The sequence below is a fragment of the Silene latifolia genome, chromosome 4, assembly GCF_048544455.1.
Source record: "Silene latifolia isolate original U9 population chromosome 4, ASM4854445v1, whole genome shotgun sequence".
Lineage (NCBI taxonomy): Eukaryota > Viridiplantae > Streptophyta > Magnoliopsida > Caryophyllales > Caryophyllaceae > Silene > Silene latifolia.
Genome location: NC_133529.1, coordinates 105614291 through 105758469, shown reverse-complemented (window position 1 = coordinate 105758469; position 144179 = coordinate 105614291). Strand labels below are relative to the sequence as shown.

The following is a 144179-nucleotide window of genomic DNA, read 5'->3' as shown; positions in this document are numbered from 1 at the left end:
TTCAATGATTTATGTCGAAAATACTTTCAAAACGGATAATTTGAGAAAGAATAAACAAACGAATTAACGAACAGGAATTAGGCGATAATACGATTAATAGTTAATTAAATACGTAAACTAATTAAACTAGGTCAAAGCGAACGGAAGTTCGAGACGGCAATCAACTGAACAGCGCAGCAGAGCTGCGCCCTCTGGAAGAGGCGCAGCAGTTGCTGCGTCTGTTCCAAGGCTGAGTTCTGGCTGTGAAGCCGGAACTGCAAATCGTTAATATTCTTTGGTGATTTTAATGATTGATTATGATATTCGACTCGGATGAAAGTGATTAACATGTTAATTACATGCGAATGAGTCATAAAAGCGATAAAACATGGATGAAACGAATGTGAACGAATTAATTACATGAATGAAAGATTGATTAGTGATATCGGTGAACTAAATAGGGTAAATATAACGAATTAATGACGGATACGACAATAGACAGATGGAAATATACCAAAGATCAAATTCCAGAGACTCAATATGGAAGAATCGAATCTCTACAACCCGGATTGATTTGAATGACGAAAACCCGCAAATATTAGTTATAAGGGATTTAAGTCGGGAATTAATGATGAATTATATGTATTAATGATGATAAATAATGTACATGTGAAATTATTATGCTATTATGTCAAGAAATTGAAGAACAAACGAAAACAAACAAAAAACAACGAATTGACAGAGGACAAAGGAAGAAGAAAGGAAGCAGGAACTGCTGCAGCCTCACGAAGAGGCGCAGCAGGTGCTGCGCTCATTCGAAGAGGCGCAACAGTTGCTGCGTCCTTTCTCAACGGTTGTCCTCTGATAATACGTAAAAAGGGATTTAAACAAAGGGTTTTAGAAATCGGTTTTAGAAGTATTTTCGACATAAATCTTACATTAATGATACAAAAAAGTAAATAACAATAATAAAATAGGGATTTACACCCTCAGACTTACATGTTTGACGAAACGAGATAAACTAAGTTAACGTTTTAGTGATGCTCGACTCGAATGTAACGAAAGTGCCCTCGTAAGAGGAAAACGATTAAGATTAGTTAAGTTGATTATGTGGAGTTGGTCAAATTGGTCGGTCATGCAAACGAGGCTGGTACTCAGAAGGATCCGAGCTTACGTGGTCGAATGTTCAAGCACGTAGACGCCAAAAAGTAAGAACGTGGTCTAGAATGCAAAGGGAGAAGAGAAGGGCGGACACTCGCGTGAGAAATATGAAGAGCGAAGGCTCCTATTTATACTAATCACGTGGAGGAATTAGGGTTTTCGGAGAAACTTTGGAAGTGAATCTCGAAAAGATATGAAAAGATACGAAAAATACGCAGAAAAGGACCTAGGAAGAGGCGCAGCAGACACTGCGTCCCTTGGAAGAGGAGCAGCACCTGCTGCGTCTGTTCCCAGGTGGTTTCCTCCTGCGGAAAAAAGATTTCTGTGTTTAATTTATGGAATAACTGATTAATCTTATTTTTCTTAATATTTTGTGTGAATATTACGGGAAATTCTTTACCAAAGATTAAAAGATTGTGAAATATGGAATAGAAATATCCGGAACATTCCAGAACATTCTGACTCGGGATTTAGCGGTTATCAGAAAATGGAGACGGTTTTAGGTCCGGACTCCAAATGTACTCTAATTACTGTCAAAACGACCGTATCGACGCGTAGATGACAATTAAGAGGTAGACATCAGTGTTTGAGCAATCATTTTATGATAAACTTACGAACTATCACAAATCGTTCCGCGTACCAAACATGCGGCCCAATCATCACCGGGTGGTTTGCGGGAGGTGCAGAAATGAGGTATCTACACTAAGGCCACAGATCGGTCGCGTGTATCAGTCTAAGGGGCAACGAATATCTCCTTCCGGTCTCAATTCACCCTAAAACACTATTAGCTTAGCTTCCGCCCACTAAAGCATCTTAATGTTCACTGCAGGTCTCACCCCTTCCAACCTTCCGGTCTAGGTCAAGGCTTACCAAGATTAATTAGCTAAGTGCATCGATTCAAGCAGCTAGTTACAGTTAATTGCAGTGATTAACAACAAAGACATGATAGCAATGAATGATCTGTAAACCTAATTAGCAACTAACAATAATTTATTGAATCCCCTAAATCCTAGCAGGAGATTTAGCTATGCATAATGGTAAATAAGACAAGAGTGAGAGATAAAGGAACAATAAACATAATAAATTAAAGAGAGAGTAAAGAAAGAATTACAGATTAGAATCCGGAAAATAGAGGACCAAAGAACAGTATCAGGTTTTGAAAAGAAGAAGCAGAAGAAGAGATTAAGAGAAAAGAAGAGAGAGCTAATCTTAATGACGTCTTTCCTATTAATAGGAAAGACCATTATTAAACCTAAAACACGAAATTAAAAGGAAAGGCAATAAACAACCCACGGAACTAACAAAACAAGCTAATTGATCCAATCTATGGTTGTAAAAATCATTTATTACATACGCAATGGAAACTTAAAAGCAAAACAACTAAAAATTTAAACTCCGGGTTGCCTCCCGGACAGCGCTAGTTTCAGATTGGTCCCAGCTCGACCATCATTTCTTCAACCAATTGCTCCAGTTAGTCACAATCAAAGCAACTCAAAGCTCTTAGCATGAGATCATAAACCTGCGCATGTGCTACACAAGAGCATATGTAGCACCAAAATAAAGAAGGAGCATATAAAAGCAATCTAAAGTATCGTCTCAGCCTAACAAATTTTCGATGACAAATATGGTGAAACTTTATAAGCTTATTTGTCCAACTGGGAGGGGGTGGAGTATTGAAATATAAAGCATAAGTCATATGAGATAGTCTACTATTAATACCAACAATAATGAAATTATCGTTAACTACCTCAGGTCGGTTGCTCCTAACGTCGGAATCATTGACAAAAGAATGTATTACCTCTACCGTGCTAGGAACATTTCCGGACTCAACTACCTTCTCATTCCCCTCCTCTGTGGGTTCTATCTCGTAAATCGCAGCCACCAAGGCATCCAGCTCGGCTTTGAAAATGGGGGATTCACCATAACCATTGTCTTCTTCAAAATCGTCATCCAAAACGGACCAAAGTGACATATCGTTGCTCTCCGTGGCCAATATGTTCGATCGAGAAAGGATGGAACTAGATCGAAAGCTTTCCTCTTGAATATCACTCGATCGAGCAGATCATCGAACACAGAGATCTGCTCGATCGAGATCTTCCTCATAATAGTTGTTCGATCGAACACTTCCTCAAATATTTCACTCGATCGAACAGTATAACCAGTTCGATCGAGTGTTTGTTGCTGTATAGTGCAGAAATCTTCAAGTAATGCGTCGTTTTCAGATAGATCTTCGTATTCCGAGTCATACAAATCATCAGTATCGATAGGCAACTCGGGTCCTTCATGGGAAAGACCACTCTCGGTGTAGGTAACGTATACCTTCTCTGCGTGCCTAAAGTTCATCTCAGCAGCTAACTGAGCTATTTGAGACTCCATCTCTTTGAATTGAGCTTCCATATATCTATCATCTTCTTGCAATTGGAGTGCAAGTGTCTTAATCAAAGATTTCAACTCAGCAATCTCTTCTTTTTGTTTATCAAGAGGAGGAGCTTGTTGTTGCGGTGGCCAAGCAAATGGAGGCTTTTGATAGCCTTGTTCTTGAGACGGATGTGGTGGCACATATGTAACGGAATGATTATCTTGTCTACGCTGCCTAAACGCATAGACTTCATCACGCCAAATTTTTACACGGTCGTATCCCACTAGACAGATGACAGCATTGTGCCCCGCAGCACCACATCTCTCACAGTAAACCACCTGCTGCACCATAGGATGGAACATAGGTGGAAGATCAAAGGTACTCAAGCCTTCCCTTTGATGATCTTTTACCTAGAACTGCCTAGGTAGGACCTGTAGGGCCTATCAAAACAACACTAGAGAAAAAGATGAGAACTGCCTCAAGGAATAAATCCCTGGAGGCTACAAACAGACAAAATTAAATAAGTAAATAAAATAGTTGCCTCCCCGGTAATGGCGCCAAAATTTGATACCGTCGTTTAGTACCAAAAATAATTACCTAAGTACCACTAACAGAAGTCAGCAGTAAGTAGGGTCGATCTCCACAGGGAGGCGGTCACTATCTACTTGTCAATTTAGTCTGTCTGAGGTCACTAAACTGGAGGTTTGAGTTGTTTAAAATAAACTAAATAAGATTAAAGCGAGAGAAAAGAATAAGAGGGATTAACAAAGAAAGAGAGAACTAGGATTGTTGGTTCATCAATTAATGTCAGATAATTGCAGCTAAGGTCACAGATCGGTCGCGTGTATCAGTCTAAGGGGCAATGAATATCTCCTTCCGGTCTCAATTCGCCCTAAAACACTATTAGCTTAGCTTCCGCCCTCACTAAAGCATCCTAATGTTCACTGCAGGTCTCACCCCTTCCAACCTTCCGGTCTAGGTCAAGGCTTACCAAGATTATTTAGCTAAGTGCATCGATTCAAGCAGCTAGTTACAGTTAATTGCAGTGATTAACAACAAAGACATGATATCAACGAAAGATCTGTAAACCTAATTAGCAACTAACAATAATTCATTGAATCCCCTAAATCCTAGCAGGAGATTTAGCTATGCATAATGGTAAATAAGACAAGAGTGAGAGATAAAGGAACAATAAAACATAATAAATTAAAGAGAGAGTAAAGAAAGAATTACAGATTAGAATCCGGAAAATAGAGGACTAAAGAACAGTATCAGGTTTTGAAAAGAAGAAGCAGAAGAAGAGATTAAGAGAAAAGAAGAGAGAGCTAATCTTAATGACGTCTTTCCTATTAATAGGAAAGACCATTATTAAACCTAAAAACACGAAATTAAAAGGAAAGGCCCGCGTCTAATATCCTTCTGCTCGATCGAAAGCTTTGAAATGCTTCGATCGAGTAGAATCCAGCAAAAATCATTCGATCGAGTAAACAAGCAACTCGATCGAGGAACTCCTAAAAAGCCCACTTCGATCAAACAATGATTTCATTCGATCGAGGTCTTCTCCTCTTCAAAATACTCGATCGAGCATTAAAGGCCTTCGATCGAGTGACGTTGACTCAGCCAAATCATTGCGTCGTTAGTTCCAGCCATGACTTGCCGATTTAGCTTCCGAAATGACTTTACGCGTCCCATAACAGCAGCATTTCCGCTCCAAACCCACTTATCCTCTAAATGCAAGCAAAAAGGACAGTTCCAGGCTCGATTCCACTACTTTCGGGTCCATTCCTTCAAATAAAGCAAAACAAACCAAAGTAGAATATTCGGGGCATTTCGTAGCATAAAACTACGAGAATCGCGTAGAAATACGTGCATAAGAGGCTTATAAAGACTATATAAAATGCACGTATCAAAGGTCCTAAGGAGTTCGAATCATAAAACCACCACTACGCGGAGGGCTTCCTCTTCTTGTCAATGCTTGACACCCATCTTGCCCACCCGGAATGACTCTTCCCCGTCTTGATTCCTCCTTGAGCTTTTTCCTCCTCCTTGTCCTCTTCCTCTTCTTCATTCTCCTCTTCATCCCCCGGTGCCCTACGAGCCGCCTCCTCCCATACTTCATTAAGGTCCATGGCCTCCGCCGCGGATGTTCCCACCTCACTTCCACTCCCTTGGTAGACATTGCCAGGATAGATCCCGGCATCACCCATGTATGGGTCACACAAGTGTCCCACGCCAAAAGGAAAGTTGATCTCTCAATCCAATGGTTGGATACCATAGGCCTTAAAGACTCCGGAGGTGTCTCCAGGTCCGGGCCAAAAGGTAGGGCAGTAGGCGGGTCGTACTCCTTGATTATAGGCCGCCTCGTGCATGTCTCTCAACACAAGGTCGGTGTTCACTCGGTGTATGAGGTACGACATGGGATAGTTGGAGTCAAAAGTGGGTGGGGCTTGGCCAAAGTTCCCGACATATGGTGGGGGCATCATAGTTGTAGGCATGGAGTGGGGAAAAGATGTGGGAGCTTGCTCGACGGGAGCACAAGGTGAGGGAGGTAACGGAGGTACCTCCCGCTTCTCGGTAGCATCATCTAGGTCAAAAGTGAGGCTAATAGGGATGGTATACATTTGGGCCTCGGGGCAGGGTGATGCCGCTCTCTCTAAAGGGGAAGTCGGGGGTAGATCCTCACCGGCGGGGAGCTTCATATACCACTCATCATCAACCCTTCAAGAATAGGTGTCGTCCTCCTCTCCATCTACCACCCAAGACTTAGCTCTCAACCAATCAAGATCGAAATAAACCACTTTCTTGGACATGGGTGCATCCACCGCCCCCGGTTCGTAAGCTAACAAGTTCTTGGCCAATAAAGTCACCAAGGCCCCACAATCTAAGGAGCATTGGTCTACCTCGGTCATCCTCCCAAGAGCAAGACACACCAAAGACACGGCATTGAAGTGGACGGCTTTCATGGCGAGGGTTAAGGTAGGAGCTCAAGATCAACACCTCTGTGGAGTTAAGTTTGCTCGGGTCCTTCCTCCCATAGAGGAGGTTGGTCAAGGAGCGCAAGAAAATCTTTAGGACGGGGTGCTCAATGTCACTACTCTTCATGTTACTCACACGAACCTTTTCCTTACTCGTATAAAGATGATAATACTTTGAAGCTTTCATGTCTTTCTCAACCTTATCATGATGACCCAAAACTCGCTTACCCACCCCTAAATGGTCGGCAAAAGCATCACTACCTAGGTTGAAAGGAGTATTCTTGAGCCTAAAACTCACATTATGGGTCTCCTTGTCATTGGTGAAGGAGCTCAAAAACTCAAGGGTGAGGTTGTGATAACTTATCTCTTCCAAATTGTACAAACCTTCCAATCCGAGAACCGTGAAGATGTTATGCACCTCCTTCTCTATCCCTAGGGTCTCCAAGGTACTTACCGACATGCACTTGGTCGGGGCCATCCTCCTAGTCTCTAGGACCTCAAACTTATCCCGGTGCTCCTCACTCCCAAAAGCTATAGACAGCCAAGACAGGTAGTCCGGGAGGGTGATAGCGGGCGGTGCCTCTTGTTAAGGTTGGCGAGCATTCCTTCCACGACCGGTTCTAGTGTTCCTTGTCATGCTACAAGAGAATCACACACAAGATATGGAATGGGAAAGGTAAGAATTGGAAGCAAATGTTGGATGTGAATGAGGATTTTCTCAACTTCTCAAATTGATGAATGTCTAATGCAAGGAATCTCCAAAGATAGTTTCATTTGAAATTTTAACCAATTTTTTTTTCAAAGATTTTCACATGTTACAAATTCTTTTCCGGAAATTAAAGACTCTTGTGATATAACATGGTTTTTAAACATTACTTTGATTACATGTATTATTCTTATTCATCATCCAACTTATCAAATTTCAACTCAACCATGACACATTACACTAGTTTCTTATCGTATTAGCCATTTACCAACACTTTAAAGTCTTACTGAAGAGGTTACATGTTGATGTCGTGAATTTAATTTGCTAAGCTCAATAAAATGAGAATTAGTAGGGCAAAATTTTAAAAGAGGTCCGGGCAAGTGAGATACTTCGTTGTCATTTTAAAATCTTTAAGTCGAACAAATTTTTGAGTGTAAGGCTACTTCAAGCACCATGGTTTGGAGTTTTGGAGAAATCATGAGAAAATGACGCAAGTAGTAAACAAGGAATTAAAATTTTGACATGGCTAGTGTCGGATTTTTCAAAAAATTGAGACACAACTTCCTATAATCCTTTTTATAGAATAGTAATGACCATGAAATTCTCAACCTCACAACATAGAAAAATTATCTTTAAAACATGAAAAGACATTGTTCATGGAAAAAAAAAAATTCACTCAAATTTTAAGACAAAATATCAACCAAGACAATGGTCTCATAAGGCAATGGTTTCATTTTGGGACCACATGCCACACTATCAACCAAGACAATGGTCTCATAAGGCAATTAAACCAAGTTTTACTCATGTAAAGTCTAAAATTGGGCATGAATTGTCTAAAATTCGAAAATTTAAGACGAAGTTTTAAGACAAAATTTATACATATTAAACAAGATCCACCCATGAGAACAAAGGTTAAGCCCTTATTGTCTAATTAGACACAACAACCATCAACAAAATCCCATTATTGGCTCAAGAACACTACTTTCGAATTCAACAATGGTGGACAAGATTTCATCACAAAAATTTGATTTTTATTAACAACAATGGTGTAAAAAGCTTGTTAGTATCATGAATTAAGCAAAATAAACAACTAATTAACAAAACTCAAAGGATTTAAGAGTAGATCTAAGAAAACTCAAATTAGGGAAAAAGATGGAAGAAGATGAATATGCTTACCTTGACTAATTAGTGGGATTAAATGAGAAAAGTGAAGTAATAGGATGAGTTCCAAGCAAAATAGAGCAACAATGGAGGTTTTTGGGGAATTTTGGTGAAGAAAGAGATGAAGATATGGAGATATGAAGATAAGAATGAAGAATTGGGGAAAATAAGAGCTCTTAGCCGAGCGGTCCAGTCCGTGTAAACCCACTCGGTCGAGTGACGGTTTTTGCCAGAATGTATTACCTCCTAGAACTGGGTCTACTCGGTCGAGTGCTTGCTTACTCGGCCGAGTTGGTACTCGCACTCGGTCAAGTGATTCCGTTGGGTCTAAATTTTCAATAGAATTTTATCGGTGGATTTCCTGCAAGACAATACAAAGTTCGGGAGTCCACCGTCTATTGGTGACCCGTCCCGAGTTAGTTCATACGTTGTTCTACTCACCATCTATGGTGCGCTATCGCAACACTAGTGGCTACTCCACTAGCATCCATTACTATTCAGACATGATCAAGGATACTAATAGACATTCAATTAACACACAGTGTGATACAAAGATTGAAACTATTAACCATACACCAACACATGTTAATCATTTACAGAACACGTTATTCACACTAATCTAAGGATTCAACTTCCATACACATGTGAGATTCATAGCATGCAAGAGTTTATCCACAGCCATATCCTTCATGCAATCACACAACATTGTCTATATCATTCAACCTTATTTGTAACCACCCACGTAGTGACCAACCGAGGCAATAGGCACTAGTTTTGACATGAGGGTGCCCACTCATCCAAAACCGATCTCCTATCGTGCTAAATTCGGGTTCATTTTATTAGACACACCTAGGTTCATTTTGGTTCATTGATTTAGGTTCCAAAATCGTCGCTCTGATACCACTTTGTAACACCCCCTTCTTACCCGGCCAAGGTAATGGGGAGATGTTACCTTCTCGGTTTCCCGAGGCGGTGAATCAGAGATACAATAAAGAAACATTTATTATAAATGATAAGTTTAGTGATTACAAACCGTTAACTAATAAATAAAATACGACTCATGTCTACTATACTCATCTAACTAACTATACTCGTCTCGTGACTCATCAAGCTCGTCCCGTCTCCCGCGTGCTATCCAAACAATCTGTACCTAACCTGCTCCCCATATGACCAAAGGATATCATATGGATCAACACAGGCCACCCCAAAAGATACAGGTGACAATTACACGACACAACAAATGTCAGTTTCAATAAACAAATAAGGATGACACGACTCAAATGTGAACATGCAACATGACTACTAATGTGAATGAGACGTTATCGAACAACCACCACCATGGTACCGGGACACGCCCAGACATACCGACAACCACATTGGTACCGGGATACGCCCAAACATACCAACAACCACAAATAGGTACCGGAACACGCCCAGACGTACCGGGTTCGGAAGCCAACCGGATCCCCTGCCAGACGTCGTGTCTCAACCACACGAGTCCCTCTGTAACTCAAGCCATTAATGTGCATATCCCTCTTGGAGTGGAAAGCTCCAAGAGGCGACTTAAGTGTAAGACGGTCTCCCAACCGTCTTACGTCTCCAAAACAACAACAACAACAACAACAACAACAACAACAACAACAACAACAACAACAACAACAACAACAACAACAACAACAACAACAACAACAACAACAACAACAACAACAACAACAACAACAACAACAACAACAACAACAACAACAACAACAACAACAACAACAACAACAACAACAACAACAACAACAACAACAACAACAACAACAACAACAACAACAACAACAACAACAACAACAACAACAACAACAACAACAACAACAACAACAACAACAACAACAACAACAACAACAACAACAACAACAACAACAACAACAACAACAACAACAACAACAACAACAACAACAACAACAACAACAACAACAACAACAACAACAACAACAACTAATCCTCCAACATATATGATAATGACCAATGCATGAACCACAACCAATATATCATGATCATCCTCTTAATGATGTTGTGATTACCACTAAACATGTTATAATATAAATATCCTAATTATGCAAGACTTACTACAACATCAACCTAAACAACATCACATTATTGAAACCGTGTAGGATTAACCTACCTTTTAGCATAATCCACAAGCTAATCGAAATCACCAAGTATCCATCTCATAAAACCGTCTTATCCTATATAAATCAAGTAATAACTATCACAATTCCCTCTATACTAAATTACAACATAAAATCCCTCATTATTAGTTATTAATTACTCATTTTACATAACTAAATACTAATTAACCTCTCTTAGTAAACCCTAACTCGAATTTACTCATAAGACAAAGAGGAAAAGGTGAGATTTCTACTTACAAAGGTAGATCGGGACATAGGAGAGGTGTTCCACCATTAATCCAAGCTTGAAGGACAAGGGAAGAGCATTGGGAGCATTTTAGAGAGAAGAGAGAGAGTTTTAGTGTAAGAAGGAAGAAGAAGAAGATGAAGAAGAAGAAGAAGAATGAATGGGATATAGTTAGGATATGATAAAATCCCGAATATCCTTTCTTAGGTACAGCTCAGCACCACTCGACCGAGTGATCGGTTCACTCGACCGAGTGCCGACTCACTTGGTCCACTTGGGGTTCTACTCGGTCCACTGGAAGTCTACTAAGTCTAGTTTAGGTCTTACTTGGTCTCGTAGGAGGATCATTCTTTACTTTCGAGTACGTGTGGGTTCCCTCACGTGTCCCTAGGTCTATGTACGGATCCCACAAATGCCGGGTATTACATCCGATCATATGGGGAGCAGTTAATTTATAGGTTTGGTTTGGTATCACGCGGGAGACGGGACGAGCTTTGGACCTTGGAGTCGAGTTGTATAGTTAGATGATAGTCGACATAGTTGATAGTTGGGTTGTATAATGTCTAGTTTACATTTAGTATTGTTTTATTCGTTATGTAATTCACTAAACATGTTAATTATATAAGTGTTTCTTAATTGTAGTTTCGATTTCACTGCCTCGAAAAACCGAGAAGGTAACATCTCCTGATTACCTTGGTCGGGTAAGAAGGGGGTGTTACAAAGTGGTATCAGAGCGACAATTTTAGAACATAAACCAATGAACCAAAATGAACCTAGGTGTGTCTAATAAATGAACCCGATATGAGTACAATAGGAGGTCGGCATTGTATGAGTAGGCGCCCTCATATCAAAATTAGTTCATATTGTCTTAACCGATAAACTACATGGATGGTTCTAAATATGGGTGAACGCTATGTGAAACGTGATGTGCTTACATGTTTGCTTTGGTAAGTTGATGAATTTCTTGCATTGTGTGGTTATTTATGACGTGGCATATGTTAACATGCGAAAGATGAATGACAAGGATTGATATGCTTAATGCGTTCGGGAGTAGTTATTGCATGTTGTTGTGTGAGAGATATTAGTCCCGTTGTTTGGCATTTTCATACCGTATAAGAGTATAGGAGTCGATAGTGTTATGGTTGGAAGTATGAGTAGTAATACCTACTAGTGTAGAAGTAGTAAATCGGAGTCAGTAAGAAAATGACGAGCTAGCTAACTTGGGATGGGTCACCGGCTATCGGTGGACTCCCGAACATTCTCTTTCCTTGCAGGAACGATACTCTTTCTATCTTAGTCGGGAATTGCAAGCCATAGTGACGCACTCAACCGAGTGCGAGTCAACACTAGGTCGAGTACTAGACACTAAACCGAGTGGGCTATGTCACTCGACCGAGTGGACCATTTTTCCAGAATCTGAAAATGGATCACTCCACCGAGTGCCAATTCTGGACTGCAAATTTCGGGTAATCTGTGTATATGTCTTATTCTTATCTCCCTCAATCTTCTTCTTTCTTCATAATTTCAAGCACCAAAAACTCTCTAAAAATCTTACAAAGACTCCATTGTTGCCCATTCTTGAAATCACTCAAGTTTACTACTCCATTTATCTTCCTTAATCTTTGTTAATTAACCAAAGTAAGTGATTTTCTTTTTCCTCCTATTTTTTTCCAATTTAATTTTGTTTAGATCTACTCTAATTTCTTTAAGTTCTGCCAATTATTTGCATGTTTTTGTTTAATTCATACTAGTAGCCAACTTTGTATACCCATGTTGTTAAACATGAAATTTTCATGTTGAATTTTGCCCCAAATTGATTAATTTCGTAATTAGGGTTCTTGAGGCAATAATTTGATTTTTTTTTTGTGTGTGTTGGTTACTTGGTCTAATTGATCAATAAAGGCTTAACCTTTGTTATTAGTGCTAGATCTTGTCTACATTTGAAATTTTGTCTTAAAATTTTGTCTCAAAAATTTCGAAAATTAGGGTATTCATGCCCAAATTTTGATTTTTCAAGTGTAAAACTTGTTTTAGTTCCTTGTAAGACTACCACCCGTATTAATGATGCTATATTTTAACTAAAATCGAATATTTTATCCCAAAGTGTTGTCAAAATTTCGACTTTCATGGCATGTATGCCTACATTTTGATTTTTACACTTAAAACATGGTTTAGTTACCTCATATAGAGTTCCAAATTTGGCTAGTAGTGCTATGTGTGATCTTAAAATTGAGAATGTGTCTTAATATTTTCCTCAAAGTTTCGACAAATGAGTAGTGTACCTATCCAGATTTCGGTTTTCATGCTTAAAAGTTTACTTAGACGGTCGCTTGAAAGTAAAATTCTTGCTAATAATGCGAAGTAACGAGTCAAATTAGGAATTTCATCTAAAAATTCGCCTAATTTTCGAAAGATAGAGCGTTACACCGAAAATTTGATTTTATTCTCCATTCTTACTTCCTTATGTCAAAGGTTTTGATGGTTACTAAAAGAAGTCGTATAATGTTTTGAATCAAGTTAAAATGATGTTGTTATTTCACAAGATTTCGTTTTTCCGGAAAATTTGCATCGTGAACAAGTTTTGGTTTGATTAAAATGCAAATAAAACCATGTTAAATTTTTTTCAAGGCTATTGTTACTGATTAATATGTTGAGGTTACATTGGTAAATATATTTAAGTGAATGATTACTTAAAGAGGAGTATTTATCTTGGTATCTATATAGAGAGGATTTGCATAAAAGTTGACAAATCACTATGTAATCAGTTTATTTAGAACTCTATATTTTAATTTGCTTGTAGATTTGTCATTTAGTTAACAAGCTCTCAACAATTTTCCTTCTCAATTATTCTAGATTTGTAATCTATATGCATTTAATATATAATACAAATAGACTTAATTGCAGTATATTAGATATATAATAGCCTTAATGATAAAATAAAAATGTCAAACTAAAGTGAAAATCTAATGAAATAAAAGGGTATTAGTAATTTTTAAAATCGCATGCACTTATATAAAAATTTGCAAAACGCAGGATTATTTAAGTTATACGAAAATGATAAAAGAAAGTGAAATCTTAGTGACTTAAAAAGAATATTAAGGCTTTTTGGAAAAATATGATAATAAAGGTATGTCTGTATTAGTGATTACACCATAAATATAGAGAGAATCTCCTCAATCTACCTTGATAGAGAAATAATAATTTCTAATACTGTTATTCTTGATAAATTGTCATTTAGTTATGGTGAAAGTTCAATTATCGTATTTATGCATTACCTCACTTCAGATTGATAATAATTTTTTATTACAACAACGTATAATTGCTTGAAATCGTATAAACAGGTGTCGAGAAACACTCTAAAAATATCTTAAATGTTCTCAAAACTTCAAGTTTAATTGTTAGAATTTCCTACAATAATATCGAATTTATATATTGGATCTCAGTTTTTCTAACGTGTTTCCTCAAGGTACGCGTTAAAAAAAAGGATTTGATATTACTCTATAAAGTATCTTTTTATCCTTAGTAAGAAACAATCATTGAAACACCGTGAGTAATACAGAACCATAACAAAATTAGTGACATGCAAACCAAAATCTCGCATAATATTTATATTTTCAATGTATCTTTTTCAATCAAGTGTTAGATTTACTGTTAACTCCAGATCGATCTACAATGTTAAATTCACAAAATAATGATAAAAATCGGAAAATAAGAATCACCTGACCTTGTTTAGATTTATTGAATCTTGCAAACAATGAGAATCTTCAAGTTCTTGATCTAAACCATCAAACTCATTCTCTGAATCTGGGACAAAGTGTAACATTAAATCTGTAAGAATTATCATATTAATTCTCTATTATGTGGATCTAATTACTGACGTCAGTCACTCTAATAGATAATAGCTAAATATGATGTTTCGGGTTTTTAGTCGGAGTAATAGATTAAGTGGATTACGGTTAATGTTTACAGGTCATTAACATATTAGGCCCACTTATCTAATTATGCCCCTCCTGCCACCTATATAATAAAAGCTACACCTGTTTGTGGTTTTAACCTAATTCATATTCATTAAGAGAAACACACAAGAAGAGAATTAGAGAATAAGGAAGGCAGGAGAAGGCAAAAGATTGGATTTTATCTTCTTGTTGATTTCAAAGAATCTCCTTATCAGATCTAATGACTACTCCACTTAAGTACTCATCTGTAATTATCACTGCAATCAAGATCCTCTAAATTTATGTTTACATGTGGTATCAGAGCAGGATTGTGATTGCAGTTATAGTTCTGATTAATGTTTCAATTATGTCTTTTGAATGAAATTAATGTTTAATTATGATTGTTTCCGCTGCCCTAATTGAATTACTTCAATTCTTATGCTGCCCTAATTGAATTATTTCAATTCTTATGATGGCCTAATTGAATTATTTCAATTCTTATGATGTCCTAATCGAATTATTTCAATTCGTATGATGTTTGTATTTTATTGTTTATGGTTCTTTATCGCACATCTACACTGTTCACCGACAACACTATTCACGAGCACTGTTCACGCAGAAAGTTACTGTTCATCAGTTTTGAGTGTCGGATTTTGATGTTATAATAATGTTTTTCGAGTGTAAACGGCGTTCTAAATCAGACTGCATAGCAGGGTTAGCGTTTTTAAGCCTAATTCTGACGTCTTAATTGAGTTTCAGGACGTTTTTGGTTAAAAATTATGATTTTTTGTTTTATTCATAATAGTTCTTGATCGAGCTAATGTTTCACTCGATCGAAACTCTTAAACATGAATAAGTTCCTTCTCGCATTATAGTTTACGATACCTTATGTTTGATTATGTATGCTCGTGTGATATTTATGTTATTAAGTACATAAGTTAATATAATTATCATATTATTGTTGTAAGCCTACATATTATTTGTGTAAATATATTATTTGATATCGAATGTAAGAGACTTTCGCATTATGACAACTTGAAATTCACCACAGTGATTTTATCTCGTACGCGATCAAATCTCATAATGGAATCATATTGAACATTCACATTAGGTTGAGGTTCGCCATAGTGGACTCAAATTATGTAGTGAATTTCTGACTAAGCATCTAATGGGGTAAAGTAACTTGTATTAAGGTTTTACCCACAGGTAACCTGACATTAAAGTAAAACACCCATTAAGGAGAGTAAAGTAACTTGTATTAGGGTTTTACCCACAGGTAACCTGACATTAAAGTGAAACACTCATTAAGGAGGGTATACTCTATTATGTAATTAAGCATGTGTAGGTTGTCCACAGATACTATACTTGCCTGATAAATGTTTATGAGTTACTCATTTAAGTTTCAAGTCTTAGTCATAATTGCTATTGTGTGTTAAACTCAAAGCCTAATGTTTTGAGCATTGTTCATAATGCAGTACCATTGCAAAGCTCTCTCAATAACTGTGTCCAAGCTGTTCCACAACTTGATGGTACTAATTACTCAGAATGGAAAGAGCATCTCGAGTTCTATTTAGGGATCCTTGAACTCGATCAAGTGCTTATCAATCGGCTCCACCAACCAACACGATGCGAGTAAAGAAGTACTTGAAGAGTATAACTGGTGGAAGAAATCTGATAGTCTTTGCCTAAAGTTTTTGCGTCTTACCACTGCACCAAACATTAAGTCCTCCATTTCGAGACAGTCAGAACACGCCCAACAAGTACATGGAAATCATTAAGAACGCTTTCGGACTCACCGATAAAGCGGTAGCAGGAAGGCTTATGTCTGAACTTACCACTACTAAGTATAATGAGAGTGTAACCACCATGCAAAGAAGATGTGTTAGACATGATCAATCTGGCAAATAAGTTGGGAAAACTGGGCATGAAAGTTGAGGATCCGTTCCTCGCCCAGTTTATCATCAACTCTTTGCCGATAAGTTTGATGCTTTCCATCTTCATTACAACACTGTTAAGGAAATTTGGAGTGTTAATGAATTGACCAATAAACTGGTTCAGAAGCAACAAGAATCAAACAAAAGATGAGGCTGATGCCTCAAGTAAGAGTCTTGGCTTATCCCGGCACATCATGTGCATCATGTAAGCGGGAAATCTAAGGGTAAGTTTGGAAACAGAAAGGGCATGAAGTCCGCCCTTCCGATAAGTCATTCTGGATCTCGGCATAAAGAAGGATATTAAGAAGCAGAAAGTTGTTTTTTCCGTAAGAAACCTGGCACTTTCGAATGACGCATAAAGCGTAAGAATTGGTTCGAAAAGAAGAGTAAGTCTTTGGCTTTAGTATGTTTCGAATCAAATTATGTTGAAGTTCCTTCTAATACATGGTGGCTAGATTCAGGCTCTAATGTACATGTTTCGAATTCCTTGCAGGGATTCCTTACGACAAGAACTATAAATCCAAATGAGGCCTCCTTATACATGGAGAATAAAGATAAAGTCTCCGTAGAAGCCGTTGGAAGGTTTAGCTTGGAATTAAGCACTGGATTTAAGTTGAAGTTGGAGGATACTCTTTATGTTCCCTCCTTCGGACGCAATTTAATTTCAGTTTCTAAGTTAGATAATGATGGTTTTAAATTAAGTTTTGGACAAGGTTGTTTCAGTATGTTTCGAGACAATATTTTTGTTGGTTCTGGAATTTTGGAAAACGGATTGTATCGAATTTATTTAGATAAATTGTTTTCAGAATCTCTTTGTGTTTCTCATAATGTTTCCCTGCATAATAATGTTAGTTCGAAACGTGGAAGGTCTAATGAAAGTTCCTCCTTCTTGTGGCATAAACGTTTGGCCCATATTTCAAGAGAAAGAATGAGCATATTGGTTAAAGACAATATACTACCTTCTCTTGATTTTACGGATTTTGGGACGTGTGTGGAATGCATTAAGGGTAAGCAAACCAAACACACCAAGAAATGGTCCACAAGAAGCACTGCTCTTTTAGAAATTATACATACAGACATATGTGGTCCATTTGATGTTCCCTCCATGAGCGGAGAGAAATATTTCATCACCTTTATTGATGATTATTCACGTTATTGTTATCTTTACCTTTTGCATGAAAAATCTCAATCAATAAAAACTTTAGAGGTTTACATTAAGGAGGTGGAAAGGCAATTGGGAAAGAAAGTGAAAATCGTAAGGTCAGATAGGGGTGGTGAATATTATGGCAAATATGATGAATCAGGACAACATCCTGGTCCTTTTGCAAAACTCCTTGAAAGTTTGGGTATTGTCCCTCAAGACACAACTCCTGGTTCTCCATGGATGAATGGTGTTGCTTGAGGCGTAATCGAACCCTATTAGAGGTCATGAGGACAATGATGAGTAATACCAATATACCCATGAAGTTGTGGATGCATGCCCTTATGATCGCCGTGTATGTTGGAAATTGGGTTCCCAGAGAAAGCGATTTCAAAGACACCATTTGAACTGTGGAAAGGATGGAAACCGAGTCTTCAACACTTACATGTATGGGGATGCCCAGCAGAGGCACGCATTTATAATCCACTTGAAAGGAAGCTTGATCCTAGAACCATTAGTGGTTTCTTTATCGGCTATCCAGAAAAGTCCAAAGGGTATAGGTTTTACTGTCCTACACACAAGACAAGAATTGTTGAAACCGGAAATGCCAAATTCCTTGAGAATGGCGAAGTTAGTGGGAGTGATCAGGTAAGGGATGTCGTCATCAATGAGGTTAGGGTGGCAATTCCAGTTCCTTTGCCCCCAATTTCTATTGATGAAGTTCCACATAATGATAATATTGACTCACCAATATTGTGGAACCTAATGTTGATGATCCTCCACTCCCGAATGATAACATCGCCACCGAGGTTGTTGATACAACACCCAAATAACATTAAGAAGGTCCACAAGACCTAGAAGGCCAGCTATTTTAGATGACTATGAAGTATATCAATGTGAATTTGACATTAGTGTGGATAATGATCCTAAGCACGTTTTCACAAGCTATGAATAGTGATGATTCCGATAAATGGATTAATGCCATGAAAGAAGAGATGGAGTCTATGGCTAAGAATGAGGTCCGGAGTTGGTCAATTTACCGAGGGTCATAAGGTCATCGGCTGCAAGTGGGTCTTTAAGACTAAGCGCGACTCCTTAGGTAATATTGAACGACATAAAGCCGACGGTAGCTAAAGGCTTTAATCGAAAAGAAGGCATTGATTATAATAAAACCTTCTCTCCAGTTTCTAAGAAGGATTCTTTACGGATCATTTTAGCTTTAGTAGCTCATTTTGACTTAGAGCTACATCAAATGGATGTGAAAACGGCATTCTTGAATGGGAGTTTGGAAGAAGAAGTCTATATGGCTCACCAAGGCTTTATTATTGATGACAAAGAGGACAAAGTCTGTATATTAAAGAAGTCCATTTATGGGCTTAAGAAAGCTTCTCGGCAATGGTATATTAAGTTCCATAATACCATCACCTCCTTTGGGTTTCAAGAAAACACCGTTGATCGTTGTATATACCAAGATCGGTGGGAGTAAGTTTGCATTTTCGGTCTTATATGTCGATGATATACTCATCGCAAGCAATGATTTGGGACTATTACATCAAACTAAATATTTCCTATCAAGCAACTTTGAGATGAAAGATATGGGAGAGGCGTCCTATGTGATCGGGGTGGAAATATCTCGAGACAGATCACAAAGGACATTAGGGTTGTCTCAGAAAGCCTATATCATGAAGGTCTTAGAAAGATTTAACATGGTAAAATGTAATCCCAATGATGTTCCTATTCAGAAAGGGGATAAGTTTAGCTTAAGTATGTGTCCTAAGACTGAACTAGAACGAAATGCCATGAAAAACTTTCCTTATGCATCTCTAGTTGGAAGCTTAATGTATGCGCAGTCCTGTACAAGACCCGACATAAGTTTTGCAAGTGGGTATGTTGGGTCGATATCACCAATCTCGGAATGGGTCATTGGAGTGCGGCTAAGAAAGTTTTAAGGTACTTAAAAGGAACAAGGGACAAAATGCTCACTTATAGACATACTTGATCACTTGAGGTTATTGAATATGCCGACTCGGATTTTGGAGGATGTGTGGACTCAAGGAAAAGCGCCTTTGGTTATGTGTTTGCTTTAGCTAGGGGGCAATCTCCTGGAAGAGTGCTAAACAGACAATTATTGCCTCATCCACTATGGAAGCTGAATTTGTAGCGTGCTTTGAGGCTACTATTTAAGCTTTATGGTTGCGGAACTTTCTTTCAGGAATTAGCATTATGAATTCTTTGCAAGGCCAAAAAATTTACCGTGATAATGCCGCAATCGCCTTCTTTTCGAAGAATGATAGGTATTCTAAAGGTATAAAACACATGGAAATGAAATACCTATCAGTTAAGGAGGAAGTTCGGAAAAACATTGTGTCAATTGAGCACATCACGACTAGTGCCAATATAGCAGATTCTTTAACTAAGGGGTTACCTCCAAAGACATTTTTAAAGCATGCTACTGATATGGGTCTGGAGGATAATCATTAAGGCTTTTCGTTTGTGTTTGGATCATGCTAGTGTTTTGTAATGATGACACTTATGTTTTGATTAATCAACTTATGTTTTCTTATGATGATGGTTTCCGAACGATTTTCTGTATCGTATTATTGTTATTGTATACATTATTATTGCACGATTAACAGAATCAGTCTTTTTCCTCAAGGACATTATCGGGAATTATGTTTGCTCCTTGTACAGACTGATTATTCTAAACGATTGGTCCGTAGTATATGGAAGGACCACTTCTCTTGTATAGTAGTGTTTCCGCCATGACTCAACCAGTTGTTCGGAATGATCAGGGTAATTAAGATAAACCCATTATGTATTCATTTAGTTTTCTGCGCGACTTATGACTCTGTTTGCACGTGACATTATGTTTAGGTCAGTAATATGGTCCAAGTGGGAGAATGTAAGAATTATCATATTAATTCTCTATTATGTGGACCTAATTATCGACGTCTACACTCTAATAGATAATAGCTAAATATGATATTTCGGGTTTTTAGTCGGAGTAATAGACTAAGTGGATTACGGTTAATGTTTACAGGCCATTAACATATTAGGCCCACTTATCTAATTATGCCCCTCCTGCCACCTATATAATAAAAGCTACACCTGTTTGTGGTTTTAACCTAATTCATATTCATTAAGAGAAACACACAAGAAGAGAATTAGAGAATAAGGAAGGCAGGAGAAGGCAAAAGATTGGAGTTTATCTTCTTGTTGATTTCAAGGATCTCCTTATCAGATCTAATGACTACTCCACGTAAGTACTCATCTATAATTATCACTGCAATCAAGATCCTCTAAATTTATGTTTACAAAATCATCCTGCGACATTTGTATAGAAAGTTGGAGAAGAAAGAAGGAGTGTGAAGTGAGAGAATAAAGATTTGAAGAGGTAGATGAAGGATCATTTGAAGTGAGGGAAGGAGAGGAGAAGTGTAACACCCCCATCTACCAAGGAGCCTTATCAAGACCTTCCTTAGTGGAGGACCGCAGCCACTACAAAAAAAACGCGGAAAACTGACGGTACATGTGACGGAATTTGAAGTCCGTCAGATATCAAAAAATATTGACGGACTTGTGACGGAAAATCCGTCAGAAGTCAATTACTGACGGAATATCCGTCACACTACGTCAGAAATTACTGGCGCGTTAAAAATCCAAAGGCGCCATTACGTTTTGACGTAAAAGCCGTCAGTATTTATCAAACTCCTGACGGATAATCCGTCAGATGTGTCTCTCAATTATTTGCCCAACCAGCAATAATTGAAGTAACCATCTGACGGATATACCGTCAGGATTTTCAAGAACCTGACGGGGTTTCCGTCAGGAAAGTCAAACAGTGTTTGACTTTCCTGACGGAAATTCCGTCAGTATTTCCAAAAACACGGGATCCTGACGGAATTTCCGTCAGGACGTTTATAAATACCGCGGCACCTTGTTCATATCGTCATTTGTTTTTTCTCCCCCAAATCAATTTTTTCCTTAAATCTCCCCAAATCCGACACCACTACACCGGCACCACCACCCTCTCCTTCCGCCTACCACCACCACCACTCCAGGTTTGTCGTTTATCTCTTCCTTTTCCTTTTTCCTTTTCCTATTTCCTTTTCTTGTCTTTATTTTTGTTGTTTGTATAGGTTGTTGCCGCCGCCACCAACGCCGCCGTCCACCGCCACCACCGCCACCGTCGACCCCTGCTACCGTCGCCAAACAGTCCGACATCCTTCCTTTTTACTTATTAGTAAAATTAATTAGGTATTTTTAATCTCTTTTTAATTAATTTTTTTGTTTAATTAGTCTAATTAGTAGTAGTTAGTGTTGATGCATGTTGAATTAGGATAGAAGCCATTTTTTTTTTGAAGTGTTAAAATTTGTGTAATAGTTAGTAGTACTTAGTAGGTTAATTAGTAGTACTTAGTGTTGATGCATGTTGAATTAGGATAGAAGATATTTTTTTTAAGTGTTAAAATTCGTGTTAAAATTAATGTTAATTAGATTAGATATTTAAAATGAAAAATTAGTCATGTTACTTAGTTTTGTTTTTAATATTATGGAAATATTAATGTTCACATTGACTTAGTACCCGTTCAAAAAGTACTCATTAGGAGTAATTTTTGAATAGTCCCCGTTTGGGACTGTCTTTGTACGTTTCAAGTCACTTAGGTAGTAAACATATATTTGTGATTTTTTAATGAGGAAAGAGCTCGGTGACAATTCCTTTAATGTTCTCTGAATGCATATGTAAAGTAATTATTTATTCTACATTGTGTATTTGGAGAACTAAGGGGAATTGCTGCCGAATTGTTTCCTCATTAATAAATCACAAGTGTGTGTTTGCTAGTGACTTGAAACGTACATTGATGGGTTTAGGTTGGAGTGATAAGGACCCAATTCAAAAAAAAAAAAAAAGACTACTTGTTGACAATAGTTATTTGTTGGTGATAATGTTTATTGAGTATTATTTTTGGTTGTTATTGTGTTTTTATAACATATATACAAACAAATTGAATTGTAGATATATATAAACATGAAAAGATTAGAACGACAATGGATGTATGAAAGATTAGACGAAAAAAATAAACCGAAGCGTGAATTTGCAAAGGGGGTGAAAGAGTTTATTAACTTCGTGGAACAAAGTAGTATGTATAAGAATTTTGGTGAAATAAGATGTCCATGTAAGAAATGCAATAACATAGCTTTTAAAGGGAAAAAAGTAGTTGAATATCATTTTTGGTCGAATGATTTTGCCGATAATTACTATGTATTGACGTATCACGGTGAGGAAATGCCTACTGAAGGAAGTTCAAGTAGTATCGTAGTTAGTGAAAATCCTTACCGTGAGCTCGTGGAAAATGCATTACGTGATAATGTTGAACAAATATTGGAGGAGTAACTCAATCCCCACGACCTTAGCGATGAAGAAGTGCGTTATGAAACCCCAAACCCCCAAGTTGCTTCCTTCTATAAAATGCTAGAAAAAGCCGAACAACCAGTGTATGAGGGAAGTAATATGAGTTTGTTGCAAGCGGCAGCTAGGTTGGTAACACTCAAATGTGAGAAAAACATATCTCTTAGATGCGCGAATGGGTTTGTGTCGTTCGTAGGTGACATTATTCCAAAGAATAATGACATGGCGCGCAATTTTAATGAGATTAAGAATGTTCTTAAGGGACTCCAACTACCCCACCAGAAGATTGATGCATGTCCTACTGGATGCATGCTTTTCTGGGAGGAAAATGCTAATCTTGAGGAATGTACAAAGTGTCAAGCATCTCGGTATAAAAGTACAAAAAATTCAAGTGGGAGGCGAATTCCTTGTACACCTTTAACTTATTTCCCGATTGCGCCAAGGTTACAACGATTATATGCAACCAAGCAGATAGCAGGTGAGATGAGTTGGCATCATAGAAACTCTCGATTAAGGGAAAGGGGGACAATGGCACACCCAACTGATGGTCAAGCGTGGAAACATTTTGATAGAGAGCATCCAGAATTTGCAAGTGAGCCTCGTAATGTTCAGCTTGGTTTGTGTACAGATGGATTTAATCCTTATGGGCAATTTGGGAGGAATTACTCATGTTGGCCTGTGATTGTCACTCCATACAACTTACCTCCTTGGTTATGTATGAAGAGACAATTTATGTTCTTATCTCTGCTCGTTCCAGGTCCTAAGAACCCTAAGACAAATTTGGATGTGTACGTGCAACCGTTGATTAAAGAGTTGAAAGAACTTTGGGAAACCGGCGTGTACACCTACGATGTTTCTAAGAAACAAAATTTTCAATTAAAGGCTGCATTAATGTGGACGATCAATGATTTCCCGGCATATGGCATGCTTTCCGGTTGGTCCACAAGTGGGTACCGTAAGTTAATCCTCGAGCTGCTAAGACCGACGTAAGTTGTTAATATTTATTGTATTTCTCTAATTCATAATGTTAATATTTATTATATTTTCCTCATTTTTAAATATAACATCATTTTTTCCTTATTTGTTTTTCTTTTAGGCCGTTTATCAAGAAGAGATGAGTCGACCAACGCCCCCCGGAGAGGCTCCAGACGAGTAACGTTCGTTCTACACCACTGTCGAAGGTTTTGACAATCGTGGAAGATTTTTCGGGAACGGTGATGTAGCGGCCGAACAATAGTATGAACGTCCGTCTAACAAAGGTACTCGTCGATCATTCTCTTACACTCCTACCCAGCGTAGTCAATTTGCCACCCAAATAAACAATGAGCGAGCCGCACAACAAACTCTAGAGGAAGAAATGCGCACCACTCAAGAAACAGTCCGTCTCCAAGCTCAGCAAATGGCAGAAATGAAATAAGCTTTGGCTGAGATGCGCGCATCTCAACCCCCTCCCTCGTGCTCAGGTTTCGCCCGCGCTTTCCGTAGAGAAGACAATGAGGATGGCGGGCATGGCTTTGGTAGTGACTATATTGAGCCTCTAGGTAATTATTAGTACCGTCGTCTATGTTCTTATGTTAGTAGTTTAGTTAAGGCTACGTTAGGACACTTATGATTATGGATTAGTAGTTTAGTTGGTATGTAAAAGACATTATTTTATGAGACATGTAAAAATTTGACCTTTAGTTTTTATGTAATAACTTCGTTCTTCCAATCGTGTTTGGTTTTCTATCGATACTTTGGTTGTGTATGAATGATTCCCGCTCATGCGGTCGACATGATAATAGATTCCCGCTTGGCGGTCGACGGTTGTATTTGGTTTTTGCAGGTTTGGTGCGTAAAAACAATGCAAAATCCGCATTGTGGCTAGGCAGCAAGCTGCTGTTTCCAGCCAATGCCCAGATAGATCCTGACGGAAATTCCGTCAGGAAAGCCAACAAAATGTTGACCATACTGACGGAAAATCCGTCACAAATACAAGACTCCTGACGGAAATACCGTCAAAACAGTCAGCCTAAGTTGACTTTAGTGACGGAAAATCCGTCAGGAATTGAAGAATCCTGACGGAAAAACCGTCAGTTAAGTTGACCTTCTGACGGCAATTCCATCAGAAAGCTTACAATCCTGACGGATTTTCCGTCAGTAAAGTCAACATCAGGTTGACTTGCTACGTCACCCTAAATGTAACTTTTTGACGGAATAACCGTCAGGAAATGAGCCTCTGACGAAAATACCGTTAGAAAATAATTTTCTGTGACCAATTGTAGTGACGCTTTTATCCTGACGGAAAAACCGTCCGGAAGGCGTATTCCTGACGGAAAATAGGCCATTCTGACGGTTTTTTTCCGTCAGTTTGCCGTGTTTTTTTTGTACTGAGCCGTTCCCACCTAAGCCCTGCTCATCTATTCGAGCGATAAACCCATTATGTGCACATCCCTTCCCGTGGCGGGTTTCACGGATTGCGAATCAAGGGCGTGAACCCACTCCCGTAAGTGACTCCACTCAGCCGAGGACGCACCTCGAGGGCCACAGACGAACAATCACAATCAGCTGTACAACAACAATCACCAACTTCTATACCAACACAACATTACAACTATCACAACCAATCAACAACACTGACTATAAACCAACCAAACAACATCAATAGACTCTCTAGACAATCCACGATACTGAGTAGGCGAACCTACCTTTAGCAAACCGCAGCAATTCCGCGTCCGATCACAAGATACCCATCAACCATGAAAACCACCTATACAATCACCACAAATATCTATTACTACTTCTATAACATAACCGAAAACAAGGACGACGATGATGATGACGACGACATACCTATACAAAGCAATCCGATGTCAAGACCGCTACCCGACTCAAGCATCCCCTTCCTAAGGTGTAGGCACTCACAAGGACCTCAAGAAGGTGAACCATGGTGAAGGAGAAGAGAGGTGACGACATTTAGGTTTAGGAAGAAGATAGTGAAATGATTTGGGATTTCACGATTATCGATATAATTCCCCGCTGCAAACACGTTACTCGATCGAGTAACCAACTTACTCGATCGAGTGACCTCTACTCGATCGAGATCCCTAGTTACTCGATCGAGAAGCCTCAGATATATCGAGTAACACACAAACCAAAGCTCACATCGTCACAAGTCATCACTCGTAAGGTTCCCGAAGGTCAAGATAGGTGACCAGGGTCAGTCAATGTCAGTCAACGGGTCCCTAAAAGGACGAGTATTACAGTTTTTCCCCCTTAAAAGGAACTTCGTCCTCGAAGTTCGACTCATCCTCCCCCGCAAGACAAGGTCAAAGGAACTAAAGCAACCACCACTGTTCGTCCGACACAGGTCAACACAACCGTTTAGAAATATTACCCCACTATGCACGTTCATCAGCCATCATCATCATCTACCCTAGCACATATTACACAACACAACTCCCCATCGAATCACTAAACACACACTGTACATAAGAACAACCAACTCAACTATTACTTGTACTCATCTCATGTTATTACTCAAACGTAAACCAGCACAACTATCAGACTAATCCTTCATCAATTACTTGCCAACAACTATTAGCTACAAAAAACTCAAAAACGACGGTCTTATTACTGATTCGCAGCAACACATCATTCATTCCACTCTATTACTTCAACCACACAACACAATTCTACTAACAACAACTCTACTAATTGCTACTAACTTCCAATTTCATTATAACACAGAGGACAACTAATTGAAAATAAGATACAGTAACATGCTGTTCCATTCAACAATTACAAACTACTACTCAACTGCACAATAACTATTACGAAATTACCTCAACAACCATTTTAACTACTTCAAAATTGACATAAAAGCACTATAAAATTGCTATAATTATGTCACTTTCCACGCGACATTACTCTTCCCCTCTTAAAAGGAACTTCGTCCCCGATGTTCACCAACAAAACAACTCTACGAATACGCAAGTCGATAAAATATTATTCCTTTCAGACTTTACGAACAAACCATATTACGCATTTGGACTCATGTCAACTATGACACTTCCTTGACATTATATACATATGACTCATATATATATATGAAACTTTTGGCAAAGTGAACACACAACTAGGCATTCTATCATCAACTATCAACCATGGCATCAATTACTTTCTTATACAACCAGGCAAATTGTACAACAAGAGTTATAACCATTACGCACAACGGTACCCGAGACAATATGATTTAACATACGAAATTATATAAATATCATCGAAATTGCATACATTATTCAAATATACACAGTTGTTTAACCACCGTTGGGACGGAACAATGATATAAGGCATCCACAACAAGAAACATTATAACAAGAACCACCACATGGAGATAGAAACAATTGTTTAAATGAAATAAGCACCAAACAGGGGCACTCGATCGAGCTCGTAAGGCACTCGATCGAGTTGGCCTTACTCGATCGAGCTTACCAGGCACTCGATCGAGTATGTCAAGATCAGAATGCAACCAGAATGTCACCCCTGCAGTTACTCGACCGAGCGAGAGGCACTCGATCGAGTAGCCACAGGTCAAAAATCCCCTAAATCGTCACTTTGTAAGTCCTTGGCAATATATACAAGAGTCGGAAAGTATTTCCGACACCAACATCTTGCATAAAAGTCTGAAGAGTATCCAAAATACAGCCTTATGGCCAAAATACAAACCAAAGTCTAATAAAAGTGCCAAACAAAACAAATACCAACAACTACGAGTCCATGTAACAAGATAGAAATAAAAGGAGTATCATCACTCTATGGCCTACTCATCCATCATCTCATCTCCACCACCGCCTCCGGACGTGCCCGCTCCAGCTGTACCCGCACCTGCGACATCACCCGTGCCAAAATCGGCTCCCACTCGCCACGGTGCCAAGCAACCTTGGGGTAGCTCGTAGGCTCCTTCCAAGTAGACCGCTCCACGCCATAGGAATGGAAGACCCCGTTGCCGTCTCCAACACCTCTCCACCACACCGGATGAGCCGCCTCGGTCCCGATGCCTTGAACATATGCCATCTCATGGAGGTTCTGGAGTGTCAAGGTAGCAGACACTCTCTCCGTGAGCTCACTCACTCTCATCTCAGGGCTGAAGAAGGAAGAGTAGCTGGAAACCAAGCCGTGAAGGCACAGTCCGCTCTGGCTGGGTCTCAGCCATTCTCTCTCTCACCCGTCGCGGACCTCTCCCCACTCTAGGCTGTCTATCCTCGGGTCTAGCCTGATCCCTCTTCGTCGGCTCAGTCATCACCTCCAAAATATCATCATCAATGAGGTAAAACTGCCTATCAGGGACCTCCTCATCATCAGAATCGGCTGCCACCACAGCCGCCGGTAAAGGCTCGGTCACGGGAAGGTGCTCAGGGTCGGGTATCCTCATCCAACTCATCCCCCATACTCTCCACGTTAACCCACCATCCCCCAAGGTCCTCAACCATTTCTGGTCGAGAAAGTACTCACGGTCCAAGGTAGGCATCGTCGGGGTCAAAGGTGTATAGGCCGAGGAGGCCTCAAAAGTGGTCAACCGCTCCGCCAACCGAGTGGCAATGGCGCCAGTCCATAAGATATCTAAACTCGGCTTATCTATAACCATAATAACTTAATCGCCTTGACTTAAATACTTTTTTTTTTCATAAAAGACACTCATTTTTTAGAAGGTTTTTCATTGATTCTGAGTTGATAAAAACACTCCCATTTATTTATTACATACTAGAAATTTGAATTGATAATATAATGAATATTAAGCCAACTTTTTGACAACCATATCAAGAATATTATGACCGGAATTTATCTTAGATGATATTGGCATGACCTGAGTAAGGATCCTCTTCATTTCCGAAAAGAAATGGTGGGTCCATTTTTCTCTCACAACATAATTTAATATTATTTTTTTTCATTTCATATGCTTTTACCTTTATTTTTCATACTAAAATCGGGTTTGTTAGATCGTTACAAGATGAAATCTAGACTGTTTATAGGAAATGGACCCTCCATTTCTTTTAGAAAATGGAGAAGATCCTATTGCGCATGATCTGGTCGTACTCTAGGTTGCACAGACACTCCTCCTAATCGGCGTTCCCGTGTCGGACACGACACTCGTCGGACACACGTCAAAACATGTCGGACACCTGTAAAGCCGTGTCTAATTTTCATCTTTTAATTGGGCACGTGTCCATGGTATTTTGAGCCGTGTCCATTGTATTTGGACACACCTTCAAACGGAAAGTTGAATTTAAGGTAAATGGCGTGAATTGTTATATGGTTGAATTTGGTGGGCAAATGATGTTCTTTAGATAAGTAATGAGATGTCGAAATAGATTGATTATAAGTTGGTTTTTGGTTTTAGAAATGAGAATAAGTTATATTTAACGTCAAATTTTACCTTCATTTATTTAAATTTAATATCAAATACTTTTTCAAAAATAAAATCACACATATATAACTACAAAATATATATTTTATTAAATTTAAATAACATGTCCCGTGTCCTAAATTTCACGGGATGTCGTGTCACGTGTCCGTGTCTGTGTCCGTGTCCGTTTTCGTACTACCTAGGTCGTACTATAGCACATATTGATCAAAGTGGCTAATCGAAATGACCTAACTAACCTAAACTAATATTGATCTGACTCGATCTTTACTAAATTGAGAACACAAATTCATTAAAGTGATTAATCGAAATAAACTTGGCCGAAATCAAATTGCTACTGTATGAAGCAAGATTAACCCGAATAAAAACGAATAATTTTATCCAATTTAATCCAAACTGGATAACCCGTTTACCAAATAGAATATGGATACAAAAATGCAAAATATAATAGTGAAGATATGACACTATTAGGTGATCACACCATAAATATGAAGAGGATCTTCTGAATCCCCATCCGATATTGGTAGTATATTTTGGTGAAAGAAAGACAAAAGCAACAAAATGGAAGAAAGCAAAACAATTTCTTACAAATCCCACTTTTAGCAGTGTCCTTTGTCTTACCTTTAATTTTGTTTGCCTTTTTTCCCTTTTTATAATAACCTCACCTTTACTTGTTTTTCCTTCTTGCAATTCCCAACTTCAAACACTCTCTGTAATTGTAATCTTTCTTTTTTATTCTTTACCCGTAGATTGCAATCAGTAACTTAATTTATTTATCTGCTCGAGGAGTTTAATTCATTGAGGAAAATTAGGAAAGCAGCTTTTTCTGTGGTTTACAAGAGAATCATTTTATTGGGTTTGGGTTTTTTCTTCTACATAAAACCCAGACGCTGCCCTATCTCTTTCCCCCAATTCTTATTTCAGACCAAGGTATCCGTCTTATTAATAAGACGGATACCATATTCTCTCACAAAATACCCATTTAGGGTGAGTGGTACTCATCTCTTTCTGTTTGTTGGGTATTTTACCATCACAAATTATAAAATATAAGACGGTTTCACGCCGTGAGACGGTTTTACAGAAAAATGGTGAATGAAGATATAAAGATGGGACTAAAGAGTTTATGCATGAGCCATGGATGGTGTTATGCTGTATTTTGGCATTTTGATCCTCTAAATCCTATGTAAGTTCCCTCCTTCAATGATTTAACTTACAGTATCATCAAGTTGTAAGATGGGTTCATTATTATTAGGTGATTTAATTTCTTACATTATATATTTATTTAGGATGTTAACAATGGAGGATGGTTACTCAATGGAGCATGCTGGCTGTGTAGTTTCTACTATGCTTCTTCAAGTCCATAGCCTTGGTGAAGGGTATGTATGTTTATTTGTTTCTCAACTGCTCTTGCTGCTTTAGAACCGTCTTAATTTAAGACCGTCTCTCGCAATCTCCTTTTATTTACACCTCTATTTTTGTTATTCAGAGTAATTGGTGGAGCTGCTGTGGATGGGAAGCATAGATGGATGTCTGCAGATGATATATCTTGGGTAACTCAATCAAACTCCTTTGAAACAAATGACTACCAGAGTATTATTAATCTTATTTACTTGTCATCCCTTAACCTTGAACTGTCTTGTCTTGTGTTTCACAGGATGTTTCTGAGTTTGGCCTCCAGTTTTCATCTGGAATTAAGGTACTTACTTTGTTAAAATTATCACTAACTATCTAACATCAGTATCAGTACATTACTAATACAAAGCGTCTTGCTTGTGACGGTCACAAATTGTGACGGCCACAAATGTTACCACTTTAAGATAAATTGTAACCACCTATAATCAAATTTTGTCATTAAAATGGTCACATTTTGGGTCCGTCACAAATTTTGATGTGTTCACACCTGTCACAGATGAGAATTTGTGTTACTAATAAGGATTTTAGTCTAGTAAGGGTATACACATTTCTCTTATGGCAGTCTTCCTTTTTAAGTTTATCCATGATTGAGTGACTTCCATATTGCAGACAATTGCAGTGCTGCCTGTCGAGTCTCGTGGCGTGCTACAACTAGGCTCTATACGAGAGGTTAGTGCTCGGATACATGGCATTCTGCTTGTTTTCTTCAGCTTTCCAAGTCATTGACACTGTTCTGTCCATTTGCTAATCAACTGCTGTTTTTTTTTTGTATTTGGTTAGATTTATGAAACACAGGAAGTCGTGGATCAACTGAAGAAAATTCTTGAGGAAAGCCTTGGGGTGGTTACTCCGCCCGTGATTTCAGCTGCTACTGGCCAGAATGAGGTGTTTGCTTCCATGAGCTCATCTCAGAATATCTTCAGTGGAGATGTATCTACATCATGGGTGAACACAGTTGATGATGTGGGAAGTTGTTCTGTGTTTGATCTGTTAGATGCTCAGTTCGGATCATATGATGGAAAAACCGGAGATGATAATGGGGATAGTGAGTTTTTAGGTGACCCTAGTTTCGCATCTCTGATTAAAAATACCCAAGACTTATTTGACGAACAATTTGCAGCTACTGATTTCCCACCGCCTTCAATAGGCTTCCAAATGGATGATGTTACCCAATGGCTTGCTGATTCCTCAGAACTGTGTGCTATGCTTTCTGATAACCCCCCGCATACCTCAGGTGATGATGGCGTGTCATCAATTGTTAGTGGAAATGATGGATTTTTTAGCATTCAGGGAAACGAACCAGCCTGTTCGTTGCAAAGTTCTCTCGGTAATGAATTAAATAATTGCGGGGAAGATGAAATTTTAGGGATGAATGCAATTAATGATCCACTATTGGCCGAGTTTTGGACAGAAAATGTAATTGGTGGCGTGGGACATACACACAATGTCTCAGAGGTGGGAGGACACAGTGGTGCTGCACCTAAGAAGGGGTTGTTCTCTGAATTAGGCCTTGAACATCTCCTGAGACATGACAAGGGCGCTGTAAGCGGTAGTTCCTCCAAATCGTATGTAGATGATCAATGGCCTCCTTCTAAACGAAGGAGACTTGAAGGATATGAATTGATCAATGATCTAATTCAGCACACTCCCCTCTATCCGTGTGTTGGTGGCCAATTTCGAGATTTTGAAACCTTGACAAATCGCGTACCCAAGTCAGAAACAGGGTTGCATGTCAGAGAGAGCTATGGCATGGACACCAAGAGCTGTATTAGTACAGTTAATTCGCAAACCAGAAAACCTGATGAGTCTGCGAAGCCCGCAAAAAAGAGAGCAAAGCCCGGAGAAAGTAAAAAGCCAAGGCCCAAAGACCGACAACAGATAGCAGAGCGCATCAATGAATTGAGGGATCTTGTCCCTAATGGTGCAAAGGTATTTATTGTTCTTAATAAGGGACATTCTTCATCTCTTATTATTTCCTTGAGCATGATCTGATAAATGCTGATTAATGTTGCAGCTAAGCATTGATGCCTTGTTGAGTCAGACTATCAAGCACATGGATTACTTGCAAAATATGACCAAGCATGTTGACAAAATAAAACAAGTTCATGAACCAAAGGTATATAAATGGAAAGCTTTTGATTACTACACTGCGTTTGAGATTTAATTACAATCAATTGAAAATAGTTGGTTGTTCAGTTGATTGGGCAGGGAATGGGAACGCTTCCTAATAGTACTCATGGTGCTACTTGGGCATATGAAGTTGGTAGCTCAAACATTGTCTGCCCAATTATAGTCGAGGATCTTGGTCACCCTGGTCAAATGCTTATCGAGGTAAGATACTTGTTGCAGTCGCTTATGATTCAACTTTCCTTTTAAGACGAAGCTTGTTTAGCATCATGTAATGTGGGAATGGCCAATGTAGATGCTATGTGAAGAACGGGGATACTTCCTAGAGATGGCAGACATAGTTAAGGGCTTCGGATTAACTATCCTTAAAGGAGTAATGGAAGAAAGAAACGGCAAGATTTGGGCACAATTCACGGTTGAGGTATATTAATATTACTATGAGGATTTCTTTTCATTGTTTACAGTCAGAGTGAAATTTTTGTAATTAGTATGTTTAGCTTAATTCTAAATGAACGTTGGGTGATGCAGGCGAAGAGAGGTGTAGAAAGAGTGCATGTGTTTATGTCACTGATGCAGAATATGCAAGGCGGAAGCAGTAAAGAAGTAGCGACTACAATTGAGCCGCGTAAAGTCATCAACAACGTATCCCCGTTGTGGACGAACTACCAACCGCATGGATTGCCCATTTCCATTTAAGCTCGTCTTTAGGTAGTGATTAGAGCCACTTAGGAATTGTAGGCATTCTTTTGGGAGGTGTATAGAATTGTAGGAATTAAACCATAGGCGCCGCGAAGTAGGGCATTTACCATTTTAATGATGTAATTTCAGTTTCGTTAGCTTTGTACACCAAAAATATGTTCCTATATCTGTTGTGCACGGAACCAAGCGACTCGAACGAGTGACAATCTAACAATATCAATATTAATATTAACTATAAATGTCTATTTGTTTTAAAATGACTCAATTCATCCCAAAACTTGAGGAATGATATACAGTAATAGTATCGCTCCTCCTCCAGAGTGTGCAGTGTGCAATTGTGCAAATGCAGGCCGAACCTAGAGTGAAAAGATAATCACCGTGGTTGTGAAACCTTATCGAGTACACCACAGGTACACACATATATTTCCCTTGGCACACGTAATCAAGCGAGCATTAGATGTGATATAGTAACCTTGTACTATGTTATATACAGTATCAGTTATTTGTTTATCTTTGATTAAATATCTCTTATAGAGAATAAAATAGTAAATAATTAAGACGGAGAAAGTAGTTACACAAGGCCAAGTGTAATTGGATTCGTCAACGGCATTAGAGAGGGTCTAATAATTCCATGTTTGTTAATGCCTCTCATTGTCATACCATGAAAACAAACTGAGAATCTAGGTAATAATGATGGTCGGGCCGAAAATAAAATAGCAAGGGCTTTAATGGTCGACGTTAAAGTAGCTTTTTCTAGTATTATTATTACTTACTGGGCTGACCCATTTCTAATAGTGGACGTCACGCCTGCTTATGTTTCTGCCTTATGTGTTTTGTATTTGTAGGTCAATGCTTATCATTTTGCCTTGCATTTTAAGTTATCATTCATTCCTTCCCTTTTCTCAATTTTTGAACTTCCCATATTAAATGGACTTACACCAAACTTCAATTCATAGGCCATACCTATACTAGAAAAATGCTTGCGTTCTCCGGAAGAACGTCCTCCTTACACTTAAAGAGGACCAGAAGGACGTCCTCCTTACACTCATAGGAGGAGGACCAAAATAAAAATGAGGAGAATGGTCCTCCTCCTTTGAGTGTAAGGAGGACGTCCTTCCGGAGGATGCAGGTATTTTTACCTAAGCTACCACCCTTTCAAACCCTTTTTGTGAGATTCATAATTGGATGCTAAACATACTCATTTTCATTGTTTTGGAGTTTCTTCACATTCTTCATCATAGCTTAGTAGTACCTATTGTAATCTAATCATTATCATTATGGATTAGTAATTTTGACAAGCCCTTCATAATTGAGGGAGACATTAATCAAGTTGAATATTCATGACATAAATTTGGTGGCAAACATTGTTCAGGGAGACATTTTCATTGTTTTGGAGTTTCTTAACAATAGTCTCATAGTAAAAGGAAGGAGTGATCCTCTAAATGATCTGATTTCGATCATCAACTTGAGAATGCTCTTGATGTAGCAATTGTTTTTGGTGATTCTTCCAATTAAAATCATAGCCATCCAATGCTAAATTATCAAAACAGGCAAAACAAGTAGTACAGCAATAGAGAAAATATCAGCGAACTCGAAGCAACTCAACATCCATCACCAGCCATGCGTTTGGTGGTACACCATCACTGCCTTCACTTCCATATCTGGTTACATATATGCCAACATACTTGATTAGAAAAAAACAATAGAGGCGTGTTCGTAAACACTGATATAATAAAGAGGATATGATTGATCAAGAATATACTCATTTCAGGGATATTAACGTACCCCAATTCAGGTGGTATGAGGAGCCTTCTTTTACCACCAACCCGCATACCTACAGAACAAAAATCAAATAATAAATAATACATCTTCAACTACTAAGCAAAACGATAAGGAAACTAAAATCATTATTTTTCACCAAGTATTACCATCAATTCCAAGATGCAGTCCAACCAGAACGGTATCTTTACCTGGAAGAAGTACAGTACAAGTATAATGACATCAATTTTTGACATTAGAGATTACTAAAATACATAGTTAGATAAGCATCAATGTAGTTAAGTTACCAAGGCGGAACTTGAGTGGTTTTTTTCCGACAGTTGAGCAAAACACCCGGCCTTGTTCTTTCAGTGTACCAGTATAATGCACAGTGACCTGAAGCCAATCAAGAGAGATGTTTTAAAAAGAAGCTACCATGACATGAATGTATTAGCATATCTGACATTATGACTTATCTTTCTCCCCGAAGAAGCTATTTTTCCATCTTGTTCACCAGTTTCTATCTCCTCAATAACCAAGCCACTGACATCTGTGGTTTTTCCTCCATTCTCCACCAAGGCATCAGCCTCACCCTTTGTTACATTTGAACCATTTTCTGTGTCCTCTGGAGGAGATCCATCCGTTTTGCTCTTTCGCTTCTTTCTCTTTTCTTTTCTGTCATCCGACTGACAATCATCAGTTGACTTTTCAGCAGCATTATCCGCCTTTCTTCTTCTCTTAACTTCTCTGTCATCACACTGACAATCATCAATTTCCTTCAGAGAAACATCGTCCACCTTTCTCTTCAGTTTTTTGTTGACATACTGACAATCATCGGGTGCCAGGCCAGTAACATCCTCCACCTTATTCGTCACTTTTCCATCACTAGTTGTCTGCTCAGCAACATCATCCACTGTTCTGCAAAAGCAACAAACGAGATAGTTGGCCTAAAATGACATATCAAAAATTGCTTAATTCCTATACTCTAGTTAAATTATGTCAAAGCGCAACATGATGATGAGGCACAAATGGAAAAAAAAAAAAATGAAGAGGAAACATCTCCTAAAAGGGGTAGCACTGGACTGCAGTGATTGAGAAGGGGATTCTTGCTAAAGAAAAGAGCTCATAAATAGAGAAGCAGCTGGCGAAACTTGACCAAAGAAACAGTTGTGATTACTAATAAGAGATAGTAAGACTGCCAAACAGGTATCAGAATGGAGAATGCAACCCAGAGAAGCTCTTTCCGGATGACCAAAGATGGAAATTGCGTTGAAAATTGCATTGAAAGATTGTTAAACAATCAACTAAGAGCCATTTTGCTCTATTCCATCATACTCCGTAATCCATAACACACCATTGTCTCTTTGGAAATGGAAATAAGAGTCTCTTTTATCTATTGATGAAAAATAAAATCCGCCAACAAAAGTGGTATTTAACGAGGATAAAGCCTTGTACAATTCCCTCCAAAAAAAATAATGCCTTATACAAAATCAAATGCTCAAATCCAAAGAAAGACAGGCTAACCTTTTAACAGCTTCACGGTCCACCTTAACATTTCCACAGAGTAATGATATAACCTTTTGATCATCCTCATCACTTTCCATAATTTGCACAAGATTGTGTCCATGATTTTTCAGAGAAGTAACGCCATCGTCTTCAGATTCGCTCAATTCACAAGTCTTCTTAAGCCGCTTATGGATGCGTTTCCCCTTACTAGGTTTCTTCTTTCCCTTGTTTGCTACAGGAAAAAAATATAAATAAACATAATGGCAGGAACATCAGATTAACCTAGATTACCTTTGCGTCAACTTAGTGAAAAGATTATTCAAGTACACAATTTACTCAAAGAATTACTCTTGGCACCATGATTACAAACCCTAATATATAAATGTCATTATTACCCCTTGACAGCTTGACTCATGTAGAGATACTACAGTCTGCAGTATCCATCCGCATGAGTTATATCTATATCTGCATTTTAACGACATTTATGAGCATACAATAACTAACCAGCTATGCAGAAAAAACCTTCCTCGCTGCAAGAGGGTGACGAAGGTGAAAATGTAGGTTCAGTATCATCAATGAAACTACCACCATATTCATCTTCATCACCAACATCATCGGATAATTCAGTGTCTGCATCTCCAACATCTTCTCCGTATGATTCACTTATTTGCAGTTAATGGACAACAAAAGGGCAAAACCAAGCAAGAGAACTAATGAAAAATATGGCTGGTAAATTCACTATCCCAGCTCCACCCTTTCCCTTAAACTGATCAGGAAGAGGATGAATTTTCTACAAAGTAAGTATATGCAAAGGCAGTAACCATTAATAAGACAAAACTGAAGTCATGTTTATTCACAAATCCAAAAGATTAGATTCAAAATTGAGGAGCATCTGCAAATTTTGTTCTGAAAAAGAACAACTAAACCTCAGTCAGTCAGCATTATCGTGTTACTGGCTGGTGGCAACAAGATTAAAAGGATACGATTCATCAGGGCCAAACAAGAGCTGTCGAGATTTCCCTATCACGTAGCCGGTGAGGTATACGCTACGTGGGCCCACAACGGAGAAAGTGACTTCCTCAGTCTCGTTAAATTCCAATTCCAAATGGATTGACTCGGCTTTGTTAGGCAACAAAGAGCACAACAAAACAGGAGTCGTCCTACCCACATTGCATTGAACCGAGCTGCTCCTGTTGTTTGAAGAACCCGCCCCCAAAGTCGCCTACAATTTGTGTTATTGACACAAACCCCATAATCAAACGAGAATACCCTTTTATTGTCGAAACATTTTACAAAAAAATCAATTTTTATTCACATTAGAAATGATTTCAAGTATGAGCAGCATGCATGAAAACAAGTCATCAAATTAATGATACATGATACCGCACGGCCGCAACAATTAAGTGAGAATTCCAAACATAAAACAGATAGATTAACACGAAATAGCAAAGCAGAAGAATACCTGAGAAATGCGTAACCTGCCAGAGGTTTTATAAGGTAATAAAGTAAATGGTTTTCCAGGTTTAATTAGAACTCCTGCAAATAAAACCCACAAACACTCATTATACCATGTCAATTAGAATAACATGTCTCATAAAAATTAATCCAAGGTAAACAAACGATTGGGACGGAGGAATAATATAGCAAAAGATATGTAGGGAGTAGGGACTAACCCCAGAAAGCCATTAGTCAATATAAACTAGTTCAACACTTGTTTAGTTGTTTGATAGGAGATGGATGATCGGATAGTGTTATAAAAAAATGATAAGAGTAAAGAGTTGATATATAGTACTCCGTAGTCCGTAGCAGCAGTACATTGGGGAGTTGAAGAGGTTCAAGACACGGGTGATTTCGGTGGTTGGCGCCAATCTGCATACACTACGGGAATTGAACCATTTATGGTTTTATTTTTAACTTCTTTTGGCTCTGTAGTACCGGGACCTAAACCGGTTATTTGGTTTTTTTTTTTGAAAAAGAACCGAACCCCACCCGTAGAGAGCTTTAACTAGGGCTGAGAATCGGTCTAAGAACGGAGCGGATCGAAAATAAAAATTTAGTGGACCGAAGACCGGACCTAAAAGTTTCGGTCTTGGACCGGACCAAACCCGAAATATTTGGTCCGGTCCGGTCTTGGAGCGAAATGGAACTAAAATTAATTTTTTCACTATTTCGTATATGATAATTACATTTTAATTCCGCTAAATAAAATGCAGGTAAATAATTAAACGACTCTTTTTATGAAAATTATTGACAATATTAATTTATAATGTCTTTTGAAGATAAAATATTAATTTGATTCATAATGTTTTAATGTTGTGTCATTAAAAACATGAAATTTGGTCCATTCGGTCCAGACCTAAATTAACCGGTCTTGGACCGGACCGAAGACCAAACCTTGAAAAAATGAGGACTAAGGATCGGACCAAAATAATTCGGTCCAGGTTTGGTCCAGACCAAATGGTCCGGTCCGGTCCATTTTTCCGGTGCGGACCTAAATTTGCTCATCCCTAACTTTAACCACTAAAGTTAACTACCAAAGACATGCCCGTCGTCCGCAAAGTCGTCTCTACGACCTGATTGAGCACGTACTTGGGGAAAGCATTCATCTGAGCCAGTACGCCTTCATGGTTGCGTATTCTTCCCTCTGGCGACGAACTTCCTCTCGCTGAGCTAGTCGCTCATCTTGATAAGCTTGTCGCACGACTTGCTCAGCTTCTCGCTCGGCTCGCTCAACTTATTGCTCTTCTCGTTCAACTTGTCTCACCATCTCCATTCTGCTAAATTGGTCTTTCGAGGAATTGACATTTGCGAACTGAGCAAAAATGGTAGGTGATTAGGAGGAAACAGATGGCGACTCCTGTTAGCAGGAGGTTTATACAACTCTCGGGTCACCGCCTCTTCAGTCCCGAACAGTCTCGGCTTCTTGTCATATCCCCTAGGCGTTTCATAGTACACTCGGAACTCGTGTGGTGCCTCTCTAGTGGGCGTTGGCTGGCTATCTCTTTCTTGTAAATGGCCTGGAAAAACAACAATTAAGGGAAAACATTAAATCGATTAAAAAAACTTGTGTTGAAAATAGCATAAAACATAAGTTGATTATATTCGGCGATCATTAATGTTAACCAAACTGTAAAAATAATAGGGTATTGCTTTTTCATGGACATGATTTACTCAATCATAGATATAGTTTACCATTTTACCCTTCCCATTTCAACATTCCTCTTTTTCAATTTTTCACCCATTTCAATTTTCTACATTTTAGTTGCCTCCCTCCACCTCCTAACTACTTCCCGTGTCGCCAATCACCGCCGCTACCACCCTTCCTCCACCATGCGCCATCGAGTCCACCCATTTTGCGCCACTTTTTCGCAAATTTCTGGACTGCAATACTAATATCATTAAACGGCCAAGGTATGGCAGATTGTTAAGTCTGCAATGTATTGACGCAAGGTATGCTCCTTTGTGGGAAAGTGATTGGGTTGTCAGCAAGGTAACGAAATGCACGAAAGTCAAATTCTACAAGGTTGATATGCTATGACATCTTCAATAGTGTAACAAAAAATTTCTCAAATGAATCCAATTGAAACCCTAATTAAAGATTAAGTCATTAAACTAATTAATTCAATTAGATTCACTAAAAATTATACGTAATTTATTGATAAAACTTAGTAATTACTTGTTCGATATGAGAATTAACATTCATAATTGAAGAATTAGGGAGAAATTTGATTAAGTTTTGGAAGAAAGAGAAGAGAGAAAAATTTGGTTATTTGGTTGGGAGGAAGGGTAGTGTTTGGAAACATTATGAAAAAATGTCTATAAATGAGTAAAAGTTGTACATGAAAGAGCAACTACGAAACAATAAATACAATACTCCCTCCATTCAACTCCACTTTGCAAGTTTGCTTTATCACGTTTGCCAACGCAACTTTTACGCGATAAATATCATTAGTTGCGTATTTGCAAAAATTATAAAAGTTAGATATTTTTAATGTACTCTTAAAGACGAAACAAATAAGATCTCACATGAATATATTTTCACTTATATATCGAGAGAAAATTAAAGTTGAATGTCCGCTTGTAAATAGTACGTAAAAGAGAAACTTGCAAAGTGGAGTTGAATAGTGCATTAAGGAGTACTTACTAATTCCTTAAAATCTCAACTAGACTCTTCCGACCTGCATTGTGGATTTCCAGTGCTTTATTTGCCTCGTTTACTTTGAAAATCAATTTTCATTCTAGGTTGGGATTCTTGGGAAGTACGTAGATTGTTTCTCATTCAGGATGCACCTAAACATATTTTTGTACGAACTTAAGGGACCTTTTCCAGGCCTCAATAAAAAGCCTAAAGCCCAATAAGAGTATGAGGGAGTAGCCCAAAAGTAAAACCAAAATTCCTGGAAACTCTATACACAAAATTCCAGGTTATTCCGAAAATTAACAACTGAATCAATTGCGCTTCTTGGTGTTCGTCTCCCTTGTTGTTTCATTATTACTGGTATTGTTGTTGGTGGAAATGGAGGATAAGATTGTTACTTCTTGTTCTTCTTCTTCTGATACTCATAATAATCCCTCCGGAACTTCTCGCGTCATCTGCCTTGTGTAAGTATGAAGTATATTTTGTATTTTTATTGCTTGCTTAATAATTAATACCAGTAATTAATTTGGTACTATATATGATATGATGTTGGCAGATGTGAGAAGCAATTTTCGCAGTATACTTGTCCCCGCTGCAACACCAGGTATTGCTCCCTTCCTTGTTACAAGGTATTTCTTTTTTCACTCTTCTCGCTTGTCTTTTTTTACCCTCTTTTTCCAATTAATTACACATTTAGTCGAATTGCCGCCGTTTCGTATGTGCAAGGAAACAAGTACCACTAATCGATGCTGTTTGTTAATGGCTTGGTTTTCTCAGACTTATTTTTAGGGTATATGAGATAATAATGCTAATCAGTAATCCCATTTCTTATTGTATTGTATATGAGGGGCTTATATTTTTGTGGGTGTTATTAAGCTGTTTGAGAATAAGAAACTGCTTTGGGGCAGAGTACTTGTGTTAGTTTCTCTGATATGTTCTGCTGTGGTGAATTCAGTCTCATAGCCTTCGATGCACTGAATCTTTTATGCGCGAGAATGTTATGGATGAGATGAGGCAGCTGCGTCCTGATGACCAAAGCAAGAAGAAAATGATGGATATTCTCAAAAGATTCCATGCCCAGGATGAGGAAGATAGCATGGATGAGGATGGTATGTATTCGTCAATTCTGTTTCACATCCACATCCAAGCGGAGATTGGTTTAGTGCGTTAGACGTGAGTTATCAAGGTTGGGATGCTGGTTCTAGACCCCCGCCTATTATCGATTGTGCCTTGTGGTCAAATTATAGACTATGGATCTGACCTCTGAGACAAGAAACCATAACATATTAAGTTTATAACAATGATCCTAATTCGTACAATTTGTTGTATAACAAGTAATTTTCTCTCAAGTCTTTATTTTTCTCCCAACACTAGGCTGTCCTGTACTAGTTGAATGGCATTGATAATTTTCGTGAGCACTTTAGTTCTTTTGCTCAGGATATTTCAGCCTCTTTGATTGGTAGGTTTTGTCATGCATATCAACATGGTTTGCGGATCTAGCTTGCTTTGGTATTCTTTTCTTATCTGTCAATTGGACATATGAGTGTTCTTAGTTTTCTTTCAGTGCTCGAATTTGAGTTGTTAGATAACTAGGTATAATCTACATTAAAAAGTTTTATTTAAGCCATTAGTTATCCATCCATCTTAACTTCTTTTTTTATAAGGTTTGATAAGATATTGTACATTTCCATTCAGTCTCTGTTTGTTCTGTTTGTGTATGTAAGCCATTAGTAATGAGCAAGTCTTAGTTACCTTCAAACTCTCATATATGTTCTCACTCACTATCTTTTAAATCCGCAGAGTCAGCTCTCTCAGAAGATACAATTCAGAAGGTTCTATCGGGTATGTGTCTTTTAGTCCTTGCATTTTTACTCTTTAGACTTTCAATAATACCTCTTTGCTCTTTGGTCGGTTGCCTACCTCTACAATTCAGTCTCCGGTTGCAGATCCATTCCCATAGTTGAAAAATATGTTACTCAAACTCGGGTATGAGTGTCAGACACGGGTGTGGATCCAAGTGTCGGACTCATCATGACTAAATTTTTTAGACATGGGGACCTTGTCCAAAAATAAGGATACGTGTGCGGGGACATGTTTCAAAGCCAAAGTAGACTTAGAAAATTGAAATATTCGGAGTTTTTGAAGGTAAAATGTAAAGTAATTTGACAAATAAGGCTTAAAATAATTTAATAAATCATACTAGATGCATCATAAACACTCTCTGTATCTATTTTTTATCATCTAAGCCTCTTTATTACCTCTTCCAACTAGTTCCAAAGGAAGTGTCAGATTGAGAAATTGTTAGATTGAGAAGTGTCGGGTGCGGATTCCATACCCATATCCATGTCGTGTCGTGTCGGACACAGGTACGGCTCTAAATAGAAGAGTCGAAGTAACATAGGACTTGAGAATATTTAGTGTGTTTTGCCGTCTCTTTTTTTTTGCCTCAAGGCCCAAATGTATCTGTTTTTTTCATCATAAGGAGGCAGAACCGCAGAATATAATTTCATGCAAAGTCTTAAAGCAAAAGGTTTTGTATCCAGGTGGTGAATTGTATTATGAAGAATTGAGTGCCGAAGAGAAGAAACTTTTCCGTAGAGCGATGACAAGTGGAGAATTGAGCAAGCTTATAGAGCCATGGGAGCCATGGTGGTTGAATCCTTCTGCAAGAACTATATCTTTAAGTGATGAAGGAACCCGGCTCATCCAGCCTTTAGCAAGAGATGAGCCATCAAAGTTACCGCAAGCTGACTCTGAACAAATCCTTGATACTGAGATTCCACTTGGGCCAGAGACGCCATTGCCACCACTTAAGAAGCTGACATCTGTAGAGCCATCCCCGCTAATTGGCATTCATCTGGTTGACATCGTATATAGCTATTGTTTCACCCTCCGTCTTTATAATGGGGATTGGCATTCTGATTCTGTTGGAGCTTCAATGGTGGTGCTAAGTGTGTCCTCAATTCTGGGCCAAGGAGCCCAACCTGAATCTGTGTTAGAAGCCGTTTCAAATTGCTTGGAGCAGACTTGTACTCCTGCATTTAGGCATATGGGAGGTTTGCAATTTGGAATTGGTCTTCTCGATGATGTAACGTCCCTGATTTCACTGGGTGGGGCTGCTTTAGTTTGTGCACTGTGTGATCTGCAGAGAATGATCGAGGCCGCACAGAGAGAGCTGAAATTCGAGAAACAAAGAAAGACTAATAGGGTGGAGGTGAAGAGAAAACTCAAGTCCGCCGCAAGGAAAGTTCAGTTCATGATGTGCTGGGTGCATGAGCAGCCTCAACAAGTTTGGCCTGCCTTATCAACGCTGGTTAGTGCTGAAAAGACATCACAATTAGAATATCTTGGCAATGGCAGACCATCCGTAGCTAGTGATTCGAAAACAAAGAACGAAAACAACACTCTAATTCAAGAACTGTAGTTGTCATTAGTCTGGTACTTCCTTTCAGGTCTTTGTCGTCTTCCTAAAATGTTTCGGAACTGTTTCAAAGCATTTTTGGAGGCCTTCACCCTAAATTATGCTGTTCAGTATGTAGTCTTACTATTATGTACTCTGTAGTTTGGTTTGTACTATACATCTGTGATACATTTTTTAGTGTGATGAAGAGTTCTTTTACACTTGTATTACCCATTAATGTCTAATAGCGTACAATTAACATTATAGTTCAAGTACCTTCATGTCCTCCAATTAACACTGTTGTAGCTCACAAAGTTGGGACATTCATTATTTTAGAGCGAATGGGCTATTCCCGCGCTAGCCGGTAAAAAAAAAAGGCCTAATATGTCGGGCTAGGTTGAGCTAACCCGTCACGTTGACCAGCTTTATAAAAAATGTACTATTGCTTTTGATAATTTATACTCCCTCTGTCCCGGTCATTTGTTGTCCTTTTTCATTTTTGAGTGTCTCAGTCATTTGTTGTCCTTTCTATTTTAAGAATGAACTTGATGAGTAATTTGATCATTCGCATTTAATTTGTTCCACTTGTCATTTAGTTATTGTTCATCTCCTATTTCGTTGGTCTTTGTGTCAAACCAAAGGACAACAATTGACCGGAACGGAGGGAGTAATAACTTATTATTATATTATTCTTAATATTTGAGTAATGGGGTGACGACTTTGGCGTAGTTAGGTGAGCTAATATTTTCAAAATGGGATATTATAATAGCTATCGAACTATAGTAGGTATTGGTTAAGACGGTCTTAAATTGAGATCACTTACAATTTTTTTTATTTTAACATTGTTTAAATTAACAACAAGTACATCTTAAATCACAAAAAATTGTGATTGTGATCGGATTGAAGTGTGGTGGTGTGTGTATATAGTCCGTATTAGTTAAAGTGAAATTAGTGAGAAGTTGTGGTTTGAACCGACAATTGGGAAGGTGGTGGAAATATGAATGGCGGTTTGATTGGGTAATTGGATAAAAATGAGTCCGTAAAAGCAAGCTTAGTGGCCTTTGAATATTTCATTCATTTCATGTTTGATGAATTAATCATCCCTTAGATGAGATATTCCAGAATTAAATCACCAAAATCAAACCACAAAACAAAACACTGATACAGAAGATAACACTCAAAAACAGCCGTATCATACTTACATTTTACTCCATTTCAAGAATACAAGATACAACCACCTCCGAATTCTTCTTCTTCTTCTTCTTGTTAATTCAAACATACATACAGTACAACATAAGAGAAGAGAAGAGAAGAGAAGAGAAGAGATGGTTGATGCACAAGATAAAGTCGCGTATTTCCAAGCAATTACTGGTTTAGAAGATACTGATTTATGCAATGACATCTTATCCGCTCACAATTGGGATCTTGAACTTGCTATCGCCTCCTTTACTGCTAACCCTAATTCCCCCGATGACCACCTCTCTACCACCGCCGTCTCCACTTCCGACGTCACACCATCCTCACCTCTTTCTTCCGCCGCCGCTGTGGGCCCGGGTATCGTATGGCGCCTCGTCACTCTCCCTATCTCCGTCGTATCAGGAGGACTAGGGTTGATCTCTGGTGCGGTTGGCCTCGGTGTGTGGGCCGTCGGCGGAATCCTCTCTTACTCCATCGGAATGATTGGCCTTGGACCTCAGGGCGCCAATCGCGGTGGGGATTCAAGTCCGCTCGTTCAATCCTCACCGTCTGCGGCCGAGGCTGCCGACTTCATAGCTGCCTTTGAGAGGGAGTACGGTCAGACTGCCACTGCCAGGCCCAGGTTCGTGTCCGAGGGGTTTATGGAGGCGCTGCAGAGGTCGAGGCAGGAGTATAAGCTGCTCTTTGTGTATTTGCATTCACCTGATCACCCTGATACTCCCCTCTTCTGTGATACCACCCTCTGCAGTGAGCTGTTTTCCGCTTTTGTTAACGAGAATTTTGTGGCGTGGGGTGGGAGTATTCGGGCTAGCGAGGGCTTTAAGATGAGTAATAGCTTGAAGGCTTCTAGGTTTCCTTTCTGTGCTGTTGTTATGGCTGCCACTAATCAACGCATTGCATTACTTCAGCAGGTATCTTCTCTTTATTCTTCCCATTTTATCTTTACTCATGTGATGTTTTGCCTTTTGTTCGATTCCCAATTTACTTGCGTATACTGATCAGACATGTTTGGTGTTCTAGAGTCTTTATATGTTACGGTTAATAATAACAAGATAACCCTATAAGAGGAGAGAGGAAGGGGTTGGAGGAAAACTGATGGAAGGGGTCAGCCTACAATAGGAGGGAGGGAAGAGACATGAAACACATACGGGGAAGGTGAGATTGGGAAGAAACAAGAGAAACCGTCTTCCATAGAGCTCTCCAGCTTGTGGGTGGATTTGCATTGCTACTCCTCGTCATGTACGTTAGTTAGAGTGGATGGTCAACGTGTAACCTATGTGCAATGAAAAATAAAATGGTTGTAGGAAATTGGTTTCTAGAGAGTTTGAGTATGATATGAATGTGTATATTGGTTATTAGTTCTATGTGATCCCTTTGTATGAATCCCCTCCGCCAGTTTCTTTCTGTACATCCGGCTTTGTTCTTTCTTAAAACCCCAAGTTAGGTGATGAATGGTTATAACTACAAGAATCGAATTAGCCTCTTTGTGTTTGCAACCCCTTCTCACATCATAGCTGGGACAGGCACTAGTATAGTATACAGTTGTATAACAAAACAAGCTGTAGGCATCTTATGTTTTCCGCGTGCTGGAACATTATCCTTTTCTCCCCTCCTCAACGACAATGTAAGGCATTGCCTCAAAGGCTTGCGCCTATAAGGTGAGATAAGGGGGTTCAGATGTACACACTCGTACCTGTGGGTTAAAAACGTATGTGCTATGTCCTTGTGACCCATAATGGAAAATTGTGTCGAGAGTTGCATCAACTGACTATTTTTGCTTCACAATACATGAAACGCATAGAATTTGGAGAGCCAATTATAATGAATAATTGGATTCAATGGAAATGGAGTTATGAGTGATTCTATCTTCATTTTCTAAAATTATTCTTTGGTGCGCATTTTATGAAATTCTTCATTTTATAATCCATGGTAACTCCAGAATTTTATCTGACTTTGTCGAGGCATAAAGCTTCTCTATCTAGATGTTTGAGAAGCTGGGAGCTTTCAGTTGATTATGTTTGCTCTCTTTTTTTCCCCTTGTTTTTTGGGTGCCATGTACTATCATATTGGATGGCTGAAAACATGGTATGTTATGCAGAGGGGTCATCTTGGGAACTTACATGTATATTGACTGTAAGATAATATAATTTCCTGGGTTATGGTCTTATGGATATGTATGCTGTCATATACCTCTGTTAACTAAACTATCTCTGGTTGTTTTTGTCCTTGATTTTACATTTTCTTGTAATTAGTGCTACTTATGACTGGATGGAGGGTCTTTCTTGTAGTGAATATAGAGGATTCAATTACTAGCTTTCAACCACCCTTTTTCAGTTTAACTTTATTTTTCTTTTGTTGCAGATTGAGGGGCCAAAGACTCCAGAGGAAATGCTTTCTATACTGCAGAGAGTTCTCGAAGAAACTGCACCTGTACTTGTCTCGGCTAGGCTTGAAGCCGAGGAGAGGAGAAACAACATGCGTTTGAGGGAGGAGCAAGATGCTGCTTATAGGGCTGCACTAGAAGCTGATCAGGTACTTGACTGGTTTCCCTTTTCGTTCTGTCTGGCCCAAGTGAGTGTGGTTGATTTCCTATGTAATACTGTACAAACACAGGGGCTAATTTTGTAGTGTTATTTGTGTATCAATATAAATATTGCCTCGTTTTGTAGACTTATTCACTTGTATGTTAAGCATGTCACAGTACAGCATTACAAATGAGGTGAAGTAGACTAGGCAAATGTAAGTTGAGAAGTAAACATTTCTGAGACGAGGGAGGTAAAGAGCTGGGTTGTCATAATTCAATGCTGCATTTTCTTGGACAGAACTGTAGTAACTGGCTTATGACTGAAATAGGGCATCATGTTACGTGATTTTTTTTCTGCTCGACTTATCCATTCCCATTTCTTTGTTTCTCAGGCCAGGGAGAGGCAGAGGAGAGAAGAGCAGGAGAGGATTGAAAGGGAACGTGCAGAAGAAGAGAGAAAACGCAAAGAGGAAGAAGAAGCTCGTGAAAGAGAAGCAAAAGAAGCAGTTGAAAGAGAAGCTGCGTTAGTGCGTAGGAGGATGGAAAAAGCTCTTTCGCTGGGTGCTGAACCTGAGAAAGGACCTGATGTCACTCAAGTAAGTCCCATCTTTATTTTAAGTTTCAGGATATATTGTTTCTTTTCGTTTTCATTGTTGCATCTTTCTTAAGTTTTCCAATTATACAAATAGTAGCTTAGGAGTTGGGACCCGTGCAAAATTACATGCGCATACATAAAAAGTACTCCCTCCCATTCTATCATTTCTTCCCTTTTGTTTTGGGTCCAAAAATTAAGAAAGAATGCAAAGTTACCCATCTACCCTCACTTCTCACTTCCACACGCCCTTCACCCAATGAACAACAATTCATACATACACCGTATACCACTCGTGTACTTAACCACAAAACATTGAAGCGCTACCCTGGCCACCGCCAACTCGTTGCCAACCACCGCTGAAGCAAGCCAACACCACCGAATCCCACTCTCACGTGCCTCTCATCAACTACACCTACTAAGTTAGCAGTAAACATCGCTCAAACACCACCGCAACAACCACCAATCAAACCCTAAACACCACTAATTCATCCATAACCACCATGCAGACAATCCAAAACCGCCAAACCGTCCTTCCTTGCTGTCGACACCACTCGAAGCACCCGGAATCTCTCTTTCCCCTTCACCCTAGATATAGGGTTTTTGAGGTCTTTTGGTCGGGAATTCGTATCAAGAACTGGCGTAGTGGTGAAATGGTAGATCGAGTGGTGGTGTTATGTAGGTTGTCGCTGACGAAGTGTGAGTGGTAGTGGTGGGCTGGTCGTGAGTGTTATGAGCAGGGTTTGTTGAGTGGGTGTCGGTGGTGACTAGTGAAGTGGGGTTCCATAGGTGATTGTGGTGGTGTAGCCAAGAGGTCCGTGGTGATGGCGGTGGACAGGTGGGTTAGGTGTAAGTGGTGGAAGGGAGGGTTCTGGATGTAAAAGATATTGCTGGGGTAGATCTGAGATGGTAGGAGAGTGTGAATGGGTAAGGGTATTTTTGTCCACCTTTGTGTAATTATATGTCGAAAAAGGAAAGAGGGAAGAAAATCCAACTAGGGTGAATAAGGAAAGAGGGAAGAAATGATAAAATAGGAGGAAGTATATAGATAATCTTGTAAAATTTTAAAGTTACAACAATATACTGTATTAGTTTAAATGTACAATATCCGACACATCCAATACGGAGTACAAGTATATACATCACATACTTGAAAAACATAGATGACTTATAATAAAGAAATACAACTAAGCAAAAGAGCACTTGTGATAACATTCAGTCGCCTGCAGGAAACAATATTTTGCGTTGTTACTGGTATTATAATCGTTATATTTTAAATGAATTCTCTTAAAACCATTGTGTAAAACCGTTAATCATGAAAATATCTTTAATACTGTGTCAGATATCAATTAGAAACTTCTCGTCATGCCTTCACATTATTAGAAAATCCACTACTACATATATCCGAATCTGATCAAAATAAAAAGTTGCCGATTAGTTGATAACTGAAGCCATTTAGAAACAAAGATGCACAGGATGGTTAATGTTATCCAGTTTGTTTAACTGTCCATTTTTATATTAACAAGATTTTCTTGGTTTTAACCCTTCATCTGAACGCTGTAAAAAATCAGGTCTTGGTGAGGTTCCCCACTGGAGAACGGAAAGACAGAAGATTTCATAGCAGTGCAACTGTCCAATCTATATACGACTATGTTGATTCTTTGGAGTGCTCAAATATTGAGAAGTACAGCTTAGTCTCGAATTTCCCGCGAACTGTTTTTGGGCCAGAAAAGCTATCTCTGACACTAAAAGAAGCAGGCTTGCATCCTCAAGCGAGTCTTTTTGTTGAACCAAACTAGTGAAGAGAGGATACAAATGCTGCTGCTCCTGCTATCGAAATTGTGGATGATGGAATTAGGGATAATGTCTCATGGAGTAGCCCATTTGCTTGTATTTTATCAAGTCAGATCAGATTTTCTTACGATCATGATACAGTGTAGTTTTCATTTTGTTTTTAGACTTTCTCCAATGTGTACCTGAACAAGTATGAGGTGTTGATTCAGAATAAGGAATGTCAAAGTTGTTGCTGATGCCTTGTCTCCTTTCTGATTCAGAATAAGGAATGTCAAAGTTGTTGCTGATGCCTTTCTTACCATCCTAGTAGAATTTGTTTCATCTCCTTTTCTGATTTTCTGATAAAAGGAATGCATTATTTCAATAGTTAAGGTTCTTTTTCCCTCCACAACTTGCACAAATTCTCAGAAAACATCTGAGTGTTACTCCTGGTAGCAATCAGCAAATGTTGTCCGCATTCATGCTAATGAAACAGGAACTTGAAAACATTTGGCTCATAACAGTCGTTTTGTTCATTGTGGTGGTTTGATAGGAAAAGGACTTATAACTCTGGTCTTAAAACAGAAGTCTAGAGATACGGCAGCAAATACAAAAATTAACAAATCCTGAGACACAAAGACTGCTGCATCTATAGCATGCGATAAAAGGCTTTCCGAGTTCAATTCCAGAGGTGATGCTGCGCCCAATGTTGCAAGTCCTGCCATCACAGAATAACTTTCAAGTCTTATCAAAGTGTATCTTCCTTACTCAAGGGGATTGTTCACTAACAGTGGCGGGGGTACCTTTAACAAAGGCGAAGGCTGCAGCAGTGCCTGTTTTAAGCTGAATGTTGTCCAAGTCTCGTCTGACTGCATAGCGGAAGGTAACTCCAAATAATGCACAACTAGCAAAACTGATTCCTAACTGGAGTAACAGTTGTGGACTAACATCCAGCTGACTGAGATAGATGGGGACGGCAGCAAGGGTCCCCACTAATCCCGATATCAATGCAGCTTTTACCGACTCCAATCTCTCCTCTGTTTGCAGAGCGTCTACATTGCTCTCCAATGAATCTTCTGCTTGTTCCAGTATTTTTCTTGCTTCCAATACTTCCTTTTGGCACTCTGCAATCTGAAATTATATCCGTTTTAGTATACGCATAAGATATAGTAATTAATTGATAGGAAAGAGAGGAAGAGATGTATATATATATATACTTGAGAAGCTCTGGTTTCAAGCTGGTCGACGTAATCCCGCATTTGGAGGGCTTCGATTTCTTGCCTTTGGATATTAGCAAGCTCTTCTCTGGCAAGCTCTACTCTCTCAGAGGCTTTGTTGAGCTTATCCAACAACTCCTTGTTTTCGTCTTTGAGCAACAATTCCTCAACTCTATCGTCCACGATCTTGGACAACGCTTTCTTCAGTCCCCCTGCTTCCTGCTGTTCCGGATTGGTGCTGCATTTTACGGTTGACCACCTGATTGAATTAGAGCTTCGGGGCGATGCGGTGAGTAGGGGAGTGTGAATTGGTGAAGATTGGGGTCGGAGACGAAGACCCAGATTAGAGGGGAGATGACATGGCACTCCCATCCCTACTTGTTTTCTGTCAACAACGCCCGCGAACGCTACTCTTTCCTTATCTTCTCACTTCCTTAGTTCCTTTGTTCTATTCTATACCACTAGTTCACATATCACTACTCAATCACCCTACTTCGCACACTTTTTTTTGTTTTTAAGGAAAAAATTAATTCATTAATAAATTGTCAAATGGCCCCTACAAAAGATAGATATAATCGAAAATAAATCGAACTATCTAATATGGATTATTAGAGATCCGCGATTGAAATCAGGTTAAAGATAATAATGAGACACGCAAATATGGCTTATACGGACGGACCAAGTTGTAATGCCGAACGAGTAACATGAGTCCTGGGATTGGGTTCGAATGCTCTTCCAATAAAGACTCGTCATACAGACCTAATCCGTCTGATAAAACATTCATTAAGGCGTTAGTGATAAGCATTTGATTTATTAGAATCCTGCCGACAGATAAGTGTGGGGGGAGCAAGCTCCTTAGTACAACTAATAATAAATTGGGGTGGACTGGTGGAGGAGGATCCTAAATGTTTCGGGGCACAAGAGATGGGATAAATAAAGCAAAGTGTGAAAGCAAGAAAAAAACAAACTTGTGAACAATGAAGACGGGTCCACAAAACATGCGACATGGGCTCCACTCCTCTAGATTTACAGCTGACCAATACGCGCTAATCAGCTAATTTTTGTTTAAGACGAGTTAAATATCAAAAATATCGTGCACATTCAATAAATATTTTGCTTATGAGTATATTTGACCCGTCTTAAATTTAAGATCCTTAAGATGAGATATACCCGTCTTAAATAAGAATTTGCCTACGTTAATACGTTTAGAACCCAAATTTTGTTAAAAACGACAATATTCCTTATAAACTAAGCGTAAAACGAAAAACAAGGTTTTTAAGTATAAAGGATGGAACAAAAGAAGGATGACCAGGTTTGTGCCATATATATAAAAATTAGAATATATAATTGAATCTGTTTTATTTAAGACGGATATAACCATTTTTTAAAATAAAATAGAGGTACTCGTAATAGTTAATTACTTCGTTGTATAAAATAATAGAGAAAGGAATAAAATAATGTGGTACATGGAGTAGAATCAAATCCTAATTCCAGAAATCTACTAATCTATGTATTTGTGATTGTTAATTGTATAATCCCTGGCAGCGTCACAGTGTCGGTTGGATGAGTGCTTAGTATTAGTAGTAGTAGTGCACACACACTGCACTGCCTACTATATTTAGATGATGATATAAATCCCACTCCTCACTCTCAGATCCACATTTCCACTTTTCATTCATTCATTCATTCATTCTCTCTTTCATTCATTTTCCAATCTCACAACAACAACAACAACAACAAGATCAAAGAAGAAGAATGGAGTTGTTCTACATGTTGGTGTTCGGAGGATTGGCTGCGGTGGTGGCTGCCCTCGAGTTCAGCAAAAACAGTAAAGATCGCATCACTACTTCTTCCGCCTTCTCTTCCTTTAAGAACAATTACCTCCTCGTCTACTCTCTCATGATGGGTCAGTTCCTCTTTTACCTTGTTACATACATCTCCATTTCTTATTATTAATTCATTTTACATTTTACATTTTACATTTGATGATGATGATGATGATGATGCAATTTTAATTTTCATATTCATATTCATATAATAATTGGGTTATGTTATGTAGCTGGTGATTGGCTACAAGGCCCATATGTATACTATCTGTATACCACCTATGGTTTTTCCAAAGGTGATATTGGACAGCTCTTTATCGCCGGTTTCGGATCCTCCATGCTCTTTGGTACTATTGTTGGTTCCCTTGCTGATAAAACGTACGGACTTCCCCCCGCCTTTCTTCAATTTACCCCTTTATATTCTCTCATTGATTGATTCATGCATCTGCATTTCCGCTTTCCTAATTCTTTCCTGTTTTTCTTCCAGGGGCCGTAAGAGGGCTTGCGTTACCTATTGTATTACTTATATACTCAGCTGCGTTACCAAGCACTCTCCACAGTACCGTATTCTTATGGTTGGTCGTATTTTGGGAGGCATTGCCACTTCCCTTTTGTTTTCTGCTTTCGAGTCCTGGCTTGTCGCCGAGCACAACAAGAGAGGCTTTGAGCAGCAGTGGCTTTCCCTCACCTTCTCCAAAGCCATTTTCCTTGGCAATGGTCTTGTTGCCATTTTGGCCGGTTTACTAGGAAATCTGCTCGTTGATACCTTTGGATTTGGCCCAGTTGCCCCTTTCGATGCTGCATCTTGTTTCCTTGCTATTGGTATGATAGTTATAATATCTTCCTGGCCTGAAAACTTTGGTGATCCTTCTGAAAGCAAAGACTTACTCACGCAGTTCAGGGGTGCCGCTGTTGCTATTGTTTCTGGTAAACTTCTACCGAGTACTACTTACAAGGAGTATTATATAGTACTTCTCACTTAGAATCTCTCATTTCTAATTCGTGAAATTCACCTTATTTTTTAATGCCCCTCCTGTTACATTTGCCATGGTTGTGTTCTCTACTTATATGGTTTCCCTTCCCATTTCTGACGTACATTCATTCTTTACATTATTGCATTATCAAAATCTTCAATGTACCTGAAATTGTGTGTTCTTTAATGATCCGAGAAGTATCTTTGGTCGATTCCATTTTTATAAATTGGTCATTAGGAAGCAGCCTTACTCGCATTTCGGCTCCTATTTTACATCTGTATATTGTTTTTGCCAACCCCTGCAAAGCCAGGGAAAAAGAATGCTATTTAATCTCTAGGAACCCTGACGGATATTCCCACTTTTGTCGTTACAGATGAGAAGATTGCTTTGCTGGGTGCCATACAATCCTTGTTTGAAGGTTCCATGTATACATTTGTGTTTCTTTGGACCCCGGCTTTGAGCCCAAATGATGAAGAAATTCCTCATGGCTTTATCTTTGCAACATTCATGCTGTCATCTATGTTAGGAAGCTCTTTTGCTTCAAGATTGATGGCCCGATCTGCCAAGACAGAGAGCTACATGCAGATTGTGTTTACCATCTCTGCTGCCTCTCTCACACTACCAATAGTAACTAGCGTATGTTTATTTTTTTTTGTTCATATCTCTTGTTTGCGTAGAATGCCTTATAATTATCTAAATTGAAAAGTGACACATAAACTCCTGCTTCTAATATGTTTGATTTTATGATTCAGTTTCTCGTAGCACCTGCTGGAGTGAAAGGTGGAAGTATTACCTTTGCCGGTTGTATTCAGCTCCTCGGTTTCTGTGTTTTTGAGTCCTGCGTGGGGATTTTCTGGCCTTCTATCATGAAAATGAGGTCCCAATACATCCCTGAGGAAGCAAGAAGTACGATCATGAACTTCTTCCGCATACCTCTAAACATCTTTGTGTGCATTGTGCTTTACAATGTAAGTAGAGCCTTTGATCCTTATTTGGTTTGGCTTTCATAAAGTTTTTATAATCAAACTGCAAACTATCTACTTTTGTAATACTTTCTTTGCGGAAGTCATAGCTTTAAAAGTTTGACATCTTGTTCTCTTCAGGTTGAGGCGTTCCCTATAACGGTCATGTTTGGCATGTGCTCGCTTTTCCTCTTTTTGGCATCAATTTTACAGAGGCGGCTTTTGGTTCTTGCAGAAAGCCAAAGACCAAGTGAGTTTTGGTTTTATGTTGAGAGAGTTTTAATTATTTACTCCATATTTTTATTGCTATAACTGATAATGATAAGGGCATTGTTATGCTCTGTGGTATGATGGTGTTTCTTGGTGTCACTTTGGAGTGGTTTGATTAAGTTAACTTTCATATTACAAAGACTCACAATTGTTTGGCTTTGGAATATTATGAGTAAATCAAAATGGCTGATCAAACTGTCCGCGCTTCTTATATTGTGAAGTAACAGTAAGTCCATGCTGCTTTCAATTCAATTTTCATTATAAATAAAACCCGTGTTTTCAACAGAGGTTCGAGTTGTGTACATCTGAGCCTTACACCCGACAGGCAGACCCCATAGAGGCAATAGGGTAACGTTGGTTTTATAATGCTTTTTTCACTGCAGAACCACAGGAATGGACAGCAATGAAAGAAAGAGATCCGGAGGCGGAGCCATTAAATGCATAATATGACGAGGCAGATTTTATCGCAAACTATTTTTTGTTTTAATCAAGAAATAAGAAAACTGAGTGATTGTTCAAAGAACGCTATGGGGGATGGTCACAGTTCGTTGGCGTTGATAATGCAAGCTTCAGTATCTAAGTAGAAGAATGCATTTTCCCCTGACATTGTCGGCGAATTCTGCAATTGCAAAGGGACAGATAGTGTTTAGACAAAAGTGTCTCCTTACTTGTTGAGAGTACATTGGAATCAAATTCTCGTCCCATTTTAGATTATTAGGTAGATGTTTCAAGATATTGCTTATTCCATTTTTTTTCGTATTATTTATTTATCAAGAGTCCGCTTAAAGGTACCTACCTGTATCAGATTTTTGTTCATCCGCGAAATGACTATATATGTGTGATTTTTTTTGGCAGCCGTAAAAATAATTCTTATACGTGTTATTAGAAGTGATAATTCTTACAATGTTGCACAGTGGCTTTTTTTTCATTTCTGAACTGCCAGGGCCAATTCCATCATCCCTGCCTTTGGCCCTATTTCTTGGCATTCCTCATTACTATAACTACTTCACAGTTCGCCTTAGAAAAATATCCTCTTCATTACCCTCTTCTCTCCATTTCCTTCCATAGCCTCTTAGTGGTCTAGATTTTGTTCCGAGATGATTTAACGGTCAAGTATTTTGATGAGGTGCTCGTTTGCCTCATTCCCCATTAGCATGGTACTTGCTCTTTCCTGTTGCAAGCATTTTGTTTTCATTTTTTTTTTTTTTTTTTGCTAACGTAACCATGGATCTTATCATCTTGACTTAATTAATTCAAATACACTCTCTCTGGAGTCTTATTACAGAGTTGAGTGAGATTAATGCAATGATAATGTACAAACAAAGTACATAGATTATGAAGTCTGAGTGCATATAAAAGTACAAGGAAGAACTAGGAGTAGACAACGGGACAACCCTGGACGAAGACGCCCTTCTGAGTAGGGCAAGATGCATATGGACACCCATCAAGCTCGTTCCCCCACCAACTCAGACTCACATTCTCCAAACCCAAGCACAAGTATAGTGCTACTCCCATGAACGCTAATCCCGCATCAAGCGCACCTGATAGCAAATAGTTATGGCGCTCCCACCATTCTGGAGCGTATCTAAATGCTACATACCCCGATAGGAACCCCACTAGTATCCATGTACTGTAATTTACTGCAGTTGCTGGTGGCATCATCCCTGTCGCCCCTATTAACACGGGCATGTTGATCAGTCTAATCCACTCTTGGTTTGGAAATGCCTTCATTGCCAACCAAACTAGCACGGGAGCAATGGCTCCTCCTATGAAAAACCAATTCACGGCTCCATATACTCCTTCGTCTCCAAAGATCCTTCGAGGTCCTATTAGACCCCAAATAACTGAAGCATCATAAAACACCGTGTCACTTGGGCACGTCCACACACTGTTTGAGGCCGTCTGCTCACATATCTCTGGAATTGTTTCCATTAGCCACCATGCTGTCCCTAAATAGACCAGGCATGATGTAAGAGTACCCATTACCTGCAGTTTTAGTTGAAATGAACTTTTTAACGTAGATGAGCATGTTTCCTCGGTATATATGACCATAGAGTCAGTCGGAACTTACTTGAGCCATGAACATAGTTCTAGGCGGAATTTTCATATAATGGCCGAGTTTGAAATCTTGCAAAAAGGTAACAGCTTGTGTCATACTGATGTATCCGTACACCTTGAAACACATGTTTGCTACTGGATATCCCGGGTAGATGTATCCAATTATGTACTCAGTTATGATGTTCAAACCAGGTGACTGCACGGTGGTTAGTGTTCACAATCGTTCATCAGTTATTTGCATGTTTTGAATGCACACTAAATAATACAAGTTGTGAAATATCAAGTACCTGATTTGTAATGGCAGTTATAATACCAATTGGAAGCGTAAAGACGAATGCAATGGCACAAGCAAGCAGAACACCCCACCATGGTAGCTGAAGCTGTTCTTTGTAATACTCACACGCAAAGATGGTGAGTCCTATATTTACGACTAGGATGACCCAAAACCACCATTCAGGAACTTCCCTGTACCTTCTCATAAGCTTGGTATGTATGTCCATCTTCTTATCTTTGAAACTTGCTTTGCTCTGCTCCCATATTTCCCTGTCATTCGTGTTTGCGAGGTTATATTATTCCAAAACTGCTCAAACGTGTATATATATTAGACGAGAAGTATATGCTTCACCTGCCGTGAAACAACGCTACGTGGACGATCATGGCACTGAGTGCAGCAAAACCAACACCATAAGTCATGGCAAAAAAGGTGCTCAGATAAAGATGACCTTGTTTTTCATAAGCTTCTTCATTGATATGGAAATTGGAATCCACAATTGCTGTGATATTGTAAATGGAACCGGCTGAAGTGAACAACTTTTGTGAAAATATGGGGAAGGTCTTGGCTTTGTAGACGTTGAGCCAATAGAATAAAGGGGTGAGCACATACATGACAAGAGCAAAACCAACAGCTACATTAGCAGTTGCGAACCACGGGCTTGCAAGTGGGCTTCCGAGATACGATGAGGTAGTGGACCAGTCCAACCCAAATGCAGCTATTCCGAGCCCATGTAGCCCGGACCCCAGCTGTTGGGCTATAACTGATCTTGGAAAACTCCAACAGATCCAAGAAAGGGAAGTCAACATTTGGAAGAGATAGCCTGGGAATATGTAGTAGGCAAAGCTGCAAATGAAGGCCACCAGGAAAAATTGGGCGCGCGTAAGCCCGCCTTTGGGCCGTTCATCCTTCTCATGTAAAGCCCTGTTCCACCATTTTAGGGACTTTCCTCTTTTTAGTTCTGGAACTATCAAATTTATAATCCATAACACAATGTTGTTTTATGATTACAAAGTTTTAGCTCATACAAGTTTCACCTCAAACACATGTATTGAGTGAAATACAAATTCTTATATACTTCCTCTATTCAAATCCATTCTACCAGTATTAGTTTTTGGATAAAGTTCACAAATAAACCTTCAAATGTAATTTTCTCTCAATAGATAAGTGAAAATATATTTAAGTGGATCTTGTTTGATTCGTCGTACATTAAAATATCTAACTTTTATAATTTTTGCCGTTACGTAGCTAACGATATTTATCACGTAAAACACACGTTGACAAACGTGAAAAAGTAAAGTGGCTGAGGAGTTGAACGGAGTAAGTAAGACGGTGATAAACCTAGTGAATATCTATAACAGTCCGACAGTGCTATTTAAGTAGGACCGACCTGTGATAACTAATACTAATATCAAGGAAAAAAATGTGGTGATGACGTACACGGTACACAGAACGGTGGACCACTACGCAATTACTAACTCACAAAATCTCATTTATGACGGCACGTATCCGTCACTTTGGAGTGACGTATACCATTTTCCCTCACAAATGACCCAAATAGAGGAGAGAAGGAAGCACATGGGGGTGCCCCCACCTTGTCCCCCTATTCGTTTTGTGAGTGGCATTATCCATCACTTGCTCCAACCCGTCTTCAGCAAGACTAGTTGTTACTAACTAGAATACCTCCAAATTAAAATTGTTTTGAGTGAGAGAATAGGCATCAAATAAATGTGGTGATGATGGTAGAAACAGGCGTATGGATGTAGGTAATCTAAATGATTGACAATGTAGTTTTGTTAAATAGAAAATAGAAAATACAAGAAAATGAAGAGGATGAGAAGACGTAGACGTGGAAGTTGTGAATTACTGGGAGTGACAGCTATTCTTGGGTCACATTTGTCTAAGAAGTAAGGAATAAGTAAAAGAATAATGAGTAGTACCTGAACAAGGAGACTTGGACAAGATTAGACGGCCACCACATTTCAGCTGGTTCTACCAAATATCTTCGGAATACGCCTGCCCATCCGAACCCCAACACCTACCATTCATTCATTCATTCATTCCCTAGCTTCATTAATCTCAACTAACTAACTAACAACTAATTTAATCACAAAAGAATTACTCCGTATTAGTAAGATGGATTAGGTAGCTACCTGGGTAGTTAGGATGACAAGCAAGGAGACAAAAAAAGTCATATGCTTCTTATAAAATATCTTAACCACCGTAACAACATGGATGGCGTAAACTGTACCCGCCCCAGCATTAGCAAATATTGTTATAAGCACGTGCTCCTTCACATTGAATGGACCCGGGTTCAACGAGAACTCCCATCGGGTCCCCTGGAAGAGGTTGCGGCGAGGCAGCTTGGCTGCCATCCACTGGCCCAGGGGGACCACTGCCACCTGGGCCGAGATGGCCGTGATGGAAAGTGGCTCTGTTCTATACCAGAAGAACTGGTTCAAGAAAGACAGCACTACACAGGACAATGTTCCCAACACCCACATTCTCACTGTTAGCACCGGCAGCTCCGGGTCATCCGTTGTTGGTACTGTCATAGCCACTTGCTTTATCGGCGAGTTCTCCTCCGCTTCCACTCCGTATTCATTGTACTTTGACGACGAACCACTTCCTTCATCTTCCTCCTTGATTCTGGAATCTTCTACCTTGTCTTCCTTTTGTACTGCCAAAAACAAATGTGTTCAAAATGTAACAGATATCTCCAAAAGATTAGATGAGGAAGTGAGGAACAATGAAAGTCAAAAGGTTTGAGAGAAGCTTACACAAAGGGACATGTGAATCTTGATTGAATGAATCTTCCATCTCTGACTCTCTGTCACAGTACGTGGAGTTGTCTTACAACTAACTACTCTTCCCTAATAAGTATACATATTAGTTTATTTATATAGTAATAACATGGACTGTTTTAGTTTGAGATTCTTTTTCCAAAACAACACAAAATACTCCCTCCCATTCAACGGTTTTTTTTATGTGTGTATTTTTTTTGTGGGAAATATTTTATAGGAAAATGAAAGGGCGCCACCGGGTGACATCCAATTTGGGCGCTGTAGGCATTAAAATTTTATTTAAATGTCGAAAATACAGAAATTAATTAATTTGAGTTAATAATAAATAAATTACTCAACTTAATTATTTTTGTCCCTTTTAAATCAAATTTGGGTCATTCTGAGTTATTCGGGTCCAAACAGAAGTCAATTTGGGCTAAAATTGCAAACGGGCCAAGAAATGGGCCCGCAACCCTAAGCCCAAGAAAGCCCGAACTTTTTCTATAAATAGAGCGAAGTTCATTCATTTCAAAGGATAGAAAAAACTCGAAGAAAAGAAAAGCTCTGGAATTCTCTCTGAAAATCTCGTGAAATTCAACGTAAGCAGTCAACAAGCACAACAAATTCGTGCCGCCTGCGCAAGAAAACTCAAACATTCAAACTCGAATATTCAAACATTCAAACTCGAATATTCAAACATTCAAACATTCAAACATTCAAGAGAGACTCAAGTCGTCCGACCTTCTCAAGAATACAAGTCAACGTCGCGCGTAGAGTGCATACACCCTCTACACGCGCACCCCCTGCAAAACGCACGCGCACCCCCTACGTGGATCGTGCACGCACGCGTACCTGTTTGTTTAGTTAGAATCAGAGGATTATTAGAGATTGTACACGAACTTTTCTGATATTAATAAAAACTCATTTTGTTTCCTTGTTTTGTATTTCAGTTATCGCGATACAAAATTTGTCGTTACAAATTTGGTGAACCCGACGTGAAACTCTCTACCTCTCATCTCTACTACTTTACAAGCCAAGTCTACTAAAAAGGATGTCTACCAAGCGGACACGTCACACCGACGCTTCCAAGAAGACCTACGCAGCTATCCCGCAAGGCACTCCCACCGCCGTTTACCTCCCCACTGTGTGCAATCGGTTGGCATCTCGCACTAGAGGAATGGCAAAGAAAGTCGCTATCAACGCTGCCGCTACTAGCCTACGCTCTCGCACATGTCCCTACCAGGCCACGCAAGATCTCTCGTTGCCTCCATAGTCGCTGCTTTGCTACAGCCTATCCTTGCTGCCTCTACTCCTTCGCGTGAAGAGACTCGAACTTCTAAGGTCGACAAAAACGCTTCCCCTTGCAAACCTAGGGCATCACCAAAAAGAAGGATGCCTCCACTCCTATCGCGCTTGACCATGGTGATTGCTTTGGTTCTACACTTGAGGAGCAAGTCCAAAGCATGAACAAGCTCCTTGAAAAGATGATGAAGGAGAATGAAGAAAAGAACAAGAAGATTGATGAACTTCAAAAGGAGGTGGTGGAGCTTCGCGAGAAAAAGATCTCAAGTGAGCACACTGACTCTGACAAGGATGATGGTACTGATAAGGACGCTGACAAAGATGATACTGGAAAGACTTCTGGCAATGAAATTGGCGCTTTCACTGAAGAGAAGCTCCAGGAGTTGATAGCTAAGACAATCAAAAGTCAGCTAGGTGAAAGTTCGACAAGCAATGGGCGCTACATCAAGCCTTACACTAAGAGGATTGACAGTCTGCGCATGCCTCTTGGTTATCAGCCTCCAAAGTTTCAACAGTTCGACGGGAAGGGAAATCCAAAACAACACATCGCCCACTTCGTCGAAACATGCAACAATGCTGGGACTGATGGTGATCGTCTAGTCAAGCAGTTCGTACGTTCTCTTAAAGGAATTGCTTTTGATTGGTACACGGACTTGGACTCTGAGTCAATTGACAGTTGGGGTCGCATGGAAGACGAATTTCTTAACAGGTTCTACAGCACTAGGCGTATCGTCAGCATGAGCGAACTAACAAACATTGTGCAGTGGGAAGATGAACCTGTCGTCGACTACATCGATCGATGGCGTGCATTGAGTCTGCAATGCAAAGATCGTTTAAGTGAATCCTCAGCAGTGGAAATGTGCATTAACGGGATGATCTGGGATATTCTTTATATAATGAAAGGGATCAAGCCGAAAAGCTTTCCAGAATTGGCAACCCTTGCTCACGACATGGAAATTACAATCAAAGGGCGTGGCAAAGCTCGATCAACCTCTTCTAAGGCGCCAAGTGAAAAGAAGGAGTTCAAAAAGACAGATAAAGGCTTCAAGTCGATGGGAAAAGAGGCAATGGTCGTCGAAACCAGCGGCTCGCCCGTTAAGATCTCATCAAGGCCTAAGTTTGAAAAGAAGAAGGAGTCATATGCTTACAATTATCAGCAGAACAAGCCCACATTAAAAGAGTTACAAGCTAAGAAGTACCCTTTCCCAGACTCTGACTTATCTGGAATGCTAGATGACCTTCTGGAGAAAAAGGTTATACAATTGCCAGAGTCCAAGAGACCCGACCAGGCTAACAAGACAAGTGATCCCAACTATTGTCGCTATCACAGACTGGTAAGTCATCCCCTTGAAAAATGTATAACACTGAAAGAGAAAATTATGCAGCTCTTCAGAGACGGAAAGATTATCCTTGACTTGGATGAAACAGTAGCTACAAATCAAACTACTGTAATATTGGAGCAGCAAGAGGAACGCGAGGAACCAACGATGCATCATGGGTGGGATGTATGCATGTTGCAATTCGGGAGCCTTGAACCTGTTGCTATATGGTTTCAAAAGCCATTATCATCGATATCCCCAAAAGCAGGATTAGGTCCTCAAGATGAGAAGAATGTAGATGATGATGACGAAGGGTGGACCTTAGTCACACGCAAGAAGACGAAAAAACAAGTATGGCAAGCAGTCGAACATGTCCATCATCGACGAAAGCAATCAAAGAAGATGAGGTCCTGCATGTCTGATAGGGAGAGGAAGTCTGAAACAGTGGTCAAACCACGTGTCTTTCCTATCAATATGCCTAAGCAAAAATCGTTGAGTGATGTTGCTCTAGAAGAATTCCTTCCAAGAGATTTCTTGAACAATGTTACCGTATGTACCATTTCTGCAGTAGGTCATGATGATAAAGAAAAAGTAAAGGAAAACGAAGCGGATGATGCGGTACCATCACAACAATTGCAATCTTACCCTCAAAAGGAAAATGAAGTTGTAAAGGCTCTCAACGCCCTTCCCGCAAATATGGGGTGGAGACAAATCTTTCACCTGCCGAAAGAGAAGCGTCAGATAATACTCCAAGGACTTGATAAACCAGAACTATATGCTGGCAAGATGAAAGATGTAGGAGAGCTTGCAGAGCAGTCAACACAATGTGTCTCATGCAATGCAGCCTTGACCTTTTCAGATGAAGATCTGCTTCTTGGTTCCAAGCCTCACAATAGGCCGCTTTATGTGTCAGGCTACATTCGAGGACAAAAAGTCAACAGAATCTTAATAGATGGAGGCTCAGGAGTAAATCTCATGCCCAAAGCAACCATGAAAGAGCTAGGCATCACGGTTGATGAACTTTCTAGCAGTAGAACAATAATTCACGGTTTCAACTTAAATGGAGAGCGGGCTATTGGCATGATTCGTGTAAACCTTAGCATGGGTGACTTGTCATCTGAAACACTTTTCCATGTCATCGAGGCCAGGACATCATTCAAGTTATTATTAGGTCGACCATGGAAACATGAAAATGGAGTCGTTGCATCAACCCTCCATCAATGCTTGAAGTATTATCGCGGCGGTGAAAGAAAGATAAATGGAGACGCCAAGCCTTTCACTAAGGCTGACTCTTTTTTCGCTGACGCAAAGTTCTTTGAAGAAAATGGTACTTCTAGTGAGTTCATGCCAACTACCATTTCTTCAACTGGAAAAGGAGGTAAGCTGAAAGAGAATACCAAAGAAGATGTTGTTACGAGTCATATTAAAGAAAATGATAAGCAAGATATAGACAACGCTAGTAAAGCATCTACTCCCGTTACATCACCCAAGAAGCAAGAAATGCCACAGGAGTCTACCTCGCCAGTATTGCGGTATATTCCCAAGTCTCGCCGCAAAGAAGGAGATAGTCCTTTTGCAGAATGTCTAACAAATAGAGATCTTAAAGACAAAAGTAAACCAAGCCCAATGATCAAGCAAGAATGGATGGCGAAAGTCACCACACCTCTTCCAAGTTCAAACCAAATGAAAGTTATGAGACCTCCTCCAGTCGGTTTCGTCTGTTCATCAAACCAATCATCAAGCGATCAGAATGTGGGAATATTTGATTCCAACTCATATAAGCTACTGGCAAAGGCAGGTTACGACTTTACAAAACCAACTCCGCTTGGGAAAGTTGTAGAAGTTGAACCATATGGGCTTAACAAAACGCAACAGGGGTTGTTCAAGCAAGAAGGAAGTGATGGGGCATATTCTGCACCCGCTGACCGAGTCAACATATTGACCAAGGTCAAAGCCAAAAGACAACAAGTCAACAAGAAGGACGGCCTAGCCGACGAAGCATGCCGGCCTGTCACTTGGGTCTCGGCCTCGGCAACTAGCCAGCCGAGAGACATATCCGCGTACTCACATCCAGTCCCCTCGGCATGGAGTCAACCAGGCCCGCCGGCCTGCCATGGGTCACCCGGCCGAGGGTAAAACGGTCTTTCCACCTGCTCTGCCACTTGGCCACTTGGCCACTACGTGACAAAAGGTGAAAATTTATAAATACTCCACTTCTCTCATTGAGAAAAGGATCACAAATCAAACTAAAAATCACATAATCTGGTATAAACTCCCTTATCTCTCTACAATATACTTTGCCAAGTAACATACAACTTATCTCTTTAAGTTTACTGACTTGAGCGTCGGAGTGAGTACGTTCGGCCCCAAGCCGAGCCCTCAGTTTGTTCATCTTAAACAGGAAAGAGTGAAAGGAAGAGACGAGCAACGACATCATTCAACAAGCTTACGTGGTCACAATAACTGCTCCGAAATTACACCCGGAACAATTGGCGCCGTCTGTGGGAATAGATACTAAAATCTAGTCACCTCCCTTACAAAAAAAAAAAAACCAAAAACCAATTCAAAGAGCTAAAAAAGATGTCAAAACAGCCAGAACTTGTGAGTGTAGAAACTGAATTCTACCAGGATGAAACGTTCCCCAATTCTGAAATCGGGCAGTCTCCCACCGGCCGAGTCACTGAGCCGGTGAAGTATGGGATGCCAAGAGAGCCAGAAACACCGCTGCCCGCCGACCAAGTCACCGTCATGGGACATGTGGTCGATGCAGCCAAATTGAAGCTATTCCTGGACCTTATGGGTAGTACGCCGATTACCCCTGTCACTACGACGGGGGCGGCAGCGCACCCAAAGGTGACCAGGGCCCCTAGGGTGACTCCGAAGAACTTGTCCGGAGCGATACAAGGAGCCGGGCAAGCTAGGACGCCGGCGGAGCTCGTGTTGCCAGTGGCAGACCAAAGTCCTTCCCCCACCCGCGGGAGGGCAGCGTCTCCGCGGCAACAGCGAGGCCCGCCCCGAAGAAATGAAGAAAGAAGTCCGACTCACCAAAGTCGGACAATGAGAAGCCCTTCCCGACAGAGGGAGGCAAGCCGGACTAAAGGTGCGAGGAGCCGATCGCCGCGTGTCATTCGACACGTTGTCAGACAGCCCCTCAGTGCATATGTCCTCGACGTCCCTATGCCGACTAAACTGAAGCTGCCGCCCCTATCATACAAGGGGGATACCGACCCAACCGACCATGCCGAGGCTTTCGAGTCGTACATGTCGGTGTGGGAGCAACCCGATGAGGTGTGGTGCCGAGTCTTCCCAACGACCCTACATGGGATGTCACAGAGTTGGTACAAGGGGCTACCTAATGGCTCGGTATACTGTTATGCCGACCTAAGGGACAACTTCATAGCCCAGTATGCTTGCAACAAGCGAAGGGCCGTGGAGACATCAGATCTCCTGACTATCCGACAGGGGGAGGACGAGTCCCTCCGGAGCTACGTCAATAGATTCGACGCTAAGGTTCAGCAGATCCGAGAGCTGAACACTGAACTGGCGGCCTTCGCGCTGATGAAAGGCTTACCGAAAGGCGATTTCAAAAACGAGCTCATCAAGTGCGAGGACCTTAACCTAGACTCCGCCAGAAAGATGGCCGACCGAGCCATCAAGGTGGAAGACTATCACAAGACCTGGGTAGGCCACAGTGAAGCTGGGCACCCAGAGAGGAGGAGCCGCCGGGACAACGTAGATGAAGGACGCCGTGACGTTAATAGGTCACGGCCTGAGAGATTTAATAGGAAACAGAACTCGGCGGGCGCCGGGGGGAGTTCGGGACCATACACCCCGAAGCGGTACAACGGTCTCACCCCCCTGGTCAAAACACCGGCCGAGGTTTTTGCCCTAAGCAAGAATGAAGGGCAGAAATGGGCAAGGCCCCCCAAGGCGAGGGGGGACGGTGACCTTAGCCAGTTTTGCGACTATCACGGCCAACTCGGCCATAAGACGGACAACTGTCGGCATCTGAGGAACGCCATCGAGGAGCTGATCCGAAAGGGGGCCCTCAGCAAGTATGTAGCTGGAGGCCCGGAAACAAGCTCCGACGGGGCGAACAGAAAATCATTATTCCAGAGAATGGGAGTGATCCAGGTTGTCATCGGAGGAAACGAGAACGGTGGGTCAGCTAATGGGCACAAACGGCACTTAAATGAGCTTTACCAAGCCATCAACTTTGTGCCCACCACAGCGATCCCCGCTTCCACCGTCCCCGATATAACCATCGGAAGGAAGGACTACGAAGGAGTCGTTGCCCCGCACAATGACGACCGCCGGTAGTCCACTGGACATAACCAACCACTTGGTCAAGAGGTGCCTAATTGACACAGCGCCTACACAAACATCATGTTCGGGAATGCTTTCTCAACCTCGGTCAAGATTGAAGACCCGAGCCCCGCACTAACCCGCCGTACAGCTTCTCCGGGCCGGCCTGGTACCCCTGGGTCAATCGATCGCGGTGATGTTCGCCAAGCCGATGCGGCTAAGAATGTTTTATCTGAGTTCGTGGTGATCAACGGTTCGTCCGCCTACAATGTCCTTATAGGCCGGGTCACTTTGAGCGAGGCCGATGCTGTGATGTCCATCCGGGCCCTGACATTAATGTATGTCTCGGACCGGGGGGAAGCACAAAAGCTCGTCTCAAAGGACGAGAGAGACGAAATCGTCAACATCCAAGTATCTGCCAGAGGGTGCAACATGCAATCCCTCAAAGTGGCAAAGAAGTCAGAGAAAGGGAAGAGCCCATCCTTGCAACAGGAGGGCGAACGGATGGATACTAACATCGGCATGGTCGAAGGAGCCCAGACCGAAGAAGTGGAAATTGACCCAGAGCGCACCGTGACTATCGGTGCCGACCTGGAGCCAAAATTCAGAGCCGATCTCCTAGACCCGCCGAGGAAGAACAAAGATGTCTTCGCATACTCGAGCGGCGAGATGCCAGCGTGAGCGGAGGTGATCGTTCACAAGCCGAACGTGCTCTCCACCGCTCGCCCGTCAAGCGTAAGATGAGGAACTCCTCAGCCGAGAAGGATGAGGCCATCAAAGCCGAAGTAGACAAACTATTAGAGGCGGGCTTTATCATGCCTTGTACTTACCCTGAGTGGCTAGCAAATGTTGTAATGGTGAGGAAGTCATCAGGGGCGTGGAGGATGTGTGTTGATTTTACCAATCTTAATAAAGCGTGCCCTAAAGATTGCTATCCCTTGCCTCGAATAGATAGCTTAATAGACGCAACGGCAGGCTACACTATGCTGAGCCTGCTAGACGCCTTCTCAGGGTACCATCAGGTATTCATGGCCGAAGAAGACATGCCTAAGTGCGCATTCATCACCATACACGGCACATACATGTATAAAATGATGCCGTTCGGTTTGAAAAACGCTGGCGCAACTTACACTAGGCTGGTGGACAAAGTGTTTCAAGATAAAAAAGGGCGAAACATCGAGGCTTACGTCGACGATGCTATTGTAAAAAACAAGTCTGACAGCGAGCACTTGGCCGATTTGAGCGAGACATTTTGTTCACTAAGGAAGTATAGAATGAAGCTCAACCCAAAGAAATGCAACTTCGGTGTCCGGGCCGGCAAGTTCCTCGGCGTACTTGTCAGTGACAGGGGAATTGATGCCAATCCGGAGAAAGTCCAAGCAATACTGGACCTACCGGAGCCGAGGAATCGAAAAGAGGTTATGACGCTGACCGGGAGAATGGCGGCTCTTGCCCGCTTCATCTCTCGGTCAGCCGATAAGAGCACACCGTTCTTTACAGTGCTGAAAGGGAATAAAAACTTCAGCTGGGGCGAGCAACAGAGCACAGCTTTCAGGCAACTGAAAGCTCACCTTCTGACACTGCCAACCCTGTCCAGGCCGATGCTGGGGGAGACGCTATATCTATATTTAGCAGTTACCTCGACCACAGTCAGTGCCGTAATCGTCAGAGAAGAAAACAAGCAGCAATACCCAATCTACTTTATCAACCATACACTGCTGGCCGCCGAGAGAAATTACCCACTGATTGAAAAAGCGGCCTTTGCCGTCGTCGTTGCCGCAAGGAAGCTAAAACCCTACTTCGACGCACATCCCGTGACGGTCTTAACCGACCAGCCATTAGAGAAAGCCTTAGAAAAATTCGAAAAATCAGGCAGACTTATCAAATGGGCAGTGGAGCTATCCGGCTTCGGCATTCAGTACAAACCAAGGCCTTCGATAAAGGGGCAAGCGCTTGCAGACTTCCTGGCCGAGTGCACATATCAAGAAGAATTACATCCCGGTGTGTGGGAAGTATACACCGACGGGTCATCCACGGCGAACAGCTCAGGAGCCGGCATCCTTATCATCAGCCCAAACGGGGACGAGTTTGAGTACGCCTTGAAGTTTACCTTCTCGGCCTCAAACAACGAATCCGAATACGAGGCGGTGATAACTGGAGTCGAGTTAGCTAGAGCTGCCGGGGCGGAGCATGTTGTGTTGAAGACAGATTCACTCTTAGTGGCTAATCAAATCAGAGGAGAGTATGAGACTCGAGACGATGGGATGATAAGGTATCTGGAGAGAGTAAAAACTGACACCTCAAAATTGAAATCTTTCCAGATACAATGCATTCCAAGGTCTGAGAACAACCGAGCCGACGCTCTCTCAAAACTTGCCAGTTCAAGCATCAAGAATGTCAGTCGAACCGTGCTGGTGGATATCAGGAATGCTAAAAGCATCACTGAGACCGTCGGCATGGTGGGCGACATCGGAGCCGAGACGACGTGGATGACTCCGATAATGAAATACAAGCTAACAAAAGAGTTACGGGAGGACCGCAGTCTCTCGCAGAAGATAAGAAGGATCGCCGCAAGATACTTGGTGTTCGAAGGAGAATTATACAGAAGGTCCGTAATAAGACCACTCTTGAAATGTGTCGGCCCAGCCGACGCGGAGCTAATACTGACAGAGATTCACGAAGGCATCTGTGGACATCACATGGGGGCGAGAACGTTAGCCCACAAAGCTCTCCGAGCCGGCTACTTCTGGCCTACCATGCTTGAGGATTCCAGAGCGAAGACCAAGAAGTGTAAGAACTGTCAAATGCATGCTCCGGTGATACATGCTCCTTCTCGAGACCTGCAACCGGTGCTTAGTCCCCTTCCTTTTGCACAGTGGGGGATGGATTTATTAGGGCCATTTCCGACGGCCTCCGGAGGAAGAAAGTACATGATTGTCGCCGTTGACTACTTCACCAAATGGGTCAAAGCTGTCGCGGTACCTGCCAAGACCACGGCGGCCGTAAGAAAAGTGATTTGGGAGAACGTCATAACTCGTTTTGGGCTACCCCAAGTCATGGTATTTGACCACGGCCGAGAGTTTTGGAGCGACATGGTGATGAATTGGTTGGAGGAGCTCGGTATCAAATTTGCATACTCCTCCGTCTGCCACCCTCAGAGCAACGGTCAGGCGGAGGCAGCCAATAAAACAATACTGAACGGATTGAAAAAGAAGGTTGAAGATCTAAAGGGAAGATGGGCTGATGAGCTACCCGGCGTCCTGTGGTCCCTTCGAACCACGGAGAAAGAAGCAACAGGGTACAGTCCATTCCACCTAGTCTATGGGTCTGAAGCCGTCCTGCCAATTGAAGCATCGGTGCCGACGTTCAGAACGCAAACCTTTGACCCAGCCGGAAATGAGGAAGGCCTGAGAGCCTCCCTAGAACTGGTCGAAGAAAGTCGAGACACGGCACGGCTCAACTTGGCAGTGTATCAAAACCGAGTGAGAAGAGCATACAACCGTAGGGTCCACAAAAGGGACTTAAGAGTAGGAGATTTAGTCCTTAGAAAGTCGGCCGCAACCAACAAAGGAAACATCCATGGAAAGATGACGGCCAACTGGGAGGGACCCTACAAAGTGGTTGAAGAAATGAGGCCGGGTACATACCGGCTGACAGACATGGAGGGTGTTCCTCTAATGAGCCATTGGAACACGGACAATCTAAGGAAATACTTCGTATAGCGGCGGAGGTGTCCGAAGCCGTTGTGGGCACCCTAACGCATGATTTTACCTTATGAAGAATGATCCAAGTTTTCCATCAAAATACTTGTCCCCTCCATAGTCATGCCAACGAAGACGCCACGGCCAAGCCCGGGCAGTCACTACAAGTGCAGTTGATACTCGCGAAAGCGACCAACATGCTTAGGAACGTATAAGTACAGTTGAGACGCAAATCTAGCCGCCTCGGCCAACCGAAGGCCTGGCAGAGGAAGCGATCAATATGTCTACAGATACGAACGCTGTCGCGCCGTAACCTCGATTGCCTCGGCCAAAGCCGGGAGTGACGGGGACACAACGACCGATACGCTAATAGGAACGTATAAGTACAGTTGAGACGCAGTTCTAGTCGCCCCGGCCAATCCGGGAGTGGCAGAGGAAGCGATCAATATGTCTACAGATACGAACGCTGTCGAGCCGTAACCTTGTTTTACCTCGGCCAAAGCCGGGGGCGACGGGGACACAACGACCGATACGCTAACATGTTCACAACGGCGGTTGGGAAGCGCAAATCTGACCGCCTCGGGTGGTAGAGGAAGCGACCGACATGCCAACATGTTGACAAACGTTTAAGTACAGTTGAGACGCGCCTTCTAACTGCCTCGGCCAAGCCGAAAGTAAAAACGAAAAATAGCGCTCAATATGTTGAAACGTAAGAAGACAACTGGATGGAGGCAAAATAAACAAACTTTATTGAAAAATGTTTACAGGTGAGGCAAAACAAAGACGACGGCCGTCCCCATAGGGATAGCCTAAACACAACCTACCAAAGTTTAACAAAAACAAAAGGTACAACAAAAGGTTACAGACATAAGACTTGAAGCGCCAAAAGGATGGCAGGGAGGAAAGGCTCAAAAGTTGGCCCCCGAACAGCTGAAGCTGTCCGAAATGCCAGGTGAGTCTGGTAACGACCGCCCGTCTCCCTATGCCTGTTGCCCACCGGCAGAAGCAGTAGCATCACCGTCGGTGGACGGCGTAGAGGACGACTTGGCAGCTAGACGTGCCTTTGCCTTCTCAGCCTCCACCCTAGCCTCCTTCACCCTAGCATCATGGGCCGCCTTGGCCGCAGCCTTGGCCTCAGCTGCCTGAGCAGCCTTCGCCGCCTTCGCCTCATCCGCAGCCTTGGCCTCCGCAGCAGCCGCCTTCTCATCAAGAAGCCGGTCAAAATCTTGCCGCGGGAAAGTGCCTTCTGGAAGGAGCTCCTTAATCACATCCCTGGTAGCATCTTCAGCTTGGTCCCGGTACTGGGCACACATGTTAGGGATGATGACGGTTTTCAGCGTCTCAATATCCTTCTCCCTCTCAGCAAGGATAGCCTTTGTGCTCTTGTGCTCCTTCGCCTCGGCGCTATGCATGGCCTTCCATCTTTCCCTCTGCCCAACCATGGCCTCATAACCGCCCTGAAGTTTGTCTTTCTCCTCCCGCAGCTTAGCGGCATCGGCCAACGCAGATTCAACCTTGGCTTTCTCGGCCAGGACCGCCTTCTCAGCTTCCTCCTTAAGCTTTCGCTCAGCGAGGAGGTCCTTCATGGTGGCCAGGAAGTCCTTCTTCGTCTTCACGGCCTCCTTCTTAGCAGCGGCTAGCTCAAGCCTAAGCCGTTCAAGCGCAGGGGCAGCTTGAGCCATGACCTTTTCTTGCTCCATAATATGAGCGCCGGCTAGTTCAGTCCACTTCACCAGCCTCTTGGACAACCTTATGCCTTCCGCCACAAGCTGAGCGGGGGAAACCTTCTGGGATGAGGAGTCGACGGTGACGTTTTTACCGCCCGTCTGCTCAGGCTGCTTCCCCAATTGCCGTTCAGTGAGAACGACAGCCGGCGACGGCTGATCTACAAAAAACCCAAACAAAGCATCCATGTCAACATTCATTGACATGTCAGAGAGCCTGTCATCAGGAATGCCTAAAGAACCGGCTAAATCCGAGCCATGGGTTAGATCCGTACCAGTCTTGACCTTCTTGGATAGAGGGCCGGCTGAGTCCTTCTTTCCCCCCTGCCTCGGTAACAGCGGTAGCAGGCATTGTATCTTTTCTCTTATTTGAAGGAGGAGGACCCTCCACAACGGTGACCTCCTCTTCAACATCGACGACCACCACCTGCTCCTTTTGGACTACGGGGATTGAAGACGGATTTGGAATTGACGACGTGGCCGCCGTAGACGTTGTCTTTGGTTTCCGGCGCGGCACACGTCCGCCAATCTCCGCCTGAGTCGCCGCCACATCCATAGCTTTCAATGCCTGCTCCATTAGTTCGTGAGGGGCCTGCTTGCGATCACGCGGCTCAGCCTTAGGATGCAGCTCAACAACCTTCCCATTTTGGTCAAGTCCCAACTTCTTGAGGATCTCCACAGACAGATCCTGGCCAAACCGGTCTGCAAGAAACAAAGCAAGAGTTAAACAAAAGAAGTAAAACAAAGCTCAAACACAGAAGCATAAAAAGCAAAGATGGGCCTCATACCGACCCCACTCACCCTGGCTGAGGGCCGGTATGAGGCCGACATGGCAAAGCGGCTCGTCCTGAAGAACGATCTGCGTCGGGGGCATCCATCCCTTCGGCGTACCATCCTTCTCAGCCTCAAACAGCCTCATTGCCCGCGTTTCGTCCTCCTTAAGATAGACCTTCGAGGCGTCCATCTTAAGCTTATTCCGGGAGATATATTTATCATGCTCCCCCTTACTCTCGCACCGCAAATTGACGCGGCTCTGGAATGACCGAGGCAGTGGATAGTCCTCCGGAACCTCGACGTATACCCACCGCCCCTTCCAGTCCTTGCAAGATGACAACTTAGAAACGGTAACGTAACCCGGCTCCGTCTGCACGTTGTACCACCCCGTGCCACCTAGGGTAGACGGCCGAAGATGATGAAGCCGGCGGAACAGGTTAACCGTTGGGGCCTCCCCCTTAAACAAACAAACCCATACAAATCCAACGATCGTCCTAATGGCCAACGGGTGCAGTTGTGCCACGGCGACGTTCATAGCTTTAATTATAGCAGCAACGTGTACATTAAGAGGAAACCGGAGCCCATACTCCATGTGTCTGATGTACACGCCGATACAGCCTTTGGGAGGGCAACAGACTGCCTGATCACCCTTAGGAACAATAATTCTATACTCCCCTCCGAAGGAGTAATGGTCTTCAAAAAGTTCAGGACCGGAACAACTAGCGAACTTGTTCGTCCAAACACGATCGGGATTGATCGAGCAGGCGTCGCCGTGATCCAAGAAATGCGGCCTCTCCGAAACAGATGGGGTCGCCTCCTCATCATCATCTTCATCAGAAAAACCCTCCAAAAATTGCTCATCAATTTCAGGAGACGGCGACTTGGGACCCCCAAACCCTATCGGGGTGACAACCAGTGGCTCCTGCTCATCAGGACGCGACGGTTCGCCCCCCGGCGCAGAGGTACTGGGTTCAGCATCCACAGAAGACATGGTAGCAACAATTACTTAATAAATAAAAGATTGAGGAAAAATTTGATTGTTTACCTTGGAAGAAAATGTTACGCCGAGTAACGCTTTGAAGACTAGAGAGAAATTTCTTCGAAAAAACTAAGAGAGAGGAATTTTTTTTTGAGAAAATGAAGTTTGATGGTAAAAAAACGGGGCACACTGCTCTATTTATAGAGCAAAGCCCATGAAGCGGACCAATCAGAGCAAAGCCCATGAAACGTCCACCAATCAATGCCAAGCCACGTGTCAAGCATGCAGCCACGGAATGTCAATCGACATAACAGTTACCAATCTTCTTTGACACGCTTCCTGGTATCTACTTGCCAACGGCCTGCTGATCAACCAAGCTTGGCGGCACCGGCCGGGGGCAATCAAAAGCACACGGCACTCTCAAACCTTGGTCTCGGCCATCGCCGTTTCCTTTTCCACATTGGATGTCCATTACACAACCATGTGGAGGGGGGATATGGTACAGCCTGAACAGAACCAAGGGAACAGAACCAAGCCGAAGAAGAAGAAGCCGATGGAGAAGTTCAACATGCGCATAATATACGCTCAACACTCATCGAAGGTCCATACCACGGCATAGACTACGCTGGGGGCAAATTGATGGGGCATATTCTGCACCCGCTGACCGAGTCAACATATTGACCAAGGTCAAAGCCAAAAGACAACAAGTCAACAAGAAGGACGGCCTAGCCGACGAAGCATGCCGGCCTGTCACTTGGGTCTCGGCCTCGGCAACTAGCCAACCGAGAGACATATCCGCGTACTCACATCCAGTCCCCTCGGCATGGAGTCAACCAGGCCCGCCGGCCTGCCATGGGTCACCCGGCCGAGGGTAAAACGGTCTTTCTACCTGCTCTGCCACTTGGCCACTACGTGACAAAAGGTGAAAGTCTATAAATACTCCACTTCTCTCATTGAGAAAAGGATCACAAATCAAACTAAAAATCACATAATCTGGTATAAACTCCCTTATCTCTCTACAATATACTTTGCCAAGTAACATACAACTTATCTCTTTAAGTTTACTGACTTGAGCGTCGGAGTGAGTACGTTCGGCCCCAAGCCGAGCCCTCAGTTTGTTCATCTTAAACAGGAAAGAGTGAAATGAAGAGACGAGCAACGACATCATTCAACAAGCTTACGTGGTCACAATAACTGCTCCGAAATTACACCCGGAACATGAAGCTTTATAGAGACTAAAGCGGGGCTTGGTTATAAGTTTCCCACACCCGTGAAGATCAGTGCTCGTAGGAACAGAACTACTACATCTTCACAACATATCACAGTGGAAGAGGCTGAGGAAAATGAAGCAGAAGGCGTTAAAAGACCATCAACATCTTCAGTCTTTGACAGGATAAGTCCACCTGCACAGAGAGCCCGTCCTTCCATATTCGACAGGCTGGGGAGACCGAGTTCTACAACAAATCGTCCTTCTGTCTTCACTCGACTGGATAAACGAGGAACAAATGAATTTAAGTCGTCAACCCCTCCGCCATGCACAAGAAAGAAAGGTGCATTAAGTGATCGTTTAGGTGTTCGTTCAAACACGGTCTTCACTCATTTAGGAGCCTCCAATAATGATAGTGGTAAGACTCTTCTGTGCTCAACTTCCGTGGAAGAAAACGATGAAGAAGTAAACATAAGTGATGACTTGAGAAGCGCAATACCCTCTCGCATGAAGCGTTTGCAAGTGGTGGACATCATCCAGCATGAGCCACTAAAAGCACGAAGACGAGTATTAGTTCTCACTGGTCTGTCCTCAAACAATGTCGAAGAGTCTAAACCTCCATCTTCACACTCCCGTGCTGCAAAAGACTTGGAAATTGTGACTTCTTATCATATCACTGCAGAAGAGATACCTGATGACAACGAAGAGGTAGAGGCTGACAAGGCACCTAAAACACTTGAAGACGAGGTACAATCAACCATAGATGATTTAAAAGAACTAAACCTAGGAACTGATGAAGATCCTCGTCCAATCTACGTCAGTGCTCTGTTGACTAAAGAGGAAGAAGAGGAATACTACAAATTGTTGGTTGAGTACAAGGACGTCTTCGCTTGGAGCTATAAGGAAATGCCTGGACTAAGCCCAAAAATTGCAGTTCATCGATGGCAATCAGAAAAGGAATCAGTCCTAGAAAGCAATCTCAACGTCGCTTTAGGACGGAGCTTATACCTGAAATCGAAAAAGAGGTTAACAAACTCATTGACGCTGGATTTATCCGTGAAGTCAGATATCCTACCTGGATAGCCAACATTGTTCCAGTTAGAAAGAAAAATGGGCAACTACGTGTATGCGTCGACTTCAGAGATCTTAATGATGCATGTCCAAAGGACGACTTCCCTTTGCCAGTTACAGAATTGATGATCGATGCAACTACTGGCCACAAAGCACTCTCGTTCATGGATTGCACTGCTGGATACAATCAAATACAAATGGCGCCTGAAGATCAAGAAGCAACGGCATTTCGCACACCAAAAGGGATATTTTGCTACACAGTCATGCCGTTTGGACTTAAAAATGCCGGGGCCACATATCAGGGAGCAATGCAAAAGATCTTTGATGACATGTTGCATAAAACGATAGAGTGTTATGTCGACGGCGTGGTTGTCAAATCAAAGAAAAGAAAAGACCATGTTAAAGACCTTCAGACCGTCTTTGAGAGACTTAGAAAATGTCAACTCAAGATGAACCCACTCAAGTGTGCATTCGGCGTCACATCCAGGAAGTTCTTGGGGTTCGTGGTAAGGCATAGAGGCATTGAAATCGACCAGACAAAAATCAAAGCTATCAACAAAATGCCAGAACCAAAGACGTTGAAGGAGCTGCGCGGGTTGCAGGGACGTTTAGCATACATTCGAAGATTCATCTCTAACCTAGCAGGACGTTGTCAGCCATTCAGCCATCTTATGAAAAAGGATGCTCCATTCCAATGGGATGAAAAATGCAAAAATGCTTTTGATAGCATCAAGAAGTACTTGGCCAGTGCACCAGTGTTGGGGGCACCGATTCCAGGAAAACCGCTCATTCTATACATCGCCGCACAAGAACGATCGTTGGGGGCAATGTGTGCGCAAGAAATTGAAGACCGCAAGGAGAGAGCACTCTACTACTTGAGTCGTACCTTGGTTGGAGCTGAATTAAATTACTCGCCCATAGAGAAGATATGTCTTGCTTTGGTGTTCGCCATCCAGAAGTTGAGGCACTACATGCAGGCGCATACCATACACGTGGTCTCAAAAGCTGATCCAATCAAGTACATACTTTCAAGACCAGTCTTGTCTGGAAGACTTGCGAAATGGGCAGTGTTACTAAAACAGTATGACTTAGTGTTTGTGTCTCAAAAAGCAATAAAAGGTCAGGTTATTGCAGATTTCTTCGCTGATCATCCAGTCCCGACAGAGTGGGAACTTTCAGACGAACTACCAGGAGAAGAAATATTTTACGTCGACATTTTACCTCCATGGCAAATGTACTTCGACGGTGCTGCAAGACGAGACGGAGCTGGAGCAGGAGTTGTGTTCATATCTCCGCAAAACCATGTAATGCCATACTCATTTACACTCACACAGTTTTGCTCAAATAACGTGGCAGAATACCAAGCTTTGATATTAGGTCTTCAAATGGCAATTGAATTAGGCGTAATGGAAAGTATGCAGTACGTAAACAAATGAAATAGCTGAAGTTTACTTTATCTAAGGCTCCATCATCGTGCAAACATACACCTTTGTCAAAGAATTTAGTAATACAGCCAAGATTGATGGATCGTCCCTCGTGAATGAGTCTACGAGCTTCGTCATCTCTGAAAAATTTTGCGTGTTGCGCACCAGAATAAAGCACCATTCTTGGACCCCTCGGGCATGGTTCAACTTCATGATGTGTCCTTAAATAATGAGCAAGCCAGCTATACAAATAATGGGCAGGGAAGACGGAACCCGAATAACCAGGCTTGGGAGATGTAGAAATCATGTTGAGCCCTCGATAAATACTAGCTAACACTGGTGGTGCAAGACTAAATACTTCTCCACGAGCCATCAAGCTTGCAACCTCAAAAGTTTCTGGTCTAATAAGTCGATCTTGATTAAAGTACAAAGTTACATAACCATGATAAGAAGGCTGCGGATATGTTGTTTGCTTCCGACTTTCATGAACTATTCCCAATGACTCAAATATTTTTGCCTCTTCAAATGTCCGCATGCGGTTTTGGGTCAATTTTTCCAGAAGGGTTTCCCGTGAATTTAGGAGGATTCTTGCTCTCTCGTCGTCGCTTCAGGGGCATTTTATATACATGAGACCTCTTGCACCAAAACTCAATCCATTGCTGTGAAGTGACACCTTTTCCACCTGACTGCATTTTAAGACGATGATAAACAACCAGTAGGAAATGACATGCTCGGGGGATTACCCGAACACCTTGAGCATCAAGAGCATGTAAGTTGTCAAAACTAGGAACTGCTTCATCATAAATTGATCCAAGGATAGGCAAACCGCTGAGACGATGGAGATCCCATAGGGAAATAGAAAATTCTCCGAACATAGTATGGAGTGTGTTGGTAGTGGAACACCAAGCTTCGAGGAACGCACGCAAAATACAAGGTTCTCGGACATAAGAATATAATGAAGCATACACCGCATCATAAATTGAACAATTTTTTAGGACGGCTCCATATCTAGCAAGAACATCTTCGGTCCATTCCCAGTATCCTGCGATGTAAGTTGATTCTCCGGGAATTTGAATAACGCGACAACCCCATCTGGTATCTCCGGAAACGATTCTACGCCCCAAAAGTGGAAATATTTCATCTTGCATAGGTTGTGTAGGTAAAGTACTGATAAGCGTATGACCACGAGTCCCATAAGCGCTCGGCCTAGCAGGAATTGACATGTTTTCTTGAAAATCCGCCGGAGTAATGGTGTTAACCAGTTCACGTTGAGCACGCAATAATGATTTGTAAACAGGAAGGCTGGTCTCGGACTCTTCACCATGGTCACCATTGTTAATACACAAGTATTTTCGATCACCCTTGAGACGTTCGACAAAGTGCGCCATGTTGAGATATATACCTGTTTCAAAAAAAAGGGGTGTCTGTCAAGAGTGAATAATAAGCATAAAAGAAGCAAAGAAGGCAAAATATACATATTCACAAAGCATCTCATATGGCTACTACGTGACAATAAGCAGGACTACCTTACAAGAACAATTATAAACCTCTAGTCTGCTAGTCAAATAATCAAGTAACGATGATATCAGTCTCGCTTTCGAAAATTGCAAAGGAATCGGTCTCACTTTCGAAACTGCAAAGGAAAACAAGAAGATCCAAATCATAAAAAAATATATATATATGCTTCCTCAACGAATTAAAAAAAAAAGGGGCTACTGCAGATAGTGAAAATAGAGAATGCAAGATGGAGAACTAGCACAGCAAGAAGGTACTTTGCACATTTTTAAGATATACAAAGCATGGAAATGGGCTGAAAATCAAATATAAATCTCAACCTCAAGCTTAACACAAAACGGTCTCTTCATCATTCAAATAAAGACCAACGTTTCAACCTATAATTAATGCCATTACAAAATAAAGAATAGCATGAGTACCTGCCGGTGTCGGGGCTAAGAACAAAGAAAAAAAAAGCACTCAACAAAGCAGCTGTCCGAGTGTTTATACTGGTTTGTGGTTTCCAATCAGCTGCCAAAAGAACAAGTAACAAGTAGAAGAAGGGTTACGGTCTGGACGCCATGAAACTAAGAAAAGACCATGCAAATTCGGTGTACTAAAATGACGAAGCTACTACATATGTTAATTGTGAGACAAGAACAAAGCAAAAAATGAGATGCACACACAAGCAGACGTAAAGTCTTGTACAAATTGATAGAGAGGATGAACATGTAAACCCAAATTGCACAATCCCACCATATGGTTGTAAACTTACCTAAGATTGTTAAAAAAAAAAAAAGAGGAAAACTCACTCAAGTTTGTATCCATCTCATCATTTGGAAGTATAAAAGTGGCAGAAAATCAAATAGCAGGCCTAAGCTTAATACGAAGACGGTCCCTTCTCCTTTACGAAGACAAATGCTTCTCACCATAATTATTCATAATATTAGAAAAAGACTAATGAAGTATGCATCCCTCAGAAGAAGAAAAAAAAAAAAAAAAAAAAAAAAAGATTCGTAATTGTATACTACACTCTATGAACTAATGTGCAGGAGGAAAATTGAGTACCCTATAATTAAAAAAAAAAAACTCTGAAACCATGAAGAACCTTCTCTATTACATTACCCCTAAAGCCTTGGGAGGCAATATTTTAAGCAATGATATACAGTAGGTCTTCATCAAAAGTGGGGCTTGGGCTTGTTAACTTCAAACCAATATACCCCCTGACAAACCAGTTCAAAAAATATCTCGTTGAGAATCAAAGAGAGAACACTCGCAATTTTTAAGAATATCAGTCCGTCTACTGGAACTAAGTAGTAGCTAAATATCTTCCTAGCAAGCAAACTCAATCAAGAAAGAATATTAAGACACTCTCTTCCTATGTAAAGTACAACGAAAGTACCTCTGTTCTTCGACGTCGATGATATGGGCAGCTGCTATGCACAATAAAGAAACTAGTAATTACTTTACTCGCTCAATCGTCAGTGTCGTCCTGCTTTCGAGGAACAAGACGGCTCCAAAGAAAGTCGAAACAGTTCGCCACTCTCGATTCGACTTACACCTATCAAGCACAAATTCAAGTATTCATCTATCCATGAATAATTAACATAGCAATGGCTGCATAAGGAAAGGAGAAAGACAGATTTTTTAAATGGAATAAACACAAAGGAAGGAAACTGAACAACCTGAGTCAGTATCAAGCTTAATTCATAAAAGCTAAACAAGTGACCATATGAGTTCAAAAAAAAAACGTACAAGGAAAAAATGGTGATAACATGGTCAAGTATAAATATAAACCACAAGCAAGATTTAAAGGACCAAAGAATGAACAATGGAGTCATTAAGGAGTACCTCTTATTTGAAGAACGTAAAGCTTGTGTGAAATGTGATATAAAGATGCATACGTTGAGAAGTATATATAGAAGGAATTTATGATTAGAAAATTAAAGTGCTTGTCCTACAAGTAAAATCAAGCCGTTCCACCTCTTAAAGGAACCAGTAAAATAAGCTTTGGAGAATTTACTGGAATGATCAGGTCGGTTTAAAACAAATTCTGTTTTAGCAAATTGCTTACCCAAGAAGTTATGAGTATATATTCTTAGTTAAATGGGTAAATTCATTTTGTTTCAAAAAAAATGCTCGAGCAAATGGACAAATCGTTGACCAACTGGAGATAAAATTACCGGATTATAAAAATTCAAATATCATCCGTCAAGGTTACAAAATTATCTGGGAGGCGAAAAAATCAAGTGTCATTCGTCGAGGTTACAAATGACCAAGGTGATAAAAATTCAAATGTCCGTCAAGGTTATAAAATAACCAGGGTGTTAAAAATTCAAATGTCGTTGAGGTTATTTAACGATTACAAAATGATCAGGGTAATAAAAATTCGACTCTTACCCGCCAAGGTTACAAAATGGCCAGGGTGATATAAATATCGAGAGGAGTCGCCAACCATCCGCCAAGTCAAATAATGACAGGATGGCCGAAAAAAAAAATGCTATTGATGCAACATGATGGACGGTCGTCGACTTCCAAGTCAAACCAAAAGAATGTGTCGAGACCCCGCCACGCTGAAACACTTCAAAAGTGGGCATGACAAGGTCTCGAGGGGGCAATTTGTAGGCATTAAAATTTTATTTAAATGTCGAAAATACAGAAATTAATTAATTTGAGTTAATAATAAATAAATTACTCAACTTAATTATTTTTGTCCCTTTTAAATCAAATTTGGGTCATTCTGAGTTATTCGGGTCCAAACAGAAGTCAAATTGGGCTAAAATTGCAAACGGGCCAAGAAATGGGCCCGCAACCCTAAGCCCAAGAAAGCCCGGACTTTTTCTATAAATAGAGCGAAGTTCATTCATTTCAAAGGATAGAAAAAACTCGAAGAAAAGAAAAGCTCTGGAATTCTCTCTGAAAATCTCGTGAAATTCAACGTAAGCAGTCAACAAGCACAACAAATTCGTGCCGCCTGCGCAAGAAAACTCAAACATTCAAACTCGAATATTCAAACATTCAAACATTCAAGAGAGACTCAAGTCGTCCGACCCTCTCAAGAATACAAGTCAACGTCGCGCGTAGAGTGCATACACCCTCTACACGCGCACCCCCTACGTGGATCGTGCACGCGTACCCTGTTTGTTTAGTTAGAATCAGAGGATTATTAGAGATTGTACACGAACTTTTCTGATATTAATAAAAACTCATTTTGTTTCCTTGTTTTGTATTTCAGTTATCGCGATACAAAATTTGTCGTTACAGGCGCCACCCTCTCACATGGGGTGAATGGAGACCCCTTCAATAAACAATTGTTGTGATAGGGTGGCACCCAATTTGGGCGTCACCCGGTGGCGCCCTATCACTATCCTATTTTATAAAGGTATAGAATCTGTTAAATGGGAGTGAATACCAAATAAAGATTAGTTTCTATTTTATCATTATTTGTCTTATTGTTATACGGAGTATTATCCTATTCATTAAGGGTAAACGTTAGAAAATGAACATTTTTAGCTACACCCGAAGTAATAAATTGGCTAAGATGTAGAGTGATGTAGACTATATCTAGTAAAACTAGCTAATAAGCAAGTTAGAACTAACCTTAAAAACTACTCCGTACTGATTCGACCCCATCTTCAGTTTTGTATATTGTTAATTTTATGCGTAGAGATTCAGTTAGTGGCATATACCACACAACAATCATACACGTAATCCCTTATCCTTTCCCTGCACGCGTTTACTGGCTTAAGTATGTTAAGGCTGGAGTTCTGAGATGAGGGAGCCTTCTCACCCAAAACCGACATTAGAGGGCTCCCAACACACATACACCAGGTTCATTTTAATTTGACACCCTATGTTCATTTAGTTCATTGGTTCAGGTTCCAAAATCGTCGCTCTGATGATACCACTTTGTAACACCCCCACTTACCAAGGAACCTTAACAAGACCTTCCCCAGTAAGTAAGGGCGTTACCATCTCGGTTACCCGAGGTAAGTATATAAAAATGTATTATTACAATTATACAACATGTCAAAAGAAAATCCCCCGACATTACTGGTGAGACTCCTAGCAAAACGTCAGCGTGGCGACTCGATCCCATCCGTATCCCACAAGCAACATCAACATCCAATCTGCTAAATCACTGCTCACCATCCCCGAATGGATCGCCAAAGTTTTGAAAACATAAAACGAGGTCAGTCAACTGCATAACCAAACAATGTACGTAGTGGAAACATCTATAGTAAAGCAATCTGTCAACCACCACCTCCAACAACCACCAATCACTGATTACTCATCGCAACAGGTAACCCACACCGCCGGTGGGGGACTGCAGTCTTGCCCACCAAATTCCCGCTCATCACAACGAGCGAACCGAGATCATTAATGTGCACATCCCCCTGATGACGAGAGACACAAGAGGCGAACATGGGAATGAGACCATCTCTCAACATGGCTCACAAAAAATCTCAACCACAACCATCACCACCCCTCTAACCAATCTCCACAATATCAACAACAATGGTAAACAAGAAATAACAACCGCAATACACATAAACAATTACATAATCGACTGAGTAGGGGAAACCCTACCTTTGTAAAGCCATAGAACGCATCCATCGTCACGTCACGCAAGACTCCTTATTGTATCCTATAACAACAATCGTATCCTATCACTAAACTACTCAAAGCTACTGAAGAAAAGATAATCAATCACAAACTCACCTTGAAGAATAACCGATGCTGATGACGGCGACAACCCTGACTCGACGACCTCAAGCATAGACTGTCTACTTCCCCTGATAGGTTCATGGTAGGGTGACATGTGACAAGGTTGTCAGAGATAAAAGGTTAGAGAGAGTATTAGGTTTAAGAGGTGACGGAGAAATAAATGAAATGTTATAAGTCACGACGTCCGCGAAATATAAACTATTGCGCTGACTGTGGACATGGCCCACCTGCAAGCCCATTTCGATCTGTGGACAGGCAGCGGTCTTTTGAAAGCCACGCTTGGCGGCGTAAAAATGCTTTCGACCAGATCGTTTTAGATCGGTCGGTTTCGTCTCGGTAAGGGTCTCGAAACGATTAGAGATGTTCGGAGTCGCCACCAAGCATTTGTGGGATGCTTGGAACCCGTTCGAATCCACTTTATACCTCGGTCAAACGAAGCACAAAGCAGTGTTTGACATAGGTGCTAAAGATAAGGAATCGTCCCTCTTTAGCATCCTATCTCTAGAATGACTCTCGTACGCCCTGGATAAGGTCGTCCACTATCCAAAGTTTCTGAGTAAGAGGTGAAGGTACGTATTGGTAAGCCCCTTAATCAGACACCCAATCCCGCCCATGGCAGCGCCTCTCTTGATCGATCTTGGTTGGTTGAATGCAAAAGTTGATAAAACAGTTTAAATGCATGAATGCGCATCCAATAATTTAAACCTAACATGTGAGAGCTTTCTAAGTCGGTTGATTTAATCCAAGTATCAAGTATAAGATGTCGGGTTGGATTAATGATTGATTTGCATGCAAGACGGAAGTTAAACACCCATTTACCGTATTAGGTTTATGGTGCATAACGTGATCCATTTGTCTTAGTAAAGCATTTTACAAATATGATTTTTGAATGAGCAAATAGTCATCTGATCCGTCCTATATTCGGGCTAACCGAAGTCGGGATCGTCCTAGACTAATGCTGGAAAGGGAACAGGCCATGTGCCAGGCGGCCATATGAGGCGCGAGCATGCCGGCGATGTAAGGGGGGCCTCCCCTGGTTTTGAAAATAAGAAAGGAAAGGCCTGTTTAGGCGCGGGTCAGTCAACGGTTACATGTCGTGCTCTGACCATTTGAAAAACGTTTATAAAACGTATTGAAAAATGGGTATTTGACCCGATTTGGTTTGAAAGGGTCGTCTAGACCGTATTTGTTGATTTGAAGATCGGGACTCGAATAATCATCATTATTTTGATGACATTCGGTGTCGGATTCGACTTGACAAGCTTGACATGAATAGTTTTGAAAATAATTATGAACTAATTGTTTTAAGTTCATTTGAATATAATTAGTCGATACTCGTCATCGTACCCGGGTTAAAATCCGGCATGGTATGTAGAACCAAGGATGACTTTGTGTTGGTGACTAATATGCTTGTTTTGAAAATATAAAGAAATGATGAAAGGCTTTAAAATACCTCCCAAAATGTAAAGAAATGAAATAAAAGGCCTTAAATACCTTTTAAATGTTATTAACCAAATATTATCACCGAAACACGGATTTAACCGTCATGGTATGAGGAACCAAGGGTGAAAAATGTTTTATGGTTAAAAACAAATGAAATAAATTAAAAAGGTTTGAAAATATTTGAAATGGTGAAAACCGATTACAAATATGAAAATGGATTAAAGGGGAAAGACGAGAACAAACACGGTTGAGTTCTGACCTGGGCACCCCATTGAGGCGCGAGCCTATGTGCACAATAAGGGGCTTCTACCTCAGGCTAAAACTCAGTTTTGGCTCGTTTATCCCATGTTTTGGATCGTGTTATGCGTGTTTTAGCATGTTATAGTCATAAAACAAATGAAGACATGATAAAAGAAGGATTTTTACACCCTCATACACGTTTGGTTATGGCGAGAAACCGATGTAAGTGTAATAACTCGTTTGGTCGGAAAAGACTCGGTTTAAAACCGTTTTGGTAAGTAAAAAGAGTGTTTTATTAAGATTAGTGACGGTGTAGTGGTCGAAGTGGTCGGTCAAGTGATTTAATGCACGATGACGGTACCAAACAATGTGTAAGGCTTGTATTTACGATCGGTAGGTGGTAAATACGCGTCGGATTGTGACTTAAGAAGTCGAGTCGAGAATTTTAAGGGAGAAAAGAGGGGGCGGACACTCGCGTGATTTCTCAAATGGGGGCATTTGAGGGGTATTTATAGGAAAATGAGTGGTTGTGTGAGTTTTGAGCGACGTGGCCACCTGGGCTGCTCAAAGAGGCGCGAGCCACGTCGCGGGTCTTCGAGTTGTCCTGTCACTTTCACACAAGTGCAATCATGATTTGTTCTATCCTAGGATTTGTAGTCACATGTTTGGTACTTGACCATTCATGAATCCGAGAAATCTTAGTGTTCCGGGTGTAATTCCAGAGCAGTTATTAGTTACCACCCGTGCTTGTAGAATGAGGTCTTGGCTTGAATCCTCCTTTCGGTCTCCTGAAACGATGAACAAACTGAGGGCTCGGCTTTGGACCGAGCGAACTCACTCCGACGCTCAAGTCAGTTAACTTAGAGAGATAAGTCGTGGTTACTTGGCGAAGTATATATTGTAGAGAGATAAGGAAGATATTACCAGATGAATAGTGATTCTTAGGTTAAATTGTGGATCCTTTCCTAAATGAGGGTTGAGGAGTATTTATAGACTTTCACCTTTTGTCACGTAGTGGCCAAGTGGCCAAGTGGCTAGCAGGTGGAAAGACCGTTCTACCCTCGGCCGATGGACCCATGGCAGGCCGGCCGAGGGGTCTTTGGATATGAGTACGCGGATATGTGCCCCGGCTGGCTGGTTGCCATGCCGAGACCCAGGTGACAGGCCGATGGGCTGCATCGGCTAGGCTGTATAAGTCGTTGACTTGCTGTGGATATCTTTGACCTTGCTCAATATGTTGACTTGGTCAGCGGTGCAGAATATGCCCCATCAATTTGCCCCCAGCGTAGTCTATGCCGTGGTATGGGCTCCGATGTATGTTGAGCGTATATTCTGCGTAAGTAATTTGCAAAAAAAATTTCTGCATCGGCTTCTTCTACTGCATCGGCTTCTTCTACCTCGGCCTGGTTCTGCTTAGGCCGTACCATATCTTATCCCCCCTCCACATGGGTGTGTAAAGGACATCCGATGTGGAAAAAAGAAAGTGACGCTGGCCGAGACCAGGGTTGAGAGTGCCGGTTGTTTTTGATTTCCCCCGGCCGGTGCTACCTAGCTTGGTTGATCATGTGGCCGGCGGAGAACAGATACCTAGGAATTCGTTGAGGAAGATGAATAGGCAAGGAGATATGAATGGGCGTGTTGAAGACGTTTGGTCACTGTTGCATTGATTGACGTTCAACTGTTACAACGATTGACATTCCGTGGTTGCATGTCTGACACGTGTCTGTACGCTGATTGGTTGACGCTTCATGGGCTGTGCCCTGATTGGTCCTTCTTCATGGGCTTTCCCCTATAAATAGGGCAGTTATTCCGTGAAATTGGCCACCAATTTCATTCTCCAAAATTTTCTTCTCTCTAAACTTTCAAGGGCTTCTTTTTCTTCTAATCTTCAGAGTTGTTACCTCGGCTGGTGCTTTTCTTCAAGGTAAACAAACAAATTTTTCTCAACTTTTTAACTTGTTAATTGTTGCTACCATGTCTTCTGCTGACGCCGGACCCAGTAGCCCTACGCCGGGGGGTTCCCTGTCGCGTCTTGATGAAGAGGGGGTACTAGACGCCATCCCGTTAAGGTCCGGGGGTCCTAGGTCTCCTTCTCCCGAAGTTAATCCACAAATTTTGGAGGAATGGGAGGATGAAGATGATGATGCTGATGATGATGGTGATGAGAGGACTCCTTCTGATGGGGAGAGGCCGCATCTCCCGGATCACGGCGAGGCCTGTTCGACTAGTATTGATCGTGCCTGGTTCGATAAATTCGCCCGTTGTTCCGGTGAAGCTCTTTTCGAGGGTCATTTCTCCTTCGGTGAGGGGTACAAAATTGTTATCCCCGAGGAGGGTCAGGCGGTCTGTTGCCCTCCCCCGGGCCATATCGGCGTATATATCAGGCACCTGGAGTATGGGCTCCGGTTTCCTTTGAATGAATACGTCTCGGCCATCGTCAAAGCTATGAACGTCGTTGTGGCTCAACTGCATCCGTTGGCCGTTAGGACGATAGTCGGCTTTGTGTGGCTCTGTCTCTTCAGGGGGGAGATCCCAACAGTTAACTTATTCCGCCGCCTTCATCATCTTCGGCCGTCAATCTCTGGTAAAGTGGGGTGGTACAGCGTGCAGACGGAGCCAGGCTACGTCTCTGTGTCCAAGCTTACTTCTTGCAAGGACTGGCAACGGCGATGGGTGTACGTCCAAGTGCCGGATGATTACCCATTGCCTCGGCCTTTCCAGAGCCTTGTTTACTTGCGGTGTGAGAACCGGGGAGAATATGAGAAATGTATCTCCCGGGGTAAGGTTAAGATGGACGCTTCGATGGTCCCTCTTACTGCGGATGAGAAGCGGGCGTCAAATTGTTGATCTTTGAGAAGGGATGGCTGCCCCCGACTCAGATTATTCTTCAGGATGAGCTGCTTTGCCGCGTCGGCCTCATACCGGCCCTCAACCAGGGTGAGTGGGGTCGGTGTGAGGCCCATCTTTGCCTGTTATGTTCCTGTTTTAGAGCTTTGTTTTACTTCTTTTATGTAACTCTCGTTTGATTTCTTGCAGACCGGTTTGGCCAGGATCTGTCTGAGAGGACCTTGAAGAGGTTAGGGCTTGATAAGGACGGGAAGGTCGTTCAGCGGCATCCTACGGCTGACGCGAGTGATCGTAGACTGGCTCCCAACGAACTCATGGACAAGCAGCTGAAGGCACTGGATCCGGCGGCGGCCCAAGTACGGGTTCTCGGAGGCGTGCCGAAGAGAACAAAGAAGGCGGCGTCTAGGTTGGCGACGGCGTCTGTGCCAACTCCCTCTTCGACCCCAGCGGTTCAGAAGGAGCATGTGGAGGTCGTTGATATCTCTGGGGAGGTGGTGACCGTTGCGAGGGGCCCTCCTCCTCCAAATAAGAGAAAGGAGCCACCGTCTGTTTCCACCGTTGCCGGGGAGAAGAAAGACTCAGCCGGCCCTCCATTCAAGAGGGTCCAGACTGGTACGGATCTAACTTGCGGTTCAGATTTAGCTGGTTCGTTGGACATTCCCGATGACAGACTCTCTGATGTGTCAATGCATGTTGACATGGATGCTCTGTGTAAATTTTTTGTAGATCCGCCGTCGGCAGTCGCCGTTCTCACTGAGCGGCAGCTAGAGAAGCAGCCTGAGAAGGCGGGCGATAGAAGTGCCACCGCTGACTCCTTGCTTCAGAAGATTCCCCCCACCGAGCTTGTGGCAGAGGGTACGAAAATATGCAAGAGGCTGGCGAAGTGGACTCAACTAGCCGGCTCCCACATTATGGAGCAAGAAAAGGCCATGGCCCAAACTGGGCCATTGATCGAACGGCTTAAGCTTGATCTCTCCGCTGCAAAGGGGGAAGCCGGGAAGGCTAAGCTGGACCTCCTTGCTTCCCGAAATCGTGAGGAGGAAGCTGAGAAGCGGCTATTGGCCGAGAGGGCCAAAGTTGAGGCTGCTGATGCCGCCACCGCCAAGTTGATGGAGGAGCGGGACAGGTATAAGGGCGCTCATGACGCCGTGGTTGCCAAAAGGGAAGAGTGGAAGGATATGTTCCATGCCCAGTCGGAGGCGCACAGGGACACAAGGGCTATCCTTGCTCAAAAGGAGAAGGATATTGAGATGCTTCAAACTGAGCTTATCCCTAAAATGTGCGCCCAATTTCGGGACCAGGCCGAGGAGGCGACCAGGAGGCAATCAAGCTCTTCCCGAAGGCTCCTTCCCGTGGGAAAAATTTGACCACTGGATGAGATGGCCGATCTTTGCGAAACAGGGGCTGCGGAGAAGGCGGAGGCGGCGAAGGCGCTCGAGGCAGTGAGGCCAAGGCCAAGGCGGCCTATGATGCAAAGGTGAAGGAGGCTGAGAGGCTAAAGGCACTTGAAAATGTCGAGCCTTCTCCTGACCCGGCCACCGAAGACGCTGCTGCTACCGATGGAGGGCAGCAACAGGCATAGGGAGACGGGCGGTCGTCACCAGACTCACCCGGCATCTCGGATAGCTTTAGCTGTTCGGGGGCCAACTATTGAGCCTTTCCTCCCTGCCATCTTTTGGCGCTTCAAGTGATATGTTTGTAATCTTTTGCTTTTCTTTACCTTGTTTTGTTTGTAAAACTCTTGGTAGGTTGTGTTTAGGCTTATCCCTATGGGGACGGCCGTCGTCTGTATTCTCCTTTCAGTTATCTTCAATAAAGTTTGTCTTATTCGCCCTCGGCTTGGCCGGGGCTTTTTTGATCACCATACTTCACTTGTCTTCTTGCGTTATTAATTGAGTGCCTTCGTTTTTACCGTCGGCATGGCCGAGGCAGATAGAATGCATATCTCAACTTTTTAACTTGTTAATTGTTGCTACCATGTCTTCTGCTGACGCCGGACCCAGTAGCCCTACGCCGGGGGGTTCCATGTCGCGTCTTGATGAAGAGGGGGTACTAGACGCCATCCCGTTAAGGTCCGGGGGTCCTAGGTCTCCTTCTCCCGAAGTTAATCCACAAATTTTGGAGGAATGGGAGGATGAAGATGATGATGCTGATGATGATGGTGATGAGAGGACTCCTTCTGATGGGGAGAGGCCGCATCTCCCGGATCACGGCGAGGCCTGTTCGACTAGTATTGACCGTGCCTGGTTCGATAAATTCGCCCGTTGTTCCGGTGAAGCTCTTTTCGAGGGTCATTTCTCCTTCGGTGAGGGGTACAAAATTGTTATCCCCGAGGAGGGTCAAAGCGGTCTGTTGCCCTCCCAGGCCATATCGGCGTATATATCAGGCACCTGGAGTATGGGCTCCGGTTTCCTTTGAATGAATACGTCTCGGCCATTGTCAAAGCTATGAACGTCGCTGTGGCTCAACTGCATCCGTTGGCCGTTAGGACGATAGTCGGCTTTGTGTGGCTCTGTCTCTTCAGGGGGGAGATCCCAACAGTTAACTTATTCCGCCGCCTTCATCATCTTCGGTCGTCAATCTCTGGTAAAGTGGGGTGGTACAGCGTGCAGACGGAGCCAGGCTACGTCTCCGTGTCCAAGCTTACTTCTTGCAAGGACTGGCAACGGCGATGGGTGTACGTCCAAGTGCCGGATGATTACCCATTGCCTCGGCCTTTCCAGAGCCTTGTTTACTTGCGGTGTGAACCGGGAGAATATGAGAAATGTATCTCCGGGGTAAGGTTAAGATGGACGCTTGATGGTCCCTCTTCTTTGCGGATGAGAAGCGGGCGTCACTTTTTTGATCTTTGAGAAGGGATGGTTGCCCCACTCGATTATTCTTCAGGATGAGCTGCTTTGCCGCGTCGGCCTCATACCGGCCCTCAACCAGGGTGAGTGGGGTCGGTGTGAGGCCCATCTTTGCCTGTTATGTTCCTGTTTTAGAGCTTTGTTTTACTTCTTTTATGTAACTCTCGTTTGATTTCTTGCAGACCGGTTTGGCCAGGATCTATTTGATTTCTTGCAGACCGCGTCGGCCTCATACGTGACCGGTTTGGCCAGGATCCCCACAGACGGCGCCAATTGTTCCGGGTGTAATTCCAGAGCAGTTATTAGTTACCACCCGTGCTTGTAGAATGAGGTCTTGGCTTGAATCCTCCTTTCGGTCTCCTGAAACGATGAACAAACTGAGGGCTCGGCTTTGGACCGAGCGAAGTCACTCCGACGCTCAAGTCAGTTAACTTAGAGAGATAAGTCGTGGTTACTTGGCGAAGTATATATTGTAGAGAGATAAGGAAGATATTACCAGATGAATAGTGATTCTTAGGTTAAATTGTGGATCCTTTCCTAAATGAGGGTTGAGGAGTATTTATAGACTTTCACCTTTTGTCACGTAGTGGCCAAGTGGCCAAGTGGCTAGCAGGTGGAAAGACCGTTCTACCCTCGGCCGATGGACCCATGGCAGGCCGGCCGAGGGGTCTTTGGATATGAGTACGCGGATATGTGCCCCGGCTGGCTGGTTGCCATGCCGAGACCCAGGTGACAGGCCGATGGGCTGCATCGGCTAGGCTGTATAAGTCGTTGACTTGCTGTGGATATCTTTGACCTTGCTCAATATGTTGACTTGGTCAGCGGTGCAGAATATGCCCCATCACTTAGTATAAAAGGCTTTGAATGTTTTGTTTTTGGTGGTTGACTCGGTTTGACTCGTTATTGGAGTCGGGATTTGAATTTTTGAGTCGGTTTTTGGTCCGGTGTCGGTTTTGACTCTAGTTAGTGTCATTGCGGCCCCGTCGTTGTGCATTAAACACTCCAGGTACTTTTGAAAAGTTTTGAAATGTTTTATTTTCGAAATCGTTTTAAGTTTTCCGACGTAAAGTTGTACACAAATTGTCGATCAAACGCCGCGATTCCAAAGCATGTTATAGTCCGATAATCATCGGGTGTTTGTTGGAGCCTCAGCAGATACTGGGTATCTACACTGACACGCTGATACTCGGTCGAGTAAGCACCTACTCGATCGACTTACACTTACTCGATCGAGTCACCATTACTCGGCCGAGTAACAGCTACTTGGTCGAGTTCCAAGTCCGTTCCTTGACCATGCACATCTCTTGTATCCCATGTCTCACAAGGGTCATCAGTCATCACGGTCAAAGAATTGGTCAACGAGCCCTTAAAATGGCGGGTATTACACTTATGGGGGGTGAACCCGGAGAAGCGAGGCCTCAGCCTTGTATCTTGGGATATGGTCACGAGATTGAAGTAGAAAAGGGGCATGTGGATTCGTTCTATGAGACAGGTAAATGTGGCTTTCATGGCGAAGTTGGGGAGGAGGATGTTGTCGGAACCGAATTCTTTGTGGGCTCGATTTCTAAGGCACAAATATTGTCAAGGACGTTGTGATATAAACTGTTCGAACCAAAGCAAGCTTGTTCGAATGTATGGCGAGGAATCATAGAAGTTGTTGACACACTTAAAAGAGGTGTGAACTCGTTAATTGGCAATGGAAAAACCACGGTTTGGGCTTAAAGCTGAGCTACTGACCGTCAACTGGTGGAGTTCGTTACGACGGACATCCCCTTCCAATTACAAGACATCTATGTTGATGACATGTGGATGATAACACGAGTTGGAAATGGGAGCTTTTGCTGAGTATCTCCCAGCCGAAATATTACAAACCATTGCATCATACGAAAGTGGTAGGAGACATCGACAATGGTGATGCTTTATATTGGGTACAAAGTCCGTCGGGGAGTTTTACAATAAAATCAGCGATAAGTTTAATTATAAATGATGATTTTGCGGACCTGAGAGCTTTTGGAAATTGCCATGGAAGATGTGGGTTCCTCAAGGAATCCGTCTTTTCTTATGGTTAATTCTACATGATAGAGCAATGTCTAATGTGAATCGAGCAAGACGAGGATTTGTTGACTATCCTACATGTGAGAGCTGCGGCTTAATTAAAGAGACAACGCTTCATCTTCTTCGTGACTGTGGAGAAACACGTAAGGTATGAAGTTTATTTTCCTCATCTATTTCGAATCAACTTTTTGAGGAAGGTTCTTTGCGTAATTGGGTTGTTTCGAACCTTTCGGTCCCTAGAACAATGGGTTCAGATACGTGGCCGACTTCTTTTAGTATTGTTGTGTGGTGGATTTGGGGGTGGCAGAATTGTCGGAGTTTGGGATGGGCTGATGATATCCCAACGAGCACTTTCACGTTCCTAATGCAACGAATTTGGGAAGTAAAGAATGCAAAGGAATCAATCGACTTGCTAGTAGAGTCGAACAGAACTCGTTGCCACAAAATGTTTGTGAGATGGGTTGCACCACCGGAAGGGTGGGTTGTTCTTAATATTGATGGTGCATCAAAGGGTAACCTAGGAATATTGGGGGCAGGTAAAGTTTTTCGAGACTCGGTTGGGATTATGCTACTTGCATTCACGGAGAGACTAGGCATGACAACGGTCACAAGAGTGGAATTAATGGCTGTAAAACGTGGGTTAATGCTTGAGAGGTTGTTTCCCACTTAGTTATCCAGACGGATTCCCAAGTAATAATTAAGCCGATGGGCGCGAAATAAGAGCTGCCATCCGCTCATTCCCATCTAGTCCAAATTTGTAGATGTTTTTTTAATGATTACCCTTGGAACATTGAGGTGCATCACATTTATAGAGAAGCGAATGGTTGCGCAAATTGGCTAGCAAATGTGGGAGTGGCTCAAGCACAACATGTGGTGATTTGGGGATTGGATGACATCCCCGACCATCTTTTCCGTTTGATGCAACAAGACATAAGAGGAGTGAGTGTCTTGGCCAGGTTAGTACCATTTTATGCTTTTTAGTTTGTGTTGTGTTTTATTTCCGTTCATTTTATATACTCCCTCTTATTCTAGATAAACCTCCCTATTCATGGGAGGCACTAGAATTAAGGAGAGGGATTAAAATAAGGTAAAGTATTGTAGCGGGGTTTTGTAATTGGAGAGATGGAAGGTATTGTGGGGTATTATTGTGGGTGAGGTGATTAAAATAAGTATTGTTGTGGGGTAAGTTGATTAAAATAAGTATTGTTGTGAGTTGAGGTGGGGTATTGTTGTGGGATAAGGTCATTAAAATAAGTATAAAACTTTACTAAATAAGGTAATAGGGAAGATATTGTGAATAGATGAAAAAGGAAAGAGGGAAGTTTATGTAGAATAAGAGGGAGTATTTTGTTTGTGTGTGATTCATTTCTATTTTGGGTTTAAAAAAAATGAAAGCAAATAATTAGAGTAGAGAGTCCATTTTTGAAATAATGGTCAAAAATAAAATATTTGTCGTTTTGGGTCGGTTTTGAAAATATTTGTCAAAATGGTGTCCACGTAGGCTCGGGATTTCTAGACCTGAAACACGCCACTACTAAAGGCGTGTTTTGTGAAGGAAACACGCCATTAGTAGTGGCGTGTCTTTACAACAATTTTTTTCCTCAACTGACTGAACTTAAAAAAAAAAAAAAAAATTATATAAGACACGCCATTAGGGGTGGCGTGTTTCCCCTCCGAAACCCGCCATTCCCAATGGCGTGTTTTTTTAGTCCATTTTTTAATGAAGTTTCTTTCCGTACTCATTATAAACACGCCATTGGTAGTGGCGTGTTTTAGGTCTAGAAATCCCGAGCCTACGTGGACACCATTTTGACAAATATTTTCAAAAACGACCCAAAACGACAAATATTTTATTTTTCACCATTATTTCAAAAATGGATTCTAGAGTAGATAATGAGTTAACCCCCAAACCCCACCTAAGAATCAAGTTCCCATCCCAGAAAGGTTAATAATGAGAGATGATCAGAATTCATTCACAAACCCTACATTTTTGTCGCTTCTTCCCGACACTGCACTAATTGTCTAATTCTCTCAACACTAATCTTCCTCCTTTAATCTCAACGTGGTATGTATGTCTCCCTCTCTAAACTTAACTCTTTTCTTGTTGTTTGTTTGTTTGTCACTATTCTACTTGTTTTCCTTACATTTCTAATTATGATTAACCCTTGTGTGATGTTCGTTCTTATATATGATCATCTTTCTGTCTTCAACAGCTATTATATTTACTAAATAATTGGTCAAGGGCAGCATCTTCAGGTCTGTCTTGATTAAGTTTCACAAAGTAAGTACCCTCTCCGTCTCAATCATTTGTTTACTTTTAATTAAGAAATATAAAAGTAAACAAATAATTGAGACGCAGAAAGGAGTTTGAGAACTGTAATTACAAAATTGACCTCAGCAGTGATTGCCTCTTTAGATTTTTCTGTGTGTGTTTCGTGAATCATAGGGAGAATTGTGGAATTGTTTTCATTTTTCATGGCGGGATTGATTGGCCCTAGGCTCTACAGTTGCTATAATTGTCGAAACAACGTTGCTCTCCACGATGATATCATTTCTAAAGCGTTCCAGGTAATGTTGATGCCTCCATTTTCTATTTTCAATTGCTTTTCTTTGTCATTTTTGGATTAATTTGGAAATACAATTTGGAATATGTCTTTGATACTTGAAAAGAGTTAAAGATTTGTTTTCAAGTATTTTCATGTATATCTGAATTTGTTGGTGACTAGTACAGTATATAAATGCTGCAGCAGTGAATAAACAAACAAAGCACAATTAACGAGTTTAGGAGTCAGTAGTAAACGAACAAAGATAATCGACAAGTCGATTGATTATGTTGGCAATTCATCTATCTAATATGTTCATTCCTTGGCGCAATAATATTAATGAGTTTAGGAGTCAGTTTAAGATGTTCCGAGTTTTACATTTGTGAATTGTGATGGCGTACATCAAATAGATGAAAATTTCTGTGATGAACATCAAATACAAAAGCATTCAGATTCAGCCTCTATCAAAAGTGTTCTCTGACTGTCGTCGTATTGAATTTTACTCTCATTCAGGGGAAAAATAGTAGGGCATTTCTGTTTTCTCATGCAATGAACATCGATGTTGGCCCGAAAGAGGACAGACACCTCATGACTGGTCTCCACACAGTTGCAGATGTCTACTGCTCGGATTGCCATGAGGTACTTGGTTGGAAGTATGAACGAGCGTATGAGGAATCACAGAAGTATAAGGAAGGCAAAGTCATACTCGAAAAGTCCAAAATTGTCAAGGATAATTGGTAGTCTTTGAAAACTGAAAAGCCTCTCATCTTCAGTTTTCTGTGTGCCATAGTACTCTTACAAATGTGGATAATGTATCAATCAATCGGCCTCTCATTTATAGAATAATGGAATTTGTATATTTTCTCTTTCCTCTTCTGCGGGATGCTCGTAACTTGTAAAATTACACTGTATTCTTGTGTTGTAGCATTTCCTAATATGGAGAAGAATGCTCCTTTTCTGATGTATAGACGACATTCTATTTATATTATCTCCTTTTGAATTTGAATCTGATTGCCAACTGAACACCTAATATCTCCAAATTTATGTCAAGTTACAACCGGCTAACAATTACGGAAAATACTCATACCAGCCGTTAAGCTTACACAAGTGAGGACAATGTTGGCGAGCAATAACATCACATCACCAAAATAACAAGTCGAGATGATCACTCAATATTGCCTCCAGGAGGTCAAATTCCATCCTGGCTTGGCTTTACATGTATTAAGATAAAAAAAAATGAGAGATTCAAGCTTACGTTGTCGAACCAATTTTTTATTATTTTTGTTTACATAAATATTATATTCAAATCCAAAGATCAATAATACGGAGTATATTGTACGTAAATAAAAATTACAAACCAATAGCAACATATTCTGAAAAAAGCCTTACAAAACTTTTAGCATCATAACTATACACCAACCATCCTCCAAAGATTCCCTTTAAGAACTCTAAATCAATGAACAATTGTACCCAATGATCATCGTCATCATCATTTTTCCCAGACATGGGTTCTTCTATAAACAAAAGGACCCCACAGACAGTAGGTATAGCTCTTAAGATGGAACCAATTTCAGAGAGGACCATTGATTATCTTCTGTGATTCTCTGAAAGCAAGAATAATCCAAGATGCTCAAGGATCCCGATCGAGCTGTTGCCTAAATGTACACTACATTCTCACTATACAAACAACTCAAGTTGCAACTTAAGCAGCTTCTTCAAACATGTCTTCATCTTCTTCTTGAGTGGCAACAGCACTCAGTTGTCGTTGCAACTGAAAATATGAGTACATGTACAAGTCCACATCAGCAAGTTTAGACTTTAGAATCAATATGTAACTAGTTTAGATCCCACAAAATGCATGCACGGTACCTCCCAATGTTAGTGCACAAAAGGGATGACTCATCTAAAACGCATATATTATTGGAAATCCAACTATGGAAACAAACCCTAACCTAGTAGCCAATTCTATATCCCTATGTGACAGTTTGTTTTCATGGTTTAAGTACGTAATTAGGTGGATTTAAAACCTTAATCTAGCAAAACAAAGATCTAAAGTCCGCGAGATCACAACTCGTTCTAAAAGTGTCAACCTCCTTCCTTTGTACTTCTTTATCCCCAACACCACACAACCTAGCTAGCTCTCCTGCCTTCTCCCAATCTAGGTCCTCACTGCCACTACCCAGTCTCAACAACCACAAACTCTCAGCAGTTAGCCCACACAGCATTGACATGAAGTCGTTGGTAACGTATCAGAGTATGATGATGTTTTACACTAATTACTCAGTGTATCAAGTAATATCTTACTGAACATGTCCTCGCGCATAAATTGCAAATAACAATACAATATAGCACAGCTACATGGCTGCTTCTCATATCTACAGTTGAGTTTACATTCACTTTAAAAAAAAATGTGTTCATAAATGAATTCGGGACATGGAATTCAGATACAAAAATCGACTAAAAATTGGGCCAGCCAAATGCCTGTTAATGCTAGTTACTACCACTAACAATTTTTAAACTCTCTACTTTCCTACTCTTGAACCTTTACACTTGTTTGTTATGATTTTTGACTCCACGTGTTTCCTCAGCTTGCATTTTCCAGCAAATAGATAACTATTAAATAATACACCCAAAACGGAAATAGATAACTTCTCACTCGGACGGAGGGAGTAACACTGACACATAACATTAATTTATGATTCTAGGAATATTTACCAAGAAAAACAGTAGTGGTGTGGTGTGGTGTGGTGCTTCTTTCTAATGTGAAGTAGGAGTCATGCAATACATTTCTTGACACCACTTTTATTACCGGTCATCTGAAATTGCCCCTATGTGCAGAATAAAATACAGGGGCAAAGGTACAAACATCTGATCATCTCTTACCCTTTCATTTTGAGCCATTGGGGGTAGTCTTAGAGATAATAACTAGTTTAAAGGATATAGAAGAAGATGATTTATATTAATTGGCTTAGTTGTTGCTTGATAGTATTTACGGTTACATGGCGTACTTTTTAATTATTTATAGCTGGTCAGGCAATTTTGTACATTCCTGGATGCATGCACAAATGCACAATTACAAAGAAGTTAATGCAAATCAGTTTCTAGAACTAACAACATAAGGTTCATGTTAGTTGTTAGTTTGTTAACTACTTAACAAGTACATGAACATTATTAAATACCAAGAAGCTTCATTAATTAACTAAAGGTAAAAGTCTCATTTTCTAACAGTTGTATTCGTGGCCATGGTGGCGCCACACTGGAAACAAACATTATCATCCCCTATACCACTCCTATTAACCTCTCCCCTATTCTCCTTTTCTTCTTTTTCAATGCAAGGGTCATTCGATCATCTCAAATCCCCGCCATTTACAAGTCCACTTAAAGCACTGGGATAATGATGTAGTTATGACCATGATGGTGCCAAACTGGCAACAGATTGATCATCGCCTATACCACGCGTTATTTACCTGTTCTCTTTAATTCTTTTGTGTTTTTGTTTTGAAGGAAGGAGGAGCAACAGGAGGGGGGAGGGGGTACACTGACCTTGCAACAACTTCCTCAAAACCAATAACATATCTCAGACTCAGGCCCATATTATATGGTTATTCAGGATTGCATAACTTTTTGGAAGATGCAATTATGCAAATAAACAAGTCACATTCTATTGCTCGTAACTGTCTGTTTTTTGTCGAGATGACGGTCTTACTATGTCACCGAGTCATGAATTCAGTGGTCCGCTAATAGCAGGTAGAGTAGATCAGATGAACTTACCAGTACATATTTATTTTTTTCAGCACTCAAATCTTCGGCCAAATTTGCCATTCTACAGCACATCAACAATAAAAGAAAATCATAAATACTTAACATAAGAAAGATAACAAGAGGAAAAACATCGAACACATTACATTTACTCAAATTGACGATACTTTTTTTACGAAATGTTAACCAACCTTGCTTGCAGATCCGATATCTGAACTAGAAGCAATCGTTCCCTTTCTGAAGCTGCCGTCTCAGCCTGTAATTAAGCTGATGTGACTATCACAAGCTTAAGGAAGAAAAAGCATATCTTTCTCAATGGCAAATGAGAAGACCAGACAGTCTAAAATCCGGCTCTGCCGTAGTTGATCAATTTCAACAGAGAGAGTACATTTACGCAAACAGTAGTTAAAATCTACTTTTAGTTCTGTTGCTAGAGGATATATTTCACAATAAAAACTTTTCCTCAATGCAGAGAAGTAACACCCATCAACACGGAAACAGATGCTCGATGAACACAAAAAAAGTTGCTCTACAAGAAATTAGCCATCTCATCAAGTAGCAACACCAGCTGACAAGTATACCAAGCGACTCAGCTACAAAGATATACTTCGTAGTAAACTAATATCAATACGCAGTACAGAGGGAAAAGACTGAAGCAAGTTCCAAACATTTAAATCAAAATAAGACAAAGCGGACTTAATTTTGCCAAGTGAAAAACATCCTCTGCACAGAAAACATGTAGTTATCAAATATAGGCCGGTTTCTAGACTTACACATCCATTCTCTAGAATAGCCGTCGCTGATACTGGAGGCAGCTTTCCAATCTGACATCCTACATCAAATTCAGACCGTAAGACACAAGTTAGGCTAGTTTTAAAAGGAGCGAGGTGCACCGAGGCAAGGCGGAAGGCGTGCGGCGCATTGTTTTTGCCAGCAAAATTGAATTTTCAAAACACAAATTTGTGCAAAAACATCCGTATTTTGCATTTGAAGACAGCTAACATGTGGACGAGTAATGCATAGGAATAATATGGCAAAGTGAAGGGAATAATAAAAGAACTAGTCGGAAAAAGTCAAGCAAGTCATATGGTAGTGCGCCTTGCTAGCTGTGCCTTATCTACAAAGCGCATTTAAGGCACATCGAAGCGTTTTGGCTAGTGCCTCGCTAAACCTTGTGCTTTTGGCGTGCTTTTTGAAACTAAGGATTTAGCTCAGCTACCCATACATCAACTAGAACAAACATACTGAACATATCTGTAACATATGAACTCACCATCAGCTTCCGATGGTTGCAAACTATTTAACAAACTCATTATTAGATCCTGAACATTAAGAAAAACAACAGGTTAGAGACATTACCCATTTCAATAGACCCATACTAACTAGACCTGTCAATGGGTCGGTCGGGTCGGGTCATACAGGTCGGGTCAGAATACGGACCGGTCATGCGGGTCTCGGTTGGGTTAGGGTCAGAATACGGGTTAGAGAAAAGTTTATGGCGTCTTTTATTTTATCATTTTTCAACCGAAAAAACGTATTTTTTGAAATTAAATTATTTTTAATATTAATATTATTATATTCGTTATTTTAATAATTATTTTATGTAATGATATAAAAGTTATATAAAATTGAATTTTAAATTAATTTTTTAATTAAAAATATTAAAATAATATTTTTTATATTTTTTATTTCAAATATAATATAAAAATAAAAAATATTTTAATAATATTCTTAATTTATCTTTGACCCAACGGGTCAAACGGGTCGGGTCTGGTTTCGATCCTAAAATAACGGGTCATTTTGGGTTCGGGAAACGGGTCTGGCGGGTCGGGTTTGCGGGTCGGGTTTTGGCAGGTCTAATTACTAACTATTAAAAAACATTTTTGTAACATCATTTCGACAAGCATATAAAAATCAGGGAAGTAGGAGAAGGTGGTTCATACCTGCTGGACTGCAGTCTGCTGGAAAAGATTTTGGAGGTGAGGCAAGAGAAGTGACGGAGTGACAATGCCACTGCACATTTCTTTGGGAGGCTGACTGGCAACCTAAAAACATTGGGAACAACAAATCTTGAGTCCCAGAAATCATTAGAAGCCGGCTAACACCGAATGTCATATGGGACTATCACGTGAAAAGGTAACAATACAATACGGAGTAAAAATTATACTCACAAGATCGCTGCAGCAATTTTGACAAAATTCATTCTTAGTTGAACTTCTAAACTACTGTTAGGGGCTTACGGTCATCACTGATCAGACAATGAGTAGCTGAGTTGTTTTTAGGGTTTTTTGTCAAAAACTACCTTATATTTAGGGGTATTTGTTTTCTCTTTTTTGGTCAAAAACTACCTATGCTGAAAATATGGCGAAATTTGGTCAATTTGACGACATTAACCTATCTCACATTACTCTCTTAACACCAAACAACAATGATCAAGTGCGTTCAAACAACGATTTAACTTCAAATAAGCATAATTTATGTTATCACATTTCAATAATAACTACGAACATCTCTTAAAGTTAAGTGTGAGTACATCATGACTTCCCAAAATGAGGTCTAAGAAAGTTTGAAACAGAAAGGACTCATGCGAGATAGGTTAAAGCAAGAAAACTGACCAATTCCGTCTAGACTCTTAGCATAGATAGTTATTGACCAAAAATAAAGAAAACAAAGGTAGTCGAAAACAAAAAAATTAATATAATGTAGTATTTTTACAAATACCCCTAAATATAAGGGAGTTTCTGACAAAAAACCCTTGTTTTTAACTACACAACTCACTAATGAGCATCAAGAACAGTTATTTGTTGTATTTAAGCCGGAAAAGAAGAATAGATGTGTGCGATACCAAGCGTAAAACTTAGTCACATGAGTCACATCTAACACACAGAAAATTAGGATATTGTTTGGACAATCCCTTGCCATCATACATTCCCTCAATTCCTTAGGTTTGTTTATGCTGACCCAATAATATTTTCAGTGACAAACTGTGTCACGGGGAGTGTGCTTTTGGAGTTAATTGCCACAACCAGATATAATATAAGACAGCACTACCAAAAGATTGTCTAACAAATAACTACAAATTGAAAATGATGACATTTACAGAACATCCATTAAAGACCATAGGAAACCAAGGTGTAAAGGTAAATACTTACTGTTTGCTTGGATTCCGTGATCCAATCACCGACACTAGCTGACTTTCTCAGAGGTGAGCCCTATAAATTAAGGGAAATGATGTCAAACAGACCACATTACAGACAAATTTTCATGCTGATTTTAACTTAACCTGTGAAGATCTTCTAATTGTGGATGGAGCCGTATCCTATAAAATATTGTGTATCAGTAGCTGGTGCATTACATGAAAATCCTTTTATCCATTTAGACCGTTACCTTAGCAAGATCCACATTCTCTGAAGTTACCGAAAAACGGCCTTTTATTTGAACCAAATTAGCCTTTGATTTCTCATCCAAGGAATCTCTGTATCCTACAACCAAACCAGTTTTAAAAAAATTCATACTATGCTGTGTGCTAGCAATGGATGACAGCAATGGCACAACGAGAAATCTATCAGAAATCATCACTTGATAAAAGATATAGATTATCACCTCCTGAAGATTTGATGGGTGCTGACAAACTATTTGCTGACGCACGTGTTGGTAACATCAATGGACCACTAAAACTCGGCGCCCTACGAGGATTACTTTTATCTGATGTAGGTTGGTTTTCATGCTCAAGCCTGCGGGGTTAAAAAAAGTGCTCAACAGAATGCATGAGTCTAGAAAAACACAATCCTATGTTTGACAAATTCGGGTACATATCCAAGTGTTCCATGGCACAAATGATTTTAAACATGGGAACTCTTATAAAAAAAATAAATATGGGGTGTGCGTATGCGTCATTAAACGTCACACAAAAAGGTTCATTCCAAAATTTTTTCCTATAGTTTTGGCTCTTCTATGAGAAGTTTCAGATTGATAAGGGTCAGGTACGGGTTCCATACACATAGCCTCGGAGTGTCGTGTCATGTCTTCACACAAGTAATAGATGCAATAACATGGAAAGCTTGTAGGCACAAATTCCTTAAGTACTCAAATGAGATGACAGGGCTACAAATAAGTTAATGAGGTTAAAGTTGTATGTAGGAAACATGGAAAGTCTTAGGTTCGAACTTCGAACGCCAAGACACAGTAAAAAAGTACCCAAACCGGTGACAGGATAATAGAGAGCAATTTTCATTTGATACACAGTCACTAGAAAGTGTCACGTAGCAGACGCTGGCATCCCATGTTGACCATGTAGGTTTTCCAATTCGTACCCCGCCACAAGAGCTAAACTCAAAATGTTTCATAACAGAATCAAGGACATTGCAAAGAACCCAACAAATAATCGGTTAACCAAAACCTAGTGCCAAGCCTATCAAGAACTGCTTCTATGACCATGTGACCATCCTGTATTATCGTTCTAATCATATAATTAAAGCATACACAAGTATGTCTGACATTAGAACAAGACAGTTGTAATTATTTCATATCTGCAAAGTTCGCTCAAAGTTCTAATTAACTGCAAACATATTCTTTTCTTGTTTTCCGCTAGTATTCACCTCTTCAAATGTGTTGAGCACTTTTATTGGTTATTTAAGATAAAATAGACTGTTAACCAAACTACCTTTCTGATATGCGGCCTTTCTCTGAAGATGTCTGTCCAAGCACAATACCAGGCATAAGAGGCCCACTTTGACATTGACGGCCTTTAACTGATAGAGGTTTAACCTTCATGTATACCGTATCCATATCAGTTGTTGCCGACTCTGTACTCAAACCATCTTTCTCTGGGGTATTCTCTTGCCCATAAGAAACTGATAACTCACTTCTGCTAGTTTCAGCTTTGTTACTGGCCCCATCAGTTTGTCCAAGAACAACCTGCTCTGCACTAACTTGTTCTCTGAAAGAAATATGGTGCTAACATCAGGACAATAAATCAACTCAAAAGCAGCTTTCCATTTTTTGAAAACACATTCAGTTCCTGAAAGACGCGGTGCAACACAGAGTGGAATTAAATTTCAGAGTACCAGTACCTGTGGAGAACGCTGCTAAGAGAAAAGGATTTTCCTGAAACAGATCCAGACTCTGATGCCGCCTGACAATAAATACGCAAAATTACTCAAAAAATGGATTTCCATCAGGTACTTAAAACGTTGAAAAAAATAGAATACACATTGCTTACCGCCTTACTGCTAGTAGAAGATTTTATACTTTCATCTACTTCCTTTATTTCTAGCAAATCATCATCATCTTGGACCTAAAGATAAGGAACATTCAGATACAGAAGATCAAGCATAAGCTAGAAATTTAGCTGGATACAACGATTGAACACTGAATCGTGACTGATATGGAGTCATGGATGATACAATTGGTATAATAAACTAATTGGAAACAAGAACAGCTCACTTAAGACTAGACATGCCAAACGAGTTAGATTAGAAGATAAAGATATAATTTTTTTTATCATTTTTGCATCATTGAACAATATAACAAACTACACATAAAATACTTCTGAATTACATATCTGTTTTTTTGTGCCGAAAAACAGGGGACACCGTCTTATCTCAATAGGAAATTCGGTATAACCCTGGCACTAAAATAGGGTCGAATTGTTCTATTAGGAAAGCATAAGTCGATTCGGTGTGATTTATTATTGTCAATTCCATTCGTGCATACTCAATATCTAACACGGCTCAACGACTGAACAAAATTATACAATTAAAAAGAAACCTTACTAACCAGAGAAGCTTGCGCTTTCAGGTCCTCGAGATCAAAGTTCCATGCACTGACGCCTCTCTTATACTCACTCTGAAAAATAGAATACGAAGAAGTGAATTATACTCCTAGAAGAACAAAATTATATATTGAAACTTTCTTAAAAAAGTCTAAAAGTTTATGCTAAAAAATTAAGATACTAACGCAATTTTTTTATACTTTGCAGTTTTACACGACAGAGCTGAAAACAGGTCCATCATGAAAGCTAAATTAGAAAAAAAAATCCATACCTGAGATATAGCCTCCTGCTCTGCTGAAGGCATTCGCTTCAGAGCAAGCTGAGCAGCATCTTTAAGCTGAATGTTTTAACAATGCGGAATAAACTCCCATGCCAAAAGAAAAATAAAGGTTACAAAATAGATCGAAAAAAATAGTAAACCTGCACGGCTTTCACGCGATCCCATAGTGGTGGCAAGTCAGCAAATAATTTCTTCACAGAAAACTCAGGGGGTTTGGCATGTTTAAAAAACGAATGTTTGAGTAGTTTCTCAGCAGTTGGTCGCTTTGATTGGTCTTTCACCAGACACATTGCAACCATTTCTTTAAAATTCTGTAAAAAAAAATTAGAGAGGCTTTAATCAGAATATGACATAGACTAGAAGAGTAGAAGCTCAGATTGAGAACAACTTAGACCCTACCAGCATAGTGTCAACCATCAAATTAAAATGCTACTGTACTGTATAGGCCTGGGCATGTCAGAGAACAAATAATCTTTAAATTACACAACGAACGACGGCAAAAATGAGTACTAAGTACGACAAATAATCTTCAACTCTTCATGGTGCATTATTATCTAACTCCTCTCCACCCACCCATCACAGATCATTGACGATAACGTAATACGTTGACAACCCACGCCCTCTCCACCTTCACATGATACAGAATAAGTACTTTCCCCCACCCTTAGTCGCTCTCCTTCCATGGACTAGTTATCTGAGAATTTGTGAAGAATTTTGAAGATGGGAGAGAAAGCCCCGGATTTGGAAAGCAACCATGAATTTGGAAAATGATAGACAGATTTGAAAGGTACTCCAAAGTTGAAGAGGGAAGGTGTTCTTTGGCTGGAAACAACCAATTAGCCGCTTGTCGAAGGCAGTCAATGCGTGGTGGTTTCCAGCGGCTGGGGTGCAAGTGTGCAACAGTAATAAAAGAAGTGTTTTAAGTGGTCTAACAAAGTTAAGGAAGCTTTAAATAAATTGTACGTATGAAATTTGACCTTTGAGAATTTTTTGTCCCGATCATAATCAAGGCCTGGAGGAGCATTCTGTATTGTCATAAGAAGAACCTGCAAAAAAAGTGAAAGACAGAGACCAATGTGTCATAATCAACCATCAAATTTCTTGTACATATGGTTATTGAGCACAAGAAGTTTGAAACCTTCATAGGAGGGTACTTTGAGAAGGGTGCATGACCATGTGCTAGCTCCAATGCAGTTATTCCAAATGACCATATGTCAGCTCTGAGGGGAAAAATAAAAATAGAGAAGCTCACAACGTGTAAAAAGCATGAATATTGACAGAGTCGAGAGAGCACGCTGCAAATAATAGATGTCCTCATCCTATAAAGGATGGAAATAAACTTCAATTCTTTTGTCTTAATTTGAGGCTCCTACAAATAAGTGAGATCATATATAAGGGATGATCTAGAAGATGAAATCATGACACACAGAAGGACTCGCGAATAAGTCCGTGAATCTGGAAATTTTTCATCATTACTTATGTACACAAGTACAACTGTCCAGTTGTCCTCAACAAGCATCATAGTTTGTGTGCTTTGAACTTTTTGCATGAACAATACCGCGTTTCATGTTTTTGCCCACTCCGTCTATATGGTCTTCTGTATGATCTTCAATTTGTCAAAAATGGTTTCTATATGGTCTTTTACATAATAGCTTATACTTGAAATTACTCAGCGTAGGAAATAAGTGCTTCAGTAGAATATAAGTGTGTATCAAAGGTAGTCGAGAGTTTTCTTTTCCAAAAAGACGAAATACAGCAGAGCATGCATTATGTTGTTGTGTAAGATAACTCCTATGTGTCAACTTCCATGCTAAAATCTCAACGCAATAGTCATTCTTATGTGACAAAGAAAGAATGCACAACCTTTCAGCTTATTAGGTTTGTTCCTTACCAAAAGAAACAATAAAATACATCTCACTAAAGTACTTCCTCTAACTCAACTGATTTGTACATTTTTTCAAAATTTTACTCCCATAAAAAAAGCATATGTAAAGAATCTGCTGAGTCAGAGGGAGTATACAAAATTAGGTCTCAAAAAATAAAGAAAATCCACCACACAGAGGCAAAATGGATTTTTTTCTCTTCTCGTTTTCTGAAAAGGAGCGACGGAATTATCAACGCAGCAAATGCTAAATTTTAAAACAAGGGATGATAAACAAAACCAAGATTATATTATGGCATAAATGATAGGCAATACCAGATGACAAGTTGCAACTAGATATTTATAAATGAGGAAACCATTTAATTTCATACAAATGATTCAAAGAAAAGACTCACTTAAAGTTGTATCCACTTCCGGGTTGCAATACCTCTGGTGCCATCCTAAAATTACAAATGAGCAATACAACTTAGATGTATATGGAAGACCGGGAAACAGGAATATAGGAAGAACAAATTCTACAAATAAGAACAAACACATGTGCACACAACGAACTGACCAGCATGGAGTTCCAACAAACGTGTTTCTCGAGCGTTGTCTATCGCCATTATCAAACATGCAAGCCGAAACACCAAAATCAGCAAGCTTTACGAGCCCATTAGTATCCAGCAAGATATTCCCTGCCTGTATAAAAGGAAACAAAGCATGGTGAATCAAGAAGAAAATATAGTCTCTGACTAAGCATGTTCAATATTCAAAAGGATGTTTGCGAGATAGTTCAACATGTACACACTTTTGCGCTCTAGTACCAAAAAAAATTTTGGCTCAAAAGTACTTTTTTTCTTTGCCAAATACTAGCAAAGTCCCAATTGTGGCCAAAAAGTCAATTTTATCATATCCTCAGTCGTAAGGGAATGGACCTAGTTCGACCATTGTGGCCTAAACATACAAAATTTAACCAAAAAACTTGTTACAAGGTACGTGTTATTAACTCTTTTGACTTTTGGGGCCTAAACATATGCTTGAACTGAAATTTATGACTCTTTTATCATGTATACGTGTTATTATTATACTGATATATAATCAAAGAAGATAAGGTTTAACCATCAGTCAAACTAGGTACAGCCGTACAAATATACTATTGAAAGTTATGAGCAAGTATACTCAACCTTAACATCACGATGAATATGTCCATGTCCGTGAAGATACTCTAAAGCCTTCAAGGTTTCTTTAAGGATAGAACAAATGGCAGCCTCTTCAATCCCATCAGGATACGCAGTCTTCATTAGATGTAAACAAGAGCCTTCTGCCATGAATGGCATAACCACCCATAGGTTTCTTTCCACAACAAATGAACAAAAAGCTTTAACTACATTCGGATGATCAATCAAACTCAATGTTTGAGCCTCCCTCCGAATGTCATCCTACATAGCAAAAGAAAGTTTCCATAACTTGACAACGCAAAGTCGCAAACTTCATTTGATATTAAATTTTCAACAATTATGATAACCATCACCAATAGGTTAAATAAGTGACCCACATTTTAGTCATCGATCACTGTGCAAGAAAGTTTTAAGCTATAAAGCACAGAAACACCTAGATCATGACACCCTTATATATGCAGTTATGCAAGCAACAATACCTTAAAGTCACTTACTTGAAAACCAAGTAGGGCTATTACATGCAATAGCGCATTTTTCTATCCCCATAAATAGAGATCTCGGTGGATTATGATGCACTCATTCAGGTGCCACCATGTGGGGTGACATGTGTATTTGTAGTGGTTAGGTGGATTGCAGTTTTGCCTACGTAAGTAATAGGGAGGAAGTGGATTTCATGCTAAGCGTGTTCCACCCAAATTCCCTTCCCACTCGACTGTCACGCGGTTTCATTCAAAAGCTAAACCTTCCATTTTAGTAAGCTGCAGATACTATTGACCAGATTGTCCACATTTATTTGACATTTAATATGCAAACTAGAAAACAACAAAACTAAGATGTCAAAATTTGGAACATAAAATGGAAATGCTACTTAATGACGGCGGGATTCATGGCTAAGAAAAGGAATTAAATGCTAAACCTTATATAAAAATAGAATTAATTACCTATGATAGAAGCAACAGGGAAAGCTATTGCAAGATGACGTTAGAACTTGGAACAATACAATCATATCTTGACTACTTGATTTAGGTATTTTATTCCCCTAAATGGATTTTTGAGGGAGATTTAACGGGGCATGTGAAGAGCATAATCCGGCATCCATCCACGGTGTGGTTCCTAGTGGCTTGCTCATGAAGGCACCATACACCAGTTTAGTTATGAAGGTATTGAATGTTACCGTGAAGACATTTATAGCGCCAAATAGAGTTGGCACAGTGGGCCGCGGGCCGGTGGGCGGCACGGCCAGGCACGACGCCCGGCACGGCACGGCACGGCACGGGGTGGTTTTCGAGGAAGCACGGCCCAGGCACGAGTGGGCTGGACATGGGCCGCGGCGCGAGTTTACCCAAATTTCCGTGCCCAGGCACGGCACGGCCCAGGCACGAGGTGGCACGGCCCGTACCAGGCACGGCGGGCCTGGCACGGCACGACCCGACAAAGCACGGTGGATTGAAATATGGCCGTTTTCTTGGGTTATTGAATTATGGAATTTATAGAATTTATAGCCGTTTTCTTGGGTTATTGAATTATGGTTGTTGGAGCCTTTGAGAGTTGGAGGTGATCACTGTCACACGCTTCCTGATTACGTGATTTTGTTAGTTTTTTTTTTTTTTTTTTAATTAAATCGAATATATTAAAAATACAACTAATCAAGTACATTAATATTTAATAAAATATATATTTTATTTAAATTATTATATTAATAAACAAAAAGTACTAAAATCATACAATTATTATAAAAAGTTCTTTGTTTTTTTTTTTTAAAAAAAAGTTTCGCAAAAGGAAAATAGCACGATGGGCCGGCCCATGAACAAGACACGACCAGCCCATGGGCCAGGCACGGCCCAGCACGAAAATAACCGTGCCATAGGCGGGCCGCGGCTGGGATATTCAAGTATGGGCCAAGCACGGCACGGCACGGTGGGCCTAATTAGCGTGCCTGGGCCGGGCCATTTTTGGGGGGTGGCACGGTGGGCCGGCACGCGGGCCGGCCCAGCACGGCCCACTGCCATCTCTAGCGCCAAATGTAAGACCAAGATACGGTGATCAAGTTATGAATCATGGTGTAGAAATGAGATTTAGTAGTGTGTGTGTGTGTGTGTGTGTATGTGTGTGTGATGGTGGGAAGGGTAGATTTACAAAGGTTGTTGGAATGAGAATGTTTGTTTGGACAAAAAAGAACATTGGCCATGGTTGGACTACCTCCAACTCCGCCCGCCTTAGTCTGCTGACATTGGTAGCCCTAGAAAGAGATTTCGAGGAAACAAAGTTGAAAACTAGTAAATGGTGGGTCCCACTAACGGTTTTGCAGCGCTGAGCACTTGTGTGATTAGTAGTAATTATATCCTGATTTGTACTGGAAAAGGAGTATTTAGATTGAGGTTGATGAGGTTAATAAAGAAAACTAGTTTAGGTGCATCAGGAATTGATGCATTAACACTTGTATGAAGTTGAGTGTTAATTCCTAATAAAATTCGGGCGAAATTGGGACAGTACAACAAGTGGGATCCGATACAAATTGAGTAAAAAGAAAAGCAAGTCTCGATGGAGGTTGGCAAATTGAAAAGGTGCAGAAGAAACAAGTAAGAAAGCATGCAATAAATATAAATAATAAGAGTAAAAGAGAATCGGGAAGTTGTTAGCAGCAGCAGCAGCGATTGAATGAAATGAAATGAAATGAAATAGTAAAAGAAGAAGGAGAATTGAAGGAATACTGACGAGATTGGAAAAGCAGCGATCGAGATCCAAACACTTGATAGCAACAACTTGATTGAAAGGAAGATAGATGGCTCTGAAAACAGTAGCACTTGCGCCATATCCTATTTCTTCAAGTAGTTTGTAATCATCTGACTTCACCGAATAACTCCTTTCTAAACCACCACCACCATTCGAATTCGAATTCTTCCCCATTTCAACGCAACATCAACAACCAATATCTATCCAATACGGAGGACTGGAGGAGGATTCAAACATACATACATACGGAGTATTTGATTGTCTCTCCTCCTTTTTCTTTCAATTTCAATTCAATTCAATTCAATTCAATATCTTTCTCTTTCTGTTTCTTTGACTTTGATTTCAACACACTGTATCAGTATCTTCTATTTTTATTTATTTACCACTTCCGCCATTGGACTCTCGTTGACTACACCTGCTGATGAGCTCAATATCAATACCAACGAAGCAAACTAGACTTCCTTACTTCTCTCACGTGTCTTCTCTCTTTTCCCACACCGTTGCCTCTCTTACTTGCTTTCTTTTGGGCCTTCTCTATTCTTCATTGCCTCATTGGGCCTCTTCTCATCGCATCTCCTCATACTTTTCTACTCCACTAGTTGATTGCGCCGTGCGCTTCCTAATATATTTTGATCATTTACCTTTTATGTTCATTTTTTATTTTTTTTGTTAAGGTAAGAATATTAGATTGATCATCTCAGATAAGACCAACATATTCATCTTTTCGAATGATAGAGGTGAGTTGAAACCATCAGCTTTCAAACCACCTCGAAAAAATTTGACAAGAATGTCCAACCACATCTTTGATAATACTCAAAATTTCTCATGGAATTAGCCAAGTATTTCAAATAGAGTTAACAACACAAAGATTATCTTCTTCAATTATCAGCTTTGAAATTCCTAGTTAATTAGCTGCTAGTACGTCTTCTTTTAATGCAAGAACTTCTGCAACGACAATGTTCTTAAAACCACGTGTTTGAGCTCCAAACAAGGTTACCTTACCAATACGGTCTCTTATACTGTAACCCAAAGAAATTTTATTGTCAACTAACTTAGATCCATCAAAATTTAATTTAAGAAAGTCTTTTGGAGGTTTATCCCAAGCACTTTCTTCATTATCTTTCACATGATTTGTAATCGATTTTCCTATATCTGGATTATTGAGATCTTTAAACTTAGTCTCATTCCAAATTTCAATACCATTCTTACAAAAATAAAAGTAAGCTTACTAACATTCACATTAACATTATCAAAGATAAAGTCATTTAAAAAAAAAACAAGTTTTCCACCAAATAAAAATAAATTTAATGAAATCAGTTCTTAATAAGAATTCTTTTTTCGTGTTGAGTTTTATTACAAAGTTTTGTCTTGAATCGACACATGTTGCAGAAAAGTCACTAAATTTGGAGATACCCATATCTTCAATAATTGAAGCAATGAAAGGGCATTTGAAAAAATGATTTATATCCTCATTATGATGATTACAAAAAACACAATGAGTTGGATATCAATATTGTAACACCCCCTCATACCAAGGTGCCTTACCAGGACCACCCTACCATGAAAGTGTGTTACCATCTCGGTTTCCCGAGGTTAGTACATACCAAAAGCGTCTGAACTGAGCACTATTATTAAAGCACTGTGAAAAGTAAAGTTTACAATATCCAAAACCAAATACTGTTTGACAAAATACAACTCAAAGTCTTAACATTAAAAGGAAAATCCACTAAGACTCAGATGGTGATGCTATGACTCGTGGTGGCAAATCTCCCAAGATAATCCCCAAGCTCTCACTAGCAATACCTGTCAAGCCTGCTCACCATCCCCGAATGGATCACCGCAGATTCCACAAACAACAACGGGGTCAGTATTACTCAACTAATAAGACAAACAAATGCAAATATCGTCTGATCATCACCGATTCCCAATCATCCAATCTCACACAGTAACTGACTACACACTAAAGTGTGTAGCCCTGCCAGATTACCCATCGCAACAGGTAATCCTCGCCGCCAGTGGGTGACCGCAGCCGATCCCACCTAGTCCAGCTCTTCAACGAGCGACAACGATCCCTGTCCCTTAATGTGCACATCCCCTCCCGTGGCGGGTTCCACGGAGGGCGAACTAGGGTGTGGAGCCACTCCCGCAAGTGACTCCACCACAATCACAATCACACGACATCACAGTCAACTCAATCTCCTTACACCAACATCATCACAACAATCTCCGCACTCCAATGATCAATAGATAACGATAAACACAACAACATGTCAGACAAAGCACAGTAAACTGAGTAGGGAAACCCTACCTTAGCAATCACAGCAGTATGCAACACGGACAATCAAAAAGGCTCATCTACGAAGTCTTCTCCTATACCAAGATCATACAACACGATTACACTTTGCACAATTCCCAAAATCCCCCTGCCCATATAAATGTACAGTAACTCAAAAAGGTACAAAAATCACAAAGATAGAACTTACCAACAGTGCAACAAGAACTTGTACGTAAGAACTACAGCGATTACCCACACAATGACGCTATGAAATGCTCAAGGGAAGGATTAGGGAATGATTTGGATGTGATTAGGGTAACGTAGAAGTGATAACGCTTTGAAAACTGATATTAGAAACTGACGCGGAAATATAAAATACCCTAATCATTCCCTAATTAAACCGTCGAAATATAACTTCGCCAGACCGGACACTCGGTCGAGTAAATGCACACTCGGCCGAGTGTCCAATACTCGGTCGAGTACTCACTATACTCGGCCGAGTATTCCTCGGCAGAACTAAAATAACATACAGCCAAATGACTACTCGACCGAGTAGGCTCTACTCGGTCGAGTAGTCACCAAGGAAAATCCGTAGTGTTACAATCTTCCCCCCTTAAAAAAAACTTCGTCCCGAAGTTCACACTCTACTATACCACCAAGCGCAACACAACATCAGAAGACTATACCGACTACCTACAACGGCTCCAAAGAACTATACAAGTCACCACAAAACATTTCCGGACTCGAAGCAAAACAAAAACAAAACAAAAACACTATCGCGACCATCTCCTACCCCCTAAAAAGACAACGGTTACGTCCCCGTAACCAAACATACCTGATCAAAAAGGTTAGGAAAACGTTCTCGCATAGCTTCCTCGGGTTCCCATGTGGCTTCCTCCACATTATGATTAGACCAAAGGACCTTGAGTAAGACCGTCTCACCATTCCGGGTCTTACGAACCTTGCGATCAAGAATTTCCTTAGGAATCTCGGCATAGGACAAGGATTCATCAAGCTCGATGTTCTCCATCTCAAGGATATGCGACGGATCGCTCACATACTTCCGGAGTTGAGATACGTGAAAAACATTGTGCACTCTATCTAAAGCTGGTGGTAGAGCTAACCTGTAGGCTACCTCGCCAACACGGTCCAAAATATCATAAGGACCAATAAACTTTTGACTTAGCTTACCCTTCTTCCCAAACCTCATAACACCTCGCATAGGTGACACTTTCAAAAGGACCTTGTCACCTACCGAAAACTCAATATCCTTGCGGTGTAAGTCGGCGTAGCTCTTCTGACGATCTTGAGCTGCTCTCATCTTTTGGCGAATCAACTGGATTTGCTCAACCATATCTTGAACCAGTTGTGGCCCTAAAACCACTGCCTCAGAACTATCATCCCAACAAACTGGACTTCGGCATTTCCGTCCTTACAAAGCTTCAAAAGGTGCCATCCCAATGCTTGTATGATAACTATTATTGTATGAAAACTCGATCAAATCAAGTCTGTCTTCCCAACTGCCCCCAAAGTCCATAACACATGCCCTTAGCATGTCTTCTAGGGTCTTGATGGTCCGTTCTGTCTGACCATCGGTTGCCGGATGAAAAGCTGTACTCATTTTCAAAGTTGTACCCATCAACTCTTGCAGTTCCTTCCAAAACTTTGATATGAACCTCGCATCACGATCAGAAACGATATCCTTCGGTATACCATGTAACCGAACTACATGCCTTCTGTAACCCAATGCCAGCTGCATCTTAGACCAAGTATCTTTCATTGGAACAAAATGGGCTGACTTGGTTAACCGATCAACAATCACCCAAATCATGTTGTTACCTTGTTGTGACCTAGGTAACCCCACAATGAAATCCATGGAGATCGACTCCCACTTCCACTCGGGCACTGTCAAAGACTGAATCTTACCTTGTGGTCTCCTTTGTTCCCCTTTGACCCGTTGGCAGGTCAAACATCTAGCCACAAACTCAGCTACATCTCTCTTTAAGTTTGGCCACCAAAAAGTCTTCTTAAGATCTCTATAAAGCTTGTCACCACCCGGGTGAACTGAGTAAGGAGTGCAATGAGCCTCTGACAAGATCATTTTCCTTAACTCTGCATCGTCAGGAACACACCATCTCCCATCAAATCGAACACTCCCGTCTGAATGTATAGAAAATCTGGAAGCTGCTCCACCCTCTACCTTTGACTTCCACTCCTGGATCTTAGGATCAAGCTCTTGCTTACTTTTGATGTTCTCATACAACTCTGGCTCAATCGTCAAATCCCCGATGGTATTTCCTTCTCGAATCATAAAGATCCCCAAACTAGACATCTCGTCTCTCAACTTCAGCAAGGACATAGCCGTACATAGCGAATGAACGCTATTCCTACTCAAAGCATCTGCAACAACATTAGCTTTACCCTCATGATAGATGATCTCCATATCATAATCTCCAATCAGCTCCATCCACCGTCTCTGTCGCATGTTAAGCTCCTTCTGAGTGTAGATATACTTTAGACTCTTATGATCAGAGAACACCTTAAATGTTGCGCCATAAAGGTAGTGCCTCCAAATCTTAAGAGCAAACACAACCGCACCCAGCTCCAGATCATGAGTAGGGTAATTCTCCTCATATTGCTTCAGCTGCCTAGAAGCATAGGCTATCACTTTCCCTCCATGCATCAAGACACAACCAAGACCATTCTTTGAAGCGTCGGTATAAACCTCAAAGTTCTCACAACCCTCTGGCAAGGCTAGGATAGGAGCTGTGGTCAAGCGTTCCTTTAAGGTCTGAAACGCCGTTTCACAACTCTCGTCCCAAACAAATCTGACTTCCTTCCTCATCAAGGATGTCATAGGCCGCGCTATGGTAGAGAAATCTTTCACAAATCTCCTGTAGTAGCCGGCAAGGCCTAAGAAACTCCGAATCTCCGCAACATTCTTCGGCGATTCCCACTTGGTAACGGCCTCAATCTTACTAGGATCCACAGATACCCCCTTCTTAGATATTACATGGCCCAGAAAAGCCACTTCCTCTAACCAGAACTCACACTTGGATAACTTGGCATAGAGCTGATTTTCTCTCAAGGTCTGCAGAACTATCCTCAAGTGCTCCTCATGCTCCTCCTTAGTCTTAGAATAAACTAAGATATCGTCGATGAAAACAACCACAAACCTATCCAAAAACGGTGTAAAGATCCGGTTCATCAAATCCATAAAAGCTGCTGGCGCATTGGTCAATCCAAAAGGCATCACCACGTACTCGTAGTGACCATAACGAGATCGGAATGCTGTTTTAGGAATATCCTCATCTGCTATCCTCAGCTGATGGTATCCCGACCTCAGATCAATCTTAGAGAACACACCTGCTCCACTTAGCTGATCGAACAAATCATCAATCCTCGGAACGGATACTTATTCTTCACCGTGACCCGATTGAGCTCTCTGTAATCGATGCACAGTCTCATACTCCCATCTTTCTTCTTTACAAAAAGAACTGGAGCTCCCCACGGTGACACACTAGGCCTGATATAACCCTTGCCTAACAACTCATGTATCTGCTTTTTCAACTCTGCCAACTCTTTAGGTGCCATACGGTAAGGTGCTTTAGATATAGGACCCGTTCCCGGCTTAAGCTCCACACTGAAATCAATATCCCTCTTGGGAGGTAAACTCGGTATTTCCTCAGGAAAGACATCTTCGAATTCTCTCACCACGGATATCTCAGAAGCTATCGGCGGCTCTACTCGGTGATCTCTCACATGACAAAGAATCAAGGGGCACTTCTTCCTTAAACATGACTTTAAGGTCATCACAGCTATGAACCTACACTTAGGCTTTACCACAAACCCTCTATAGGACACCCTAACACCCTTGGGACCCTTTAAAGACACTTTCTTTTGACGGCAATCTATCCTGGCATCATACTTACCTAGCCAATCCATCCCGACAATCACCTCAAACCCATCCATAGGAAATTCTAACAGGTCAACTGGTAAATCTACCCCTCCAATCACCATGGATATACCCTTATATAGCTTGAGACACGACACAGACTCCTCTGAAGGTATGAACACATCATCTTTTACAACCTCGAACTTTCCCAAACCCATAGACACAGCATGACTCTTAGACACAAAAGAATGTGTAGCCCCGGAATCAAACAAAACAAAGGACGGTACATTATGAACAAGAAAGGTACCGGAACTACATGAGCATCATCTTGTGCTTCCCGCTTGTCCATCATGAAGAGCTTTCCACTTTTTTCTGTCCTCCACCTGAATCAAGCATTGGAGGTACTTGGCTTAGCCGCCGAATCTCGGGTAACGCCGTTATTCTTAAGCGCCGATAAGATCCACCACCACCGCGGTTGTAACCGCCCTGGTTACCCTGTCCACCTCTGTTGCCCCATGAACCTCCCGGTCGGTTGCTAGCAAAACTCTGAGTCGGCCCCTGAGAAAAATTCCCGATCGAGCCCCCGAACCATTGCCGGGCTTGTAGCTCGTGCATTCCCGCCTTTGTGGCCTACCCCACCACAAATTGAAGCACGTAAGGTTGGTGTTGTCACTTACGGCTCGACCCCCATTCTTTCCCCAACCACGAGAACCTCCAGAGAAACCAGCTCCACTAGAAAAAGCCTTAGCATTGTTGAAATTCCCTTTCTTGTTGGTTGGTCGATCGTTGTTTCCGCCATCACCTTCCTCTTTTCTCGTAGCGAGTCCTCTCCTCGATCTCCCTTGAGAGATCCACCATTCTCTCGGCTTGACCCGCTCTCGAGATACACTTCCTTAAGGTCGTAGCAACCCCACTGGCATACGACTTACGATTTTAGCAGATAAACCCTCTCAAAACGGAGAGCCAAACCTCTCTCGCCCTAGCCGCATATCTTCAACATAACGAGATAGCTCCAAAACCGAGATGGTAGTAGTCGATTCTTGTCATCTCCTCAGTCATGGTGAAAGAATCAAAGTCGGATCTCATCTTGTGTCGGATATGTTCAGGCACAAATTGCTCTCTCATAGCACTCTTCAACCCAGACCACGGAATAGCCCCTTCCACCTGGTAGTAAGCTCTAGCATCATCCTTGACATTCTGCCACCAAACTGCAGCTTCTCCTCTTAGGTAGTACACTACCTGCTCAACAATCATGTCCTCGGGGCACTTAACCATTTCCATGAGAGCCTCAATCTCACGGTGCCACTTCTCGAGCAGCTTTGGTTCACCTACCCCGTCATATGTGGGAGGGTGGAAACGAGCAATGTTGATGCTAAGCTGAGTTGCATCCATCGTCTTCTCGTTCCCTTTTCCCACATTTTTGAGAGCTTCAAGGAGAGCCTCTTGTTGCTCAATCATGCGAGCAATCTCGTCAAGAGTCATATCCGAAGCTTGGATCTGCGCAGGAGTTCTTTTGGGCGGCATTTTGAGCTGATAAGAATTAAAGAAACGTAAACACAGGCTCAAAATTTAACACTCTTCCGCCATAAGAACACTCGGCCGAGTATATATCATACTCGGTCGAGTGAAGCCAACTCGGTCGATTATCTCCCCCAGATATTCGGTCGAGTATCGACTCCAGAAGCTAACGTCAAAACACAAAAACAACACTCGGTCGAGTGAAACAACACTCGGCCGAGTGGACACTACTCGGTCGAGTATACTACTATACTCGGTCGAGTTATCACAAACAGTAGCGATTGCTACTTCCCATCAAACAACCCTCGGTCGAGTGCTCGGTTACTCGGCCGAGTACTCCATACTCAGTCGAGTACCTGCCCTGCTCGGCCGAGTTACACTATATATACTGGTTTACAGATTACGATTCCCCTATCATGCTCACTATTCCCGCAGTACACTTGATCTTAAGAACTTAAAAGCCATGTTATAAACATATCAACAGGCAATGCATGTATCAAAACTTTAATGCCACATTGTAAACATATCAACATACCATTCATGCTTATTCGATTTCTAACACAACAATCATTCACAATCCGTCTCTTCTATCATTTCTCCCATCATCACCTTCACAACCTTAACACATATGTTTTCAATTATCAACTTTTACTAACCTTCATCATCACATACATGTACATACAAATCCTACTCTCACCACTTTTCCCCATGTTACCGGCTTGAGTTAGTGAGGGCCAATTTGCGACTCCGGGACGTCTCCCGAGTCTTTGCGGTAGCTCCAAACAACTCTCCCCGGGTTCATTTTATTTAGACTCCCTAGGTTCATTAATTCATTTTGTTTAGGTGCCGGAATCTTCGGCTCTAATACCACTTTGTAACACCCCCTCATACCAAGGTGCCTTACCAGGACCACCCTACCATGAAAGTGTGTTACCATCTCGGTTTCCCGAGGTTAGTACATACCAAAAGCGTCTGAACTGAGCACTATTATTAAAGCACTGTGAAAAGTAAAGTTTACAATATCCAAAACCAAATACTGTTTGACAAAATACAACTCAAAGTCTTAACATTAAAAGGAAAATCCACTAAGACTCAGATGGTGATGCTATGACTCGTGGTGGCAAATCTCCCAAGATAATCCCCAAGCTCTCACTAGCAATACCTGTCAAGCCTGCTCACCATCCCCGAATGGATCACCGCAGATTCCACAAACAACAACGGGGTCAGTATTACTCAACTAATAAGACAAACAAATGCAAATATCGTCTGATCATCACCGATTCCCAATCATCCAATCTCACACAGTAACTGACTACACACTAAAGTGTGTAGCCCTGCCAGATTACCCATCGCAATAGGTAATCCTCGCCGCCAGTGGGTGACCGCAGCCGATCCCACCTAGTCCAGCTCTTCAACGAGCGACAACGATCCCTGTACCTTAATGTGCACATCCCCTCCCGTGGCGGGTTCCACGGAGGGCGAACTAGGGTGTGGAGCCACTCCCGCAAGTGACTCCACCACAATCACAATCACACGACATCACAGTCAACTCAATCTCCTTACACCAACATCATCACAACAATCTCCGCACTCCAATGATCAATAGATAACGATAAACACAACAACATGTCAGACAAAGCACAGTAAACTGAGTAGGGAAACCCTACCTTAGCAATCACAGCAGTATGCAACACGGACAATCAAAAAGGCTCCTCTACGAAGTCTTCTCCTATACCAAGATCATACAACACGATTACACTTTGCACAATTCCCAAAATCCCCCTTCCCATATAAATGTACAGTAACTCAAAAAGGTACAAAAATCACAAAGATAGAACTTACCAACAGTGCAACAAGAACTTGTACGTAAGAACTACAGCGATTACCCACACAATGACGCTATGAAATGCTCAAGGGAAGGATTAGGGAATGATTTGGATGTGATTAGGGTAACGTAGAAGTGATAACGCTTTGAAAACTGATATTAGAAACTGACGCGGAAATATAAAATACCCTAATCATTCCCTAATTAAACCGTCGAAATATAACTTCGCCAGACCGGACACTCGGTCGAGTAAATGCACACTCGGTCGAGTGTCCAATACTCGGTCGAGTACTCACTATACTCGGCCGAGTATTCCTCGGCAGAACCAAAATAACATACAGCCAAATGACTACTCGGCCGAGTAGGCTCTACTCGGTCGAGTAGTCACCAAGGAAAATCCGTAGTGTTACAAATATGACTTCTAATAAGTCTACTTTTAGATGTTATTACTGTTAGGTTCATATACCTTTTATTAGATTTTTTCTAATGGTGAACTAATTAACATATTAATATGAGTTCTTAAGATCTAGTGCATGCATTGGTTCTTACATTGTTGATGGTTCGAAATTTGGGCACAAATAAGGACACCTTCCTTATTTGTTCTTGAACTCAAGTATTATGGATGATCCTCCTAAATCCCAAATATAGAGATCCTCCTCTTATTGCACCCAAAACAAAACCCTTAAATTAATATATTAACTTACTAGATTAATATACTAGTATCCTTAAAATAATTCTAATAATATCTTTATTACTACATTACTAATGTTATATGTTGAAATTAGAATTTTAGGTGAACAATTTTTAAGGTTTCTAAAACTAATTTTAGAGAGATGTAAGTGAGAAGGTTAAGAATGTAAGCCTTAGAATAAGAATGAATAAAATGAGAACAGATTTCTCACAATAAAGAGGAGAGGCCGGGTGGGATGAAGGCCATAAGTCAATGCATGGCCTCCTCTTTATCCTTTTTCTCTTCTCCAAAAATAGGTGTGTAAGGCTAAGTAGAGTAGGAATGATTATGTCAATTTTAACCATTAAAATAAATCACCCATAATCCACTAATCCCTCCATCATTTCGGTCCATTACATAAAATGGACATCCATTTTATTTTGTCAATTTGTCATTTGTCACACAATGTGTCACATGTAGCACGTAACATCTTATTAATTAATTCTAATGCATATTTAACGTATTAAATATCATTATACAAATTAATTCAATTACAAATTGTCTAATAATTCACAATTACATGGTATAAAATGGGACATGTTAATATAATTCACAACATTTTGTAATTATATTTAACCATTCATTCTTATCTTAATTGTCTCATAAACAATAATCAATTTTACTAATGAAATCTTTTAATTACTAAAATAAATCTTATTTAATCAAATTACAATAAGATATAAATATTCTCACTAACAAAACAATTGTTCAATTTTAAGGAATTGATCCTTGTATCGATATACAATTAATCAACTTATCTATTAAGGGAATTGTCCTATAGGTGTGACCTTAAGATATCAACTGATCACCACCGTCAAACGACAGTAATGTCAAACTCTAGTTAGCCAATCATTACTGATTAATGTTGATCAGTTGACTATATAAATGAATCATCCCTTACGTATTCTTAATTTGAGATTTAAACATGTGATCGCACTATTATTGAGGACACGTACTCCATCAATCTCCCACTTGTCCGAGACAAGTGTGCGTCACCAATTCTCTTGTCCTATTACAATCTCTCACTCAATGCAAGGTGTCTTACAGGTCGTACTTGCATTTGATCATATCTTGAGTGGTTTCCTCGATCTTGAGAGTAACTGTCTGACCGGAATTATTTACCGTAGATACCTTCCGAGCATGGCCACGCATTTTCAGGTCACTACTCCTCGAGTGGCCCTGAGATTTCAAACAACCCTGACAAGGGGGTGGACAATTCCTATCGCATTATTCCCTTCGTATAGCCATAGTTCATCATGACCCAAAATATACTCATTTGACATCAGTCACGACAATCGTAGAGTATAAATCAAAGCCATTCAAAAATTTGTGCCAACTTGGGCGAATAGTCTCTAGTCAAAAGAATTGACTCATAAGAATACTATAGTATCTCTTGCCACGACCAGACTTTATGAATTTCCATAACTCTAGAAGCGGTCACTGCCCGACAGAGTGTCCCATACAGTCTGTCTATGTGATCGACTAGTCATCTCATATGACCCTATGACACTTGAACTTGCCATCAATCGCATCACACTCTAGTCACTTCGAGACGTCACCTCCTATAAGTAACCAGGAGCACATACTATGTCAATCCAGGGGCACATAATATTGTCTCAACAACCCATTTGGATATAACAAAGTAATGAATGAGTTTAAAGAAACTCAAACGATAAATGCGATTATCTTATATGAATAGTCAATACTTTATTACTACTTCATATCTCATAATCTATAGTGTACATTTTACATTAGTTAAATTTCAATAAAAGTTTGGTAAGTGAATATACCATATATCCATACATTCCAACTTTATGAATTGCTATTTCCTTCTATTCAATGTTATTTCTAATGACATGAATTTATCTAAGTAGACGTCTATTTTTATTACTAGACTTGGGCTCTTATACTTGGAAGATGCTCCCACTTTTATCATATAACTTGTGATAAAGTCTTTGGTAGAGGGATCTACTCTCATTCCCTACGTTGACCATCTTATCACAATGTACTTAGATTCTGTTTGTAGAACTTTTCAATGGTTGAAACTAAAATATTTCTCTAGTCTCTTACTCCTAAGTCAATAAAATGAGCCTAGGATTTCGATAAATCTTTATAGGTTTGGAAACTAGAGTTTGTGTAACCCTTCAACGCACAACTTAGTATATCATCCAAACATAAGAACGAATCCTCAATTCTCCTTAAGAATCTTAAAGGATGTTTTTTAAGGCTTTTAAAAGACCTTCATTCGAATTAACTTGTTATTGACTTATTATACTCCAAGCATATGATTCATCATGGCATGTGCATATAATGGCATACATGATCGTTCTAATCGCGGAAACATTAGCAATCGATTTCATGTGATCAATAACTTATTTAGGTTCAGTGAATGACTATGACTCTATCATGGTAATTCCACTTTCATCAATATGAATAACCTACTGAACCTTGTTGATGTTAAACAGATAAAGAATCTTATCAATATAGGATACTTATCTAAGTGTCAATCTAAAATTCCCTATGTCATAATAGATTTGGAATTTTGGAATGCAATATGTCATCTTTCATTGAGAATTGAAGACCAAAACACTCCCTTATAGATGGTAGTGTTACCATGTCATCCTCAATGAGTGATATGACATCAATATGGAAGACAATCTCTCCCACTGAATTTTATGTCTAAACACGACAATTTTGACTCCCACTAAAATCCATGTATACATATGGCTTCTCGACGACTCGAGTGAAAACTATCTTCTTATCATATGATTGAAAAAATCATTGCAATCTCAAGCGTTAATTAAAACCTTGTGCTTATGTCACACACACACCTCTTTCTAAATACCTATTTAGAAATTGGTTTTAACATCTAACTTGATCATACACACTATGAGGTGTAGCAATGATAACATGGATCTTAGCATAGTTACATGTTAACTTAGCTTTGTAGACATCTCTTATGTCTATCTATGCAACTCTAAACAAATTTATCCTTTTGCACAGATTTCACTTTGGTTCATTCGGCTTTTATGTAAAATAGAATTGAACTTACTTGATACAACCACTTCATAATCTTATTATGTAAAGAACATTTTCTTTTGGTCTCCTTACTAGTCTAAAGATTTAGCTAAGAAAGCTTTCTTTTGGTCTCCTCATATGTCATGAGTTTGACTTAAGAACGCTTTCTTTTGGACTCCTCACTAGTTCCCAACTGTCGTATGTTTGTTGCTAATTTTCTCCCACTCTATCTTTTAAAAAATACATCTATTTTTCTCGAAAGATAGCCTTATAAGCAACAAACAAGTTTTATAACGATTTGTGTTCCTAAAAAAGAAGGAGGATTAGGTCTTAAACAGAGTGTGAATTGGAATGCTGCATTAGTAGGAAAGTTGGTTTGGTGGATTGCAGTTAAGTAGGATAAGCTTTGGGTTCAGTGGGTGCATCATGTCTATTTAAAAAGCTCACCTTGGGTTTCTTACAAGCCTCCTTCAGATACCAGTTGGTATTGGAGGAAAATCTGCAAAATTAAGGATCTTATTCAGGATGGTTTTGTTGAAGAACACTGGGGTGACAGACCTATTGGTTACTCAGTTAAGAGTTGTTACAATTGGCTTAGGCATAAGCATGAAGTGGTGTGGTGGTGTAAACCAGTCTGGAGTAGTCTAGGGGCTCCTAAACATGCATTCATAGCATGGTTAGTGGCTCATAATGCTCTGATGCTTAAAACCAGACTGTTCTAGTTCCAAATTATTGCAGATAAACTGTGTTGCATCTGTCAGTTGCAGGATGAAGACCATGAACATTTATTCCAAAACAGTGTGTACAACACACAGATCCTGCAGGGGGTGGGGAAATGGCTTTGTTCTGAGATTGCACAACCTAACAGCTTACTCAGAATATCTAGAACTCGATGGAGCAGATGTAGGAAAGAAATTTGTACAGCAGCATTGATGGCTTGTTGGTATTTCATCTGGATGCAAAGGAATCAGGCTCGTCTGCATCAATGTCTGCTGAGGCCTGCTGGGGTCATTTTAGAAATTCAGAAGGTTATTAGATATCGTTTTATGGCATATAAACCTTGTAATATCTCTTGTAATTAAGGATAAAGCATGGTTGTCTAGGGTGCAAATGTAATATGTGCATTGCTTAGTACAACATGTCTCTACCTAAAAACAGTCTTGTAATGCTTGATTCTAATGATAAACTTAGCGTTTAGCAAAAAAAAAAAGTTTTAGAACGAAAAATTTCTATAAACCGAGTGACTTGGGTTACAAACCAAGCCACTCAAATTCAAATACAACTTCTTGTTCTTGAAAAACAAAAGGAAATAAACTAATTTCCATGTCCAACTAGGAAATTAAAAGAGTTCTAAAACAACAAGTTCAAAATACAATAATAAAACAAAGACTATTAAATATAAAGGCCAAGCTTCCATAGGTCTTGGGCAGCTACTCTAGCTTCCCTTGAAGAACCTCCTTAGGCTTGCTTGTCTTTGCCTTTGTCTTTTCTCGGATGCCCTTAAAAAACAAGTTAAAAGGGGTAAGAATCACAACTTGTATCCAAATAGCAAAGTTGAGATTGAAATTCAAAACATAAATGATAGGGAGAATTTTATTTATTACCTACTGGAATAATCTTTCCAACTTTGATATCTCCAAGATACTTTGGGAAATTCCTCTTCCAATGTCCTATGCCATTACAATAATGACATTTGTCTTCGGAAGTATCACCTTTTTAGAAGAGCTTTTCTCAATTGATTTTTCTTTTCCCTTGAAGGGAGTGGGTTTCCTGCTCCTATTATCACTCCTCTTAAATTTCCCTTTGCTTTTGTTGTTAATGGCAAGCACATCCTTGGTTGAACTAACATCAAGACCCATATCTCTCTCGGCTTGCACAAGCAATTTATGCAATTCATGGAGAGAAGTCTTTATATTTTGCATATTGTAGTTTACCCTAAACTGCACATATGCCTTGACTTTGTTCAAGGAATGTAGAACTCAGTCTATCACGAGTTGTTCGGGAATGTTAACCCGTTGGATCTTAAGAGTCTCAACAAGCTCAATCAATTTGAGCACATGAGGTCTAACTTTTTGGCCCTCTTTGATGTTGATTTCGAAAAATGCGGAGGCCGCCTCATATTGGATTATCCTAGGAGCTTGCGAAAACATGGTCACAAGCTTGGTGTAGATCTCATAGGCCGTGCTCATTTTGATAGCACTCCTTTGGAGATCGGGCTCCATAAAGAAAATCAAGATGTTCTTAATAGCGACCGACTCTTTTAGGTAAGCCTCATAAGTTTCCCTTACGGCGGAAGTAGACCTAGTAATAGGTGTGGTGGGAGCGGCTTCGGTAAGGTAACGAAGCTTGTCGGTCACCTTCCGCGGCCAAACGGAGTTGCGCATTCCAATCGGCGAAGTTAGAACCATTCTTTTCAAGTTTACATCGATCCATAAAGGATCGGAGCCAAGAAGCATTGGGGGGTGGTGGAGCGTTTGCGCTAGTTGATGCGGATGAAATTGGATTCGACATTGCAAACTAATCAAATTGACTACAAAATAGAAAATGAAGGAATTATATACATTTATCGTCTTAAAACTTGTAAATATTTTTAGACAAGTTTAGCATTTATATAGTGACCTCTACCCAACTATAATAAATGATTCTGAGATCCATCTTTATACAAATATGGGTACGGGAAAACCGATACATCCCATACGTTATACAAATTTGGTGAATTAACTCTTTAATTGATTCTACTTTAGAACTCTCGGTCGATATTTTTCACAAAACCCATCTCTAGCCTCGGAACATAAGACTAGTCATAATATCCCTTTTGAGACCAACCAAATTTCGCGGGTAATAACGTTTTATTAGCCCACTTACCCAATGATAAATGAAGGCACCTCGGGAAAACCGAACATACCCCAAATATTACGGGGATTCATGGGTCCTACTATTTGGTAAGACTAATCTCAATTTTAAAATTTAGTGAGAGGTCGTGTCAATTTATTATCTATCTATTTTAAGTGAACTAAAAGTCGAATTCTCGATAATCATAATTGACACGGTGGATGACTCGATGTGATATGCATGTGTTGTTATGGCGATTTAGCAATGCATGCAACATATTAAAAGAAATGCAAACCAAATAATAAATTCCTAGTATGGTCATCCTAAAATAGAAAATCAAATAATCTATTACAAATTCGGAAACCAACTCCTTTGGTCCCTTGAATCATCAAGTGGCACGCCTCCCTAAAACACCGTCTTTGTCGGAACGCCTTTCCGAATGACACCGTCTTGAAGAAACTCCGGAATTACAAATAATAATAAAATACAAAGCTATTCCTATTATACATTTGTAATATGTAAAACTAGTAAAAATAAAAGTGATACGAGATCACATTAAATTACAACCGAATCCATATTCCCTTACATTACGGGTAATATCGATTAAAACTAAGGCCATACTAAGATAAAATTACATAATTCAAAATTATATAAATAAAATATGACATTCAACAATGAAATATGCAGCATTATAATATGTGTCTATCATGCCAAATTATGTGCCAAATCGCCCTATTTAACTTATATCGATCATATAATCCGGTTTTATGGAAATTCACGATTTTAACTTATTAAAATCGCTAAATAATACTAAAGTATAATTTTAGTCCAATTTAATTATCCTAACACCTTTAGGACTCAAAAATTAGTCATTACTCATTTTTTTTGATAATAATTCAACTTGATATAATTTTATGCTCATTTTTTACCTTAAAATCATAATATTTATGAAATAAATCCAAATTAAATTACAATAATTTAAAAATTTGAATTTTAATTTTTTTGAACATTCTGGAATATATCCATGACACTCATAATATCAAAAATCATGGTTAAAATTTTTGAATTTATTTCGAGAAAAATATAGTTGCGATTTATCGGTTTTATCAAATAAAACATCTAAAGTATTCCAAAATTAATCTAATAAATTTTACAACTTTATATCTAATAAGTGGGATATAAATTCAACCTAAAATAATTTTCTCATGCCATGAAATTTATTTTAGCTATTTATGCTAAAATAGTCACTATTTATGTTATTTTTACTCTAAAAATTCATAAATCATGCAAAATAAATCAAGTTCATCTTAAATTTTACACACAGTGAGTAAAATGTGCATGTGACAACATATTAATATTTTATGGCCTGCTTCGAAGTTTAACTATATTTAATCATTTTACCTCCATTTAATTCATTTTTAACTCATAAAAAATCATAAATCATGCAAAATAAATCAAATTTATACGAACTTTTACATACAATGAGTAAAATATGCATGTGAGGTCATATAAAAATTTCAAGATCAGAGACTAAGTTTAACTATTTTCAGTATTTTAAATACCATTTTAGCCATTAAAATGTAATAAAATTAATAAAAATCATTAAAATGAGCAATAAAATACCATAAATCATAAAAATGACCTAAATACATTTTAGGACCAGAATATACAACATGCATTAAGATTTCGTGGCTTTAGCTGATAAATCAAAATTTTTTAGTTTTAATTAAGTTACTAATAACTCGAAAAAACTATAAAGCGATTATGCATGCAACATCCTATGCTCTGATACCAATTGTTAGGTTCATATACCTTTTATTAGACTTTTCTAATGGTGAACTAATTAACATATTAATATGAGTTCTTAAGATCTAGTGCATGCATAACAAAAGTAGAGATAAAAATAAGATAACAATGGTTCTTAGATTGTTAATGGTTCGAAATTTGGGCACAAATAAGGACACCTTCTTTATTTGTTCTTGAGCTCAAGTATTATGGATGATCCTCCTAAATCCCAAATATAGAGATCCTCCTCTTATTGCACCCAAAACAAAACCCTTAAATTAATATATTAACTTACTAGATTAATATACTAGTATCCTTAAAATAATTCTAATAATATCTTTATTACTACATTAGTAGTGTTATATGTTGAAATTAGAATTTTAGGTAAACAATTTTTAAGGTTTCTAAAACTAATTTTAGAGAGATGTAAGTGAGAAGGTTAAGAATGTAAGCCTTAGAATAAGAATGAATAAAATGAGAACAAATTTCTCACAATAAAGAGGAGAGGTCGGGCGGGATGAAGGCCATAAGTCAATGCATGGCCTCCTCTTTATCCTTTTTCTCTTCTCCAAAAATAGGTGTGTAAGGCTAAGTAGAGTATGAATGATTATGTCAATTTTAACCATTAAAATAAATCACCCATAATCCATTAATCCCTCCATCATTTCGGTCCATTACATAAAATGGACATCCATTTTATTTTGTCAATTTGTCATTTGTCACACAATGTGTCACATGTAGCATGTAACATCTTATTAATTAATTATAATGCATATTTAACATATTAAATATCATTATACAAATTAATTCAATTACAAATTGTCTAATAATTCACAATTACATGGTATAAAATGGGACATGTTAATATAATTCAAAACATTTTGTAATTATATTTAACCATTCATTCTTATCTTAATTGTCTCATAAACAACAATCAATTTTACTAATGAAATCTTTTAATTACTAAAATAAATCTTATTTAATCAAATTACAATAATATATAAATATTCTCACTAACAAAACAATTGTTCAATTTTAAGGAATTGATCCTTGAATCGATATACAATTAATCAACTTATCTATTAAGGGAATTGTCCTATAGGTGTGACCTTAAGATATCAACTGATCACCAGCGTCAAACGACAGTAATGTCAAACTCTAGTTAGCCAATCATTACTGATTAATGTTGATCAGTTGACTATATAAATGAATCATCCCTTACGTATTCTTAATTTGAGATTTAAACATGTGATCGCACTATTATTGAGGACACATATTCCAATAAGCCAAACATTAACAGTCATCATGGTCATGAATATCCTTCAACTTATCTAACATACAATCCAAAACTTTACATTTAAATCAATCATATCTTCATCCAACATGTGCATATGAAACAACAATAAACAAATTGGGATCCCATGACACCCCATATGACCGGTTCAAAGTTGTAAGGACAATCGCGACTTTAGGACGTCCCCCAAGCCTTTGCATTAACTCCTAACAACTTCTTCCCTGGTTCATTTTAATTAGACTCTCTAGGTTCATTAAGTTCATTGGTTACAGGTTCCAAAATCGTCACTCTGATACCACTTTGTAACACCCTCATACACCAAGGTGCCTTACCAAGACCACCCTAGCACATAGAGATGCTACCATCTCGATTACCCGAGGCATAGTAATCAAAAGTGACCATCAAGAAACGTACTTTAATAAATAGTTTAAAGTGATTACAGAAATCCAACTGTAAAAGAAATGTAATACAACTGTTCCAAAATCAATTCCAACTAAAATCCAACTGAATACATGAAAATGTCATGACACAACAGCGAAAGACTACTATCTAATTCGTGGTGACTCATTCCCAGCTAACCCGTGCGCATCCAAGCCATACCTGCTAGACATCAACTGCTCACCATCCCTGAATAGATCACCACAGTATTCAAAATAATTAAACGGGGTCAGTTATTGTATAACAATATAAGACAAAACAACAAAATCCTCCAACACTATCACATCACCATTAATCTGACTAGCCCAAAGGTCTACCCTTGCCAGATTACCAATCGCAACTGGTAATCCACACCGCCAGTGGGGGACCACAACCTTTTCCACCTAAGCCCCGCGCATCTCCATCTAGCGAATAACCCAAGTTTCCTTAATGTGTATATCCCCCTTGTGACGGGAACCACAAGGGACGAATCAAGGGCGTGAAGCCACTCCCACAAGTGACTCTATTCAGCCGAGGGCGCACCTCGCGAACCACAGACAGTCAACAACAACCATTTACAATAACAACGATACCAAAAATCAATTACGATATAATCACATGCCAATCAACTATCAACCATCTTATAATATGTATACGATAACTGAGTAGGGAAACCCTGCCTAGAATGAAATCACTGATCAACAATCACAAGCAGCGAATCAAAAGCGTTCCTCTACGAAATCACCTTTTATAAACATATAATCATACAATTACAATCAAATAATCAACAATACTCCCAATTCACTCAATTAGGGTTTAACCAAATCCAACGAATCAACATAAAAACGGTACAAGGACTTTACTTACATTACGACGATCACAACGGTATAAAGAACTCCGAAATCCGACAATCCTAGCCCCTTGATTTGATAGCAATGAGAGAAGAGAATTCGACGTTGCATTGTTTTTCTTTGTAAAAAGGTTTAGAATAAGGTAAAAGTGAAAAGGAACTGACAAAAATTCTTTATATACTCTTCACGCGTTGCTAACAAAACCCGGCCAAAAATTCGTAAAGGCCGACTTACTCGATCGAGTAACTAAGGTACTCGATCGAGTACCACCTACTCGATCGAGTTGCCCTCACTCGATCTAGTATCCATCAGGCAGAACGTACTACAGAATGCAAAACTAACTTACTCGACAGAGTAAGTCCTACTCGATAGAGTACCCAACAACTCATAAATCTGAAGTATTACAAATTGCTTCCTTCCTATTTGCTTTCTTAGTGCATTTCAATGCGTTTTGTAGGAAAGAAGCTAAAAGGAGCAGAATTCCCGTCTTTTGAGCACATTTAGGAGCTAATTGGCGACATTAGATGTGACACCCTTAAATCTAGCCTTAATTAAATACGTAAATTCTACAGAAAAACTGGTAGGATATGTTTGTAAATGGTTCAACTAGTCCAAAAACCTGCAATTTCAAAAAATTTTCTTCCTAAACCATTCACAACCAATCCAACTCAAGAAGAGTGTCAAAAACCCTGCAAATGCTACAATCTAATTTACTTAACACCGCTAAAGGTAAGAAAATACATAATCATACAACCCAAAATAGAAAAAGGGAGACATATGTCCCTTCAAATAATATACAAACCCAAAAGATAAAAGGGTTACTATAAGAATAGCCAAAAACTAGGTCCAAGGTTCCTTGCTCACTAGCTCGTCTGTGACCCCCAACAAAGCATCAACAACCTGTCAATCGCATTTTATACAAACACGAAAGCCACAATTCAGTGGGGAGTAACTTCGAGTCCTCCCAGCCACGAATCGTCAAAATTAATGTAACATGTAATGTAACATGTAAACAATTTGATAAACCATTTACTTATCATGTATTCTAACAAATGACCCCTAAACTGACCAAACTAAACTATCATGTGAATCATATAACAAATAGTAATCCAAACTTTATCAATCAGAATCCGCTTACATCTCACCTATTACGATTCATAAAATCACCATACAAGAAAGGGCAATATATCAAAGACAGGCATAAGTTCTTAGCACGGTCAATAGTCACTTTGTAACTCGAGTCTATACCACGAGGTAGGGAAGGTAATCGAACCGGTATCTTGGCTCAGCGGTTAATATTAATAAAACATGGCCAAGAGACAACACAACCCTAGCCTAAAATCTGCGCAGACCTAGACATGCGGATACACACCACCGCACCCAAGACCCACAACTTTTTTTAAAACAAAGTGAAGTGAGTACCCTAAGGACACCACCGAAGGGTTGGCTAGTACTTAAGCTGACCACTTACTATCAAAATAAGTAATCGAGGTCATGCCCCAACTTGGATAAACATCCACTAGTCGGGAACACAAAGGCTATCAAACAAAGGAACATATACTCGTCAAAGACTATAAAGACCTATCTATGATGAAGGCCGAAATACTCACCTAGGACCTAGTCCCAGCTAGTCCCAGCTTGAATACTTTAGCCCACACCACACAAGACTCACCACACAAGTCAAGTAAGACAAAAAGTCCAACTTACCACCTAATTGCTAACACCCTATCATGTGAAAGGCTATATAAATGTCTATTCAGCATACAAATCCAACAGTGTCCTCAATAAGAATTCAATACTAACTTCCAATTCTAGCAATTTTAACAATATTAAAGGCTTTAGGGGAAACTAGGGCCATTTCTACAATACAATACACTATTAGATTCAATAAGCTATACATGTGAACTAAAGCTTGATAAATGGCCTAAAACAAGAAAAAGGCCGATTATCTAAATCATTCAACCGAATTTTTACCCGCAACCCCACCTGCCGCGATGTGCACGGGTCAAATTGCGGTGACCAATCACTCAATTAATCGACATCGCATCGACCAAAGGGACTAAGGCTCGGTTTTTCACAATCAACAAAACATTACAATTATCGCTATAAAATTCATTTTGAGCCTATGAATTACAATTTCATTTTGTAAACTATCCTAACATGTGATAACTATTAATATAAGCACAATTTTACCATTAACATATTTTTTTTATTACTAGAATGATTCAATTCAAATTACTACCCATTTGTTACTTATACTAATCATAACATTAATCAACCTAAAATGATGAACAAAGCTTGGAAAACCGCGAAACAAGCAACGGACCGACCCAGGCCAGCCGTGGGCTAGCCGTGGGCCTGCCACGGGCCTGCCACGGGCCTGCCGGCCTGCTGCCCGTCACCCTATTCCTCTTTTTTTTTTCCGTTTTTTCTTCATTTTAACTCGTTTTAACATCATCTAATCATTAATTAATCGTTTCATTACTAATATCCTAACTTAAACTAACCAAAAGGCATAAATTAAGCATGCATGCAACCATATTTTAACATGTGAAAATTATTACTTAAACCAAAAATCACAAAACATCCAAAACAACAAAGATTGTGACGATAATCCGTCGAGTAACTCGAAATATGTTACCTTAAGCTAGAAAAAAGAGCAATTAGCACCTCAAACCCAAACCCTAACTAGCAACTATCCGCTATCTTCGATAATATACGAGTCCCCAAACTCGTCCTCCAATTCTTCACCTAAATAAACAATTAAAACACAAAGATAAGTATATATACCGAAATTTTCGAAAATTGGTCTTAAAACAACTTCAAGAAAACTGAAATTAAATTGTACCAAGTTGTAGATCGCGACGAGAGGATTCCGGAAAGGTAAATTTCGCGAAAAACCGATAAGAAACGAGCAAGTTATGTCGATTTTAAGCTTGAAATGATGAAAATGGTGTTTTATTTGGTTTGATGTTGATGATGATGATCCTAAGAACAAAAAATCAGAAAAAGAAAGGTAAAGGGGGAGGGGATGCCGCGTGAGGGAAGAAGGAAAGGAGGAAAAGGAAGTGCGGGATTTTTAGTCGGGATTTTTACGAGTCGGGTTTGACTCGTTTCAATAATAATTAAATCCGTAAGTCAAACGCAAATTCCGTCAAGACCAAAGTTTTTAAACACGAGATTACAAGAAAATTGAGTATTCATACGACCCATTTCCAATTTCATTTACCCAACGTTCAAAAGAATTGTCATTTTCCCCCCGATACGCCCTTATTTCGAAATAAAGAGTTTTACACGGTTTAAACTATTTTTAAACCTTTCAAAACTATCAAAATAAATACTTTTCTTCAAAATATAATAAAATTATATTTCTTTGAATTATTTTTACTTTAAATACATTAATGTCAAATTTTACTTGATTAATTAATTATTTTCGAAATATATTAACATCCAAATTTACGGGCGTTACAATCCCCCTCCTTTTAAAAAGTTTCGTCCTCGAAACTCAGAAGGAGAAATTATAGTTATAAGAAAATATAGGTATCTTTCCAATGAAACGGTGATACTCTTGTTGATCAGACAAGAACATCCACATTCATATCAAGATATAAAAATATTTCTACACCAATAAATGAGAAAACCCATTATTGGGACGTCTCCAACAACGAGATTTAACACTCATTAATGTTAAAACCATTAAAAATCATAAAAGCATTTTCAAAATTTTAGCTTAAAGTTCTATAATAAGAATAATAATCAAAAGAGTTGTATGAATATCCTGAGGTAAGAATTGAAGTCGAACCTAAATGGGTGTCAAAGACGGAGTTTCAAAGGTTACCAACATCAAACTTATGAGAGGAGTATGATGAAGTAAGGAAAAGAGGTATGAGCAAAGAACGCTCATGATCAAGGAAGAAGGAAAATCGACAAACACGGAAATGCCAAACACTTTTATCACAAACTACAACAACACCCAAAACGGTTCCAAAAACTTCCTAACAACAAAACTCATAATCACATCTCTCCCAAGGGTTTCCTTAATTGCTTATGTTACCTCATCCTAATCTATTCCCTGAAACAAGGTATTCCACTATAAGCGTGATCTCATCGTTCCTAATCCTCAAACATTCAGAAACAACTTCCACAAGCCTAAGGTCATAGCTTCCAACAAAGCTATATTCATATCCAACTAGTGTCAACTATGATTCCCTCAAAAAGTAAACCTTCATTCAAGAATCCCAATACCAAGCTATAAACTCCAAGAGAAAGTTCCTCAAATATTCCACAAGATTCTCATTTCAAAACAAGGTAGTAACATACCAACCCCAAACTCTGAAAAAAATCAATAGGATCTCAAGTTTTCTATCCTTTTTCTTACTAAGGATTGCCGAAAGCGGATCTACACTCAGCTACAACATCATCCCATCATCTCAAGTACTCAATGTGACCTCAAGGTCTATAAATCTATAGGGTTAACAAATTCTTCTCAACACTAAGTCTCTCTCAACTCAAGAACTCTCAAGAGTCAACTAGAATGCCAAATCACATCACCAAACCATTATGGTCATCCACATCTCAAGGAATATTCTTTCAAATTTGACATCCTAAAACTTACTTACCATCAAATTTCCAAGGATCAAGGTCTTAATTGTAACAACACTTTATCTCCTCAAAGTTCCTAAAACCATAAGTGAAACTATGTTCTTTAACCTAACAATTGGTGTCAACCAAACCATTACCCTTTTTAGTTACCAAAACAAGTGCTAAGACTTCCCAACAATGTAGCTTACTCTCACTCTCATAACATACTTCAAGTAGTAATCAATATCACCCACTAAAACCAACAAATAATCCCACATTTAACATTTCCCACACGATAACATATACATTATTAAACCCTCATATCCAAAGTGATTATGGAAGCCCAACCCAAACTCGGCTACTTAGTCAAACCTATATCCTCAAATCACATCTCACAAACTCTGTAAACATGGTCAACAGGGTACCAACTATACTAAGGAGGTAAGGAGTGATAACGGAATAGAGAAACAGTAAAACATTTCTGAAGGGTGCATGAATCTGACAAGTTAGGAAACTAATGAGTCAGACCGTAAAGATAACGGTTGACAAAAATAAGAGGTATTCGAGTTAAGAAGATATCTCGGGCAAGAAGAAGATACGTAAAATTTGGCATAAAAACAAGGTTCAACGATCGTTAAAGAGAAGGAAAGGAGAATAGGAGCGGCACAATGAAAGGGTTCCCGCTTACCAAACACTCATCAAAGCTTATGATCGATATGATAAGGTTACATCACTAAGGTGCTCAACAAAGCCCCAAAAGTCTACCAAATTATAAGACTAATAAGTACTCCACAATGGTAAGTGTTCCGGGTGTAATTCCAGAGCAAGTATCGTTACCACCCGTGGCTTGTAGAATGATGTCTTGGGTCGAGTCCTGCTTGTCTCTATCGTTCCTCTCGGCCTCTCCTGCAGCAATAAACGAACTGAGGGCTTGGCTTTGTGCCAAGCGTACTCACTCCGACGCCCAAGTCAGTGGATTTAGAGAGGAGTTGTTATAACTTGGCGTGGTATGTATTGTAGAGAGATAAGGAAGATATTACCAGATGAATAGTGATTATTAGGTTCAGTTCTGGATCCTTTCCTCAATGAGGGTTGAGGAGTATTTATAGACTTTCACCTTTTGTCACGTAGTGGCCAAGTGGCCAAGTGGGTAGCAGGTGGAAAGACCGCTCTACCCTCGGCCGATGGACCCATGTCAGGCCGACCGAGGGGTCTTGGATATGAGTACGCGGATGTGTGCCCCGGCTGGCTACTTGCCAGGCCGAGACCCCAGTGACAGGCCGATAGGCTGAGTCGGCTTGGCTGTCTAAGTCGTTGACTTGCTGTGGATATCTTTGACCTTGCTAAATATCTTGACTTGGTCAGCGGTGCAGAATATGCCCCATCAGTAAGTATTCCTCAACTCAATTGGTTCTAAGAGCCAAAATCAATTCACTACACAAATTCATTTCTTACTATTCAAGTCCCAAGGTATCTCCTTTACAATTCTCGTCATCGAACTTCACTTACTATGTCATTCCCAAGTATATTATCTCACCACTTAATACTTCTAGTCTCAGATACCATAAATTGGAATCACATCCTTGAACTCACGAACTACATTGAACAACATTCCACCATAATTCCCAAATCCAGATATGATTACTAAGATCAACCACGTGTTATCCAATTTTGAAAGGTCAACAAGGGCTACTCTATACTAGATTTGGTCAACTTAAAAGGTTTAACAAACTAACTAATTCCAAAGTACAATACCAATCCATTCAGCAACATCTATGTCCTATTGTATTCCTTTCAAGGCCTACAAGGATTAGGGCTAACTATCATACCTTTAATTCTCCACAAGAAATATCGAGACTCTCAAATGAAGTAGCTTAGGTTCATTCCATCTTATGTGCTAAGGTAGTACCCATGCTTAATCATCTATAACAAACAAGCTCTCTATAGACATAAATCCCAAGGTATTTCTCAATTCACTAAATTCTCATATCAAGCACAACTAACAAGACTAACCAAAGGATCCCAAATTATATTCTCCTATACAACTCAAACCTTAAACCATCAATTTCTCCACTCGTTCACGCCCTCCAATGATACATTCTCTCAAAACTGGGTTCTCTTGAACAAGGGAACTATCCTGCGGAATAAAAGGAAGGTGTCCACATGGACTTTATTATAAGAAGAAAACGAACCTAAGATGAACCGGGAGAAAGAATTGAAAGGTAGTTACCAAGGCGAGATAAGAGGAATTTGAAAAACGAAATATCAAGAAAGTGGAAGCATTCTACATTTGGCATAACCAACCTTTAGCGGTACCAAAACTAATAACTAACAATCAACAAACCTAACAATTAGCAATCACAAACAGTCTACCACATAAAATCCTAATTCTATCCATCCTACCCTTCTCTCAAGTTTATTATTTAAAGGTCAAGTGATTCTAAGTGGGGTGCACAAACGTGCGTCGAGAGCAATAGGCTCTGATACCAACTGTGACACCCTTAAATCTAGCCTTAATTAAATACGTAAATTCTACAGAAAAACTGGTAGGATATGTTTGTAAATGGTTCAACTAGTCCAAAAACCTGCAATTTCAAAAAAATTTCTTCCTAAACCATTCACAACCAATCCAACTCAAGAAGAGTGTCAAAAACCCTGCAAATGCTACAATCTAATTTACTTAACACCGCTAAAGGTAAGAAAATACATAATCATACAACCCAAAATAGAAAAAGGGAGACATATGTCCCTTCAAATAATATACAAACCCAAAAGATAAAAGGGTTACTATAAGAATAGCCAAAAACTAGGTCCAAGGTTCCTTGCTCACTAGCTCGTCTGTGACCCCCAACAAAGCATCAACAACCTGTCAATCGCATTTTATACAAACACGAAAGCCACAATTCAGTGGGGAGTAACTTCGAGTCCTCCCAGCCACGAATCGTCAAAATTAATGTAACATGTAATGTAACATGTAAACAATTTGATAAACCATTTACTTATCATGTATTCTAACAAATGACCCCTAAACTGACCAAACTAAACTATCATGTGAATCATATAACAAATAGTAATCCAAACTTTATCAATCAGAACCTAGAAACATCTCACCTATTACACTTCATAAAATCACCATACAAGAAAGGGCAATATATCAAAGACAGGCATAAGTTCTTAGCACGGTCAATAGTCACTTTGTAACTCGAGTCTATACCACGAGGTAGGGAAGGTAATCGAACCGGTATCTTGGCTCGCCGTTAATATTAATAAAACATGGCCAAGAGACAACACAACCCTAACCTAAAATCACAGAGACCTAGACATGCGGATACACACCACCGCACCCAAGACCCACAACTTTTTTTAAAACAAAGTGAAGTGAGTACCCTAAGGACACCACCGAAGGGTTGGCTAGTACTTAAGCTGACCACTTACTATCAAAATAAGTAACTGAGGTCATGCCCCAACTTGGATAAACATCCACTAGTCAGGAACACAAAGGCTATCAAGCAGTGAACATATACTCGTCAAAGACTATAAAGACCTATCTATGATGAAGGCCGAAATACTCACCTAGGACCTAGTCCCAGCTAGTCCCAGCTTGAATACTTTAGCCCACACCACACAAGACTCACCACACAAGTCAAGTAAGACAAAAAGTCCAACTTACCACCTAATTGCTAACACCCTATCATGTGAAAGGCTATATAAATGTCTATTCAAAGATACAAATCCAACAAAGTGTCCTCAATAAGAATTCAATACTAACTTCCAATTCTAGCAATTTTAACAATATTAAAGGCTTTAGGGGAAACTAGGGCCATTTCTACAATACAATACACTATTAGATTCAATAAGCTATACATGTGAACTAAAGCTTGATAAATGGCCTAAAACAAGAAAAAGGCCGATTATCTAAATCATTCAACCGAATTTTTACCCGCAACCCCACCTGCGGCAGTACGGTCAAATTGCGTGACCAATCACTCAATTAATCGACATCGCATCACCAAAGGGACTAAGGCTCGATTTTTTCAGACAATCAACAAAACATTACAATTATCGCTATAAAATTCATTTTGAGCCTATGAATTACAATTTCATTTTGTAAACTATCCTAACATGTGATAACTATTAATATAAGCACAATTTTACCATTAACATATTTTTTTTATTACTAGAATGATTCAATTCAAATTACTACCCATTTGTTACTTATACTAATCATAACATTAATCAACCTAAAATGATGAACAAAGCTTGGAAAACCGCGAAACAAGCAACGGACCGACCCGGGCCAGCCGTGGGCTAGCCGTGGGCCTGCCACGGGCCTGCCGGCCTGCTGCCCGTCACCCTATTCCTCTTTTTTTTTCCGTTTTTTCTTCATTTTAACTCGTTTTAACATCATCTAATCATTAATTAATCGTTTCATTACTAATATCCTAACTTAAACTAACCAAAAGGCATAAATTAAGCATGCATGCAACCATATTTTAACATGTGAAAATTATTACTTAAACCAAAAATCACAAAACATCCAAAACAACAAAGATTGTGATTTATAATCCGTCGAGTAACTCGAAATATGTTACCTTAAGCTAGAAAAAAGAGCAATTAGCACCTCAAACCCAAACCCTAACTAGCAACTATCCGCTATCTTCGATAATATACGAGTCCCCAAACTCGTCCTCCAATTCTTCACCTAAATAAACAATTAAAACACAAAGATAAGTATATATACCGAAATTTTCGAAAATTGGTCTTAAAACAACTTCAAGAAAACTGAAATTAAATTGTACCAAGTTGTAGATCGCGACGAGAGGATTCCGGAAAGGTAAATTTCGCGAAAAACCGATAAGAAACGAGCAAGTTATGTCGATTTTAAGCTTGAAATGATGAAAATGGTGTTTTATTTGGTTTGATGTTGATGATGATGATCCTAAGAACAAAAAATCAGAAAAAGAAAGGTAAAGGGGGAGGGGATGCCGCGTGAGGGAAGAAGGAAAGGAGGAAAAGGAAGTGCGGGATTTTTAGTCGGGATTTTTACGAGTCGGGTTTGACTCGTTTCAATAATAATTAAATCCGTAAGTCAAACGCAAATTCCGTCAAGACCAAAGTTTTTAAACACGAGATTACAAGAAAATTGAGTATTCATACGACCCATTTCCAATTTCATTTACCCAACGTTCAAAAGAATTGTCATTTTCCCCCCGATACGCCCTTATTTCGAAATAAAGAGTTTTACACGGTTTAAACTATTTTTAAACCTTTCAAAACTATCAAAATAAATACTTTTCTTCAAAATATAATAAAATTATATTTCTTTGAATTATTTTTACTTTAAATACATTAATGTCAAATTTTACTTGATTAATTAATTATTTTCGAAATATATTAACGGTCCGAAATTTACGGGGCGTTACATTAGAACATTTGCACGAAAGAGGAGATGAAACACGAGGACCCGTACATCATAAATGCAAGAATATTGGTGGCTAGAGGTTATCCCCACGAGCCATGATCAATCCCTTACAGATCTTTGAGCAGGAACATCATTCAGTCGTGGAACTTCGGCGACCTAAGCACCAGCTCGGGCGAGCTGACCTCAAATCGAGCGAGCCAGTCCTCTACTCAGGCGGGTCGATAGTGGACACCTCGATTTACACCAAAAAAAATCTTCAAAACATGGTTCAAATGGGAGATAAGTCAAAGTAAAGAAGTACATCATGTTTGCAGCTTTCCGTACATGCTCAAATAAAGTTAAAAGATGCTGGACATAAACCTTGCCAAGGCACGGAGTATGTAATTTCTGACAATTTTGCAGTAGGTCGTTCTGCATATTTGATTAAATGGACAAAAACACTCTTTCCCATTCAACAGGTTACAAAAATGAGGATAAAAATATGCAACCGGGACAAAGAAATGGGAACAAAGCACATCAAGGAGAGTAGTCCATCACATTGGAAAAATGATCAAGACTGTTCGATTGCGTCCAGACATTAGTTTTAAAAAGCGAAAGGCACAACAAGCCGAGGCAATGACGGCTTGTGGCAACAACGCAAAATTTATAAGCCAAAGGCGTGCCCTGATATGTAACAACGAATGGGCATTAAGCAAACTAGGGCAATCTATTTCTCAAGGAAAAGTTATCTCAAGCTGCGGGCAATCTATTTCTCAAAGAAAAATTATCAAATTTGTCCAGTCAGTCTAGAATGTCAACAATCATTTATATTACCATCACTCTAGCTCAGAGAAGAAATCAAAATCAGCAAATTTACATAAACTAATAAAAGAAATTTCATAGCAGCAAAGTTGTGTACATTCAACCCTTCTTACACCGCCATGGCTTTTGAGAAACTGATTAGAACCAACAACCAAAGAATTTGCTTACTAAAGCATGAACTCATGAAGTCCAGTACCAAGAACAACAAGCATTTAAAATGTAAAAACAGCGCTTCGGTCAGCAGGGATCAAGAGTCATCAATAAGAGATCACAACTGTTGTTCAGAAAGTA

The 144179-nt window shown here is 40.3% G+C and overlaps 10 protein-coding genes across 15 annotated transcripts; 6 read left to right on the top strand and 4 right to left on the bottom strand.

Annotated features, from left to right (window-relative positions):
• The first annotated feature begins 30570 nt into the window (after window positions 1-30570).
• On the top strand, window positions 30571-33957 carry LOC141653725 (transcription factor bHLH157). Its single transcript, XM_074461571.1, has 10 exons — window positions 30571-30747; window positions 30851-30940; window positions 31051-31114; window positions 31219-31260; window positions 31587-31646; window positions 31758-32906; window positions 32992-33093; window positions 33174-33308; window positions 33400-33525; window positions 33633-33957. Exons 1-10 carry the CDS (start codon window positions 30650-30652, stop codon window positions 33798-33800), a joined length of 2034 nt encoding a protein of 677 aa, XP_074317672.1. The 5' UTR covers window positions 30571-30649; the 3' UTR covers window positions 33801-33957.
• Window positions 33958-35315: 1358 nt separating this feature from the next.
• Window positions 35316-38755, bottom strand: LOC141652383 (peptidyl-prolyl cis-trans isomerase FKBP43-like). Its single transcript, XM_074459846.1, has 10 exons — window positions 38741-38755; window positions 38530-38603; window positions 38051-38289; window positions 37572-37729; window positions 37086-37299; window positions 36026-36479; window positions 35870-35957; window positions 35732-35773; window positions 35589-35637; window positions 35316-35464 (listed from the first exon to the last, which is right to left on the bottom strand). Exons 1-10 carry the CDS (start codon window positions 38751-38753, stop codon window positions 35386-35388), a joined length of 1410 nt encoding a protein of 469 aa, XP_074315947.1. The 5' UTR covers window positions 38754-38755; the 3' UTR covers window positions 35316-35385.
• Window positions 38756-41445: 2690 nt separating this feature from the next.
• LOC141653724 (uncharacterized) lies at window positions 41446-44824 on the top strand. Of its 2 annotated transcripts, none has more exons than XM_074461569.1 (5): window positions 41446-41669; window positions 41762-41834; window positions 42161-42314; window positions 43006-43047; window positions 43749-44824. In XM_074461569.1, exons 1-5 carry the CDS (start codon window positions 41584-41586, stop codon window positions 44627-44629), a joined length of 1236 nt encoding a protein of 411 aa, XP_074317670.1. In that variant the 5' UTR covers window positions 41446-41583; the 3' UTR covers window positions 44630-44824. The 2 variants fall into 2 exon arrangements, with proteins under 2 accessions (XP_074317670.1, XP_074317671.1); XM_074461570.1 differs by having other exon boundaries at window positions 41467-41669; window positions 41762-41809.
• Window positions 44825-45658: 834 nt separating this feature from the next.
• Window positions 45659-50948, top strand: LOC141653722 (plant UBX domain-containing protein 10). The gene is made up of 4 exons (XM_074461567.1): window positions 45659-46713; window positions 48164-48334; window positions 48719-48922; window positions 50490-50948. The coding sequence occupies exons 1-4, from the start codon at window positions 45931-45933 to the stop codon at window positions 50715-50717; spliced, it is 1386 nt and encodes a 461-aa protein (XP_074317668.1). The 5' UTR covers window positions 45659-45930; the 3' UTR covers window positions 50718-50948.
• Window positions 50949-51200: 252 nt separating this feature from the next.
• Window positions 51201-52391, bottom strand: LOC141653723 (uncharacterized). The gene is made up of 3 exons (XM_074461568.1): window positions 51909-52391; window positions 51495-51822; window positions 51201-51409 (listed from the first exon to the last, which is right to left on the bottom strand). Exons 1-3 carry the CDS (start codon window positions 52278-52280, stop codon window positions 51225-51227), a joined length of 885 nt encoding a protein of 294 aa, XP_074317669.1. The 5' UTR covers window positions 52281-52391; the 3' UTR covers window positions 51201-51224.
• Window positions 52392-53375: 984 nt separating this feature from the next.
• On the top strand, window positions 53376-56804 carry LOC141653721 (uncharacterized). The gene is made up of 7 exons (XM_074461566.1): window positions 53376-53814; window positions 53968-54112; window positions 54222-54661; window positions 55082-55344; window positions 55461-55676; window positions 55812-55920; window positions 56324-56804. Exons 1-7 carry the CDS (start codon window positions 53664-53666, stop codon window positions 56383-56385), a joined length of 1386 nt encoding a protein of 461 aa, XP_074317667.1. The 5' UTR covers window positions 53376-53663; the 3' UTR covers window positions 56386-56804.
• A 375-nt stretch (window positions 56805-57179) lies between these two features.
• Window positions 57180-61289, bottom strand: LOC141653720 (oligopeptide transporter 7-like). Its single transcript, XM_074461565.1, has 7 exons — window positions 61050-61289; window positions 60423-60949; window positions 60210-60307; window positions 58624-59193; window positions 58286-58541; window positions 58012-58194; window positions 57180-57926 (listed from the first exon to the last, which is right to left on the bottom strand). The coding sequence occupies exons 1-7, from the start codon at window positions 61087-61089 to the stop codon at window positions 57312-57314; spliced, it is 2289 nt and encodes a 762-aa protein (XP_074317666.1). The 5' UTR covers window positions 61090-61289; the 3' UTR covers window positions 57180-57311.
• Window positions 61290-62536: 1247 nt separating this feature from the next.
• Window positions 62537-78870, top strand: LOC141651875 (uncharacterized). Its single transcript, XM_074459567.1, has 4 exons — window positions 62537-65570; window positions 76389-77388; window positions 77430-77933; window positions 78162-78870. Exons 1-4 carry the CDS (start codon window positions 62537-62539, stop codon window positions 78868-78870), a joined length of 5247 nt encoding a protein of 1748 aa, XP_074315668.1.
• Window positions 78871-96443: 17573 nt separating this feature from the next.
• Window positions 96444-98063, top strand: LOC141653719 (protein yippee-like At4g27745). 2 transcript variants are annotated; one of them, XM_074461563.1, is made up of 4 exons: window positions 96444-96579; window positions 96728-96795; window positions 96961-97082; window positions 97571-98063. In XM_074461563.1, exons 3-4 carry the CDS (start codon window positions 96990-96992, stop codon window positions 97796-97798), a joined length of 321 nt encoding a protein of 106 aa, XP_074317664.1. In that variant the 5' UTR covers window positions 96444-96579; window positions 96728-96795; window positions 96961-96989; the 3' UTR covers window positions 97799-98063. The 2 variants fall into 2 exon arrangements, with proteins under 2 accessions (XP_074317664.1, XP_074317665.1); XM_074461564.1 differs by lacking the exon at window positions 96444-96579 and having other exon boundaries at window positions 96734-96770.
• A 249-nt stretch (window positions 98064-98312) lies between these two features.
• LOC141653718 (uncharacterized) lies at window positions 98313-113177 on the bottom strand. 4 transcript variants are annotated; one of them, XM_074461560.1, is made up of 22 exons: window positions 112627-113155; window positions 109918-110172; window positions 109308-109432; window positions 109147-109191; window positions 108008-108089; window positions 107847-107915; window positions 107010-107180; window positions 106861-106926; window positions 106595-106663; window positions 106038-106112; window positions 105889-105950; window positions 105480-105755; window positions 104420-104550; window positions 104204-104298; window positions 104100-104135; window positions 103969-104028; window positions 102760-102861; window positions 102090-102138; window positions 101590-101648; window positions 101008-101072; window positions 100829-100880; window positions 98313-98828 (listed from the first exon to the last, which is right to left on the bottom strand). In XM_074461560.1, exons 1-22 carry the CDS (start codon window positions 112816-112818, stop codon window positions 98760-98762), a joined length of 2205 nt encoding a protein of 734 aa, XP_074317661.1. In that variant the 5' UTR covers window positions 112819-113155; the 3' UTR covers window positions 98313-98759. The 4 variants fall into 4 exon arrangements, with proteins under 4 accessions (XP_074317661.1, XP_074317663.1, XP_074317660.1 ...); XM_074461559.1 differs by lacking the exon at window positions 98313-98828 and adding an exon at window positions 100436-100614; XM_074461562.1 differs by lacking the exon at window positions 104100-104135 and having other exon boundaries at window positions 112627-113177.
• Between the last annotated feature and the right edge of the window lie 31002 nt (window positions 113178-144179).

Bases quoted from the DNA above. Each gene is read 5' to 3' on its own strand.
- LOC141651875 (XM_074459567.1), top strand. From the start codon at position 62,537: ATGATGAAGGAGAATGAAGAAAAGAACAAGAAGATTGATGAACTTCAA. The intron at 77,389-77,429 runs GTTAACAAACTC...CCGTGAAGTCAG, and splicing joins TACCTGAAATCGAAAAAGAG to ATATCCTACCTGGATAGCCA. The intron at 77,934-78,161 runs GTTCGTGGTAAG...TGCTTTTGATAG, and splicing joins ACATCCAGGAAGTTCTTGGG to CATCAAGAAGTACTTGGCCA.
- LOC141653718 (XM_074461559.1), bottom strand. From the start codon at position 112,818: ATGGGGAAGAATTCGAATTCGAATGGTGGTGGTGGTTTAGAAAGGAGT. The intron at 105,756-105,888 runs GTACTGGTACTC...TATTTCTTTCAG, and splicing joins CTTAGCAGCGTTCTCCACAG to AGAACAAGTTAGTGCAGAGC. The intron at 102,139-102,759 runs GTATGAACCACC...CTTAATGTTCAG, and splicing joins AGCAGACTGCAGTCCAGCAG to GATCTAATAATGAGTTTGTT.
- LOC141653725 (XM_074461571.1), top strand. From the start codon at position 30,650: ATGGTGAATGAAGATATAAAGATGGGACTAAAGAGTTTATGCATGAGC. The intron at 31,647-31,757 runs GTTAGTGCTCGG...GTATTTGGTTAG, and splicing joins AACTAGGCTCTATACGAGAG to ATTTATGAAACACAGGAAGT. The intron at 33,526-33,632 runs GTATATTAATAT...TGGGTGATGCAG, and splicing joins GGGCACAATTCACGGTTGAG to GCGAAGAGAGGTGTAGAAAG.
- LOC141653723 (XM_074461568.1), bottom strand. From the start codon at position 52,280: ATGGGAGTGCCATGTCATCTCCCCTCTAATCTGGGTCTTCGTCTCCGA. The intron at 51,823-51,908 runs GTATATATATAT...ATATAATTTCAG, and splicing joins TTGAAACCAGAGCTTCTCAA to ATTGCAGAGTGCCAAAAGGA. The intron at 51,410-51,494 runs GTACCCCCGCCA...CTGTGATGGCAG, and splicing joins AGCCTTCGCCTTTGTTAAAG to GACTTGCAACATTGGGCGCA.
- LOC141652383 (XM_074459846.1), bottom strand. The intron at 36,480-37,085 runs GTTAGCCTGTCT...TTGCTTTTGCAG, and splicing joins GACCGTGAAGCTGTTAAAAG to AACAGTGGATGATGTTGCTG. The intron at 35,774-35,869 runs GTAACTTAACTA...TACTTCTTCCAG, and splicing joins ACCACTCAAGTTCCGCCTTG to GTAAAGATACCGTTCTGGTT.
- LOC141653720 (XM_074461565.1), bottom strand. From the start codon at position 61,089: ATGGAAGATTCATTCAATCAAGATTCACATGTCCCTTTGT. The intron at 60,308-60,422 runs GTAGCTACCTAA...AATGAATGGTAG, and splicing joins TTGTCATCCTAACTACCCAG to GTGTTGGGGTTCGGATGGGC. The intron at 57,927-58,011 runs GTAAGTTCCGAC...CTAAAACTGCAG, and splicing joins GAACTATGTTCATGGCTCAA to GTAATGGGTACTCTTACATC.
- LOC141653724 (XM_074461569.1), top strand. From the start codon at position 41,584: ATGGAGGATAAGATTGTTACTTCTTGTTCTTCTTCTTCTGATACTCAT. The intron at 41,835-42,160 runs GTATTTCTTTTT...TGGTGAATTCAG, and splicing joins GCTCCCTTCCTTGTTACAAG to TCTCATAGCCTTCGATGCAC. The intron at 42,315-43,005 runs GTATGTATTCGT...TTAAATCCGCAG, and splicing joins AGATAGCATGGATGAGGATG to AGTCAGCTCTCTCAGAAGAT.
- LOC141653722 (XM_074461567.1), top strand. From the start codon at position 45,931: ATGGTTGATGCACAAGATAAAGTCGCGTATTTCCAAGCAATTACTGGT. The intron at 46,714-48,163 runs GTATCTTCTCTT...CTTTTGTTGCAG, and splicing joins GCATTGCATTACTTCAGCAG to ATTGAGGGGCCAAAGACTCC. The intron at 48,335-48,718 runs GTACTTGACTGG...TTTGTTTCTCAG, and splicing joins CTGCACTAGAAGCTGATCAG to GCCAGGGAGAGGCAGAGGAG.
- LOC141653719 (XM_074461563.1), top strand. From the start codon at position 96,990: ATGGCGGGATTGATTGGCCCTAGGCTCTACAGTTGCTATAATTGTCGA. The intron at 97,083-97,570 runs GTAATGTTGATG...ACTCTCATTCAG, and splicing joins TCATTTCTAAAGCGTTCCAG to GGGAAAAATAGTAGGGCATT.
- LOC141653721 (XM_074461566.1), top strand. From the start codon at position 53,664: ATGGAGTTGTTCTACATGTTGGTGTTCGGAGGATTGGCTGCGGTGGTG. The intron at 55,345-55,460 runs GTATGTTTATTT...TTTATGATTCAG, and splicing joins CACTACCAATAGTAACTAGC to TTTCTCGTAGCACCTGCTGG. The intron at 55,677-55,811 runs GTAAGTAGAGCC...TGTTCTCTTCAG, and splicing joins TGTGCATTGTGCTTTACAAT to GTTGAGGCGTTCCCTATAAC.